The following is a 111,417-nucleotide window of genomic DNA, read 5'->3' on the forward strand; positions in this document are numbered from 1 at the left end:
TTCTTGTAATTATTAAGAGATAATCTTTATATCTGGATCTTAATTTTTGTCCTTGAATCATTGAGTCATGAGATCAAGGTCCACCTCAGGGTTTGAACATTAAATCTTGATGATACATCAGTGCACTACTGAAACTGTGAGACTGTGCTGCATTGCCCAAGGATTGTTTTGCAGGTCAAAATTTATGACAAGGATCCATTGTTTTATTTTCATTAAAAAGACACCATTTGAACAGAGCAAATACATTTTCTGGTAAATCAGCTAAAGTTCTTCCTTCAGTGAACAACATGATTTATAGGTTGTTTGTCTTTTGTTGAGTACAAATTGGCTGCTATGTTTATTCATAAGACAGTTGTGGCTGCTTTTAAAAAGTCACATCCTGTCAACACAGTTCACTCTATATTCTTACATCTACATCAGCAATGGAAACTCCTTGTGCATATATGGACAAAGCACGTTATTTATACCTTCAAACCAGTGAAGATGTTGTGGTTGCTTTGATATATTTATAAACTATCCACATACCTCAATGTTTATAATTTTGTCTTTCAAAGCTGCACGTGCGGCAAGGCTATTCATGAGGTGTGCCACAATGGAGCAAGGTACCTGGGCAGTGGATGGTAGTTTGGGGGAGGGGTTAGGCATGAAACTGATATCACAGGAAAACGATTTCTGGTATTGTGGACAGTTATTTCTTTTTCAATCTTTTTATTAGTTTTCAAATTAGTACAGATTGATATATAGCATCAATATTTATACGTGTAATACAAAGAGATCAGGATAACAATCATAGCATATATAATCATAAAGAACAATAAAATATTAAAAAAATCTGTAGATCCAACAATCTCTTAGTAAATGAATATAATATAAAAGAAAGGAAAGAAAAACATTTATTATATAAATTTTTTAAAAAAACCAAATCAATAAAAAAAATTATAAACGATATAAACAAGAAAAAACTTTTTAAAAGAAAAACAAAAAAAAAGAAAAAAAAAACTGGGCTAAGATTTCTCAGTAGAAACAGAGCAATATTATGTCGTCAAGTCCGTTCCTCCAAGTTGGAAAGTTATTGAAAGAGAATCTACATCGTGAAAATATTGAATAAATGGACTCCAAATATCTTCAAATTTAAGCGAAGGATCAACAGTACCACTCCTAATTTTTTCCAAGTTTAAACATGATATAGTTTGAGAAAACCATTGAAAGGTAGTAGGGGGTATTAGATCCTTCCATTTAAGCAAAGTGGATCGTTTAGCCATTAATGTAATGAAAGCAATCATACGGTTAGCGGAAGGAGATAAATGGCCAGACTCTATCCTTGGTAATCCAAAAATTGCAGTGATAGGGTGAGGTTGTAAATCAGTCTTCAATACGTTTGAAATAATGTTAAAAATGTCTTTCCAATATTTTTCCAGAGGAGGACAGGACCAAAACATATGTGTCAAAGAAGCCACATTCAATTTACATCTATCACATATAGGATTTATATGGTTATAGAAACGAGCTAACTTATCTTTGGACATATGGGTCCTGTGGACTACCTTAAACTGTATCAACGAGTGTCTGGCACACATTGAAGATGTATTGACTAAATGAAGAATTTTCTTCCATGTCTCTGTAGGTATAGATGTCTGGAGTTCACTTTCCCATTCATTCTTAATTTTGTCTAATGATTCTAGATGTATTTTCATAATTAACTCATAAATTATCACTATCAAACCCTTCTGATAAGGATTAAGACCTAAAATTTCTTCCATAGTTTCAATTTTGTAAGGTGTGGGAAAAGAGGGTATAGTAGTTTTTACAAAATTTCTAATCTGCAAATATCGAAAAAAGTGTGATCTAGGCAAATTATATTTATATTGTGTGCAGCAAGTACCATTAAAGCTGTATCTGTACCACTTGAGCAAATGGTTCTTATTGCCTGCATCTGGTCATGGAAGTTAATCCAGAGGCTTTGGAAGTGCTGAGAAAGTGTCGGCAGGTCACAGATGAGAACGAGCACTCCATTTCTCAGACTCATGCCTGGAAGGCTTTGCTGACAAGATAGAGAGAGAGGCACAGGAAGGCCACCAGCTAGATGGCAGCAATGCAAGGAAAGCACAAATGAAGTCAACATGGGGAGTGGAGACCCAGAATGATCACATATGCATGTTCAAGGCCAGTGAAGACACCATTGCATCCATTCACCCAACAACTACTTTCTGAGCCTCACCCACCTCCCCATGTAACTTATCCAAAATGTGAGCATGAAACCATGACTGAATGCAAACTACAACTTTTTGCATCTCAACAACAATGACAGCAACTGACAATTATCTGAAGTGCTTCCAAGGAGAGAATTGCTTCATTCTAGATTGGAATTTAGTGGAATTTATTGGAATTCCGTGGAATTGTCTGATAATTCAGACAATTATCTGAAGTGCTTCCAAGAAGAGCATTGCTTAATTTCAGAGTGGAATTTAGTTGAACTATTTCCAGCCTGAATCACACTTTTCCAGGAGGTCAACTGGGCATTTTCCATCACGATTAACCTTTCATTCAAAGACAAAACTTAGATATCATTCACCATGACATGATGTTATTTCCTGCATATTCTGGGAAAATTAAGGGACATTGTTTTGAGGAGCAACATCATTGGTCATTCCTGGAATAATCATGCTTCAGTAGTCCTGCTTCAGCTTGATCTGCAGCAGCATGATTTAAAGGGGACCTCATAAAGTAAGTAACAGCCTTGCACTTGGTAGTCAATCCCTTTAATCTTTGTTCACCTCTCAGATCTTCCAGCCTTCCCACTCCATTCTACTGCCTAATCCAACATCACAACTTCCTGACTACCCTATTCCTGTCCCTGATCTTGTGACCACGCACCAAAATCATATCACTCCCTTAGCTCTGGTGTCTGGGCAAGCCATCCCTACAAAGATCTGAATGCTTCACCATGAAAAAGGGTAAGGGTAGTATCAGTCTTTGAAAACAAATGTTAAATAGTTAATTGCTATCCAAAGTCAGATTGCTGCCTGAAATTCTTCTAGTAAAATGTATTCTATAGAGGCTTTTGCAGCAATTGTATTTATCGATAATGTGAATTATGTAGGCATCAATGTTAGAGGTAACTCCTGCCATTAGTTTTAGCTGGTATCCTTAGTCATGTGAATAAATGCAAAATTGTTAGCAGAGTGCTGATAGTGGATTGGAGGGAGGCATCATGTGGTACTTCCTTGCTCCCTCCAGCTCAATTTTTGTTGTGTTCTGTAAAATGCCGGAAATGGAAGTTGATAATGGTACCTAGGATCCTGGTGAATGACAGGACTGGTGGTGAATCCTCTTAACCAACAAGTTTAAAGGAGTAGAAAATTAAACAAAGGATGGTCTGTGAAGACAAGCGAAGGGGCTGAACTCAATGTGAAATAAGGGACTTTCTGTGCCAAAGTTAATGGCCAATTAACGTGCAAATGCAGCAATTTCAAGAAATTCACAACAGGATGCCATTTTCTCTAAGCACAGATCATTGGGTATTGCTGCCTCATCACAAGTTGTTAGAGGATTTGCACAGTAATAATGGACTGCTTTGTTTGCAGGCCATTATACTCCCAGCAACATAGAGCATGGGTCTGTCCGAAATCTACTCTACTTGTAATTGCTTTGTATAACATTTCAAATATTTTATAATGTTCCATTTACCTCATGCTGATTTATTTTATTGTGTTCACTCTATATTTGCTCTTGCTCAGTAATTCAACTGTTATTTTATTTGCTTTCACCAAGTGTTGCAGCTAGCAGTGCAAAGTATTATAAATCCTATATCAGCTTCTCCAAATATATCTCAAGTACACTTTCCAGTCAATTTGATAGGCTTTCTGATAAGTGTTTAGATCACTATGTACCAAGCAAAGGTATTATATTCAGCAAGCTACAGGTCACATTTGCAATGAGGATTGAAGGAAATATGAAAAATAACTATGAGTACGAATGCATCTATATTTATTGTTCATATGTTAAAGGAAAATGGCCATTCTACAGTATACTGCCTAAGTTATATTTAATAAGTTTTTACATAATGTAGGAAATAACAGCAAACAGTCACTGTTAAATAAATGGACAGAAATTGTTCATAAGTTTCTACTTCCTGACTTTTCTTAGAAACAAGCTTTTTCACTCCACCTTGTCCATGCTGATGTTGATGCCCAGCTACACTAAACCCATTTGCCTGCATTAGGCCTGTATGCCTCTATATTTTTCCACCTGTTCCAATGACTTTTAAACATTGTAATTGTTTCCACGTCTAACACCTCACCTGGCAGCTCCTTCCAGATAACCACCACCCTCTGTGTTAAAAAAATTACCCCACAGATCTCCTTTAAATTTCTCCCCTCTCACCTTAAACCTGTGCCCTCTAGTTCTAGACTTCTCTGTCCTATCTATGTTCCTCATAATTTTATAATCCTCTGTAAGGTCACCCCTCACCCTTCTACAGTCCAGTGAGAATAATGCAGTCTATCCAATCTCTCCTCGCAACTTCATCCCTTCACAACAGGCAACATCCTAGTGAAACCCTTCTGCATTTTTTTATTGCTACCATATCATTCCTGTAGTGTGGTGACTGGTCTAAACAATTTTTTATACATCTGCAACATGACATCCTAACTCTTGTAGTCAATGTCTTGGCCTATGAAGGAAAGCATAGCAAATGCCTTGTTCACTGCTTCAATTATCTATGGACTTGCACCACAAGATTTCTCTGTATATCAACACCTCTAAAGTCCCTACAATTTACTCTATATATCCTACCAGAATTTGAATATCCAAATGCATTACCTCGCATTTGTCTGGATTAAATTGCATCTACCACTGCTCCACCCAACTTTCCAGCTGATCTACGTTCCACTGTATCCTTAGACAACCTTCTCTCTATCTGTGACTCCATTCATTCTCGAGTCGTCTTCAAACTTACAAATCCGACCACCTACAATTTCAGCCATCATTACAAACAACAAAGGTTCCAGCACAGCTTCCTGCAATACGCCACTTGTCACAGACTTCCAGTCAGGAAAACACTCATCCACCATTATCCTCTACCTTCTTATAAACTTCTCCATTCTCTTAGCACACTCCAGCTGATTGTTCTTTACACACAATGAACTCAGTGTACATGTGTATATTGTTCCTATTATCTGTACTTGTTCTGGATTATATCATTAATTGCATATGTTTGTTGATGTTTTCAGTATCAGTTATTGCTATGTGGTTAAAGAACAAAATGAGGACTTTTGGTTATCTTGTTGGTTGGTTTATCAAGTCTGCTTAGCAATTGCAATGATGTTTGATAAATGGGAGCTGTACAATACACTATGAAAAAGCAATCATAAGCTGTATGATTGAACTTCATCTTAGTCTTCAGCAACCTAGTAAGCAGTCTTTTTCAGCAATATGGAGAAATCTCCCTTCCTCCTCAATTTAGTTCTGTTCTATTCCATATAATGAGCAAAGCTGCAGGTCCAGAAATTGTAGCTGTGTTTCTTAAATTGCAGTTTAAGATCTTAATCTTAAGATCTTAAGATGCAACCCTGGTGGGGGTGGGGGTGGAGGGCTGGGGAGATGGAGTGGAGGGGTGTGGGGGATTTGGGTGGGGTGGAGGAGGGGGTGGAGCGGGGGGTGGTAGAGAGGAGTGCAAGGGGGTTGAAACGGGGTGTGGGTGGCAGGCAGCAGTGGGATGAGGCAGAACTGTACAGTTATAAACAAGAACATTAGCTGGGGAGGTGGCCAAAAATCAGTTTAAAAGAAAGGGATTAGTTTTTTGGACAGAGACTCTTCATCAATGATTGTTTGTGATGATTCTTCCTCTGGATTATTATAGGGGATAAACTTATGCTCAGTGCATGCAAGACTTCAAATGGAACTGAATGTGCAGTGATATGCTTGCAGCGATGATGATAAACACAAATCTCTCTCTCTTGATTTTCCTCTTTTGAAATGCTAATGGATCTGCTCCATATTTTCAGAAAAGTAGTTTTATTTCGGAAGGCAAAGTGATATTTTTTTCCTATCACACCCTCCCATGATATTCCTATATCCGTTTTTTTCTTTATTTTGCTTTTTCATTTTATCTTTCCCTCCTCATTCTTCTTATTTTCTTTTGTAATTCCTCTCTTGGTTTCTTCCTTCCTTTCTCTCCATGTTTCCTTTGTTTACATCCGATTTTCATCCCTTTTTTTTTCTCACTTTTCTCAATTTCTTACTCATCTTTTTTTCCTTTTCATAGAACCATAGAACTGTTACAGCACAGAAGGAGGTTAGTTGGCCCGTTGAGTCCATGCCAACACCTTGCACAGCAATCTATTCTGTCCCTTTCCCTTGTCCTTTCCCTGTGGCTCTTAATATACTTCCCCTCAAATGCATTTCCATTTCCCTTATGAATACCTGATTGACTCTCTTTTCATCAAGTTTTAAGGCAGTGAGATTTGGGCCATAATCATAATTTCTATATCATTGCCTTCTGTGTCTTTTTGCCCATCAGATTGAATCAGTGCCCCCTCTTGCTTAAACCTTTTGCTGCTGGAAACAGCTTTGATTTACCATGTCTAAACCCACCATTTTCATAGACATCTAATGAGAGGTTCCCCTGGCTAATCTTGCAACTAGAATCTGTCATTCTTCATTTCTTTTGCACTCTTTGTGGTATCTTTATCTCTTTCCAAAAGCGCAGTAACCAGAATTGGATGCAATTTCTTAGTTGTGGCCTAAGCATTGTTTTATAAATACTTTACATAACCTCCATGTCTTTGTATTCACTCTCTCTCTGCTAATGAAGCCCAGTACCCCATATGCATCCCTAACTGTCCTCTGAAGAGGCTCTGAGACATTTGATGATTTGTGTTCAGGTCACTGTGTTCTCATTTTTATTTTTGGCAAAGTTTAATACTTCACTCTCCGCTATATTAAATTTCATCTATCTTTTGTCTGGCCCTACTTCTTGCCTATCTGCGTCCTCTTGTAGTTCACTACTATCCTCACTGTTGACCATATTTCCAGGTTTGCTGGTGTATGCACATTTTGAAATTTTGCCCCACACACCCATATCCAAATTATTAATATATATCAGAAAAGCAGTGGTTCAAGCACTGACCCCAGGAAACACTGCTGTTCATCATTCTCCACTCTAAATGATGATCATTTATTACCACTGTTTGCTTTCCAAGCTTGAATTTTCTTTTAACCCACGCTGACATAGTAATCCATGAGTCTTTCATATTACAGTTTATCAAATGCCTTCTGAAAATCCATAAACACAACATCTAGTGATTCTCTTCATTAATTTTTCCTGTTACTTCATCAAACCTTTCAATTAGATTATCCAAACACGTTTTGTCTTTAGAGTCTCCACGCTGACTCTCTTTTATTAACTCAAACTTCTCTAGGTGTCTATTACGTTTTTCCCTAATTATTGTTTCTAATAGTATCCTTGCCACTGAGGTTAATCTGACCTGTCTGTAGTAGCCAGGCAAGTCCTTGCACCCCTTTTTGAATGAATATAGCAAATTTATCATTCTGCAGTCCTAATACATCTGTGACAAGATTATGGCAAGCTCTTAAGCAATCTCCTGAACCATCCATCATCTTACCATTTTCCATCCCTTCTCACTTCCTCCAGCAACGTAGGATAAATCCCATTGGATAGGTGGTTGATAATCTTTTCTAATATCTCCACCTCCTTACATAGTTACTTATGCATTATCTCTGTTATCTCTGGTTCGACTGTGATATTGGCAAAGATCTATACAACGTACTCATTAAGTGTTCCAACCTTGCCTTCTGCCTGGCTCAATGCATAGAGGTCCCTAATCACCTCTCATTCTCCCTTTCAATATAAATTTCTGTATGAAGTGAAAGAACGGGGCCAACAATGGCTCAGCTAGTAGAGATGTTGTCTCAGGCACCAGCAATAAGGGTTCAATCTTGACCTTGGGTGCTGTCCATGTGGATTTTGCACATACTTCTGAGATTGCGTGGGTTTCCTCTGGGTGCTCTGGTTTCCTCTCACGTCACAAAGGTGTGTGGGTTGGCATTTTAATTAGCCATTGTAAATTATGTACGTAAGTGATAGAAACTGGTGGGGGGGGGGGGTGGCACATGGGAAGAATAAAATGGGATTTGTGAAGGATTGGTAGAAATGGGTACTTGATGATCAGCATGGACTTGATAGGCTGAAGAGCCTTTTCTTGTGCTGAATGACTCAGTGACAAAAGATTAAAAAAATCATAATTATAGTTTGCAGCATCTATTGGCTATTTGATTTCTGCTTCATTGGTTGAAGTACTGACATGTATAGAGCAGAAAATCCAAAGTCAGAATTCCATTCTGTGTTGTGTTATCAGTGAAGGACATTTAGTATAAACCGGGATCATGATCAGCACAACAACATGGGCTGAATTGCCTGTCCAGTGCTGTACTGATCTATGTTCTATGTTCTAAGTCACTTACATTGGTCTCAGTGTTCTGCAAAGAAAAGAGAGGAGGGCATTTATGTAGCATTTTTCAGATCCTCCAGATTTCCCAATAAACTAATGAAGTACTTTTAAAAAGAAGTTACTGTCACAATGTTGGAGAAACAGCAAGCAAGTAGCACATAGCTAGATTCAACAATATCATTGTGATAAAGACCAGGTTATCTGTGGTTAGCAGAAAACAAACTGCTGGAGGAATTCAGTGGGTCAGGCAGCATCTGTGGAGAGAAATGGACAGTTGACATTTCAGGTCAAGACCCTTCATCTGGATTCTGTTGACTGATGGTGATGTTGTTTGAGAGATAAATATTGTCCAAGTCAATCCCTTGCATGCTTTCAAAATAGTGTCTTGGATCTTTTACATTCACCTGAGAGAGAGGTTGCTGCTTCATTTTTATATCTCACATAAAAGAAGACAACTCTGACAGTGCACTACTCCCTCAGGCAGCATCCGTGGAGAAAAGCAGATGGACAACGTTTCGGGTCAGGACCCTTCTTCAGGACTCAGTCCTGCAGAAGGGTCCTGACCCGAAATGTTGACTGCCTACTTTTCCTCACAGATGCTGCCTGGCCTGCTGAGTTCCTCCAGCACCTTGTTATTTTTTTCATCTGGATTCCAGCATCTAATCATCCAACAAACAGTCCTTTGTTTCCCCACCACTCCCTCAGTACTGCACCAGATCTCATGCTTTATTTCTGCCCCAGTCTTTCAAATGGGTCTTGAACCCACTACCCCATTAACCAATAAAACTTGTTGAAGAAATAAACAGGAATGCCACAGAATGAAACACAGTTAACTAATATCAAATGAGGTACAGAAAGAGAAATGAAAAGAGACAAAGGATGATTGGGAGGAGAAATAAAGAAATGGATAGAAGTGTATTGGAAACTACTTTGAAATAAAAGAAGGCTATGAATTAAGATAGGTAAGATTTCTTTATTCATCACATGTATATCAAAACACACAGTGAAATGCATCTTTTGCGTAGAGTGTTCTGGGGGCAGCCCACAAGCGTTGCCACGCTTCTGGCGCCAACATAGCATGCCCACAACTTCTTAACCCGTACATCTTTGGAATGTGGGAGGAAACCAGAGCGCTCGGAGGGGAGCGTACACAGACACGGGGGGAGTGTACAAACCCCTTACAGACAGTGGCTGGAATTGAACCCGGGTCACTGGTGCTGTAAGAGCGTTATGCTAACTGCTACACTACCGTAAGTGTCAGTGCCACATTTCTTCAGATAGCTTAGTTGGAAATAAATATGTAAATTTAGTAATCAAATGAAACTCATGGGGAAGTTGGTGGCAAGCTGCCTTTGTCATGAGTGTAGCCTCAGGGCAGAACAAATCAACCACCAGCTTGTGGTGATTTGCAATTCATGCAGTATTCCTTCCTCACCATAAATTGTTGGACTAATTACCTATTAAAAGCAGTGCACGGCTGCACTGTTAAACCTGCTACTATTTTGGCAACAAATTCTGTTTTATCCAAACTTTAGTTCGAGAATATTGATCTGGGCCGATGGATCGGATTTTTTTCCCCCATTGTTTGTCAAATGCACCGTAAGTTTGATTCTGCCCTCCAAGCTTTTGTATTTTGTGTATTGGAAACCACTTCCTAGCCTGGCCTTTCCACGCAAGGTGAAGTGAACTCACAGACCGACCTGTGCAGTTCGAGTTAACATACTTTGCAATGCTGAGTGGTGCTCTGCTGTAGGGTAATGCATAGCACAAGGCATGAGGTCATGAGCTGTCTGCAGCAGAAGGTGGGGGTGGGTTCGATGACAGTGTTCACAACACCAGCCTGTTTCTTTTTTGTTCAAATATTTCACAGCAAACAAAGTTTCTTTTACTTTGCCTCTATGGATTGAAGGAGAAAATAGAAACCTCAGGGTCTGTCACTGCTGAGCTCAGTTTCACAGGAACATTTGGAACTGAGCACATGAACACAAGGAGGAAAAAGCATGTCACAAGAGAGATCTGGAGCAGCAGCAAACTGCACGTTAACACAAGGTATTTAAGTTCTTTCTGTTGAGCTCCACAGGCACTAAAGTCTTTTAATGAAATACAGTCTGGCATGGAATGAAGAATTGTTCCTTTACTCTCCTCTTTTGCTTTACCTAATTAATCAATGCTTTCTATGTATTTTAAGAAGTGAAATAGTGAACTTTGCTGTAGAAACTTCTAAGTTTTATTTTACAAAGATGTGCCAGCAACAATGCAAAACAGAACAATTATCGTTAGCCAGAGACCCTACTCCTCTTCCATCTAATATGTCTGTTTTGTTCTTTTAGTACCCTTTTTATCCTATTGTTTAGTAACAATGGTTTTGGTTAATTATTTTAAGACAGCCAGTCCATTTTAAGACTGAGTCTGTTATTGTTCTTTTGCAATAGACGTGTTCTAGTTCTCAATTCAAGTTTCTATTTTGTTGTAACATTACTGCCAATGGTTTATAACAATATTTGTTAGTAAAAAATGATAATGTAGGCATTTCTGTGTGTGGTGCCAGAGAGGAAAAAAGTCATGCAACATTTCTCCCATTTACTGGACAGTGAGTCACACGAGGGTTGATTACTCCATGGGCTCATGCAGTCCTCTAGTACCTCTCTCACAGTGCAGGAGGTTGGTTAGTGAGGACTAAAAGATTATACTACGCCTTTTTAATTTTCTCATTTCTTAAAGCAATGATTCATATTAGGTATAGCTTCAAAGCCATCTTTTGTATTGCAACAACATTCCCAAAAATCCATTTAATGAAGTGGTGTTGGCAAGCTTTTTTGGATATTGAATCTGTGGTGAGGAACCTATCCTATTTAAACTTGATTTGCTCCTTGTCATCTCTGTATGCATCATTTCTGCTTCAGTTTGCTGAGCAGAGAGATCAGAAATGCATACACTAACTTCTTATGCCTCTTCTATCCCTCATGTCTTTGCCCAGATGTGACATTAGAGAATTCACCAGAGGACTGACCTTCTTCCGGGATTAGTTGCCACAGAGATTTTGAGAATGTTGGGTTGAAATGAAAAATTCCCATCAATTGCATTTGAATAATCAAATACCTGAGAGGGAAATAGTTCTGAGGTCAATGGAGCTGAAATTACTGGCAGTGAAATCAGTCTCCACCGGTTCCAGTGTTTGCATTAAAATTTAGCTTTCAAATCAGTTATAGTCCAGGATAGTAGATCATTAGATAGTAGATCATTAGGAGAAACAAAACCTAAGTAGATGAGAGAGAGAGAGAGAGAGAGAGAGAGAGAGAGAGAGAGAGAGTTGGGGCGGGGCTCCTTGCAATTCCTGTGCAGAGACAATATTTCTGTAAAGGCATTGTAAGTACGTTTGTGAAAAGAATCTAACTGACTGACATCAGTGAGACACTTTTGCTTCACTTTCCTCAAGATGTTATGCTTTTTTCTCATGTCTATAGAAAAGATCTTCAACTAGAGAATAGTTTAAAAATAACAGAAGCTGTCAGAGGTTAAGGATGTAAGTAAGCAATTTCATCGAGTAGGAACTTTATATTGCAAGTATGTTTCTTTAAGCACTAAAACAGAAACTTCTGTTTTGGCATTTTTAGCAATGTGCTCACTAGTTGGAGCTTTTACTTTATTTTAAGCTACAATATACTGCACTGCTTTGACTATGTATCTACGTACAGAAAGTTGTGTGAATTGAGAATGTACATGTTTGTGCTCTTGCATTTTTTGCAGTAAATTACTGGTTTGGCTGGCTAATAGGGTGACTGCTTTCTCTTAACATATGTCTCATTTAAAAGTCTGTCTTGTTGAAATGATGACTTTTTCTATATTGTTGGAACTATAGCTCAACTCTACACCAGCAAAGATCAGGGAGGATAATAATGAATTTAAATTCATTTGTGCCTTATATTTGCCTGCCAGGAGTGCCCTTGGTTCCACAAATGATGTCCATGCACACGTGCACATATTTAGGGATGCAAATCAATAGCTTGATGAAAGGGTTAGCACATCTGTTTCTAATATTCACTTTAAGTCCATAAGAAATAGCAATAGGCTATTCAGTCCCTCAAGTTTGCTCCACCATTCAATAAGGTCATCCAACAAGTCCACTTTCCTGCCTTATACCCATAGGCCTTAATTCCTTTACTGATTAAAAAAAATCTATCTCAGCTTTGAATATAGTCAATGCCTCAGCCTCATGGCTTTTCATGGAAAGGGATTCCAAAGACTCACAAATTTTCTTCATCTCAAGTCTCATTCTGGGACTATGCCCTCTGGTCCTAGACTCTCCCATGAGGGAAAACATCCACCCAACATTTATCTGTCATGCCCCCTTAGAATCTTACATGTTTCGATAAGATTACTCTTCATTCTTCTTAACTCCAGTGAATACAATTCCAACCTGCTCATTCTTTCCTCAAACGGCAATCCCTTCATGCTTGGGATCATCCTAATGAAGCTTCCCTAAATTGTCTCAAATGATAACATATCTTTCCTTAAATAAGAGGACCAAAACAATATACGGCACCCACAATGTGTTCTCACTGGTGTCTTGTACAGTTGTAGGAAGACTTCCCTACTTTTATATTCTAACCTTGAAATAAAACCTGCATTCCATTAGCCTCCCTGACTATCTATATATTAGCTTGAGCAACAAACAATCTACTAGAGGAAGTCAGCGGGTTGAACAACATCTGTGGTCTTGTGTTTCCATATGTTAGCTTTCTGTGCTTCATGTCAGAGGGCTCCCAAATAACTTATGCTGCAACTTTCTGCAGTCTTTCTCTATTTAAATAATCTGTTTTATTGTTCTTTCCACCAAAGTGAACAACTTCATACTTTCTCTTGTTATACTCCATTTGCCAACTTTTTGCATATTGGTATTGGTTTATTATTGTCACAGTGAAAAACTTGTCTTGCATACCATTCGTACAGATCAATCCATTATACAGTGCATTGAGGTAGTACAGGTTAAAAACAATAACAGAATACAGAGTAAAATGTCACAGCTACAAGGAAGTGCATTGCAGGTAGAAAATAAGGTGCAAGGTCAAACAGGGTAGATTGTGAGGTCAGAAGTCCATCTCATCATAAAAGGGAACTGTTCAATAGTCTTATCACAGTGGGATAGAAGCTGTCCTTGAGCCTGGTGGTATGTGTCCTCAGGCTCTTGTATCTTCTGCTTAATGGGAGAGGAGAGAAGAGAGAATGACCTGGGTGGGTGGGGTCTTTGATTATGCTGGCTGCTTCACTAAGGCGGCAAGAGATATAGACAAAGTCCATGGAGAGAAGGCTGGTTTCCGTGATGTGCTGGGCTACGTCCACAGCTCTTTGCAGTTTCTTGTGGTCCTGGGCAGAGCAGTTGCCATACCAAGCCGTGATGCATCCAGGTAGGATGCTTTGTATGGTGCATCGGTAAAAATTGGTGAGTGTCAAAGGGGACATGCCAAATTTATTTAGCCTCCTGAGAAAGTAGAGGTGCTGGTGAGCTTTCTTGGCCATGGTGTCTACGTGGTTAGACCAGGACAGGCTATTGGTGATGTTCACTCCCAGGAACTTGAAGCTCTCAACCTTCTTGACCTCAGCACCATTGATGTAGACAGGTGCATGTAAAGTGCCCCCTTTCCTGAAGTCAATGACCAGCTCTTTTGTTTTGCTGACTTTGAGGGAAAGGTTGTTGTCATGACACCATGTCACTAAGCTCCCTACCTCCTTCCTGTACTCCAACTCATCATTATTTCAGATACGGCCTACTATGGTGGTATCTTCTGCAAACTTGTAGATGGAGTTAGAGCAGAATCTGGCCACACAGTCATGAGTGTATAGGGAGTAGAGTAGAGGGCTGAGGACGCAGCCTTGTGGGGTACCAGTGTTGAAAATAATCATGCCGGAGGTGTTGAGGAGGATGCAGTTTCAGAGGGAGGTGTTGAGTCCCAGGTCTCGGAGTTTTGTGATGAGTTTGCTTGGAATTATTGTATTGAAGGCAGAGCTGTAGTCAATAAACAATAGTCTAATGTAGGTGTGTTTACTGTCCAGGTGCTCCAGAGATGAGTGTAGGGCCAGGGAGATGGCGTCTGCTGTAGACCTGTTATGGCAGTAGGTGAATTGCAGTGGGTCGAGATTGTCTACGAGGCTGGAGTTAATGTGTGCCATGACCAGCCTCTCAAAGCACTTCATGATGTTGGATGTCAGAGCCACTGGTCGGTAGTCATTAAGGCACGTTACCTTGTTTCATTCAGCCTGTCGATATCTCCGTAAACTGTTTCTATTCTCCATACAGCTGCTTTCACCATGCAACCAACCCCACATCCCATCACTCTTCATCAATAAATTTGACTGTAGTATGTTTGCTTCCTTCCTGTAAAATATTAATATATATTGCATACAGCTTCAATGGCAGCATCAATGTCTGTAGCATCCCACTGATTAGACATTGCCAAGCTAAAAGTGACCCCCTTTCATTACTCACTGCTTCCTGCCAGTCAGCCAACCTCTAATCATGTCAATGTATTTACCAACAACACCTTGAGCCTTGACTTTGCATAGCAACGGATTCTGTGACATCTTGTTGAATGCCTTTTGATAATCCAAAAATATTATATCTAGTGGTTCCCTTTACTCACTCTGGCTAATACTTCTTCAAAGAATGGTCATAATTTGGTCAGACATGATATCTTCTTCATGAAGATGTGCTGATTCTGCATGATCAGATTATGACTTTCCTGATGTTCTACTTTTTCCACCTTAGTAATTGATCCCAACTTTTTTGCCAATTACAGACAAATTATCAGTCTTGGGCTCCATCAGTTTGCCTAACACTAATCCTATAGAAATGGTGATGATATTTAATTCTTCCCCCGTTTTTCTTTGTATTAGTGGGATGTTCATTGTATTTTCTGTCGTAAAGAATGATGCACTCTTTATAGTACAAAATACTACAAACATCCTCTGCCATTTCCTTGTTCCCCATAACTATTTCCGTAGTCTCATTGTGTGAAGGGTCCATGTTCACTCATGACTTTGTTCTTTTTATGTACTTAAAGGAGTTTTTTTTTCATATTTCTTGCTAATTTGCCCTCACGGTTTATTTTCTCCTTCTTGATTTTGTTTTGTTCTCCATTGCTGGATACTAAATTTAACCCTGCCTTCAAGCTACAACTAACCTTTGCACCATGTGTTTCTTCTTCAGTTTAGTACTCTCCTTAACTTCCTTGGTTAACCATGATTGGTTCCTTCCCACCCCCCCACCCTCTTAAAGGTATACGGAACAGGCATATTATCGGCTCAGTACATGCAACAATTTTTGACCCTGGCATAGCTTTTGGGATCGCAACATTCTCGCCAACCCCCTCACTTGTATTATTGGACACATGTCAAGCATTGTGAAACATACTCCACCAGTACTACAGTACTATTTAAAAAGGTCAACAACTATTTGCCTATTGCTGGTTGATTTCCTTTGGCTTTTGCTACTATTTTGCAAGAATTATATGCTTACGTGGCTGATTTACATTTAAGATAAGATAAGATGACATATCTTTATTAGTCACATGTACATTGAAACATTTCAACCAGAGTGGCATGGAGGGAATTATTGTTAAACTCCAGGCTTCCCAAACAAGTTATAAACAGAGGTGGCTGCACCAGTAATCGTACTTGAGGACTGCTGCACTTAGCTGTTGAGACCATAAGATGTAAACTACGGCAGCTAGAATACTTTAACACATACAGCGTCCCTTGGCAACTCGAGCAGGTCTGCATTTGTGAGCAACATCTTACAAGTGGGATCTGATAAACCTCGCAGCCATTTGAAACACTCGAAGCATAATTATTATTTAAACATAATTGTTCCAGTTTAATGGAGACACAAGGAATTGGATGGACTATTAAACAAAAACAAAGAAGTAAATGCTTTTGGTATTCACCAAGAACTTGGGAGGATCATAGGGGCAATCTCCTTGCTTCCTGTGTTCCATGTCTTTGGGGTTTTCACTGCATGGTAGTGATGCACTGCCCATTCCAGACAGCATGCCCAGACGTAGGTTTTGAACAGTTCTTTGAGGAATTATCATCCAGAGTGGATGAAGGGACCCACTATGTAATGTTTTTGTATGTTCAAAAGGCATTCAACAAGATAGATTAGAAAATGATGCTTTGCAAGTTCAGAGTTCATGGTATTGGAGGTAATATGTTAACACAAATGGAGAGTTGGTTAACTAGCATGAAGCAGTGAGTCAAGATAAGGGGTCATTTTTAGGTTGGGACTTGAAGATTCAGGTTGTTGATTTTCATATGTTCACGTAGTAGATACTGCTAAGTGCTAGAAACTTTACATTCAAGAGCTGATGGAGGAATTCACTTTGGTTGCCAGCAGTGAACACATGTGATAATATCAGCTGTTGGTTGTACAAACTTTTGGTTCCAGTAATGTCAATACATTTTCCCTTTTAAGTGTCCTTAACTCTAACATTAAGTCATACTTAATGTATTTTATGTATAATTATTATTTAAATATAAATGGTCCAGCTTGAAGGAGACTATTAAACAATAAAGTAAATATTTTTTGTACTCACCAAGAACTTGGGAGGAGCATGTGGGTGATCTCCTTACCTCCTGTGTTCCATGTGTTTGCATAGTAGCTGTGCACTGCCCATTCCAGACAGCACTTCAGCCACCACTCCCTGCCATAAGGGCCTTTCTGAGCTTGAGACAGAGAATTAAGACAAGTCAAAAGGATGCCAGACCCAAAGTTCCCTCCAAAGCACAAAGAGAGCTTGTAATTTTTATGTTATGAGAGTAATACTGCTCAATTTCAAATTGTGGGATGTGGGTGTGAATCTTGCAGTGGTATTGATGTCTGAAGCATATGAATGTTGGTTAAAAGATTTTTGGTGGGTAAATTGAGGAATATGCCAGGATATTTTCACTGCTGACAGCATTTGTAGATACATTCACAGATCTTGACCATGTGTGAGGTCAATAACATTTTGTAATATTGCATTCAGTTCATTGGAGTTGGACTTCAGACATTGGCCTCCATGACTCCCACCATCACATGTCTGGGAGGCCTCTTGTCTCAAACTCTGTGTATACAGGATGACTTTCTGCTTTTGTGCCTCCTCCACTAAGACTCTCACTGCAAAGCCTTGGGGCTCATTTTTACCATGGTCACCACTGTACTTTGTTGTACAGCACTTTCCTAAATGATGTTAACAGATCCAATAGCCATAATGTATCTCCTGTTTTGAAAGATTCAGTTTAGCTTCAAGCAGTGCAAGCTAGTTTTAAGTTGGACTAACATTGGCAGATAATAATATCAGGCCTCCTATTGATGGTTGCAGCCAATCGAAAGTATTACTACTCCTGGCTGAATGTAGTGATCCTAATGGTGTGCTGTCAATGTTACATTAAGTGACCATTGAGATTCCCAACTTGTTTTCAGGGATTATCCAATTTGACCTCAAGTGTCTGGGCAGCTGACGTGACATGTAAATAATGATCAAAGTTAAGATTAGATAAGATTTCTTTATTAGTCACATATACATCGAAACACACAGTGAAATCCACCTTTGCGTGGAATGTTCTGGGGGTACCCTGCACGTGTTGCCACGCTTCCGGTGCTAACATTAGCACGCCCACAACTTCTTAACCTGTATGTCTTTGGAATGTAGGAGGAAACCGGAGCACCTCGAGGAAACCCACGAGGACATGGGGAGGACGTACAAACTCCTTACAGACAGCGGTGGGAATTGAACCTGCTGTAATAGCATTAGCTCAGGCATTAGATTTTATGACACTTATTGGTCTCAGATTAGAAATCTGACATAGAAGGAGAAGGAAACACTATGATTTGGTAGGAAAACATATTAATGCAATATAATAAATTCAGAAGGAAATTTAAAATAAATGTAAAGCATGAACTGAGAATTTCTGTTGGGATTATACTATTATACAATTGAATCTTTGTTTTTTTCTTCTTTACTAGGATCTTTCACTGAAGATGAGGTTGTCTGTTGTGCCTTCCTGTGTTGGGTCAAAGATACTATTCTACATCATCTGCAGTGTAACACCAGAATAGAAGACTTAATGTTACAGTTGTATAAAACTTTGGTTAGGCTGCAATTGGAGTATTGCATGCAGTTCCAGATGTCCCATAGCAGGAAGGATGTGAAGGCTCTGGAGAGGGTTCAGATAGGTTTTCCAGGATGCTGCCTGGATTAGAGGGTATTAGCTTTAAGAAGAGATTGAACAAACTTGGATTATTTTCTCTGGAGTGTTGGAAACAGAGGGGAGACCTGATGGAATTTTATAAAATAATGAAAGGGTAGGTAGCCAGAATCTTTTTTCCAGGGTAGAAATGTCAAATACTAGGGGGCATAACTTTAAGGTGAGAGAGGGAAAGTTTAAATGGGATGTATGGGACAAGTTTTTACACAGAGAGTGGTAGCTGCCTGGAACAGGCTGCCGAGGGTGGTAGTGGATCGTGGCATTCAGGATATTTTTAGAGAGGCACATGAATATGCAGGGAATGGAGGGATATGGATCACATGCAGGCAGAAGGGATTAGTTTAATTTGGCATCATGCTTGGTACAGACATTGTGGGCTGAAGGGCCTGTTCCCATGCTGTACTGTTCTGTGTTCTATGTATTTAGCATTCTCCTCATGCATCTAAAGAAAGATTATGGCAAGCTCTTGTGCAACCTCCTGAATCATCATCTCACTATTCACTACATCTTCTCACTTCCTTCCTGTGCTGTACTGTTCTGTGCTAATCTATTTTACTCAATTATTTTACAAGATTTTTTTCAATATTGATATTCAGCCATATTATTAGCAGAGATGGGTATCATTAAAAGCAAGGAATCAAATTATGTAAAGCAGTTCTTTTGATTTAATGCGGGGCTGAATGAAACCGATATAAGGGCTAGCTTTCACCATGGTTAATTGTAAACCTAGTAAGCAGGCCTAAAGTAAACTTGAGGAACAACACCTCAGCTTCTGTCAAGGCACATTGCAGCAATCAGGTCTCAATACTAAATCTTTGGTCTGGTAAATAGGGCAAATGACTCTCCTTAACTATCTTCATCTTTTGATAAAGGGATCATTGTTAATCTTGTTTGAGAAGATTAAGAAGTGACAAAATTGAAGGGTTAGTTGTCTTCGCTTTAGTGTGCAAACTTAAATCAAGAGTTTGTAGTACCTGTTGCAACATTTTTTTTCAGTCATGTTACCCTTCCGTGGTATATAATTAAAAACGGAAACCATAAAAGTGATGAATCTGCGTGTATAAGACTTACAGGAGACCTCAGAGGGGAAATCCTAAAATAAGCAACTTTCCTTACTTCCCACTTCTCTCAGAAGCAAATTTGATTCAAAATGCAGCAGTTTTTCTGACAGCCCTTCGGATTGCTTTCATTATTATGCAATGAAGATTGTGCAATCCCTGTCAAGTTTAAGAGATCTTTTAGGAAATATTTTATGCTCATCTAGTTCCAACAAAGATATCTTCTATCTCAAATAGGTGAATTCTTAATTGTGATGGTGTCAAGATGTTCATCAGTTTTGTATATTTCGAATTCCAAAAATCAATTCTGATTGATTTGGATGTTATAATCACAATTGATTATAGCTTTCGGTCTATTCTTCCCTCCACGATTCCTCTCTCTTATTAGATATGTGAATGTACAATTAGGTGGAAGAGACAAAGCACATGATCAGTTAGGATGTTAGAGAATGCTTTTACTTTATAATTGGATGTTCTTCCTGCTCCTTCAATCTGCAATGTTTTAGAAGCTGAGGTCAAGTACAATAGATATATTAAACATTGCAGTATATGTCATAGTCCATACACATGAAGATAGACATATTTCTCCTTTTATTTATCCAAATGTCTGTTTTGACTCACTGAAGTGACAATATAGTTTCATAGTTCAAAAATTCAGTGATTATGAATTAAAAATTAAGTCATCAAAAATAAGTGTTCTGGTTAATATTGCTCAAAATACAAAGAGGAATCAATGATCTTCCAACAGAGCAAACCACAGGGTCGGGTAAACCCTTTCTTTAAATGGAAGAGACTACAAAGTGCTGCTTACAGAGGAATCTAAGTGTGCTTGTACTGGAAACATGGAAAGTCAGTACAACATATAATGACGAAGGAAAAGGAATGTTGGGGCCCTTGTTGCAAGGGGAATTCAGAACAAAAATATGGAAGTGCTACTTCTGTACAGAGACTGTATTGCTCCTGAAAAGCTGCGTACAGTTTGTGTTTCCTTATTTAAGGAGGGATATACTTGCATTGAATGAAGTTTAGAGAAGTTTCATTGATTTGATTCCTGGAATGAAGGACTTGAAATATTGAACTCAATGGATTTGAAATATTGAGGGGTGATCTTATTGAAGCATATACAATTCCGGATGGGGCTTCATAGGATACATGATGAAGGATATATCCCCTCATGGAGCAATCCAGAACCATATAGGATAACTTCAGAATGATTCACCCAATTAAGGTGGAGATAAGGAGGAATTTCTACTGAGATTTATGGATCTATAGAATTCTCTACTCAGAAGGCTATGAAAGCTAAGTCATTATCTTTCTCAGCCTTGAATATATTCAGAGTTTCGAACTATATAGGAGTGGAGAGTTTTGGGAAACAAGCAGGAAAGTGCTGAGGACAATATCAGAGCAGCCATTTATAAAATGGCAGATGGGTTTGCGTGGATTGTAAGGCCTACACTTGGTCTTATTTCTTTATGTTCCTTACAATAATATTATTCATCAAGATTGATGGAGTATAGTAAATTTTGATTTAGAGCTCCAAAAAAAATCACAACAACTTGCATTTGAGAGACTGTTCCATCGCTGCTCTTCGAGACTCTAAAATAAAATTGTGCATCTCAGAGAGCCAGAAATTTCTCAAAGATTTTCAGTAGTGTACATTGATATAATATTCATGTTATATCAAAGTGAATTGCTTATATGTTGAATTTGTTTTCATGAAACAAATGTGTTATGTTGATGCTATATTTTTTAACCATACTTCCTTTTACAGGAACATGTTATAATTCGTACATAATGTGTGGGCAAAGGGTCCAAATGAAAACAGGGTCTTTGACTATTGCAACATATTTGAGTAAGTCAGATGTGAAGTCAGACTTGTCTTTTATTTGCATTGTTTTTGACACCCTGGGCCTCAAAGATTCAGCAAGTACTCTCTGGAAAAATCAGTCTTTGATTAGCAAGATGATTGCCATTTCCTTCAACAGGAAGATCTACCAGCTAGGACTTGAGCATAAGAAGTTAAGATTAAAAGAAAACTCACGTCATTGCAATCAGCAAAACAACTCTACATGTTTAAGTTCTGGATTGCATTTTGCCAACCATATGGGACGATGATTAAGTAATGAAATGAAGTTCAGTTTTTAACAAGGTTCAAGCAAGAATTCAAAACCCAAATGTTTGGCCTAAAACTTTCCATTAGTTAAGACATGTGTTAAAGCAATATTTCATGTGATGAAGTCAAGCATTCATATGACATAACATGGTAAGATGATAGCACATCTAGTGACTGTTATGATTTGTAACATATTTCTGGAGCCAGTGATTCAGATTTGTTAGCATATGATGATCAGGGCCCTTGGGTAGCAATACCACACCTGTGATGCACTAAGAATGAATGCCAGTTTAGAAAAGTAGCAAGAATTTGTAATCCCTAAGTGGCTGATGATTTATGAACAGTCCTGGCATGTAGGAACAATGTGTTCCATGCAATTTATGTGTTAAATGAGGGAATTAAAACAACAGATAAAACAATGAAGGCTAAATCCAAACTCTTTTCTCTCTCCACAGATACTGTCCAACCTGCCAAACATTTCAACATTTCCTGCTTTTACTTTAGATTTCTAACGCCAGCATCTCAAAGGATATTTGCAGAGTAACACTGATGCAGGTCACTTCATCCACAAGAAAAATATGACTTTTAGATTAAATTTATATTGTTTCCATACCGTGTCTTGTGCTGGACCTTTATTCCCTTATCTTCATCTGCCTTCTCTATATTTGCCTTTCAATTGCAGCCCCTGTTATCTGCTATCACTTTCTCTTAACATTCTTACTGTATTCCTTATTACATTCACTTCTTTTCCTATATCTATCATTTTGAATGGTTAGTACATAGGACCATTCTCCACATCACAGAACAGACTTCCAGTGCTGCTCTCCCTGATTGCTGCACTGTATTTTGTAAGAGCAGAACATAGCATAAACAAAATTGGCTGCTGGTGCTGCTAAGCACTGACTTTCTTGTTCTGGCTTCTGCCCTCTTCCTTTCCGGTCCTGATGAAGGACCTTGACCCAAAATGTTGACTGTTTATTTCCCTCCATAGATGCTGCCTGACCTGCTGAGTTCCTCCCGCATTTTGTGTGTGTTGCTCCAGATTCCAGCATCTGCAGGATCTCTTGTGGCTGCTAGCACTGAAATGCGACTGGATTTCATGCAGAAGGAACTTATGGATCTGGGGATGTGCCATAGAAGAAGTGGAGGGAGTGCTTTTAGTTTTGTGTCAGCAAGTGCCATTTCTCCAAGGTTTCAGTAGCGATTGCCCTAAAGTTAGTTGGGTAAACAAGAGTACCATCAGGATAAGATGGTTATGAATATGAAAATCAAAAAAATTGCAGAAGCCGGAAATGCAAAATAAAAAATAGAAAATGTTGAAAAGACTGCATTAGTGGGAAGGGAAATAGAGTCACATTTCAGGTCAAAGACCTTTTGTCAGAACTGGGAAAGACACTAAAGAAGCTAATTAAAGTACATGAGAGTGGTAGAGAAGTGATGTCTCTAATAGGGTAAAACAAGAATGACCATGGGGATAATCTTTAATAGACAAAGGAAGGTAAGGTGTTGCAATTCCTACAATCTTTTGTCTACGTTCTCACTCTCTAACTGCTTCCATTCACTCATTGGCCAGATAACCCTGAGTACAGTTTGTGCCCATAGTCGCCCTGGTTTCACCCTATCATAGACATCCCACTACCCCCTTATCTCATGCTCCCTGTTGCTTAACATCCACCTTATCTCTCCTTCCCAGTTCTGATGAAAGGTCCTTGACCTAAAAATTTAACTTTGTTTCTCTTTCTAATGAATTTGGTTGTGTTTTCAGATTTCCAGTCATTGTGTAATTTTCTTTTGAAGAATGAATTATCAAAACTATTCTTCTTGAGGACTGGTAGCATTAGCAAGTTTCAGTGATCTGTGGTACCAGAAGGAATTCAGGCTACCGTTGCCTCTTTCTCTGTGGGGTCCTGGTGGTTGCTACTCTGGTAGCTGCTGAATCAGTAACAGTACCACACACATAGCTTTCCATACGAGTAGTTAATTACTATTCTAATATTATTAGGTTCAGTGAATTATTGAGCTGAAGAGAGACTATACAAATGACGTCTGCTGGACAGACAAATCCTCCATTGTTTGAAAAATGGAAATAATTGACTAGTTTTTTTGAATAGCCTATTGTTGAAAGCACTTGTTTGAAAGCCAGAATATAAATAAACTGCACCAAACAACCCTACCTGTCCTTGCTTTCAATAGATGAATAATTTATCTTGGAAACCTGAGCTGTGTGGGTGCGGAGAAAAAACACAATTAAGGTTTATGCAGGTATTATAGATCAACAAGGTTTTCTCATCTTTATTTATTGTAGTCCTTGTTTCTATTAAACTTTTATGTTGGCACATTTTCACTTGTCTTGTTCTCACCTCCTTCACTTCATCACAGGACAATAATTGTTTGGATATTATATGGCGAGTAAGCTTTACAAGGATAGAATTACTGAATGGATGAGAAACTGCAGTACCTGACTGCAGCTCTTCTGCTTGCTATTTGTTAGTATCCCAAACATTTTTAACACTGTGCTTTCATGAAGATCCAACTTGTTCTTTTGACCCTGTATTGGATTGCACATGGATAATTCCTGCTTTGGAACCATATCAAAATTAATTAATCAGCTATTGTTCTTTGTCCTTTGTATATGACACACATAATTAAAAAAAAAGTTGTCAGGAGTTTTATTTTACCATTTTCTGTTATTTCCATGAGCTGAATTCATTACCTGGCTCATTGTGCCCATGAATAGCTTGGTTGCAGCATTTGGTAAATCAGCTACAATGAAACGTTGACTTGCAAAATGTTGAGAATGGAAATTGGGTTTGATAGAGATAGACGGAGGATGGAGAAATAGGAGGTGATAACTTATAATATCAGGTGGCCCATATGTTGTTGAGTGTTTAAAGCTGTCTCTCTTCTACCTAAACCCATCATCATTTTGATTACCTGCGTTAGGTCACTCCCTTACACTTTCTCTGTTCCAAGAATAATTGTTCTAACTTTCTCAAGGTCTTCTCAAATTTAATGCTTCTCATTCATGGAAACATTCTGTAAACTCACTGTGTATTCTTTCTTAAAGCTTCCCCGGAACATGGTGCCCAGGATTGTCCACACAACTCCAGCTTTGGCCTAACCAATGACTTCTATTTTTCTCGTATGTTCCTTTGCGTTTATATTCTGTTTCTCTGTTTATAAATCCAAGTATCATAGAGGCTTTTAATAAACCTATCTTTCAACTGTCTTTCCTACCTTTAAGTATTTCATATTTGGACACTGGAGTCTCTGTATTCCATTCCATTTTTAGAACTGTGCCCTCTACGCTTCCTTTTGATATTGTTCCTCCAAAAGTATATCACACATTTCTGCAATGAACTCCACCTAACCTGCTTTTTACCATTTCACAAGTCAGCCTATGTCAGCCCGAGTGCAGAACCATCATTGATACTGTTTACTATTTTGGCATGTTTGTACCACTTGAAAACTATATAATGCTGTTCCCAATAAGTCATTCACAAAAACTACATAGAATTAGGAACATAAAACTGACCACTGCAAACCACCTTTTAGTCTAAAAGATATCTTTTACCAAAATCCATTACTTCCTGTCTGAGTCAATTTTGCATCTATAACTTGCCTCTTAATATCATGGGATGCCATATTCTTAATAAGACTCTTGTGTGGTATTTTGTCATCTGCGTTCCAAAAATCTATATATACACCATTACAAATTGATGGGTAAAGTTCTTCTTGTTTATTTCCATTTAAAATCCTGGCTCCTTTTTTGTTACAATTGCGGGTGGAGCACATGTGCAATATGCTCAGTGCTGCAACGAAAATTGTTCAAGAAGTCTTAGAAAGCTTGCATCACTTTGGGGAGTGGTGAATTTTAGATCAATTATTGTATGCTGTTCCCTGCATAATCTTGTTCTGTGTAGAGGAATGACAATGGAGGGAACAGTCGGGATGCTCATGTCATGGCACAGCTGTCAATCTTTCTCCGCAACAAAGGCAATCTGTGCACCAATATCAAAGGCAGTCTAAGTGCTCCTTTGTAATTCTGTAACAGAAGTGGTTATGTTCATTGGCTATAACAAACCAATGCAAGTCTACTGGGATTCTAGTGGGTACAATAACTCTACAGCACATGTGTATGAAGGAACAATATTGCACACTGCCTTGCCTGCCATATCTTGAGTATTTTTGACTGTCATTTGCACAGGAATGCACTGGCATTATGAGTGAACTAACAACATTGACCCTGAGTAAAATACTTCCCACAGGAGAGCCTCCCCTTTCCCCTCAAAGTACTCCATAGTCATTTGAATTTGAGTAACGGGCACCTCCTTCAGTATAGCACTGAAATGTCAACCTAGTAGTGTGTTCAAGTCACTGAAGTGGGGTTAAACACACATCTGTCTGAATCAAATGTGAGAGTCTGATCCTGGATCAAGGCTGCTACTTCAGCATTGGAAGTACAGCTGGAAGTACACTGCTACACTAACTTTATTCTTGTCATTCAAAGATGCCATAACTTCTTCAGTAAGATATAATATCTGAACGCAATTGTGATCTTATCTGCCTTTAATGTTACTGGGTCCCACCCACTAACACCATATTGGCAACCACAGACCCAGATGAACAACAGTTCACAGTTAATAGATCTGGTAGAACTGAATGATAGGGGCATCATATGCCTTTACCTTCACTCAAGAACTTGTCAGAGAGGGAATAGAATGAAGAACTTAAGTGACCAGCAACTGGAAGTTCAGAGTTGCTCTTCTGGACTGACTGCAGGTGCTTTGTAAAGTGATTCTGCAATCTGCTTTTGGTTTTTCTAATGTAGGGGAGACTATGTGGTGAACACTGACAGCAGTGCACTAGATTGGAAGAAGTGTTAGTGAGTAACTGTTTCACCTGGAAAGTCTGTTGACTCTTAACCATCCTCTGAAATGCCCTGGTATTAACCTAACTGCTATGTAACTGCGGTCATTCAAGAAGGTGGTTCAGCATCACTGACTGCAAAAATAATTAGGGATGGGCAATAAAAGCTGACTTTGTCAGTGATATCGACATCAAGGAAAATGAATATAAAAATAAAGGATTAGAGCATCTGATACTTCTGCGATAAAACATGACTTTTGTGTCCCTCTGTCTTCTACTCCTTTGTCTGTGTGCAGCTGTTGGCTTCAGTGCTTTGTCAAGAAGCTGAGTTAGTGTTAAAATTTGTTAGCACATTTTCTCTGTTCAGCCTGCAGGTTCTAAAAACATTGTCCTCCTTGTGGTGAGCCTCAGCTTATCTTGTGCAAGAATGTGGAAGGAGAAAAGGATTTTTATTCAGTTTATGAGCACCTGTTACTCATTTCCCAGGCAAACACACGAATTATAAGATCAGAGTCTCAGTGCCACCTTCCTGTACTAATCCCATATCCCTTAATTCTCCTAATATCCAAGAAAGGATATGGAGAAGGCAGCCATGCGTGCTGCACTATTTTCATCAAAACTTCCTATCGCACTCTGGTAACAACATTCATGAGCAATATCAACAACTCTGCTGAGTGGATGGAGGTGTGACAGTTATACTTGGGACTGTCAGCTGGGTGGATTTTGACAGAAGATCTGCCTATATATTTTCAGAGGAAATTGGCAAGGGGCAACACATAGATGTGAAGCAGGTCAAGGATAGGTCTTTGAGGAAACTGCAATGCCAAATCAGGGAGAGATGCCATTATAGGGAACTCTCTGCATGCAAGTGAATGGATAAGTGTTGCAGAAAAGTATCACGCAGGCACGGTAGGCATCTGTTTCAGAAATCTTTATTGTAGCATGATTTCATGGAGAGCTCAGACTCCTAAAAGCGGAGTTCCGCAGCTCTACCTGACCAAGAGATTACAACCTTTTTTTTATATTACAAGAGTACGTGACTACAAGCATCCAAGTACAAATAGTAGAAGTGAGTAGCAGAAATAAATGGCAGAAGTGACCAACCATAGTTTCAGCCTCAGTCTAGCACTCTTGAGGAACAAAGGTTGCTAGATTGCCGCATCCTGCGTGGCAGACAAGACACAAAACATCACCATACATGGAGAGTCCTTGGCTATCGGCAGAACAAAAGTTAACCCTCTAGCTCCCCTCCTACAGAAATTCCAGAACATTCTCAATTGTCTTTCACATTTCTCAGGTGAATGCAGCACCATCCAGCTGAAAGCTGCAGAGGAGGATGTGGTAGATCATATCAAAGGTAATGGACAGTTCAGGACACAAATTACTGCTTGTGGTCATGAGGCAATCAGTACTACTGCTCCTAATCCATATTGCAGTAATGTGCAAATAGTTAAAGGTCAGTTAGAATAAACATCCATAAAGGTAAACGTCATTGGTAAAGTAGGCACTATTGAAGCAGATACAAAATACATAACAGAGCTGAACCTGTAACAGGTAGTTTGGACTCCTGTTATTTTTTACAGAATGGTTTTATAAAGACGTTGATCAAACTATTACCGGGTGTGTTGCAGTTCTAGATACTGTGAATGAAATAGATTTAATATCGACATTGTTCTTGGTTTTAACTAGAGTGTGTCTATGCGTTGGGGGGAGAATTAGGCTGTACTTTGTGAACCCCATGCTAGACCAGTCTGACAACACTTTTGCTTGCAGAATGGTAATGGTTATGAATGAGATACAGAACCTGTATCCTGATTCCTATTGCCTTTAGGAAAGTGTAGGGGAAGAGGTATAGTTTGGAAACAAAACTAAATCTAATTTCCACTTGCCACACAACTGCTCATAATATGGAACTAATTAGTACTAATCAGGGAGGCTATTACAAGAACTAATATAGGAAAGATCAATGGAATGAAGGAAGGTTCCTAGACTAATACTTAAATCCAACCTCTTCTTAATCATAGACCATCATAACTACTCATTTTAAAAGCTCCTAACTTTAATCTTTGACAATAACCATCCATCAGGATATACTTTCTGTCTGAATCCAAGCTGAATTATTCTTGTAGTAGCTTTTTTTTTGCTAACCACCCACCTAAACTTTTGTAAGTAATAGATATACGAGAAACGTATAGTTTTATTAACGACCTCCCACTCCCCCCTTTCCCTCTTTGTTGCTCTGTTCTGACGTTAAAGCTTGCCGGGACGAGCTGTGAAGTGAATTTAGTGTGGTCTGGTGAAGTTCGGTTGTTTTAAGTTTAATACGGTAATTCTGCATTTGTTCTGTTGCTTGCAGAATGATAGTGAGTATACAGTACTTTACAAATAACCTTCAGAAATGCATGGGGAAACAGTTTCTCAAGTAAGTACTCCAAATTCCCGACCATTTTCTTTTATCGTTCAGTTGCCAAGATTTTCTAATTCAGACTGTGAATAGTTCGTGTCCAAACTTGCCTCTTCCAAGGGTTCAGTCACGATTTATATTTTCAAAGTAAGCATGGTTTGCCTTCTAAAATAAAACTTGATTCAAATTGCAGCAGTCTGTTTGAGTGGGTATCTAATCGGTAGTTAGCTCTGAAACTATTTACTTTTTTAAAGCTTTTAAAAACCTTGGATTTTATTATAACAGTCTCTTTGTCCGGTTTCTAAATTCACTCTTACAACTTTTGTTTCTGTCTTCGGCGTTGTCTTGCATTTACTTTTCATACTAATGAATACTCGTGAAAATAACTGAGAAATGCATAATTTGATTAGAATGTTTTGTCTATGCCCTCATTTAAACTAATATTTCTATTCTACGGAAAGTTAACATGTTGCAAATAGCATTTTGCTTTTTAGATATAAAATGAAACGAAGTATGAGGAAATACGGTTTACTGAAAGTGGTTTAAGAAACTAAAACTCTTTTCCCTGGTTGACCTTGACTGTTCGTCCCTTGGCTGTGAGTTTGCAATCCATTACAGTTCTACAGACTATTATTGCATCAAGACTTTCACTTCAAGCCTAGCAACAAACTGAAAGAAGTAACCAGGCAGTGGACTTCAGTATTGTCTCTGTAATGTATTCTCACAGAAAATAAGGATAAACCTAAACATAGAAATCTGTGTGTGATTCTCCATAATGAATATAATTTATCTCGCTTTCTATCTGATTTGCACTTTTACTTCCAAATATTAAGAGGTGCAGGAACATTTGCTCAAATTAAACCACTGATGTACTACGAACGGGAAACATTAGTTGCAAAACCTAGCAATAAGTAAGTGCAAATATGTGCAAGAGGTCTTCTGGATGTGACTGAGTGAAAATAAAGATGTTACTAAACAATTCAGTTCATTTTGGTATACAGGTCTTTTATTGTTATTATTGTAAGTATTAGGCTAAATTTGGTAGCCTCAAAAGCAGGTTGGGGAATGTTAATTTAATCCAGGTGCATTGATTACAATGCAGTCCATCTACCAATTTTGTGCTGCTTTTTCATGTTAATGATCAGGGTCCAGCTAGAAGTAAAGTGCATTGTCCCTTGGCTGGCACGTCAGCAGGTGATAACGTGAGTGATATGCACCATTTAAAGCTGGAGTGGAGTCACGAGATTCTGCAGATGCTGGAATCTGGAGCAATGGACACAAAGTGCTGGAGGAACAAGCAGGTCATGCAGGTGTGGCCTGACCTGCTGAGTTCCTCCAGCACTTTATATGTTGCACCATTTGAAGCTAGTTTACATTACTTAAAATTTAGTTTTCTGTCCTTAAAGGATAGGCGCAATGGAGCTAGAGCGGGAGCTGACAATCGGGCTGGGTTAACCTGATCAAGAAAATGCTGAAGAATATCATAAGGTGAGGAAGACCAGGCTTCAAGGTCTTTGAATATTAGATGGGAGAGCTTGGAGGAGGAGTTCAAAGTAGAAAAGACTTCCTGTAACTCCAAACACCAGGAGTCCTATGGGTGTACTGGCAGTGGGATCAGATAGCTGCTGAGATCAATGACAAGATTTGGGTTTTGTGGATCTGGAGCAACACACACAAAACGTCGGAAGAACTCAGCAGGTCAGGCAGTATCCTATGAATGTTGTGTTGCAAGAGGTTCACTGATCTAACATGAGTGGCCAAGGTCAGCAAATGAGTTTGTTTTTTTGTGTGGTCGATTCGTGGAATGTAGGGAAGCCAATGTTCATTGTTGAGCCCCAGTTGCCCTAGTCTTGCGCAACTATTGCAGACCATATAGTGAAGATACTCCCACAATGTTGCTAGGTAGGGAGCTTCAGTATTTTGACTCCATGTCAGGATAGTATGTGATCTGCAGGGGATCTGGCTGGTGGTGGTGTTACCAAATTCTTGTTGAATTTTGTCTTTCTGGAGAAAGAAAAAGTTGCTGATGGGCATCTTGTTGATGTGATATACCATGTATTGACAGCAAAGGGATTAAATATTGAAGGAAGATGTTGATGAATTTTCCTGCTTTGTTCTTGTGGACTGTGTGGAGAATTGCTGGAGTTACTCTCCATTTGCATGGTTGAATGCATTCTATTAAACTCCTGATTTCTGGCTTTGCATGACAAAAAAAACTTCATTGAGTTGAGAGTTGAATCCCTCACTGCAAATAACCTGTCTGGCCTGATTTTCTAGATGCACTATTTATATGGCTGTTCCAATTGAGTTTCTGGTCAGTGATGACCACTTGTTGCTGATGGTGATGGATTTGGTGATGATCAATTTGCTTCATAGTAAGGGGGAGTTAAACCATGTCTTGCTGGAGATGTGATTGCCTGGCACTGGTACAATTTGCAACTTATTTGCTTCATCTTGGAATGGTATGTCCTTCCAGCTATTCTACTAGCTTCAGGTACTGAACCTGGCTGCACACCTACTGACAGTGCCAGTAAAATTAGACTTGTATTTGATTTTCATTGCTTCATTTCATTCTTTAGTAAAGCCTGAAGCTTTGCACAATTCCAAATTGAAGCTTCTGGCTTTTTATTTCCAATATAGCTGACAGACATCTGTCAGCCAGAAAGAGTGACGTTGGAGTCATACTGCCATTTGACTTCACCAGCTTGGGCACTGAGACCTGTACATACTTCAGAAGATGGTATAGAGGTAAGATCTGGATGTGGTGTTACATCAGGTGTGAATAGAGAAAGGGCATGTGGTACAGTGAGCTCTAAGGTGATACCATGTGATAGAAGCTTCAAATGAAGACATTGTTGGGTAGGTGACAGAAGGAGAGTAATGGATGTTGCATGAATTATGCCATAAAGCCTGCAATTGGCATCAGGGAGCATGGTGGACCCTGGAAACACTGTGGCATGGGATTTTGCAATTTTTTACAGAATGGAAATAGTCACCAACTCCATTTGCACACTTTTGGACCCAACAATGTAGTATCTAAAAGTAGACTTTGTTCATGGCCAACATCCACAATCTGTTTGGATTTCCATCAAGGGTGGGTAAGAACAATAGTACATCTGGTTCGTTTTATTGCTTTCGGTATCTTCTTGACTGAAGTTACTGGCACCTCTACACAGTCTGTCCTGCAGGTGAATCACAATAGATAGATGTGACTTTTTTTAAAAAATATCCTTTAGAAGCTGCCTAGGAAGCTATTAACTTGTAAAATAATAACTCCAGTACCAGGCATTTAACACTGCCCTTCCAGAGTCATCTATATATCATCGTTAAATGTAGTTTGTCATTTATAACTATTAAGTTCAGTAAACTATGCACAAATGCTTTCAAACTAAATTTATGTGAAGCTTCTAGATCATTTTCTAATTTTTTTAAATTACAATGATCTGTGGTCTTGTGAAATGGAGTCAGAGTTGTACAGCATGGGAACAGGCCCTTCAGCTTGGCATGTCCATGCTGACCAAGATGTCTACCAAGCTAGTCTCGTTTGCCTGCAGTTGGCCCATATCCCTCTAAACCTTTTTGACTTATCTCAATGTCTTTTAAACATTGTAATTGTACCTGCCTCTGGCAGCCCATTCTAATCAATCTTTCTTATAAAGAGCAACCAAAGTGTACGTGTTGGACATTAAGTAGCTAAGTAAGTTTTTAGGTTTCCTGAAAAAAAATGTTGCCAAACCACTTAAATTAATTTTATATGGCACGGTAACAGGCCCTTCTGGCCCAACGAGCCTATGCAGCCCAATTACACCCAATGTTAACCTAATAACTTGTACGTCTTTGGAATGTGGGAGGAAACTGGAGCACCTGGAGGAAACCCACGCAGACACGGGGAGAACATACAAACTCCTTACAGACCGCAGCAGGAATTGAACCCCGATTGCTGGCGCTGTAATAGTGTTACACTAAGTGTTACGCTACCATGCTGCCCCACTTTGCTACTGTGCCAGTTCACATTTCTACCTAACTGAAGTTAGAGCTGCTACCTCATAAATCAATGAAATGGGAAAATGCAGTAATGTGACTTGGTTTGTTATTTGATTATATGGTGTTCATGTTTCCATTTTCTTCCCACTTTTTAAAATCTTGCTGTAGAACATAACAAGCTTTCTCAAGGTCAGGCTTGGAGTTCTACATTTAAAATACAACAATGTAGCAGGAACACTGGAGTGCTTTGTCTGCATACAGAATTAAATTCTACTAACTGGCTTTCACCAGTCTAATTAAGGTTCCATCATATGCTGCAATTAACAATAAGCCTTCAGTGCTGTTTTTGGTGTTGAAAAGGGTATTTTCTGTTGCCAATTGATTTTTTGGTTAGACTGCAACTTTTTATCTGTTTCCTCCACATCCCCCAACATACTACCCAACGAATCATGGGAATCTCTTGCACAGACTCTCGTGCCATTTCATCTGCTATTTTGTTTCTTTACTCCTTTTGCCGATGTAATTGAAGGGAGTTATTTGTATGATTTAGCCTTTCTAGACTTAAACCTGTTTCAATGAAAGCAATCATGGATGAAATCAGATCCACCCTTTCTGAAATACAAAGACTTCAAGACTTCGACTGTATTATTTTGGAAACATTTTATCCAGTAAATTTCAACATAGTATTAAATGTAGCACAAAATCACTTAAGTTTGGATGATAAGCACACTGCAAATATGTAGAAAACATAGTAATTAACTGATAAAATATAACATTAGACACATTGCACAGTATCTGTATGCCTCTGAAAATAGGGACTGTGATGTGCATTTAATCTGTGCCTATTGATTATAATAGAGACAGCACATAATTAGTGATGTTTGCTGATTTCCATGATTCTAGCAGCCAGACAGTGTGAACTGTGCTGTTGATTGGCTCCCACCAGTTAAAGCATGTTGGCACTGATTAAAGTTGGCTTTTACCTCCTTAAAGATGTGAAAAGAAGGAATGCTAGGATTGCTAATGTTGTATTCCAGCAGGAAGGGACATGGCTTGATTGGCCAGGGCCTCACAAGTCCCACTATATTTATACTTAAAAAAGGAAAATGAAGATGGTCAAAATACCCAGGAGGTCAAGCAGCAGTTGTGGAGAGAGGGTATACAATATTAGTGTAGCTTTCTGTGAAATATTAAGAGATTAGCACACTCACAGTACTGCAGCATCATGACAACCTATGATCATGCATTTGATGTTTTATAGCAATCTGAAATATTAACTTTTTTCCTTCATAGATGTTGTCTAACCTGCTTGGTATCAACAAGATTTTTTGTTTACATTTTGGACTTGGAGACCCCACAATAGAACAGAAGATTGTGAAACACAAGCTACTGTCTCCCAACTCCGCCCCCCCCCCCCCATTGTTTGCCAGCCCCTTCACCCCTCCCTCTTGCTTCTTTATACAGGCCATCTCCCCTCTACACTCTGTCCTGAAGCAGGGTCTCGACCCAAAACGTTGACCATCCCTTTGCCTCTATGGATGCTACTTGACCTGCTGAGTTCCTCCGGCAGTTTGTTTTTGGTTGCAGAAGATTCTGGAAGCACCATGGGCTAGATGGCCAAACTGTCTTTTGAAACTGAATGTTGAATGCAATGATATTAGATAAGAGCTTGAGGAAACGAATGTATTACAGGATTTTCCTGTTGTTTCTTCCTAAAAATTTCACTATTGAACTCTAATGCAACACTCTAAACCATTAAGAATAAAAATATAAACAATTTGAAAGAACTTGTACTCTAATTTCAGAGGCCAACATCCCTGACTTCTCTAAGTATGGAAGCTGGATATATTTCATTCATATTCAGCTTCATAACTCACTAACATCAGCTTTATCTGGACATCTCCCCAAATCATGTACATGTATCTTTCTCTAACAAGAGTAAACTCAGAGGGATGCTGGCAGGGGTGGTAAATCACAGAGTCTTGGAGCCCATCACTGAGCAATCTGCTGCAATATTGATATGCTTTGCAACACTGACTACTTGTCTTCATGGTAGATTTGCATTCTCTTTAGTTGCATAAGTACAACTCTGCTGCACTCTTCCACATCTTCATTTACTTCTGATATATTTGAGGCACCTTTCAGTGTTTCCTCTGCACATTTGTTCCCTTGCCAATGGGACATATGGGCTGTAACTCTCAATATTTTCCCATTTACTGCCTGCTTTTGCAAACTTCTGCCAAGTGTTCTTTTAATTGCACTTGTAGCAATGGCTATTTTAATGAATGAAGCTGGCAATCATGCGACCTGTGGATTTTGCGCCTTTTGGGGTCCACAAGGCTTGCTGGTTTCCCACTGCCACTGACTTTGTCTTTCACATGACCAGGTCCTGATGAAGAGATGACTTGGCCATTACTGTCCTTCTAACATTGCAAATCTGTAACCTTGACTGGACCAAAATTCTACATCATTCAGTGGCACTTGCATCACAATGGCAATCTTACTGGCCATTTCACAATACGATCTGGGAATCCATATGTGCACACATCAGGCAGCCTTCATAATATTCTGTACCTTTGTGCTCAGACAAAGAAGATTCCAAAATTTGAAAATATTGGGAGTTTTTCCAAACTGACCCAAGGATGAGTTGGGCACAAATGTTTATTGTCATAATCATCTTGCCAACACTAGATTCACCAGCTTCTTCCTGCTCTAAAGTTGTATTGTGGTTAGAGCTGGCAGCAGATTTTGGTGAGTGCAGGTATCTCCTGTACTGTTTAGATAGAGATTTGTCTCTGGACACCCTGCCATACAGGGCTGTTGAGAGCTCTTCTCCCTCTTCCAGCACCTCATTCTGTTCTGGGTACCTACTACTTGTTTTCCCAGTTACGTGGTACTTCAGAGGTAATGTCTGCTAATGCAGCTGTTTGCTGTAAAAGTCTGGAATTAAGTAAATGTGCATCAACACCTGTCACTCTACTCTTTTGAAACATCAGAGTATCATAGAAAGTATTCAAAATGTGTGTAAAACTGTAGCAACAGCACGAAGAAACCAACCAGAACAAACTTGAAGGTAGGATCAGCACTTGTGAGTAGTGATCCTAATGAGTCATTCATGTTGCTGACCACAAATGGCATCCCATTGACTGTGGTGGCAATTACAGATAATGATGGTCTATTGAATCCTTATCTTCCCAAGCAGCTGTGGATTTCTAGGCATCTTTCCCTTCTCACTTTCTACAGTGCACATTTAGTTCTGTAGGACCTGCAAACTATATTAAAGAATGATCAAGAACATATACAGAAAGGAATAAATTGCATTTTGCACATCTCAACCTTTAAACAAGTAACTATGTTGGCTTTGTTCTCCATGCAGTGGGAGGTGTTGAATGGCTACAGATACAAAATTGCCAGATGTGGGAATTGAGGTGCTGTAACACAGATGGCTAATAGAAAGCTGCCTTTGTGTTTGAGGCCACTCTTCCAAGAGGGAAACCTGGACAAAATACCTGGCACAAGTGGCTAGAAGTTGGATTTCATCTTGACTTGATGTGCTAAATGGATGCTTAATCGATTCACCTGCAAAAAATTATGAAAGTGGTCAAAATGCACTTTAAAAGTCCCCCAATCCTTTTCCTGGAACTGTGATATCTGTAGCTATGGCTCTCTACCATAATATTGCAGGCAATGGTCAATCGGTATGAGTGGTATTTAAACTATACACAGGAAGATCCTGCTCATGTTGTGGAGGGAGGATCACTCACATGGTGTGTTCTCAGATCAAACAGAAACACATTTATTTGATCAATCTTTCCTTTGTAGAGGGGGGAGAGGCCTTGTTCACCTCACTGGTGGGGTCCTCACACTTACTGATTGGACATAGCTTTGAACTTTTATACACATTTAGAAATTGGTGTGCAGAGCGAAGTTGTTTGGCTAAAGGGTATCACTGTGGTCAGAACATGAGAGAATGCAAGAAGTGGAAGTTCTGCCTAGGTAGGGTTGAATTCCAGAATGCGGAACAACTTTATAAAATTCAGACTAGATGCAGGGATGTTTCTCCTGGTTGAGGAGTCTTGGGTCAGAGGACAACGATGAAAGAATGCACATTGTGTTTATCATTATGCAAAGATAAACTGGATTGAGGTAAGTAAATTTTATCTTTGGTGTCTATTTCTAATAGTTTAGGGTGGTGTTGCGAGGTAACAGGAGGATAGATAAGTGATTAGCATTTTCTTTACATCCTCATGATTTTCGCACAGATGTATAATTCTATAAATGTGGAATGTAGAGTTAGAAATGCCATGTGATAGTGAGCCAGGAGAGTATAACATAAGATAAAGGAGCAGTTGTAGGCCATCAGGGCCTTTGAACCTGCTCCACTGTTCATGACTATCATGGATGATCTTTCCTCAGTACCATTTTCCAGTATTATCTCCATAACACTTGATTCCCTTGATGTCCAGAAATCTATAATCTGAATGAGCATTACAACTGAGCCTCCATAGCCCCTTGGGGTAGAGAAATCCCAAAGTTCACCATCCTTCTTGGCCCTAATTGGCCTATACCTTATTCTGAAATGTTGTCCTCTGACTCAAGACTCCTCAACCAGGAGAAACATCCCTGCATCTACTCTGTCAAACCTTTTAAGAATGTTTTGTTTTGATGAGACCTGCCCTTATTCTTCTAAACTCCAGAGAAAATGGTTCAAGTCTGCTCAGTGTCTCTCTCAAACAGCAAACCCATTATCCTTGGAACCAGTCCAATGAATTGGTGCTGCACACACACTATGGGAAGTCGATCCTTTCTGGGGTTGGGTGACCAAAATTGCACCCAATACTGGAAGTGCAGTCTCACCAAGGCACCATATAATTGAGATAAGCCTTCCTTATTCCTGTATTCAGTTCCTCTCATAATAAAAACTAATGTACGGTTTGTCCTCATCACTTATTTCTCCTGTATGTTGACCTTGAGTAACATGTACAAGAATAACTGAGTCCAGATGAAAAACATGGTGATGCTGGAAGAACTCAGCAGGCCAGGCAGCATCCATGGAGAAAAGCAGGCAGTCAACAGAAAAGCAGAGTTATTTGTTAAATAGTAAGAGATTGCATAGTGTTGACATTCAAATGGACCCAGGTATTAGAGAAACAAAGGACAGCAGATGCTGGAATCTAGATGAAAAACACTCTGATGCTGCAGTAACTCAGCAGGCCAGGCAGCATCTGTGAAGAAAAGCAGGCGGTCAACACTTGGGGTCAGGACCCTTCTTCAGGACTGAAGACAGGAAAAGGAGAAGCCCAATATATAGGAGGGAAGAGCAGAGCAGCGATAGGTGGACAAAAGAGGGGAGGCAGGGTGGGCACAAGGTGGTGATACGTAGATGCAGGTAAGAGATAGTGCTAGGCAGGTGATAGTGATAGGAGGCAGGGTGGGCCTTCTGTGCCCACCCCACCTCCCCTCTTTTGTCCACCTATCACTGCTCTGCTTTTCCCTCCTATATATTGGGATTCCCCTTTTCCTATCTTCAGTCCCGAAGAAGGGTCCTGACCCCAAGTGTTGACCGCCTGCTTTTCTTCACAGATGCTGCCTGGCCTGCTGAGTTACTGCAGCATCAGAGTGTTTTTCATCTAGATTCCAGCATCTGCTGTCCTTTGTTTCTCTAATACCTGGGTCCATTTGAATGTCAACACTATGCAATCTCTTACTATTTAACAAATAACTCTGCTTTTCTGTTATGTGCTAAAAGGTTTAAAATTGTCGTACTTTCCAGTCTAATTCTTGCCAGTGAAATACTTTCACTGATTGAAATCTTGCCCTAATAGTATTTTAACATGCTGGGTCTGACAACAAATGCAGAAAACTAATGGGAACGTTTCTTGTCATGATATGAAACTGGTGGTGCCCTTTAACTGATGCAGAAACAGGCCTTAACTCTCCACTTATGGCTTGTTTCTGTTTGAAGTCCACATGTTTCTAGGCTTCAGACACACAAATCCAGTTTTTTGCATGTGACTACAAAACCTGCTATTTCACATCACTATGATTGGCATGGCAGTTCTCCATGCATATGATGTAACAAACTTTACAAAATGTAGAACCTACCCACACATGATGTGACTGTATTCAGTGAATAGGTTTTGGAGAAAATTTGATAGTTAATTTTGTTTCTCTCTCTCAGTTGCTGCTTGACTTGCTAAGTATTTCTAGCATTTTATTTTTAGTTAAACTCAGCCCACTGTTTAGCAGTGTATCTCCAGTAAAATTGCATTTTATAATTGCACTGCTTATTGTAGTATAACTGATAAAATGTGTTTATCAATTCAACACCAAAACATGATTGCTGTTGGAAATTATACAAATGATTGACTGAATTATGGTTAGCTAAATTGAACCAGTGTGGATTATCACTGCACATGTCACCAAATGGAATATAGCACTGGACAGGCCATTCAGCCCACAATGTCATGCTGATCCTTGAATAACATGCATTTTTTTCCTACATTTTGTTCCTTAATGTTTTGCATGTTTTTTTTAACTCAATGTGTCAGAGAAAACTAACTCACACCATACAGACTTCAAGGCAAAGGGGTTTTATTCGTGATATCACAGAGTCCAACAGGCCGAAATCGGATTACCCGGGGACTCCGAGGAACTCTCAAAGCCCCTCATTTATACAGAGAGACAAACAAGTTTTTGTGCAAAGCATATGTATATAGATAAACCTTATGGTTACAAAAGATGCTTAAACAACACTTATTGTACAGTTGTCAGTATAATCGTGATGGACAACAGATTCCAGATTTGGAACTTTTGCTCAAGTCTGGCCTTGTGAAGTCTGGCCTTGTGGTTCCTTTTAGTGCAATATAAGGTAAACTGTAGAGGAGTGAACATAGAACATTTCAGCACAGTACAGGCCTTCAGCCCAAGGGGTTGTGCTGACATTTTATCCTGCTCTAATATCTATCTAACCCTTCCCTCCCACATAGCCCTGCTTTTCTCTATCATTCATGTGGCTATCTGAGTCTCCTAAATGTCCCTAATGTATCTGCCCCCACAACCTCTGGGGGCAGTGTTTTCCATGCACCCACCACTCTTGTGTGTAAAAAAAACAAAAAAGTACCTCTGATATCCCCTTTATGCCTTCCTCCAATCACCTTAAAATTATGCCCCCTTGTGTTAGCCATTTTCACCCTGGGAAAAAGTCTCTGACTGTCCATTCGATCTATGCCTCTTATCATCTTGTGCACCTTTATCACGTCAGCTCTCATCCTCCTCTCCAAAGAGAAAAGCCCTAGCTCGCTCAACCTCTCCTCATAAGACATGCTCTCCAATCCAGGAAGCATCCTGGTAAATCTCCTCTGCACCCTCTCTAAAGCTTCCACATCCTTCCTATAATGAGGCGACCAGAACTGAACATCATATGCCTTCTCAACAACCCTATCAACTTGTGCGGCAACCTTGAGGGATCTATGGACGTAGACCCCAAGATTTCTCTGTTCCTCCACACTGCTAAGAGTCCTGCCATTAACCTTGTATTCTGCCTTCAAATTTGATCTCTTGGAGTGTATCACTTCACACTGATCCAGGCTGAACTCCATCTGCCACTTCTCAGCCTAGGTCTTCTATCAATATCCTGTTGTAATCTACAGCAACCTTCTACACTGTCCACAACATCACCAATTTTTGTATCATCAGCAAACTTACTAACCCACCCTTCTACATTCTCATCCAAGTCATTTATAATTATCACAAAGTGCAGGCGTCCCAGAACAGATCCCTGCGGAACACCACTGGTCACCGACCTCCAGGCAAAATATGCTCCATCTACTACAACCCTCTGTCTTCTATGAGTGAGCTAATTCTGAATCCACACAGCCAAGTTTCCCTGGATCCCATGCCTCCTGACTTTCTGAATGAGCCTTCCACGAGGAACTTTATCAAATGCCTTACTAAAATCTATGTACATCACATCCACTGCTCTATCTTCATCGATGTGCTTTGTCACATCCTCAAAGAATTCAATCAAGCTCGTGAGGCATGATCTGCCCGTCACAAAGCCATGCTGACTGTCCCTAATCAGCCTATGCTTCTCCAAATGCTCATAAATCCTGTCTCTAAGAACTTTCTCTAGTAGTTTGCCCACCACTGAAGTAAGACTCACTGGTCTGTAATTCCCAATGTTATCCATACTCCCTTTCTTAAACAAAGGAACAACATTTGCTACCCTCCAATCATCTGGCACTATGCTTCTGGCCAGTGAGGATGCAAACGTCATCACCAAAGGTGCAGCAATCTCTTCCCTCGCTTCCTGTAATAACCTTGGATATATCCTGTCCAGCCCTGGTGATCTATCTATCCCAATGTTTTTCAAAAGTTCCAGCACATCCTCTTTCCTCACATTGACGTGCCCTAGCACATCAGCCTGTTGCATGCCATCCTCACAAACGTCAATACGTCACTGGTGAATACTGAAGCAAAGTATTCATTAAGGACCTCCCCTACCTCTTCCGACTCCAGGCACATGTTTCCTCTTTTATCCCTGATCAGTCCTACCCTCGCTCTAGTCATTCTCCTATTCTTCACATACATGTTGAACGCCTTGCAGTTTTCCTTGATCCTACTTGCCAAGGCCTTCTCATGCTCCCTTCTAGCTCTCCTAAGTCCATTCTTAAGCTCCCTCCTGGCTACCTTTTAACTCTCCAGAGCCCTGTCTGATCCATACTTTCTAAACCTTAGGTTAGCTTTTTTCTTCCTCTTGACAAGATATTCTACATCTCTTGTCAACCACGGTTCCTGCACTCTATCATCCTTACCCTGCCTCAATGGGACAAACCTATCCAGAACCCCATGCAAGTACTCCCCAAACAACCTCCACACTTCCTCTATGCACTTCCCCAAGAACATCTGTTTCCAATTTATGCTCCCAAATTCCTGCCGAATAGCATCATAATTCCCCTTCACCCATTTAAATACTTTCCCACATCGTCTGCTCCTATCCCTCTCTAAGGCTATGGTAAAGGTCAAGGAGTTATGGTCACTATCTCCAAAATGCTCTCCCACCAAGAGATCTGAAACCTGATCAGGGTCATTGCCTAGTACCAGGTTCAGAATGGCGTCTCTAGTCGGTCTGTCCACATACTGTGCCAGGAATCCTTCCTGGACACCCCTAACAAACTCTCCTCCATCTATCCCCTTTACACTAAGGAGGTGCATGATTGTTAAGGTTGTCTCATGATCTGCATTAGGTTTTTGTAAACTTAAGTTATCATCATCATGATGTTTTTGAATTCTTCCAGTGAAGTTCAGCAAAACCAAGCAACTGTTAATTTCCTAAATGCATAAATATTGAGTGTACTAACTAAAGTAAATACTTAAGTGCATATCAAAATTACTTAGTGAATGTATGTATTTTCATATGTGATCAGCCCTTTGCCTTTCTTTAAAGAATTGAGTTTTATTTATTCTTTCAGGTTTTGGCTTTGGAGTCCTTAAGGCTCAGATGGTGTTGAAGCTGAATTCTAATCTCGTCCCAATTCAGCAAACCCTGGGCATGTTCCAGAAATGCCATGTGATCTCAGTTTGCATGTAAGTCATTTTCCATAGTCTTATATGTCTCTGATCTTAGTACAATAATTTAAAACAAAAGCCCGTTCCTCCAGCCATGAGTTTAGCCAAAGAATGGTAAAGCCATGGAGAAATGTAAGAACTGGGATTTAATATATGCTGAATTAACTGGTCTGAAGGTCCGTAGCAGAGTTCCTACGAATGACTTCCACAGCCTAGGTCATTTTTGTTTTTGTAATGTTTGAGGGATAAACACTGGCCAGGACACCAGGGAAAACCCCAATTATATGAATAGTGCCTTTGGAACCTTTGGAATGAGGATTTGGAGCTAATGTTTTGTCTTTTATCCAACGGACTCCTGTAAAATCATATCAACAGCCAAATGAAATCAACTAGAAATTAATTTCTATGTAGTTGGTGAACTTCTTAAATGGTGCTAATCAAGGGTCCTTTCTGCCACTTAACTGGCATTCAGTAATACATGGTTAAGGGATGCAATAATTAAGCTCCAAAATGTCATCGCTGGCATAATTGGCACTGTAATCTGAAGACTCTTGCATACTCCAAAGAGAGATTCATTTTGTGTACACTATTTCTGTCACAAAGACGGCACCTGGCATGATTCTCCCGCGATAATTGCCCTGTTACAACTTGTTAGCCAAGCAGCTATTCAGAATTCTGGTGAGCACTTTAGTTATGTACAAAGCAGTCATCATTAATTGGAGCAAGCGATGCACTATTCCAACAATAGCTGAATGAAGAGTTCTGTTGGGTTCTTTCACCAGAATTGTATTTAATTTGATTTTTTGGTATTTGTATGTACAAAGTCACCAAATCATGTTGATTCCATAATTTAAATATTTGCATTTACACAAACAGTATTTAAAGAGTTCAAAGTCCATCCTTTATTAAATATCCTTTGATAAGATGAAAAGTACAAAATGTCAAGTTGCCCTAAATGAAATACCTATAAAACATCACAGGTTGAGATTCTATACTCCTTTGACCAATCGGATGAATTGGGAAACTTGGCAATCTATCATGAGTTATTGTGAGACTAACATGAATTATTTTGAAACTTAGTCATTGTGTGTTGGGACATATTTCTGTTATATTCAGCTAGTTCAAAGAAATGATTGGCATTCAGGATTTCCTATTAAGCCACCTTTGCTTTATTGCACAACGTGCTTTCAATATGCAAGTCGCTAAGGTGGGACCTAGCTGTATTTGCCTGGTGTTAATGTGCTCAAGATAGGTTCAGTAGCATCATCACATTGTTAACATTGGATATCCGGCCAGTTCCATTCAGATAGGAAATACCACTGCGCATCCTATGCACACCTACTTCAGCTGGCAGACACTTTTCTTCAATGACAACTGGTAACTGGAATCCTGCTGATAGGCAGTTTGGGTCAGAACTGGTCGAATTAGTTCCCTGGACGCGTTCTGCGCTGATGGAATTGAAAAAGTTTATTCAAGGTAAATACAAAATTCTTTAGCAGTCCCCCAAAGGTGCATGAATACTCATTTGGCCCACAAGATAAAGAAGGTGCTGGTATCTTTCTCTGTTCATCCATGATGACAGCAATCCTTGCTTCTCTGTCCCTACTCCCCAACCACCAGGACAGATCTTCATGGTGGCTGTGCTGGTTTGACTTTGACAACAGCACTCCCGTCTGGCATCTTGAATCTTGTCTTGCAAATTAATGAGATTAATGTCATAAGATTATAGGGTCCACTTCATCAATGGAATAGGCAGCTGACAGAACTTTCTGCCAGTAAATTCCCCAAAGTTAAAATAGCCCCACTGAGACTTGTATGATGTTTAGTCTCACTGCATTGCCTATCGCACAACACCTTGCATTTAGAGTTTTCAGTCCTGTTTAAATTGTTCCAATGACATACTTTCTCTGAAACCTCCACCCCTACAACCTAAATTCTCCATTTGTTTTAGAACTCTGGCCTTCAGTTCATTCCCTATTTTAATTGATTGCCAGATTACCAGCCTTGCACTACTTTGCAATTCACACTCCTCTTTGAAGATTTTATTTTATTGTTACTAGTTTGATCTTTAGTCACTTGGTTGTGCCTCCCAATCGCTCCTTTTGACTCGCTACATTTTTTACGTCCTTGCCAAATCCCTCTGGGGATTTGGCATGAAAGGTGCTATGTAAATAATTGTGTTGACAACTTGGTAATGGTATCTGCTTATAAATGGGATAATAGGTATGTGTTAGAGGTTGTAGTACCTATATATAAAAAAAATCAGTGACAATGAGGTCAGGGAGCATACTAGTTATTACCATTGTAAGTTGCTTGTTTGTTAATTAAGCCAAATTTAAGTTTTTTTGAAGAGAATGTAAGGAACATAAGAAATTTAATTGACTGATGTCCTAGGTGAGCTAGTAGTGTGGGATAGGGTTTACACTTATTTGACAGGACATCATCTAGAACTTGGCACCAGAGTTGAGTAGTGTGTGGAATACCACGGCTGATGAAGAGCAGCATAACAAATCGTGTAAAAGAGGAGACCAAGAAAAACAAAGCACAACTGGCATGTGTGTTAATGCAATAAATATTGCAAATAATGTTGAGGTGCCACAGATGCCATTATAAAATTAGGGTGGCTACAACTAAGATATGGCTTAAAAATGGATAGGAAATTTTAAGAGAATTAGAAAAATAACTGAGATAATGGGGTCTCCCTTTACCTAAATGTAGACACCAGGAAAATGCAGTGAAGATCAAAAAGGATGAATACTCTCTAATCAGCCTTCCCAACCCAAAATAAATTGGACCTACCAGGTTCAGGTGATGACCGTTGTTTCGTTGTCACAAGAAAAACCAAACTGCACAATGTGCTGAGTTACATACCTAAACACCAGTAAGGACCACTTGATTCACAACAGAATATTTCTAAAGGCCTCTCCAATACTCACTGAAGACTGATCACACCCTTCCCAAAGTGCCTGATGTTCTGACTGACTAAACTGAGCTACATAGAAGCTGTAACTGGGAGATGTAGAAGTCTACTCACACAGCAGATCTTCTGGAAAGAGAGTCTAAGAGAATCTCACTCTCTTGATACAATGTTTTTATAATGTTCAAACACAAAGATAACAATAAACTATTAACTACAGTCTCGGTGGCTATAATCACCTTAACTTTAATGTTTTGAATATAGTTAGGTAACTTTAAAGAATTACATATTTACAATGGTAGCACATCCCAACAAGCAGAACCTCTGAATATTCGATACTGATGTCTGTTCTGAAAGCCTCTGAGCACAAACTCCAGACTCCCTTTTGTTACTGTGTTGAGGGATGCGCCATGAATTTACAACTAGCTAGAATATTAAGTCACAAAACAGATCTGTCCTGAACTGTGCGTTAAGTGGCAGGGAAATACCTCAACAATGGAGATGGCCACTTAATGCCTTCCCTGATCACATCCTGAAGTTTCCAATGAGCAGCAATTAACATGAACATTCATCTATTGTCTTCCCCTGCGTAGTTTCAATGCTACAGCATCAGAATGTCCCACACCCAATGATTGGTTTCATTGACCTTAAAGTATCAGTTGAAGTTAAATGGTGAACAGGTTTTATTTCCTGAAGACTGGTTCTCGTTTTAAATTAATATCTGCTATCCATAATTTCATAACTACAGAATAATCCCCAACACTTGACTCTGCTTGGACCAGCAACAACTGTTTTTGTTTTGGAGAATTTAAGTATTTCATGAGTGCTTCAGTTGTCCCTCTGCCCATGGGGTTGAGGATGCTCTCCTCCAGCCTGGTGAAGCGCTGTGCTAGAGAGCAGGGCCCCCTCCAGATTTGACGGCTTCCCTCTTAACAGTTCCTGCCTCACTGGAGAAGATGAAATGAGTTTGATCAATGGGTGGGAGGACAACTGTCTACAGATATAGATACATGGAAGGTAGATATGGGAAGGGTGTGTGTGTGCACGCGCTTGGATTAGTGTCAGTGTTAACAAGCAGTGTTATGGTGCTGTTGTGTTACACGTAACTAGCAATAAACACTATGATGCTGGAGGAACTCGGCAGGCCAGGCAGCATCTGTGGAAAAAAGCAGGCAGTCAACGTTCCAGGTCAGGACCTGAAACTTTGACCACCTTTTCTCCACAGATGCTGCCTGGCCTGCTGAGTTCCTCCAGCATCATCGTGTTTTTCATCTAGATTCCAGCACCTGGAGTCCTCTGTTTCTCTCATAACTAGCAATGTCATGACACTTTAAGAATACAAGAACCCAAATTAGGAGTTGGCCATTCAGCCCCTTGTACCACTCAAGATCATGACTGATCTTTTACCTCTGCACCTCTTTCCTGCCATAACCTCATTTATGCCACTGTTCTATTGTAGACACAAGGGACTGCAGATGCTGGAATCTGGAGCAACAATCAAGATGTCAGAGGAACTTGGTGGGACAGGCAGCATCTGCAAAGGGAAATCGTCCAAATGAATGGTCCTGACCTGAAATATTGACTGTCTATTTCCCTTTTGCAGATGCTGCCTGTGCTGCTGAGTTTCTCAGGCATTTTGTTTGTTACTATTCTATTGTATGTGAGTTCTCCCTCCTGGTGTGCATCTCATCACCAGTGCTTCTGAAGGCAGTGTTCCTTTAAAGGCTGTTGCTCTTCTCATCATGCTGCTCAGCAAAGTTGTAGGAGCTGTAATGGGTTGTGGGTGCTCCTGTCGGGACCTCTGGAATACTGTTTAATTATTTTCTGGTGGAAAGAATGCCATTGTTGCTGCACCCTTGCTTGCAGCCAGTTTTAAAATCTTTCTGATGAGCCCAGATTTGGCCCTCTTGCTCCCAAAGGCAGCAAAGGAAGTGAAATCCAATTTGTTGTCATGTATACAAAATGAAGAAATTATGTTATGTAATCAAATGGACATTGTCCTCTGATACATCAGCCATCTATCTCTCACCTGCTTGAAAACTGACGAGACATTACTTGGTTTTTTTTTTGAAAGAGATATAATAAAGAAATATTAAGTATTTTAGTTCAAAACTGTCAGTTTTGGTTTTAAGTATTTCTGTAACTTGCACACATACCTGGAGCTTTCATGGCTTATTGCTACATTGAGCTGAGCTGATGGAACAAAGATTTATCTAAACTGGTGCACCAACTTCTCTCGAGTCTCTTGCTGTGGTGTCAGTCTCGCGTTTGTACCACTTACTGTAGAATGTGAGTTTCATACCAGCTGCAAGTCTCAAAATACCAAAGTGGGTTAAAGCGGTAACGAAAATGATCAAGTATACAACTGTTCTTCTATTTGCAGGTTTCCTGCAATATCCAGCACTTGATAGTTTGAACTTAGCTGTGGCTAGAAATGGCTCCTCGTAGACTTGGGCTAATGAAGAAGGTCTGCATCTTTGCATTTGTCATAATTCCCCTCTACACTGTATTCTATATAATGTATTTTCAGAAAGCAAATCTATTGCTTAAAAATGGATTGAACTGTGATGAGACCAAGGGACTCCAATATAATTTGGATCAAGATAATACACAAGAGGTATTGCGTGGTAGAGAGGATACAAAGAGATTGAGTAGTGACAATGCCAGACAAGATTCTTCTTTCTCACATTTTGAGAAAACACAGTCAAATTCTAAAGTTCATTTTAAGATAAATGACAGCAGATCCATTAAGACAGAAATTCCAATTAAAGAAACTGCTATTTCAAAGAATATTTTGCCTACATCTGTAACTACCAAGGAATTAGCCAGGAGACAAGTAAAGGAACAATTAGTCACTTCTATCACTCCTACACAAGCCACCAAAGTAAAACTTGCACCTAATAAACAGAGGATGATTTGGAATGAAGACAGCTCTTCAAGCAATCTCAACCGCCGCCTACAGACTGTCAAAAACAACTATGTTGCCATGAATAAGTATGCTGTGAACTTCACTGGATCAAGGAGATCAAGGAAGCTGAGCAGCAAAGAATTGTTATGTGAACTGAAGCAGAGAGTGGAAGTGGCTTCCATTCAACTTGGAGATGAGCCCTTCACAACATCCAAGTGGCAGGAATACTTACCGAACAGAAACTTTTCCCAGGTACTCGGGCATTTCCGAACATGTGCTGTTGTGGCATCAGCCGGATCAATCCTTCAGTCGAGGCTGGGAAGTGAAATAGGTGAGTTTAACACAAAATAATGTTGACTGTGGGGATTCAAGGTTAATGTTTGTAAAGCTTTCTATTTCATTAGAAAAACAAACTAGAGAAAGAAAAGGCCTTCATCCAGGATACCAAAGTAGATTCTGAATCTTATTCGGCTGGGGTATTGGTAAGTCTGAATTTCAGCAGATAACTCTTGGTTGAGGGTTACCAAAATAACCATTCTATCTTGACTATTCATTGGATAAGGAAACCATTAGAAAGAGGTCTCAAAATTGTTCTTGGGTTGGTAAGACTATGGAACAATTTGGTCTGTCAGTGAAGCAGAACGCCCGAGTTCAAACCAGTCTTGCCAAACTTGCCGCATAGATACCTGCTTGTTTCATAAGATGCCATTGGTGTCTATGGAATTGTAATTCATGGTGTCAAACTGTCGATGCTTTTTAACAGTCTTGTACACCCAAGTTCTACCCTGAGAGGAAAGAAATTGCTGATGATTGCATTATGTTTCTAAAGCACATTGCAATGTTTACTCATTCATACAGTCCATGTGGGAAAGTGTAAGGATTTATGACTTGTCCGTTAAGTGACCCAGTTTTGATCCTGAATTCTAGTGCTGTCTGTATGGAGTTTGCACGTTTTCCCCATGACCACACGTCTTTCCTCTGATGCTTTAGCTTCCTCCCATACCTCAAAGATGTACTGATTGGTTGGTTAATTGATAGGTTGAATTACCTCTAGTGCAGTTGAGTGATTGGAAAATCAAGGTGGAGCAAAGTGCATGTGTGAGAGAATAGATTATAGGGAAATAAGTGGAGGAGTGGGATTGCTGATACTGCTCTGAGAACCAGCATAGACTCAGTGGTCTGAATTACCTCTGTGGCATAAGAAAATATGAAGAATGTCAAATTTCATGTCATCCATTAGGGCATTAAGGCTCTGCAGTTTGTGGATTCTTAAATTCCAAAGCTGAAACTAGTCTCTGGCATTATTCAAATCTGAATGCTTTATTTTCCCTTTATATGTCTGATGATTTTTTGTGTGTGTCTGCGCCTGCAAGGATGAGATACAACTTTCCCCTTGTTTGCATCTCGGGAAAAGTTTGACTACTAGAAGACAAGTGCTCAACCCACCAAAATCAATTGATAATAAAGGATCAGAACATGCCTTTGATCACTTGCCCATTTTCTCAGAATAAAATGTAAGATTTGAAGTGGTTTATAAAATGACAGAATGCTAACTTGTTATTTCCTGCCTGCATTTCCGTTTTTAAGTTTATGTAATTAAACAGTCACATTAATGGAGAATTCAGACAGATTTGAGTAATTTGAAAAATAGCAGAAGAGTTTTGTTTCAGGCTGCTATAACTTGAGAATTGTGTCTACTGTTTTCATTAAAAATTCTGAGCACAGTTATATATGCTTTAGAATGCCAAATCTTACTCGGAGTTGGACTTTTGGCCAGCAATAACTTATTGGCAAGTTGTACATTTGTGCTGGGGAGTTCTGCATTCTACCAGTGTAGGGGAAACAGTACTCACAGCTACCAGATATGGGAGCGAGTTGAATTCTCTCCAGTCCTTTTCTGTGAAAGATAATCTTATATAACTTATCATGTGCAAGTCTAATTTTGTTGAGTTGACTTTAATTGCATGAAGTTTAAATTATTTAATATAACTATAACATCAGAAAAAATTTTCTTTATAATTGCATAAAAAGAATCTGTGGTGCATATCCTGTAATTGCTTAGAGGGTGGGTAGAAGTGTTGGCAATGAGAAGTTAGTAATTATTTTTCAGGGCCTATGGTGACAGGAGGATCAAATAAGTAAATCGTTCAGTCTCATAATACATACGTCATGAATTAATAAATCATTTCTGATTTCAGATTTCCTTGAGAATGGCTATTCATCTCAAAATGGCTTCCTGCTGATCTTTCCAATTTTGCAGAATTGAAAATGTCATTATTACAGCTATCACACAAGACCATAATTTGTTTATTTGTGAAAGTTCTTACTACAATAGCTTCAGGTCTCCACAATTGAAGTTCCCTTGATAGGTGTAATAGGTAGACAACAAGTTGTACCTTGGCACTTTGATATTCCACTTGACTTTACATTTTCAATGCAAAAGCAGTGATAGGGACAGAGAATGTTGGGACACCAGAGGGCGATGTTGTGCTGTTACCACACACACACCAGATCACAGCCACTGGATTGAGCCCAGCATCCTGCCTCAAAAAGAATTTAGATTTAGAAAGGGAGTCATCAAGGTGATTTAGAGACAAAGTTAGACTGAGAACTTAAAGAGAAATCTGTGTTCTCTGAAATAATTCAGTAGCAAATGGAATTTTCTCGGGTCACTTAACTGTCAGTAGGCTCGGGTAGCCATCAACCATTTGGGGTAGCCATCAACCATTTGAGCTAGCCCATATATTTGAAGTATTTTCCAACTTCGTGATTTGAAATGAACAACCTTGGTCAGATAACACCAACTGCTTGGATGCCCAGGGAAATGTTTCTTCAGCAGTGATGGAAAAAAGGGAGTCTTTCCCTTGTTGGCAAACATTTGCTCAGTAAAGCAGGCAACAAAGGTATTATAAATTTACACAGAGTGAATAAAACTAAGTTTTATTATACTAACCTTTTTTTTAAAAAAGGGTTATTTTAACATGAATGAAAGTTTAACACCTTTTTCCTCTTTAGTTCTTCCTGTCCATTTTTTGGCCAGTGCCAATGTAAACCGTAGTTTACATAGAAATTGTACAATTAAAGGAGGACAACTACTGAAATAGCTGACTTCTGTCATACACGGTTGTAGGCAGTGAGTCACTCACTGTCCACACACACAATTTGTGCATTGTTAAGGTTTCCCTTCTGATCTTACTCAGTAAAACTAAGTCAAGTTTTGCATGAAATTTATCTTTTGATTTTTGTCAGAGCAAATTTTTTAAATTATTTGATTGTTTTGTTAATTTGCCTACTTAGATCATTTTGATCATTTTTGTTTTCATACTTAATATATAATCTATATACTGTTCTTCATCTTTTTGAAAAGTCTGAACTGTTTGTTCATAGGCTTTTTAACCTTTTCCAATCTGCAATGTTTGTTTTCATTGATCAGCGGTCAATCAGAAGCTCCCTCTGGTAGACTGAAGGACAACTCCAAAAGCTTAATTTCAGCCAATCACATGACAAAGTTGTAAAGACAAGCTTGGCAGAGTCAGAGGACTAATTTTATCAAATGACCCATTAAACTAGCAAGTATTGGCAGATAAAGAGTATCCTGACAACTCTAATTGTACTCGAACAGATAATCTTGTTTAATATATTCAGAAAAAACACAAAATGCTGAAAATACTCAGCATGTCAGGCAGCATCTATGGAGAGAGAAATGGGGTTAACGTTTCAACCTTTTGTTCAGCATCTGCAGTTTGTGATTGCTTTTAGATAAACTTGTGTGCATGTCAGGGAAGTATAAACAAGATTTTCCACCTTTTGAAGTGCCAAAGTTCCATGAAAAGATCTCTGTCTGGTAGATGGAGAGAAAACTCCTCTAAGATCTCAGTAACATGCTGGATGCAAGAAATATCATGTTTAAACTTAATACATCTTTTTACTATTACCTCATGGTTTTGTTCGCTATGTAAATTTATAATGTCTTTGCTTGGTTTACTTTGCAAATGCTTGCCAATGAGGGACAGACTCCCTTTATTTTTATTGCTTATTTGGACATAACATAGAGCAAACTTGTGCCATGACAACTGTGCAACACTGTTCTGGTTCAAATTTTCTGGGAAGTTTTGGCACAAATGGCCCAATCCATTATTTATGACATTCTGTAGTTCTCCAGACCTTTCCTGTTTGTATTCTACTTAAAAATGCATAAAGATTTGGTAGGAATCACTACTGATGTCAATAATCCTTAATCCAATAGTTCCACATCATTCCTTATCATCTGTTGCTAAATCTGTTTCTTTCGAGGTCTGAGTCAATTATTATTTTATTAAACCAAATTGGAATTCTATTTTGGCACTTCAGAATTGGAGGTTGTACAGAAGTATTCCATTCTGACTTCATGTTGATTGATAGAAACAGACAACCATTGAAAACAGGAGCAAGAATCCATCCAGCCCCATGTGTCTGTTCTGCCAGTTGGTCTGATAATTGGCTGATGCTCTATCTCGATGCTATCCCTGTACTCTTTGATGCCTTTTGTGGCTAGAAATCAATCTATGTCTTTCTTAAATATATCCAGGAACTTTGTCTCCAAACCTTCCATGGAAGAGAATTTCATAAGCTTGCCAGCGTTCCTCGTCTTCTCATGTCTTGAACAATATCCTAAGACTGTGACACCACCTCCTGGACCCTATCAACCAGGGGAAACATCCACCCCTCATCCTGCCTGTCAAGCCCCATTTAAATTGTGTATGTTTCAATGAGATCTCTTATCCTCTGAACTCTACAGCCATAGAGTTGTACAACATGGAAACAGGCCCTTCAGCCCATCAATTCAAAGCATACAGTATATTTGCATTAATCTTGCACTAATCCCATTTTTATTTTCTCCACATTTCCATCAACTCTTCCCCAAAGTGCTGCAGCACCTGGACCAAAACTGCTCAAAGTGCTGCATCTGTATTTTCACCAAGACCTGGATTATTGTAACAAGATATTCCTGTTTATATAGTCTAAACCTTTTGCACTGACGGCCAATAGACCATTTCCCTTCTTACAGCTGAACTCTTCCACCTTTGAATTTAATGATCACCCACATCAACACCGATAATTGTTCCTCTTCATATTAATCCTTGATTATTTTAATTAAAAGCAGTCAATCTTGCTGAATCTATTATGCGTCATAGAGGGGAAAGGCATTTTGGTGAATGGTGCAAAGCAGGAAACATAACAAACTTGTTCCCTGGGATTGATAACCAGGGTTAGTGATTTGATTTTCACACATTATTCTTTGCATTATCCTTGGCTATTTTAATGTTGCTCTTGGCACTAAATGACACTGCATTCAGGAGATTGGACACACTGCCAAACAACTTGAGATGGCTCTATTTAATAGGGGAGATGCTTAAGGATTTTAGTGGAAGTCACTGTTACAACCATGGAGGGACGTTCATATTCACACAGGCAGTAATCTGGTGCTGGTTGGCTGCCTGTCATGAACTATGTCTGACTTGCATTCCTTCCACTATAGATGTGTAATTTTTTCCACCACCCTTATGGTAAATCAAAGCAGACAGGTTGGGAGCAGCTCTGAAGAGTTGTCCAGGGCTGCAGGAACTTGAAACATTTCTATAGTGCTTTTTTTTAGCAGCTTTTGTGAATGTTTTGATAAAGAGGCCTTCCCACTCTCAAAAAGAGCCTAGACGTGAAATCAGTATTTCACCATTGAGGATTGCCGTGGTTCCATATGCTCGATTTCCCCCGACCAGGCCTCAGGATATCTTCAGTGGTGCTTGTGACAAGATTTTGGGCTAATTTTTCCTTTGGGGAAGTCAGATGCAGAGCAGCTGCCCTTTTTGTTGTTTCTGGATGGCAGAGAGGAAATAGAATCTGTCTCCTAATGTGGCTCTCCTTTTATTCCCTGCAGCTTAAAATCTCCTTTTCAGTTGGATGAGCACTGGACTGTCGGTGAAACATATGCTGTATTTCCTCTGAGTTTCCACTCGGTAACATAGGCAGAAGATCAATGCAAACCCTAGTTAGATCATGTAATCGGGGTTTTTGCCAAAGCCGTGCTGATCAGTTGTGAGAGCATCCAGAAGAAATGTATAGGGAGAGTTTTTGAGGGAGACTTCTAATTTTCTTGAGTGTTAATAAATGGTTTGTTTGCGTCTGATATAGAGAGAGTTTTTGCATGTTTTGGCCACATAATAACAATACTCCATACTCATTCCTATCCACCAGCCCATCTGCTTTAACACAGCAGTGTGTTGCAGTAGTTGTAGTTGAGATGCTCATTGATATCATGGAATAAGTCAGTTCAATGCCAAGGGAGCTTCACCACAAATAATCAATAAAATAAGATGACAAAAACCAAGCTGCTCAAAGCAGTGCTTTTTGTTTGAAGCTCTAGAATTCAGTTGTGCAGAGGAAGCCTTTGATCCTCCTTTACCTTTTTATGTGCTTGGGATCAAGAAATGGAAAGTTTTGTAGACATTGGGATAGAATTTTAACAATACCGTGTGGAGTTCAGATGGAGTCAAAACAGGATATAGTTTGGTGCCCAGGCAGCACGTTGAAAATCTACCCCAGCTGGTTGGCAAAGAGAAGCTGAAGCCTCTCTGACTGTAAAAACTGCACGGTTCCTTTCACCTTTCAGATTCATGGCTATTCCTTTTGAACACAGAAATCCTAACAAATAGAATTAGAAACCAAAATGTGTACTCTTTTAGTGCATGCTTTTTGTATAGGGATTTAAAATTTTACAACTTCTTCCCACTGACCAATCAATATCAGATGACTCAGTCAATTAATACAGTCATAGAGCTGTGCAGCATAGAAATGGCTCTTCAGTCCACCATGTCTATATCTACCTGTTTGCCCATCTGCTGTAATATTTTTTGCCCACATTAGGACCATATCTTTCAATGGTTTGCCTGTTTAAGTGTCTGTCTATAAATGCCTCTTAAATGTCGTAATTGTATCTGATTCCACCACATCCTCTGGCAGCACATTCTAGTTATCAAGCAAATTGTTTCTACTGAGACAATCTGAACACCCTTGTATTGAATATTCCACAGGTGTGTTCTGGGATTTTATCTCCAGTTGTGAAAAATCAGTGGCCACATTTGTAAAGCCCATGGAACATTAAAATATTACTACGGTTTGTGACTACTAGAGGGAGAGACCTTAGTTTTCTTTTAAAAAAGAAAGAGAATGCCGTCTCTCAGTAGAAATATATTTGACAAAATGAGTGAATGTTTTTGGCTCGCCTAGGTCTTGAGTTAATTCCATTTTTCAAGTCTTCTCTTTCAAAAGTGGTGCGATGGTGGAACAATTTAGAACTTTTAAATTATTGACAGCTGGGCAGAAAAGGCCATGGACACACTTTCTGCATTTGAGAACTCCAGTGATGGTATTGAAATACTTCCAACTAAGTAGTTTCTGATAATTTTCAAAATTAACCAGCTCACAAAGAAATCAATTGTTAAAATTCAATTAGTTTGTATCTAGCTAAGGCTAGAATCAGTAATGTACACCACTGGGCTGATTGTTACTTTTGTTAGATATTGACACCAATATTCCCCTTGAGTTAAGCATTGAATGAAACTGAATACGTATTGCCTATATTGGGCCAAGTTTCCTAAAGCAGATTAAAACCAAATGAAATGTGATTGTTTCTAGACATAAGCTGTAAGTGAGTCAAGAGAATTAATGAATTTATAGAGTCCATTGAAAATGTGCAACAGAATATTCAGGGAGTCAGTGGATTGATTTAAGAGAATGAACTAGACAGATGTTTGACATGGTTTGTTGAAAGACACATGAGCTTTAAACATTTCTCTTGTCATGAGTATTTTTTACAATGCAGACCAGGTACTGCTGCATAAGCGCAGTGCTGGGGTCATAGACTGGGAAATGCAGATTTTTATTTTGTGTGAAACTTTTCTTGTTGATTCTGGTTAAAAGAATATCCATATTGTTTCATTCTTTGATGCCACACCTGACTTCCCAGGATTTGTTTCCCAGAATTTCTTTCATCACCTTTCATTTTGACATAATGTACCTCTACTCTTTGTCATTTATCCTACTCCATTCTCAGATTCAGTCTTCCCAGCTTTCTTCCTCTTCTTTTGTTCATATTCATATTCTTACACTGTTTCACCCTATTATTCAGTCCCCACCCCCAGTGCTGTGAATTCTTACCTCCAGCTTTCTCTTTTGTGTCTTTGAGCTTGGTTTATCTGAGTTGCTGTCTTGGGTTTCCTTATCTCAATGCCAATTAACACAGGACTCTATTGCTGCACATGGCCACCTGCTGCTGCCTTTTTCAGTACAAACCTCATTAGTTATTAGATCACTAACTTACACATCCTCAAAAAGAAACATTTGCTTCTTGCAAACTATTGACAAATCTCTAGTCTCCCATCATTTTAAAAAGCCTTGAACACGAGTCCATCCCTTTTTGAATCTGTGTTCCAAGTCTTTGGACTGCTGAAAGGTCCTTTAAAATTTCATGTGGTTCTGCAGATGTGGTGCATCATCCCTCCTCAATGTCCATGCGACTCTTAACAGGGATGACTAAATCACTGCTTCTCGAATGGTTCTTCTCTATTCTTCTTGGCGTGCTAGTGTCACTAAGCTCCAGCCTGGCCATAGTAAAATATGCAAGTGCAATGGCTTCCCTGCCCATTAATTTTTGGGACCACAAGAGCCCATCCTTTGCCCATTCATTCCCGCGCCCCCCCCCCCCCCCCATGTTTTCCTTTGGTGATAATGTCTACAGATGTGGGATCAGTTTTCATAAGTGGACTGGTGAAGCTAAATGCTTCCTCTCCACTCCCCTTATGCTTTCAAACTACTTGTCTGACATCCAATCTTGTATGTGTTAGTTTGCTCCAGTTGTACACTACAAAGATTAAAAGCATCATCTTAAGTCTCCAATAGAAATTTCATACCTTGTCATTGATTTGATACAGCTCCATGTCTGTGGCTGTACCTTTATCACCTCAGATGTTCCAGTACTGGCCCAACTTCCCATTGCCCACTCTTCCTACTGTCTTTTCCCAGAACTCTGCTTCCAACGGCCCAGTGCAGTCTGCCCATCGCCTCTGCTAAATGCACTGACTTGAAGCAGCCGTAACTCGAATTTAAAATTATTGTGGTCTTTTTCAAAACCTTTCATGGTTTTGCTCCTTTCTTTCTCCTTTCAGCTTTAAATTTCCCTTCTCAAATTCCTGATCCTGCTGACTTTTCCATCTCATCTGTTTCTCTATCACTTGCCACAGCTGTGACTTCACCAGTCTGAGTCCCATATATTGGAGCTTTCTCTGTAAGCTTGCATATGTCCCTCCACTTCCCTTTCTTTCTTAAAACCTTCTTTGGTTAAACTTTTGGTCACTTATTTTAAAGTGCCTGATTTGATTATGCCTCTTCCTCTGGAACAAATTATGATTTTATTTTTCTGCATCAATGGCCTTCTTCAAATATCCATTGTTATTATTAGATGTCTTTGTGCACCTTTCAGTTCTTCCCATGACAAATAATGATTTGAAGATTCTTTCATTGTGCCAATATGTCTCTAAAAAGTGGAAAATAAGGCAAAAGGAATCTGAGGAGAATTAAAAATCAATGTGATCTTTGTGATCTAGTCACTCTAGCTCCAGCACAATTTGCACAATCTACAATAATGTACTAATGTTCTTTACATGGTCATTCTTGGGGGGTTTCAATCAACTTGGGCTGGTACCAAGTATGATCCACCTACGCTGTGGATACGGGGCATCCCCTTTGTAATTGTCATTGCTTCCTCTTCCTGGAGTGCACAAGAATAAGTGGTTACATGATTGAATCCCAATATCAACAACAACCATAGGCTGTGAATGTATGTCTAAAACAATTAAAAGGTCAATTCTGTTGAATCACTGAGGTACTACTGGACATGGCCGCTAGTATGTATTATGACCCATATTCGCGTTCCACTCTGTCTTTTGTTACAGAACCAACATTTTCACTCTAAACTTGCATTTTCTGAATGTGCAGCATATGGATAACACTCTGTGTTGAGATCTGTTGAATTGTTGTGTTCGTAATATTAAAGCATAAAACTATTTAATTCCTTGGAGACTGTGGCCCCCTGTGTTATTAGGTAATATTCAACTCTGATTCATTTGTTGAATTTACACACTACTTTGTTCAGTTTGTAAACCCCATGAATAATCTCCGTCCTGTAGATTTGTCAATGCATAATTTACAGAACAAAATCTAAAGCAAGATAAACATTTGGAATCTACTTGTCACTTTCTCTTATCATCAGATGCCCATGACGCCGTTCTGAGGTTCAATGGGGCACCTACCACAGGATTTGAGTCTGATGTGGGGAGCCGTACAACAATTCGGATAGTTAATTCACAGGTAACATCGAACAAGATTTGGCATTTGTACATAAGGCACTGGGGGAACCTTCATTCCACAGGTCAGAGCAAATCTCAACTCTCATTTATATTCTCCAAATAATCATTACATAGGATCACTTTGACAGCTTATTCATAATATAAGTAATTCAGAGGTTGGCACTTAATACTCATGCATATTATATATTAGCTTCTGAAGGATATAGTAGGGGCTAATAATATACCAAGGTGGCATAATCTGGGATCTTTATTCCCAAAGTGCAGGGCATGGTTATACCTAAAACAAATTAATCTCTTGCATAATACAACCCAGGCTCATTTTTGTATAGAATCCATGATAAATAGTGTTTGTTGTGGCAGGATGGTCTTAGGAATATTAGCTGACATCAGGGGCAGTGAAGAAGTGTTACATGGCTAGTGGAGCAGGTTAAGACCACAGTGATTCCATTTGGCCAGTGACTGCTGTGGGAGCAATAGATTGGAAAAAGGGAGAGCCTATCAGAATTAACATTGAGGCCAACAGAAGTCTTTCTCTTCTGGGCTTCCCATAGGCAAGCATGCAGTAAAGGTGCTAGGTTCCTGAGATGTTAATTGGATGTTCCAGTAACTTTATTGCAAATTGGATGTTCCAGTAATTTTATTGCAAATTCACTTGTCTACTCCATCTTGGACTTGGTGAACCATATGCTATTGGGTGATCCAGTCCAGATAGTCCTATAGGGGAAAGGAGATCCCAATATACAATGAGGTGCCATACACATTAAGATCCAAGCATGACCCTATCAACAGAGCAGTTACCATATACAAATGAGCACTGGAGGATTCTGTGATTAAAAACTTATTTTACTTTGCTGTGTAAAAGCATTTTTTTTAGACAATGGGAATCATTAGCAGTTTCTCAAACAAAACCTCTCAAACCTTTGCTACTTGAACAACTAAGGGTTAATTTCATGAATCATTTGCCCTGTTATGGATGGCTTGAAGAGTAAGCTATAAAATGACTTTTGTAGTAAATATATAATGTGCATTTGGTCGCTAGATTCAAATGCAACCAAGTTTGCAAGATAATGCACCCCAGTCAATGGTTAACTGAGATATTTTAATAGTGAGTTTATGACCTCCAGATTCCCACTTTATAAATGACCCCCTTTGGAATGATGTGCTCCACCAGTCGGTTAGTATCTTCTAAGAGGTAGTTTGACCAATTGTTCACACATCTGAGCCGACTGTTCACCATTCACATTACAGTTGGGTTTCCTGGGCACATGGTAGCCAAATTAGCTGTTCTATAAAAGGACTGTTGGAAGCCGAATCCCAGGATTTACTTACAATGTTTTATATTTACTGGAACACAGCCAAGAGAAAGACAGGTGTCCATTTGACACTCTCAATTCTTACCCTATGGGAAAATAGGTCTTTGAAGATAAAAAGCCAACTGTCTCCATGCAACTGAGATGTCTACAGAATAGGCGTCTAATCTGACACTTGTTACATAACCAGCAATTGGAAGGTACAAAAATCACCAACAATGTGCAAAGAATTCTTACACTTTTTGTTCAATAATGACCAAGCTCTTTAGAAATTTGTAGATTTAAATGTTTCTTTGAAAGCCACAGCATCCCAAAGCTGCTATGTGGAGATTGGAAGCTCTAATTGTTTAAAAAAGTGAACTAATGAGTGTCTGGCAATGATCCAGTGATTTGCTTCATCTGAGTATTGCATAAATCATTGAGTAATTGATTTGAATTTTAGTGTTACATTTGGTGCCTACCAATTTATTTTTCTGTTTACATTTTGGGTTTTTCCATTTGAAAATTAGAGAACTGTGGTTATGTTTTCAGCAAGACTGCATAATTCAGGGTGAACCAAAATTGACCAAAGTTCCTAATCCAAGGTGCTATGGGGAACCTCATGTCAGTTCTGAGGTTTTTAAACAGGTTGTCAGCCGGAAAGGAAATCCTGAGGCTATTTGTTTGCTCAAACACAAGCACATCTTGCATAAGTAACAGGATGACTCTGGTGTGGCAGGGTCTGACCTCGATGGGTATTTGAAAGTGTGACTGTCAGGGATAAATCTCATTCACAACTTGTAGAATGCTGATAAATTTAAACATTTTCCCCATCAAGGCATCATTGTTGTGCTCATTGTTGGACATTGAACATTACAATATTGCCCAATTCATAGTCTAGTGGCAGGCAAACAGGATGTAGATGGTACTAAGGGAAGGTTGCACCATTTAAATTGTCATTGGGGTATTTTGGATTATAAAGTTTCAAGGGCTTGGGAAATAATTTTGGAGAACAGTTTACAAGGAGTTTGCAAGAACAGACAGAACTGTTCTATGTTTTGAGTGTTTAGGCTGTGTTCTAGGATTATCCAGGATTAAAGAGCAAGTACCATTTGAAAAATAGCTTGCAAGAGAACTGTAAGGGTGTATGTGAATATGTATGCCATAGGTTACAGTTAAGGGTTAAAGCTGTTTGCATATTTGTTGTATTTTATACAATACCTTCGGTAATTTCATGTCAAATCTATTTGTGAACTATCTTTACTGTTTGAATTTACTTTGTGGTGTTGAATTACTTTAGTAACTTGGTTGTACTCCTGTGTGAGCCTTGTAGACTTTTTCCAGTTGAATGGGTTCAGGCTCAACTTGGGGATTAAACTGAACTATGGAAGATGTTGGGGAAATGGAAATGTGCAGACCAATTAATGAGGTGTTGTTTATAATGAGGCAGAGTAACTTCTGTAATACATTCACTTATGCCTTTAGGATTGTCATTGTGTCCTTCTAATGTACATGGAGGCATTAGAGAAAGCGAAATTCTGATCATATAAGTGAGCTACTAGTTGAGTGATCCAGATAGTGACATTAGCATATTTTTATAAATGGTGTGGGACATTGCAGCATTAAATCTTGGAATAAATTCAATTTTATGTAAGGAAGCAAAATAATAATCCTCATTTGGATTTTCTAGTCCCCTATAGATCTATAATCCTGTTGCTATACGAAGGGAGACACTGTAATCTCTTGGCCAAATCTCAAAAATAAATATACAGGGCTTTTAATTTGAACAGTATAGATTTTGCTGGACATCATGGAAGTGAGGAATACAGTGCATATACTGAGCAACTTGCCCATTCTGCTCTGATACACAGATGCTGTCCATGGATTTTGCATGTGCTAAATCAGAACTTTTCTCCACAGGTCCTCTCAAGGCCAGAGCACAAGTTTCATGTTAACAGTTTGTACAAAACAGGTGTCTTATTGGTGTGGGACCCAGCACCATATTCGGGTAACCTTACAGAGGTATGATTTAATTTACCTGCTAGAATATGCTTCTATATTCTGGAGGAATTGTAAAAAGGTCTTTGTTTTTATGCTTGCCACAACACCATCACAGTCACCCAGAGCATGATTCCACACTGAGAATGTTGTTCTTGCAGGCAGGTTGGCTAGAACTGTTGGGGAGGGTTTAAACTGGTTTGGCAGGGGGATGGGAACCAGAGTGATAGGTCAGAGGTTGGTGCAAGAAGATGCAGAGTGTAGAAAGACTGTGAGGAAGGATAGGCATTTGAAAGGGCAAAATTGCCGTCAGTTGGATGGGCTGAAGTGTGTCGACTTAAATGTGAGAAGTATCAGGAACAAGGGGGCTGAACTTAGAGCATTGTTAAGTACATGGAACTATGATGTTGTGGCCATTACAGAGACTTGGCTGTCACAAGGGCAGGAATGGATGCAGGATATTCTGGGGTTTAGATGTTTCAAAAGGGACAGGGATGGTGGTAAAAGAGGTGGGGGAGTGGCTCTGCTGATCAGGGACAGTGTCACAGCTGTAGAAAGCGAGGATGTCCTGGAGGGATCATCCACTGAGTCAGTGTGGATGGAAGTCAGAAATAGGACGGGAGCGATCACACTATTGGGAGTATTTTGCAGACCCCTCAACAGCAACAGAGATGCTGAGGAACAGATTGGGAGGCAGATTTTGGAGAGGTGCAAAAATGACAGGGTTGTTGTCATGGGTGATTTCAACTTGCCTAATATTGATTGTCACCTCCTTAGTGTAAAGGGGATAGATGGGACAGAGTTTGTTAGGTGTGTCCAGGAAGGATTCCTGACACAGTATGTGGACAGGCTGACTAGAGGAGAGGCCATTCTAGGCACTAGACAATGAGCCTGATCAGGTTTCAGATCTTTCGGTGGGAGAGCATTTGGGAGATGGTGACCATAACTCCTTGACCTTTACCATAGCCTTGGAGAGGGATAGGAGCAGATGATATGGGAAAGTATTTAATTGGGGGAGGGGTAATTATGATACTATTAGGCAGGAATTTGGGAGTGTAAATTGGGAACAAATGTTCTTGGGGAAGTGTACAGTTGAAATTGTTTAGGGAGTACTTGCATGGGGCTCTGGATGGGTTTGTCCCATTGAGGCAAGGTAAGGATGGTAGAGTGAAGGAACAATGGTTGACAAGAGACGTAGAATACCTTGTCAAGAGGAAGAAAGAAGCTTACCTGTTTAGAAAGCAAGGATCAGGCAGGGCTCGAGAGTTATAAGGTAGCCAGGAGGGAGCTTAAGAATGGAATTAGGAGAGCTAGAAGGGGGCATGAGAAGTCCTTGGTGAGTAGGATCAAGGAAATTCCCAAGGTGTTCTACACATATGTGAGGAATAGGAGGATGACTAGAGTGAGGGTAGGACCGATCGGGATAAAAGAGGAAACGTGCCTGGAGTCGGAAGAGTTGGGGGAGGTTCTTAATGAATACCTTGTTTCAGTATTCACCAGTGAGAGAGACCTTGACGTTTGTGAGGATGGCGTACGACAAGCTAATACACTAGGGCATGTCAACATGAAGAAAGATGATGTGCTGGAACTTTTGAAAAACATTAGGATAGATAAGTGACCGGGGCCGGATGGGATATATCCAACGTTATTATGGGAAGCGAGGGAAGAGATTGCTGCACCCTTGCCGATGACCGTTGCATACTCACTGGCCACAGGAGTAGTGCCAGATGATTGGAGGGTGGCAAATGATGTTCCTTTGTTTAAGAAAGGGAGCAGAGATAACCTTGAGAATTACAGACCAGTGAGACTTACTTCAGTGGGGGCAAATTACTGGAGAGATTCTGAGAGAGATGGGCATTTGGAGAAGCATAGGCTGATTAGGGACAGTCAGCATGGCTTTGTGACGGGCAGGTTGTGCCTCACAAGCCTGATTGAATTCTTTGTGGATGTGACAAAGCACATTGATGAAGGTAGAGCAGTGGATGTAGTGTACGTGGATTTTAGTAAGGCGTTTGATAAGGTTCCTCATGGAAGGCTTATTCATAAAGTCAGGAGGCATGGGATCCAGGGAAACTTGTCTGTGTGAATTCAGAATTGGCTCGCCCATAGAGGGCAGAGGATGGTGATAGATGGAGCATATTCTGCCTGGAGGTCGGTGACCAGTGGTGTTCTACAGGGATCTGTCCTGGGACCCCTGCTCTTGGCGATTTTTTTTTATAAATGACTTGGATGAGGATGTGGAAGGGTGGGTTAGTAAGTTTGCTGATGATACAAAGGTTGGTGGTGGTGTGGAGAGTGTAGAAGGTTCCTGTAGATTACAACAAGACATTGATAGGATGCAGAGCTGGTCTGAGAAGTGGCAGATGGAGTTCAACCCAGATAAGTGTGAAGTGACACACTTTGGAAGATTGAATTTAAAGGCAGAATACAAGATTAATGGCAGGACTCTTAGCAGAGTGGAGGAACAGAGATCTTGGGGTCCATGTCCATAGATACCTCAAGGTTGCCGTGCAGGTCGATAGGGTTGTTAAGAAGGTGTATGGTGTTCAGTTCTGGTTGCCTCATTATAGGAAGGATATGGAAGCTTTGGAGAGGGTTCAGAGGAGATTTACTGGGATGCTGCCTGGATTGGAGAGCATGTCTTATAAGGATAGGTTGAGTGAGCTAGGGCTTTTCTCTTTGGAGAGAAGGAGGATGAGAGGTGACTTGATCGAGGTGTACAAGATGATAAGATTGAGTGGACAGTCAGAGACTTTTTCCCAGGGTGAAAATAGCTAACACGAGGGGGCATAATTTTAAGGTAATGGAAGGAAAGTATGGGGGTGATGTCAGGGGTAAGTTTTTTTTTTACACAGAGAGTGGTAGGTGCATGGAATGCACTGCCGGCAGAAGTTGTGGGGGCAGGTACTTCAGGGACATTTAAGAGACTCTTAGATGGCCACATGAATGATAGAGAAGTGGGAGGAAAGGGTTAGATAGATATTAGAGCAGGATAAAATGTAGGCACAACATTGTGGCCCAAAGAGCCTGTACTGTGCTGTAGTGTTCTAACTGCAGATGGGAAGGAGTCCCTTAGTGTTGTATTGCTTACACTAGATTTAAGATCCTCACTCCCAATTGCTGTCCAGAAACTCCTCGTGTGTGTGTGCGTGCTGTAGAGAGAGGGCACCTACCCACCTGCAGTGATGCCACTTGGTGGTTGAGCTCACCCCAGGACTGCAACATCTGTAATGGTCTCATAGCAGCCCAGGGTCCCAAGATGAGTAAGATTTAATTACCTACTTTTGCTTCACCCCAGGCGTGACCTTCAGGCCATGTTTCTTTCTGGCTGTTATTCTTCTGTAGCAGTCAGATGGACCTGACACCAACCATCAGGAAGTATAGTGGGTGAGGGATGGGCATGGAACTCACCGTGTACTTTAAAGGCTTGTGTTTCTGGGGTTGTTTAAAAAAATTCTATTCATATTTTAGCTGCTCTTTGCGTGTAACTGCTTCATTCTTGTCAATTTACAAAATAATAAAGTTCAATTTTACTTCATGAATTCTACCCATTGACAAATGGTTAAGACTGATATGTTGGTTAATTGTTATCTCCTTAAGGGCAACAGTCAGACTGGGCCCAACCCTGTCCCAAATCCAAAACACAGCTCTGTTACAGGACTTGCATGCAGATGGAGAGATCCCTCTTAATGCATTCATAGAGTTCTGAATGCTAAAGCAATTCTATAATTCTCATTTATTGACAGCTATCCCACATGCCTCAAATCCACCACTGGGGCCAAACATGCTTTCACACTTCTGACATGCTGAGTTTAGCCTCTTGTAAGAAAGGCTCCCAGGTATCAATGTAAATTGAACATTTTAATAAGTACATTGAATACTTCTTAAGATGCCTATCATGCCTCTGAAAAGCTCTGTAATGCATTTGGATCAACCTGCTTCTGTGACCCAAAAAGGTTTTTGTTTTGTTATAAAATCCTTTTTCTAGTCACCATCTTGGGTTCTTCTTTAAATTAATAATATTGTATGAAATTAAGTACGTACAATAAATTGATTAAATGTGACTGTGCAAAGTCTTAGTGAAATGTTTTGCTTGAAGCTTGATTAGTCATCACTTAATGTGAATTACCAAAGTCATCACTCTTCAATGCAGACTTAACAAGTTATAGCTTAGAACTCTGTTTTATGACACTCAACAAGACAGGCCATTCACAGAACAGGCCAGGCCTTGCTACATGTGAGCTCTGTCTTGACTTGCATCTCTGTTGATGGTAAATTACTTTAGATGTAGTTAAAATTTAAACACCACATTTTTCCACCATGCCTTTTGAAGTAATTGTACTTTGCATTTATAATATTCTACTCTTACAGTAAGAGTCAGATTGAACTCTTCTCAATTTTAGAGATGAGGTCCGCTTTAAATAAAAAAGTAGAAGTTAAACTTCATATATAAGCACACAAAATGTTGGCCCACATTTTGTAAGGAAAATATTGACAGTCCTGCATGGAGCTGCTAGCATCTTCCTGCATAAAGACCATCAGGTTTGGGATTTATGTGTATACTCATGCGAATGTGGAAGTCCCAAACTTGCAAGCCACTCTTCGGTATTGTCTTTCCTACAACTTTAGACTCCATGCGAAATCTAGCAGTTGTAGCATTTCTCCATTACTTGTGCCAAAGGATCTGCTTGCGGAATCTGCACCGAGTTAGATTTGGCACAGGAATGCCTTCCACATTCATTTTAAAGGAGAGGTAAGTACTTTATTTAAAATTAATTGAGCTTAGTGAGATGGTTTTATTTAATTAAGTATTTTCATTTGTTTTGTTTTATTTTAAATTCTTTTAATGCCAGAAACTTTCAAGAACACTCCAGGGCCTTGTCCTTGATAGAATTTGGCTGCTGAGGGAGCTTCACAAGAATAATGGTGCTTTCCTTACTACCTTATAGCTTTTTGAGGCACAGAAGAATTTGTAGTCTAACTAGTTTTACGTTGAGGCACTTACCAATTCACATCATTGTGTTGGGAAATTTTTTTGCACATTCAAAACTGGAGAACAGCAAAGGCCACTCACAGTAAAACCAACATGAATTTTCAAAATGTTCTCTAGAGTAATTAATGATCTTGTCTAGGTTATGTACAATATACATGGTTATGAATAGGATTTGGATTTATCTACATTGTTTAATTGGAATAACTGCATTAAACTCTTTTGGCTAGGAATTAATCTGTAACTGTGCTGGTTCTCAACATTTGAAAATGCAGTAGAAAGGTATGAAGTGCATTTGCACTTTTCCTGGCTCCCTGGTCATGCCTTTATTGTTAACATTGGTATTGTGATCTGTACACATGAGTACTCATGCTTGAAACAGTTATTGTGTGATGGGAAGTAATGCAAAAAGGATGTAAATTATAGTTTATAGCTAACTCTTTGAGGATAAACTGTTCACTGCATCTGTGGTGGGCTTTGCTGTTTCATCTGTGTTTTATTAAACACACAGTCTGGCAAGTTGGATTTTGTCCTTGCAACTAATAAAAGTACCCAGTGCAGAAAGGGTTTTACTCCTGTTTGGAGTTGGATTCTGAAGGAGTTACCAAGTTGTTCTGAGAAGGCTTTACCAAGAACAGCAGTCTTGGATTGCTTAAAGTGTCAATTAAATACCCATGGTGAAGATTAAGAAGTTATTTGCTCTCGACAATTGATGGATCTTCCACGTTTTAACAGGACAGTTGGTTATGATGGGACTTGAGTGATTGATCCTCAGTTCCTCTGAGTAGCACTCTTACTTTAAAATTCACTATAAAGTTGTCATTGAAGAAGGAAACGAGTGCCAAGCTTACATCACAATACTCATTTCTCATTTCCTTTTCCCCCCTACCCCTCCCCCCCACCCCCACCAGTGGTTCAAACACCCAGACTATGATTTCTTTGAAAATTATATAAAGTATCGTGAAAAGAATCCAAATCAGCCCTTCTACATTATAAATCCCAAAATGCAATGGCAGCTTTGGAACATCATACAGGAGAACACGGCTGAAGATATCCAACGCAATCCCCCTTCCTCTGGACTCATGGGTTAGTGAACATCTTTGTGTGTGTTTCAGTAGTGTAAATGCTATTCCTTAGGAGATTGTTTCGATGTTGTGCTATTTTATGCATAGTAAGATGCATTTATTGTTGCATATTAGTATAAACTTGGGCCACTCAGCCTCTTGAGTCTGCTCCACCATTCAATAAATCATGACTGCTCAGGTTGTAACAGACTTCTGAATGCCTACCTGTTCCTGATAACCCTTCACCCCCTTGCTTATCTAGATTATTTCTCTTATCTGTCTTAAAAATATTCAGATTCTGTTTCTGTTCCCCTTTGAGGAAGAGGTGGAGCCTCTAGGAGAAAAAGAAATCACCCCTGGTCTGTCATAAATGAGTTACCCCTTATTTTTAGAATCCGCATATTCTCTATATATTCACCTTATCAAGACTGGTCAGGATCTTTACTTCAATCAAGACCCCTCTCATTCTTGTCAAGCCCCAGTGGAAACAAACTCACCTACTTGTACTTTCCTCACTAAACAACCCACGCATTCCAGGCATCAGTGTTGTACCCAGTACTCCCGTTTGTGGTTTCATCAATGTCCTATATAGCTGATCCATTACTTTTGTATTCAACACTTCTTGCATGGTGACATTCTGTTGGCTTTCCAAGTTGCTTGCTGAAGCCGCAAACTAGGTTTTTGTGAATCATGTACTAGTACATCCCAATCCCTCTGCATTTCAGTCTGCAACCTTTTACCATTTAGCGAATATGCCAACATGGGCATTTGCCAGATCTTTGCCAGCTCACTTACCTTACTCATATTTCTCTGTTATCTTATGTCCTCTTCACAACATACTTTCCCACCTATCTTGGTCACCAGCAGATTTAGTATCCATGCCTTCACTGCCTTTGTCCAAGTAATTTACAGTGGCATGCAAAAGTTTGAGCACTCCTGGTCAAAATTTCTGTTATTGTGAATAGTTAAGTGAATAGAAGATGAACTGATCTCCAAAAGTCATAAAGTTAAAGATGAAACATTCTTTTCAACACTTTAAGCAAGATTAGTGTATTATTTTTGTTTTGTACAATTTTAGAGTGAAAAAAGGAAAGGAGCACCATGCAAAAGTTTGGACACCCCAAGAGATTTGAGCTCTCAGATAACTTTCACCAATGTCTCAGACCTTCATTAGCTTGTTAGGGCTATGGCTTGTTCACAGTCATCATTAAGAAAGGCCAGGTGATGCAAATTTCAAAGCTTTATAAATACCCTGACTCCTCAAACCTTGTCCCAACAATCAGCAGCCATGGGCTCCTCTAAGCAGCTGCCTAGCACTCTGAAAATTAAAATAAATGATGCCCACAAAGCAGGAGAAGGCTATAAGAAGATAGCAAAGCGTTTTCAGGTAGCCGTTTCTTCAGTTTGTAATGTAATTAAGAAATGGCAGTTAACAGGAACGGTGGAGGTCAAGTTGAGGTCTGGAAGACCAAGGAAACTTTCCGAGAGAACTGCTCGTAGAATTGCTAGAAAGGCAAATCAAAACCCCCACTTGACTGCAAAAGACCTTCAGGAAGATTTAGTAGACTCTGGAGTGGTGGTGCACTGTTCTACTGTGCAGCGACACCTGCACAAATATGACCTTCATGAAACCTTTCCTGCGTCTTCACCACACAATTCAGCGTCAGAAGTTTGCAAAGGAACATCTAAACAAGCCTGATGCATTTTGGAAACAAGTCCTGTAGACTGATGAAGTTAAAATAGAACTTTTTGACTGCAATGAGCAAATGTATGTTTGGAGAAAAAAGGGTGCAGAATTTCATGAAAAGAACACCTCCAACTGGGATGGATTGATCATGCTTTGGGCTTGTGTTGCAGCCAGTGGCACGGGGAACATTTCACTGGTAGAGGGAAGAATGAATTCAATTAAATACCAGCAAATTCTGGAAGCAAACCTCACACCGTCTGTAAAAAAAAAGCTGAAGATGAAAGGAGGATGGCTTCTACAACAGGATAACGATCCTAAACGCACCTTAAAATCCACAATGGACTACCTCAAGAGGCACAAGCTGAAGGTTTTGCCATGGCCCTCACAGTCCCCTGACCTAAACATCACTGAAAATCTGTGGATGGACCTCAAAAGAACAGTGCATGCAAGATGGCCCAAGAATCTCTTAGAACTAGAAGCCTTTTGCAAGGAAGAATGGACGAAAATCCCCCAAACAAGAATTGAAAGATTCTTAGCTGGCTACAGCAAGCGTTTACAAGCTGTGATACTTGCCAAAGGGGGTGTTACTAAGGACTGACCATGCAGGATGCCCAAACTTTTGCTTTGGGCCCTTTTCCTTTTTTGTTGTTTTGAAACTGTAAAAGATGGAAATAAAAAAGTAACCTTGCTTAAAATATTAAAGAAATGTGTCAACTTTAACTTTATGCCTCTTGGAAATCAGATCATCTTTTACTCGCTTACCTATTCACAGTAACAGAAATTTTGACCGGGGTGCCCAAACTTTTGCATGGCACTGTATATAAGTTGAGGTTACAGCACAAATTCCTGTAGTTCTGTTCTGCATATTCTTAAACAAAAAAAAATACCCTTAAAGTCCACCTCTGAATTTTGGTTATGAACTATCCCTTAACCTAATTTGCTATTTTACTTTAGCTGTGCTTTCTGCCCTCAGTTCCATGTTTTAGTTTAAAATACTTGGATCCATTCTTTCCCTGAACCTGAATGTAAAATCCAACTGCATTATGATTACTGCTATTTCATCCACGTCATCCTGGCATCTCTCTGTAATTACAATTATTTGTTTGTGCTTTCAGTTCATTTTTGTTTTGAATGCCAAATGCAGAGCTTTTAGTTTCATATTTTTGTAATCTCTAGCCTTATCCGCTGATATACTTTTAGAATTGCACTCTGTCACTGTCTGTTTATTATTTCTCAGATCTCTGACCACTTCTCCACTCTTTTGATTTACCATTCTTCCTGACTTGGATTCTTTGCCCCCAATGTGTTTTGTTTGAAATCCTCTCTACTCCCCTAGTTAAGTGCTCACTAGAACCCCAGTCCCAGCAAGGTTCAGATACAGATTGTCTCAGTACAACGCCCACGTTTCCTGTTAGCGTTGCCTGTGCTCCCAGAACCAGAAGCTGCATCCGCTATAGCAATCTTAAAACCACATATTTGTTTCTCTATTTTTATTTCCCCTCTGTTGATCAGCATGCGAGTCAGCTAAAACCCTGAAGATTATTTCCTTTTGAGAGTCTGCTTCTTAATTTGGTGTCTAGTTCTTCATACTGACTATGCTGAACCTTTTTCCATGAAGTGATAACACGCTTAAGTCCAAGTTCTTTATTCTTGTCTTTAGCATGATGAACTAAATTGAATTTAGTTTAATTCTGTTTTGGAAAGTGCTCGTGGTGGTATCAAGAAAGCTAATTTAAAATTGAAGCATTATTGGGGTCATGGAGTAGAAAAGAGTGGGGAAATTTGTACCAGATTCGTTGCAAAACCCATTGTCAATGTACACAAGTGAGGACAAAACACTGAGGTAATAAGATACATAGCCTGACTGTAGTTTTCTGCCTTCATCTTTGGAATACAGAAAAGAGTTCTGACAAAGGTTATTTAGAAAAATTTTCTAATCTGGTACTTTAATCTCAAGAGTGGGGATTGGATACAGAATTATCATTGCTCTGGAAAATCTGGATCCAGTGAAGTGCTGGGGCATTCAATTTAAATTTAAACAGGAAATTTAGGCACCATTTTTTTAAAGAAAGGAATTGTGTGTAGAATTATCTGTGAATTTTCTAGTTTAATGGACAGAACAAACACAGTCAATTTATAAAGATGAAGATGCTGTTTCAGTGATAGCACATACAGAATTTATCCTGGAATTTGTAATGATTGCTCGCAACTGAGTTGCTGAATAAATACTTCATACCCTTATTCAGAAATCACTCCTGTTCATCCACCAAAGGACAATCTAAGTCTGTGTTGGGTATTGAGTCTTTCATTTGCCTGTGAGGATATTTGCATTGAGTCCTCTCATTGCAGTAACAGCAAATCAGCTTGTGAAAGTAGTGATGAGCTGCAAATCAGTTCTGCATCCAGTCACTTGAGATCAATAGCAATCTTGATCATTAATGTACTTATTAGAGGTTTAAACACAGTGTATGATAAAAAGTAAATCATTAATTGGGCCCTTGGGCAAAGAGGCAAATGGGAATATTATCTGTGCAGATTTGGGTTGCTACCAATATTTTCTTTCAGATAAATGCAATGCAGGTAACTTCTGCCATTTCTTTCAACTGCACTATCAACTCATCTTCCCCTCTTCTCCCTCTTTGGTTAGTGCTGGAAGTCAACAGGTCCATAGTGGATATTATGAAAAACAATTGATATAAAGAAAGGAAGAATTAAAATGCTCAATATGAAGACAAGTTAGAGCTAGAAATTTGATGCAAAGTTGAGAATTTTTTTCTCAGTTTGGGTGAAAGCAGCAACGTGTGCTGGAAAGAGTTTAGAGAGAGGATCCATGCAATATCAGCACAAAGAATGTTTCATATTCCCTATTCAAAGGCAGACAGACATGTCTGAAACCATATGGTTCCTAGCTAAGTATTTGTTTCAATTTAAGAAGTGACCATGGTTGGAGGTGAAAGCAAATTCAGCCAGATACAGGAGAATGGTGGGGGATGGGGACTATTTGGACCTTTCATCTTTCAGGAAAGAAAGCAAAGAATCTGCAGCCCTCTTGAGGATGGTGAGGCTGAGAGATTGATAGAATGCAGAAAAAATTATTCAAATGATTACAAACACAAGAAACTGATGTACAGTATAAAACTGCACTGTTGAATAGGATTGCCAGCTACCTGCATTGAATTTAGATAAAAGAAACTAATACTTTTTCATATCCACTTTTTTTGAGAAATCCGTCGATTCCACTTTCCCCACCTCTGCAATGCTCTGAAAATCTCACTATATGAGCTATGTTCACTTACTATAGGTGGTATTTCTCCTCTTGCCTCTTCCACTACCTTCCTGAACCATGAGAACATACCTATAATTCTCATCTTCTGCTCACTAACCTCTGCATTTTGGCTGATCACCATCTGCTACCTTCATTTCCAGCTTGATCACACCATCATGATCATCTTTGTTTTCCACCTTCAGCATTGCTGAAGGGGTTGTTCCCACTCCAATGTTCTTTTCTATTCAACAACAAGACTTGACAATTTTGCATGTCATCTTCCTCTGGAAATATGTGTGTCTCAATACCTGCTCTTCACCTCCTCCCTGTCCAATGTCCCAGAGATCCTTTCCAGGAGAACAATAATTTACTTTTGCTTAATATAGCATATTGTATTTGTTGTTCATAGTTGGGAGAGCACATCTAGATTTAGTACCCACTGTGCTGAACACCTTTTTATCAAGCATGTCCCTGGGCTTCACTTTTCCTGATGGCTGCAAATCACTATCCCATTCCCACTCTGACATCCATCCTTGGCTTGCCATACTGTTCTCATGAAGCTCAATGCAAGTTTAAGGAACAGCACTTCTTTCTCAAGATACATGTAACCTTCCAGGCTCAACATTGAGATTAGCACTCAGATTGTAACCTTTGTCCTCATTTTGATTCTACCAATGATTCTCCACTAACACTTTTTAAAAATTTAATATATTCCATTCCATTTTACCTTGTGCTCTCATCTTTCTTGTCATTTAATTACTTGTACTCTCCAACCTATCACCAACTTTCCTCATTTTTCTTTCCTCTCCTTCCTCTTCACTTGCATTCATACTTAAAAGCTGTTGTATCTTCATCCATCCAATTCTGATGACATCATCAACCTGAAATGTTAACTTGGTTTCTTTCTGCACAGGTGCTGCCTGTCTTGCTGAGTAGTTCCAACATTTATTTTAGATTTGCAACATGTGCAACATCTTTCCATGCTCTGTTTATAAGGTCTTTGACTATGCAATGTAAAAGTAATGAATGGAGCTGTCATTAAAGGAGGCATGATGCCCACAAGTAATTTGAAAACAACCTCTACTAAACATGCAAGAGAAGATGGGCTCATGCTGAGCTTAGTTCTGTGTGTTTACTTGACCCTATACACTTAACTACAGAATGCAGATTCAGCTTTTTTTTTGCTTTCCTCTTTCACTTGTACATTTGCCATCATTTGAAGTATTTCTTTCATTCTCAGGTATCCTATTAATGATGACCATTTGTGACCAAATAGATGTCTATGAATTCCTGCCCTCACGAAGACGAACGGATCTCTGCCATTATTATGAAAGGTTTCAAGACCAAGCCTGTACGATGGGTGCTTACCACCCACTGATGTTTGAGAAAAATCTGGTGAAGCGTATAAACCGTGGTTCAGATAGGGAGATCTACGTTCAAGGCAAAGCCACCCTACCAGGATTTGGAACGTTCCAGTGTCCTAATCCAGAGTAAATACAACATTGCAAGCTGTGGATACTTGATTCATTATCCTGGATTGTACATATTTGCAAAATCAGTTTTACTATTGATCTTAATTCTGTTAAGTAATTTTTGAAGGTGAAGACATTAGGACATTATATGCATTTCTACTTGTTGGTAACCTGACAGTGGTGTTGCTGTCTTTTCTAAAATAGTTTTCATTTTAACAGTATATATTGTGTTTTTAACTTAATTTTTTTCATCAGTGAAGTTTCATTCTCAACACTTTGGTGTATTGCCTTGTCTGGTAACTTGTCAGCTACTGTATTAAAACCAGACATGTACAAATTGAGATAGCTGGTTGGCCACTGGGAAAGTCCTGAGGCCTTGGGTCAGGGAGGTTCCAGGTTTTTTAATCTTTGGACTGGGGGAGTACATCCAGCTAACAGTAACCATTAAAGAAAATGTTTTTTTAAAAAGTCAGTACTCATTCCTAGAATCCTTGGTGGGGGTAAGTTTGCTGGTGGGTTACATTTGCACCTCCCTGCCAGTACCCTCACTGAAAGATGTTTAATTGTTAAACCTCTCACTCATTTAATCAAAAATCATGGCACTGTGATTTTCCTGTACAGTTATCTGTTTTTCAGCAACTGCATCAGACATGTGGAATGATGTCAAAGAACCACTTGTTCAATCTCATTAAATTTTGCACATAAGGAGATTAACTTTGTCCGCCTTGTTCCAGATATCAGAATTATTATTGCTTTGATTTCTTGGGTGTTGCTGCTGATCCTGAACTTGATCGTAATGTTTTAAAAAATAATTTCTCAATAAGTTTCTAAAAAAAAATGATAAAGGTTATAATTGGTCTGGTCAATTACCATTCAAGACTTTGAAAATGACAAGATCTGGAACATAATCTCAGGGTAGTTGATAAGTTGAAATTTATGAAGTATAATTTCAGCTCAACTTCAAGTTTCCTCATGCTTTCATTAACATCAATGGACAGAGACTAATAAGGAAGAGTAGGGACTTGTTTTCATGTCAAAGATCATAACAGAATCTAACAAAGAAAATTAGATGGTTGCTTAGGAAGCAGGAGCAAATTTCGATGATTTTTGCGGGAGGTTTGCAGTATATCAATGGACAGGTTGAAGGCTAAATGCTGCAGTGAGATGATCCTGCAGTGAAGTAGCTGAGTTCTTGTAAATACAAGAACATTCACAAAGGTGGTCAGCAACTCTGGAGGATTTAATGTCGGCAGGATTTCGTTATTTCAAGGAGATTTCCAGAACGCTTTCACAAAACATGAGGAGTCCTCTCATCTAGGATGGAGGAAATGTATGTTGGCAGGCAAAATTTAGTAGTCACTTTGCTACCAGGGTAACACATTCTTGTATCCCTATGGACTTTTACATGAGAAATAGGAGGAAGAGTTGACATTATGGCTCCTTGGGCCTGCTCCCCTATTTAACAAGATTATGGCTGATGATCTATCTTAACACCATTCTTCTGCCTACCCACCTATTCATTGATTCCTCAATTAACCAGAACTCTATCAGCCTTTGCTTCAAATACAATCTGAGACTCCACAGCCCTTTGGGGAAGAGAATTCCAAACATCCATCACCTTCATTGTGAAGAAATTTTTCCTTGTTTCAGTCCTAAATGACCTACCCACAGCTAAATGATCTTGCAGCTACCATCGGGCAGGAGGTACAGAAGTCCCACACCATCGGGTTCAAGAACAGCTACTTCCTTTCAACCATTCAGTTCTTGAACCAACTGGTACAACCCTAATCACTAGAGTTTAGCAACACTCTGTGACCACTTTGCACTAAACTGTAATTCTTTGTTCTAATTGTGCTCTTTCTTGTAAAAATTGTGTTTAATTTGTTTTTCTTGTGAATGCTGCTTGCATCAAGCCATGTGCCTGTGATGCTGCTGCAAGTAAGTTTTTCATTGCATCTGTGCATACATGTACTTGTGCATATGACAATAAACTCTACTTTGACTTTGACCTTAGTGATCCCTAGTTCTAAACTCCCTAGCCAGGGTAACAGCCTCTGAAACCTCTAAGACCCATATGATTCATTATTCTTCTCAACTCTAGAATTAGAGGCCAGCACGACTCAATCTCTCCTTGTATGACAAACCTGCCATCCAAGGTACCAGTCTGGTCAATTTTCACTTCCTCTGGAGCAAATTTTTCCTTTTTAAAGTTTGGAGGTCAACATTGTGCACATTGCTGCAGATGTGGTCTTACTCAGCTTGTCTCTATCCCTTTGGAATCTCTTTGCATCCTCATCATTACTCATATTGCTACTTGATTTTGTGGCATCAGCCTCCTTGGAAATAAGATATTTACTCCCCACGGCCAAATTGTTTGGCAAAAGGTGGGACTTGAGGACCGATTCCTGCAGTACCCCAGTAGTTATAGACTGCCAACCTGAGGAGGACTCACTTATGATTACATTTTGTTTTCTATGTGCTCACTAATTCTCAATTCCATGTGCTGTCATCTTCTTCACCAGCCTCCTGTGTGGAATCTTATCAACTGTCATCTACACTAAATACATTCTTGAAGAACTCCATTTCATAAATCCATGTTGTCTCTGTTCATTCCTTTTAATTTTCTAAGTCTCTTGATATTACATCCATTGTTATATTTTCCAGTATTTTCCCCACTACTGATGTTAGGCTAACAAGTCAGTAGTTCCTTGTTTTCTCTCTTTCTCTCCTATCCCACCCCACCCTTTCTTTTCTAGTGGGGTCACAATCTGTAGGAACCATTACAGAACCTGTAGTGTTTTCGGATATAGCAGACATTCTAGTTACTATCCCAAATTGTCAGTTTTTAGGTTTGTTAACTTTAGGTGTTTTGAACCAGTGCTAATTACTTTTAATTTGTCATTTGCACTGGTCTCTTGGTTCTCCAGTATTTCTGGGAGATTTCAAGTTTCTTCTGTGAGGACAGACACAAGGTATTTCTTTAATTCCTCTGCCATTTCCTCATTCCCCATTATAATTTTTCATATCTTTGTCTGTGAGGGGTTATGTATGTCCTTGCTAGTTTCTTTTTGATTTGCCGATCGCTGTTTTAGTCTATTGTGTATTTGTTACTGCTGTACTCTCATATTTTCCCTTTATCCACATATTCCTTCTTGTTCAATCTTTTTATTAATTTTCAAATTAATACAGATTAATACATTTAACATCGGTAATTATACACGTAATACAAAGAGATCAGGAGGACAATCATGACATATATAGTCATAAAGAATAAAAAAAATATTCTAGGCCCCACGGTTTCTTGGTAAATGAATATATTACAAAAGTCAAAAGGAGAAAGAAAAAGATTTATTATATACAAAAAAAACCCAAATCGAAAAAAAATTGTAAGTAATAAAATGAAACAAACTAAAAAAAAAATTAAAAAGAAAAAAAAAACTGGATTGATATTTCTCGATGAACAAAGAGCATTATTATGTCGTCAACTCCGCTCCTCTAAGTTCAAAGATTATTGAAAGGGGATCTATATCATATGAAAATATTGAATAAATGTCCTCCACACTTCCTCAAATTTAAGCGAAGAATCAACAGTGCCACTCCTAATTTTTTCTACGTTTAAACATGATATAATTTATCCACATATTGATCATCCTTTGCAAAATTGGAAAACACTCAATCCTCGGGCTTAATGAATTTTCAGACACTCCTCTAATCCTTTTCCTTGCATTTAATAGTCAATAATTTCTCCTGTTCAGAATCAGATTTATTATCGTTGACTTATTTGGTGTGAAATTTGTTGTTTTGTGACAGCAGTACAGTGCAAAGACAAATTACTATAAATTATAAAATAAATAAATTAATGTGAATGAAGGAATAACAAGCTAGTGTTTACAGATCGTTCAGAAATCTGACAGCGGTTCCTCCCCAATGGTTGTAACGAGAAGAAGGCATGTCCCAGATGGTGAGGGTCCTTAGTGATGGATGCCACTACCTTGAGGCACTGCCTCTTGAAGATGTCCTCAATGGTGGGGAGGGTTGTGCCCATGATGGAGTTGGCTGAGTCTATAACCATCTGCAGTCTCTTAACGATCCTGTGCATTGAAGCCTCCATACCAGGCTGTGATGCAACCAGTCAGAATGTTCTTGCAGTATGAAAGGCCAGGGGTCAGATGGCAGTGACAACACTACTGACCCCCATGGTCAGATGATAGCATTGCCTATCAGGTCGGAAGCTACACCACTGTCAATCAAGGGTCCGGCTCCACCCCACCCATCAAGAGCATACCTAAGGATTGGCTTGTAACCCACCTTTGTTCTTGGCCCTGAATCATTGGCTTGTTTGAATTACCTGAACGGGCTCCACCCACCTACAGCCCTATAAAAGATGGTACACGTGGGCAGTTCTCCCTCTTTTCTGATTGCTGCCGGGATAGAGACCACAGGTGAGAAGGTGCACTTCCACAGGGGTCTAGGAGCATCCTAAGTAGATTCCCAGTAGCGCAGAGCCATTGTTTGTCCAGATTCAGGGGGTTCAAACAACGTATTTGTTCGTTTCCTGATCGTTTGTACTAGTTCAGTGTGTGTGTGTGTGTGTGAGCGTGTGTGCACTTCACCCCTGTTGCGACTCCCCCCACGTTTCACGATCACCCGTGTGCGAGTGTGTATTTGTTCCTTCTCATTCTGTTCCCGCGTCTGTCTTTGTAAATAAAATTCTCCTTTTTGAGGTACAAAGACCGTGTTTCCAGATATCTCTAAGATTCAAAAGAGCCTTTCTCATAACAGTTCTCCACCGTACATCTATAGAAATTTGCAAGAGAGTCTTTGGTGACATACCGAATCACCTCAAACTCCCAATGAAGTAGAGCCACTGGCATGCCTTCTTCGTGAATGCATCAATGTGTTGGGCCCAGGATGGATCCTCAGAGATGTTGCTACCCAGGAACTTGAGCTGATCACTCTTTACACCACTGACCCCTCAATGAAAACTGGTGTGTGTTCTCCCAACTTCCCCTTCCTGATGTCCACAATCAGTTCCTTGGTCTTGCTGACATTAAATGCAAGGTTGTTGTTGCGACACCACTCAACCAGCCGAACTATCTCACTCCTGTACATCACCTCATCACCATCTGAGAATTTATAGGTGGTGTTTGAGCGGTGCTTAGCTGCACAGTCATGAGTGTAGGGTAGAGTAGAGCAGTGTGCTAAGCATGCATCCTTGAGGTGCGCCTGTGTTGATTGTCAGCGAGGAGGAGATGTTATTACCGATCCGCACTGACTGTAGTCTTCCGATAAGGAAGTGAAGGACCAAGTTGCTGAGGGAGGTACAGAGACCCAGGTTTTTGAAGCTTGGTGATTAATACTGAGGGGATGATGGTGTTGAATGCCGAGCTGTAATCAATGAACAGCAGCCTGACGTATGCTTTGCTGTTGTCTAGGTGATCCAAAGCAGAGTCAGTGAGATTGAATTTGCTGCAGACCTGTTGCAGCAGGTCCAGGTCCAGGTCCAGGCCCTTGCTCAGGCTGGAGTTAATTCTAGGTATAACCTAGAGGTATAACCAACCTCTCAAAGCACTTCCTCATGGTAGGTGCAAGTGCTACTGGATGATATTGAGGCAGCTCACCCTGCTCTTCTTGGGCATCTGTAATGATTGCTGCCCTTTTGAAGCAGGTGGGAACCTCAGACTGCAGCAGTGAGAGGGTCCTTGAACACTCCAGCCAGTTGGTCGGCACAGGTTTTCAGTACCCTGCCAGGTACAGGGTTGGGGCCTGACACCTTGCAAAGGTTCAACCTCTTGAAGGATGTTCTGATGTTGGCCTCTAAGATAGAGATCACAGATTCTGTGGGGATTCACACAAGCGTAATGTTATTCTCCATTTCAAAGCATGCCTAGAAGGTGTTGAGCTCATCTGGGAGAGAAGCATCACTGCCATTTATGCTGTTGGGTTTCCCCTTGTGGGAAGTAATGGCATGCAAACCCTGCTACAGCTGTCGTGCATGCAAATGTGTCCTTAACTTCACATGGAATTGCCTTTTCGCTCTCACGATGGCCTTCTGTAGGTCATACCTGGACTTCTTGTAGAATTCTGGATCACTGGTCTTGAACGCCGCAGACCTAACCCTCAGCAGACTGCAAATCTCCTGGTTCATCCAGGACTTCTGGTTTGGGAAAACTCAGTAAGGTATCAAAAGGCACACACACGTCCATGCAGGTCATGAATTCGGTGAGAGCCATGGCATATTCATTCAGATCCAAAGAGGAATCCCTGAATATGGTGCAGTCCACCGATTCAAAGCAGTCCTGTAAACGCTCCTCCGCCTCCCTTGACCATACCTTCACGGTCCTTGCCACTGGTGCTGCGGTCCTCAGTCTCTGCCTATATACTGGAAGTAGAAGTACAGCCAGGTGATCGGACTTGCCAAAGTGCGGGCGCAAGGTAGTACGATAAGCATCTTTGATGGTGGTGTAGCAGTGATTCTGTTGTGTGTTTGCGTACTAAATGAAGGGATATCTGTTCCAAATCTCATGATACTTCTCTAAGTGTTAGCCACTTCCTGTTGTCTGTCATGCCCTTTAATGCAGTTTCCCACTCTACCCTAGCACATCTGCTGCTCACAGTTTCATAGCTTCCTTCATTTAGATTAAAAAGCCTGATTTCAGAGTGCACTACATCATTTTCAAATTTAATATCAAATTCTATGATATTATGGTCCTTCACTCCTGGGCCAGTGTGCAGCAAGATTATTAATTAGCCCTTTCTAATTGCATTGCACTAGTCCTAAAATAGCCCATTTCCTAATCGATTCCTCAATATACAGACCTAAAACTCCATCTGTCATACATTCCAGTTCACCCTCAACATTGTTAGCATTAATTGATTATTTGTAGATTGAAGTCCTGAATGATTGCTATATTATCCCTGTCACATGCATCTCTAATTTTTTTTATTCTTGCTGTGCCCTAAGTCACACCTATCACAATCTGCTGAGCCAAGATCCTTTCCAACTCTACTGATGAAATCTTTATTAACAGCGCTACCCCACCTCCACTTTCCCTTTTGCCAGTCCTTCCTCAATGTTAAATACCCTGCAGCCATGTCTCTATAAGTATCATTAGATAATGAACTATTTGTGCCATTAATTTATCTGCCTGGGCATAGCATGCATTTAAATGTACAAGTCCACACCAGATCATGGACAGCCCATATATACGAGGCACGTTTGGGAGATTGGTGGGATGGACGGGTTTGGATTTGCTGGCTGCTGTGGGGCTTCAGGTATCTTTTGCTGGGTGGAAATGGGGCATTTCTGGATGCCTTCTCTGCCCACCCCACCCTGCATCCCAAGCCGCAACAATCGGGGCTGGGTCAAGCCGAGCAGAGCTGGGAGTGCTCATTGAGTCACTGAGTCAGTGAGGCCAGCTGGCGGTTGCTCTTCCTGCACCTGCTGAGTCTGCCCCGTTTCTCCGATCCTCTCCTACACACTGTGCTTGTTCATTTCTGACTTACAAACAGTTCTCAGGAACAGAAAGAACCCTGTCGAAACCTGAGGACTTCCTATAGGCCCTTTAGTTTGACCTTTTAATGTTTTATTTTCACACCTGACACAATTTGCTGTTTACTTTTGTTTCAGCTGCTAAATTTGTTTTGTTTACTCTATTTCCAACTTTCACTTCTGACTTAAGAAATGACTGCAGGAGGTGTAGTCAGGAAATTGCAACCAAGATGTACGAGGTTAAGTTAGGTTAAAGTTTCCTTCCACTAACATCATTTGCAGGAGTCGTCTTTCAGTTGCATGTAGCTTTAATTACATGTACAAATCCCAATCTACACTCTACCCTTGACCTCGTATACTGTTCCCATAAACTCAAGAAACTGCCCTTATTGATGAGTTTGGAAGACTGTAATATGTTGTTGAAAATAAGTTCAATGATTTCAGATCATGAGCACTTCCAGTATTTTATATTCTTATTTCAGGTTTTTGATATCCATGGTATTTTGTTTCACTAATTTCAGATAAATGATTCTGTGTCTCCTGGTTAGACGTCCTCTGGATCGACTCTGTTTCTTTACTTGTCTCAATGTTACTCTCTTTTGCATTATGTTATCACCCACTTTGATATTTAATCTATCCTGACTTCCATTGTATCCCAAAGCTTTCCTCTTGTTCTCACTTTCCCTTGCCTTATTTTCATCTTAAAACTTGTTGACCTGCCCATCTATTCCCCACCTCCTTCCCTTTATGCCATGGTCCACTGCCCTCTCCTACCAGATTCCTCTTCTTCAGCCCTTTGCCTCTTCTACCTATCACCTCTCAGTTTCTTACATCTCCCCCCTCCTCCAGCCACCTACCTTCCCCGACTCACCCATCACCTGCCTGCATTTGCTCCTCCCTCTCCCCCAATCTTCTTATTCTGGCTTCTGCCCTCTTCCTTTCCAGTCCAGATGAAGGTTCTCGACCCAAAATGTCGACTGTTTATTTCCCTCCATGGATGCTGCCTGACCTGCTGAGTTCCTCCAGCACTTTTTGTGTGCGTCACTTCAGATTCCAACATCTGCAGAATCTCTTGTGTATTCCCTAACTTTTCCCAGTTTTGATAAGAGTTATCAAGCTGAAATACCAACTGTGTGTCCTTGTCCACAGATGCTACCTGACCTACTGAGTATATCCAGAATTTTCTCATTTCAGATTTCCAGCATCTGGAGTATTTTGTTCTAAAATGTTCACCCTTAAACACAAATGACCGAACATGCCTTCAACAGCAAGGTGGACCTCCCCACCAACAGTACTATTTGATTTCTTTCAGCCATTGATAATGAGAGGTGTGCTGTTTCAGTTGCAGCAGCCAGAGCAGCAGAGGGGAGAGCTAGGAGCTGAAAAACACTGTGATGCTGGAGGAACTCAGCAGGCCAGGCAGCATCCGTGGAGAAAAGCAGGCGGTCAACGTTTCAGGTCAGGACCCTTCTTCAGTACTGAAGATAGGAAAAGGGGAAGCCCAATATACAGGAGGGAAAAGCAGACCAGTGATAGATGGACAAAAGAGGGGAGGCGGGGTGGGCACAGAGTGGTGATAGGTAGATACAGGTAAGAGATAGTGATAGGCAGGTTCGGGGGAGGAGGGGAGAGCAGATCCACCAGGGGATGGGTCAAAGGTAAGGAGAGAAAGGAAAAAAAAAGGGGTAGAGAAAAGAGAGGTAGGCCAGGAAAGGGAGGAAGAGAAGAAGTATGGTGGGGGGGGTGGTGGTTGTGGGGAAGTGGGGTAGGGAAAAGCACTATGATGCTGGAGGAACTCAGCAGGCCAGGCAGCATCCGTGGAGAACAGCAGGTGGTCAACGTTTCGGGTCAGGACCCTTCTTCAGGACTGAAGATAGGAAAGGGGAAGCCCAAAGTAAAAAAAGTAGCTAGAAGCTTTTTCAAAAAAAGTTGCGTTATTGGCCAAGTGTGTGGCAACTCAACCAATAAAAGGAAGGTAGAGTAAAGCAGAGTGGCCATTTTGGAATGGCCACTGTGAGAGTGGACCAATGTAGGAGTGGGAATCTGAGGCTTTGGCGAGGAGGCACTAGTGTGTAGCAGGTAAGGTCTTTTTTATATAGTAGTTAAATAAAAAGACATCAAATTATATCTAATTAAATAAGGCAGGGATGCAGGATCAGGTGATGTGTTGTAGCTGCAGGATGTGGGAACTGGTGGACCCCTTTGTGGTTCCTGGTGACCACACCTGCAGCAAGTGTTGGTTGCTCGAGGAACTCAGGCTCAAAGTCGATGACCTGGAATCTGAGCTTCAAACACTGCAATGCATCAGGGAGGGGGAGAGTTACCTGGACACTGTGTTTCAGGAGGCAGTCACACCCATTAGATTAACTACTTCAAATTTGGTCTGTGGTCAGGGACAAGAGGGTGTGACTGTGATTGAGGCAGGTAGGGGGATCCAAGAGGTAGTGCTGGAAGAGCCTCAGCCCTTGAGTTCATCCAACAGGTCTGAGACTCTTGCTCCCTGTGCAGATGAGAGTGGGGGCTGCAGGAAGGATGAGCGGCTGAACCGTGGCACTGTGGTTCAGGGAGCCATTCAAGAGGGGGTAGAGAAGAGAACTATAGTTGTAATTGGGGATAGGGGAATAGATACAATTCTCTGTCACAAGGATCAAGACACCTGAAGACTATGTTACCTGCCTGGTGCCTGGGTTCGGGACATCTCATCTGACCTGCAGAGGAATTTGGAGTTGGAGGGGAAAGATTCAGTTGTCATGGTCTATGTGGGTACCAATGACGTAGGTAGAATAAGAGAAGAGGTTCTGCTGAGGGAATTTGAGCAGCTAGGGACTAAATTAAAAATCAGAATCAAAAAGGTAATAATCTCTGGATTGCTACCTGAGCCACATACAAATTGGCACAGGGTCAATAAGATCAGAGAGTTAAAAGCTTGGCTCAAAGATTGGTGTGGGAGAAGTGGGGGGGGTTTGAATCTGTGGGACATTGGCACCAGTATTGGGGAAGGAGGGAGCTGTTCTGATTGGACAGGCTCCATCTGAACCATGCTGGGACCATGTTCTGGCAAATAGCATAACAAGGGCTATAGTTAGGGCTTTAAACAGAGTTGGGGTCAACAGATTGGAAAAGTATGGATAAAGTAAAAGGGAAGGAGAGTGCAGGAGAGATACTGAAGTCTCTAGAATAAAGAACAAGACAGAAAGTTTAGAAAAGGTAAGAATTTAACTTTAGGCAACATGGAAACAAATTTGAGAAGAAGAGTGGTGAATACAGGACTGAAGGTGTTATATTTGAATGCACGCAGTATACGAAATAAGGTAGATGAGCTTATAGCGCAGTTAGAAATTGGCAAGTATGACGTTGTAGGCATCAGAGTCGTGGTTGAAAGAAGGTCACAGCTGGGAGCTAAACATCCAATCAAAAAGACAGGCAGATGGGCAGAGGGGTTGAGGTGGCTCTGTTGGTAAAAACAAAACATGAAATCAAAGCCTTAGAAAGAAGTGATAAAGGATCAGAAGATGTAGAATCCTTATGGGTAGAGTTAAGAAACTGCAAGGGTAAAAAGACCCTGTAGGGAGTTACATACAGGCCTCTGAATAGTAGCCAGGATGTGGAGTACAAATTACAAATGGAGATAGAAAAGGCATGTAAAAAGGGCAATGTTACAGTGGTCATGGGGGATTTCAATATGCAGGTGGATTGGGAAAATCAGGTTGGTACTGGATCCCAAGAGAAGGAATTTGTAGAATGCCTATGAGGTGGCTCTTTAGTGCAGCTTGGGGTTGAGCCCACAGGGAATTCTGGATTTGGTGCTGTGCAATGAACCAGATTTGATTAGGGAGCTTAAGGTAAAGGAACCCTTAGGAGGCAGTGATCATAATATGATAGAATTCACCCTGCAGTTTGAGAGGGAGAAGCTAAAATCAGATGTAATGGCACTACAGTTGAGTAAAGGTAACTACAGAGGCATGAGAGAGGAGCTGGCCAAAGTTGATTGGAAGGGGAGCCTAGCAGGGATGACTGTAGAGCAGCAATGGCAGGAGTTTCTGGGAGTAAGTCAGATGACGCAGGATCAGTTCATCCTGAAGAAGCATTCTAAAGGGAAGATGAGGTGCTGTGGCTGACAAGGGAAGTCAAAGACAGCATGAAAGCAAAAGAGAGGGCATACAATATTGCAAAAATTAGTGGGAAGTTTATAAAAACTAGCGGAAAGCGACTAAAAAAGCAATAAGGGGAGAAAAGATGAAATATGAAGGTAAGCAAGCCAATAACATAAGAGGATACCAAAAGTTTATTCAGATATATAAAGAGTAAAAGTGGCAAGATTGGACATCAGACCACTGGAAAATGACGCTGGAGAGGTAGCAATGGGGAAACAAAGAAATGACCGATGAACTGAATAAGCATTTTGCATCAGTCTTCACTGTGGAAGACACCAGCAACATGCCAGAAATTCGAAAGAGTCAGGGGCAGAAGTGAGTGTAGTCACTATTACTAAGTAGAAAGTGCTTGGGAAGCCGAAGTCTTAAGGTGGATAAGTCACCTGGACTGGATAGACTACACCCCAGGGTTCTGAAAGAGATAGCCGAAGAGATTGTGGAGGCATTAGTAGTGATCTTTCAAAAATCACTAGATTCAGGAATAGTTCCAGATGACTGGAAAATCGCATATGTCACTCCACTCTTTAAGGAGGGAGGCAAAAGACAGGGAATGATAGGCCAGTTAGCCTGACTACAGTGGTTGATAAGATGTTAGAGTCCATTATTAAGGATGAGGTTTCAGGGTACTTGGAAGCACGTGATAAAATAGGCCGAAGTCAGTACTGTTTCCTTAAGGACAGATCTTGCCTGACAAATCTGTTGGAATTCTTTGAGGAAGTAACAGGCAGGATGGACAAAGGAGAGTCAGTGAATGTTGTTATTTGGATTTTCAGTAGGCCTTTGACAAGATGCCGCACTTGAGGCTGCTAAACTGGATGGGAGCCCATGGTATTACAGGAGAGGTATTAACATGGATAGAAAGTTAGCTGATTGGCAGAAGGCAAAGAGTAGGAATAAAGCAGGGCCTTTCCTGGTTGGCTGCCGGTGACTAGTGGTGTTCCGCAGGGGTCAGTGTTGGGTCTGCTACTTTTCACGTTATATGTTTATGATGTAGATGACAGAATTGATGACTTTGTGGCCAAGTTTGCAGATGATACAAAGATAGGTGGAGGGGCAGGTAGTGTTGAGGAAGCAGGGAGTCTGCAGAAGGACTTAGACAGGTTGGGAGAATGGGCAAAGAAGTGGCAGATGGAATACAGCACGGGGAAGTGTATGGTTATGCACTTTGGTAGAAGGAATAAAGGCATAGAATATTTTCTAAATGGAGAGCGAATTCAGAAATCAGAGGTGCAAAGGGACTTGGGAGTTCTAGTGCAGGATTCCCTAAAGGTTAGCTTGCAGGTTGAGTCGGTAATAAGAAAGGCAAATACAATGTTAGCGTTCACTTTGAGAGGACTAGAATATAAAAGCAAGGATCTAATGCTGAGGCTTTATAAGGTGTTGGTCAGACCACACTTGGAGTATTGAGAACATTTTTGGGCCCATATCCAAGGAAGGATGTGCTGGCATTGGAGAGGGTTCAGAGGGGGTTTACAAGAATGATCCTGGGAATGAAAGGGTTAATGTACAAGGAGAGTTTGATGGCTCTGGGCCTGTACTTGCTGGAAGTTTAGAAGGATGAGAGGGGATCTCATTGAAACCTACCGATTATTGAAAGGCCTGGAATAGAGTGGACGTGGAGAGGATGTTTCCAGTAGTGGGAGAGTGTAGGACCAGAGGGCACAGCCTCAGAACAGAAGGATGTTCCTTTAGAACCAAGGTGAGGAGGAATTTCTTTAGCCAGAGGGTGGTGAATCTGTGGAATTCATTGCTACAAGTGACTTTGGAGGTCAAGTCATTGGGTATATTTAAAGCGGAGGTTGATAGGTTCTTGATTAGCAAGGGTGTCAAAGTTTACGGGGACAAGGCAGGAGAATGGGGTTGATAGGGAAAAATAAATCAGCCATGATGGGCCGAATGGCCTAATTCTACTCCTGTGCCTGATGGTCTCAACCTTATGCATAAACCAGTTTCACCCGATGGGTACATCAGTAAGCATGATGACTGGGAGAATGAACAGAGGCCACACACAGCAGGTTGAGGCAAGCAGAGGAGCACGAGAAGGGTTCTCAAAAACAATTCTTTTACTTGAACCTCAATGAAAAATATGCAAGACATCTACATTTTCAGAAGGGTATCCTCACTGATATGTGACATCCACTGCAACCAGAAGTCCAGTTTCAGAGCTGGGCAAGAGTTCCAATACCCATGACAACAAAGGTGACGGAGAAAAAAAAAGAGTACATAGCTCCTTCCAGTGAGCTTGGAGATATTCTTCAACAATATCAGCAAAACATTAACTCTACACCACCAAGAAAGGCAAGGGCAGCAGCCACATGGGAACAGCACCTGGGAAGTTTTTGTTCACATTGAACATCATACTGGTTTGAACATATAATCACATACCTTCAAAATAAAAAATCACTGGGAATAAATACTGGATCACCCCATTCAAGGTCACTGTGGGACTAGCTTCACCACACTGCAGTGGTTCAAGAAGGTGCCTTAGCACCATGATCTAAAGATGGACAACAAGGATCGGTCTTCCAATGTTGCCCATATCCCATTGGTAAATAAAATAAATACCCTGCTGTTTCCAGTTGTAAGCTGCTATGTCCTGCAGTGAAGAAAACTGTGTCACTTGTAGTATGTTTAGATAATATGCCCATCATGGTTGAATAGCTGGTGTGGTGAATTGGGTAGTGCCAAAGACTAGTGACAGAGTTATGGTATAATAGCACTAAGGTTACATTTACTGACCTTGACTACCAGTGAGTATCATTGAACCTCTTATGGCACTCCATTCAGTCATTGGGGCTGCTTCTTACATTGACCTCCAAAACCTTCTGAGCATGTGCCTTTGTGGCCTGCTGGTCTCTTATAGTTACAGAGCATCTCACCTAGTTTCTATCCCCTTCACCAAGACCTTGAGCGTGTGCATGATCAGCTTTAGTTGAATGCCTCCTAGTAAATGGTCCAGCCATACTACCTTTAAGAATGTTGTTCACCTTAATGAGTACAGGCCAGCTTTAGCTGGAGACAGGTGCAGTGTTGGCCCTCTGATGAAACTAACAGCCAACAGATAGTGGGGTTAATGCTGGCTGATTACAATTATTAGCAGAGAACCACAATAAAGTGTCCTCTTTTGAGTGGAGGAATGAACTATTGCTCTGAGCAGTCTTGTACCTAATGTATTCAATTGCCTTCTGTACACATGTGTGATATATAGATCTGGAAAAAATATCATGGATTTGTACCCAAGATCTTCTGTGTTTCTGTATCAGAGGAAATCCTACCAAGCAATAGAAGGATGTATTGGTGCTCATTATCTCTTAAAGCTAAAAAGAACCTGGTTTTGTCTTTGAGGCCTACAGAGCAGACCTGAGCCTAGATTAAGTTGTGAAGCCAGGAAATTGTTGTATAGGTAGTTGGACTGCCAATTTTAGATGGCTGTGCTCAGAAGAATAACTGAGTGATGCAGAGCCCACCGTGGTGACCCAAACACTTTGATGCATCTGTGGAATGATAAGAGATGTTTATAACTGTATTTCAATGATCCAAACAGCGCAGGAGAGAAAAAGGACATTTTTTTTGACTGAACCAAGCCCTGTAGTTTATAAAGTGAAAATATTGCTCGCAAAACTGGTCATGGTCCCAAGACTGAAGTAAAGAGGATGCAGCCAGCTGGCTGGGCTTTACAATCCCTGCTTGTTGCTTTTAGCATAAAGGGGGATGATTCCACAATTGCTGCACAAGGTACATAACTACAAATAACAATTTACTAAACTGTATGGTATATACAGTTAAAAGTGGCTCAGTATAGTCATACTTACATTATCATTACCTTATATTGTTTGGAGTTTTTCCTTTGTTTTTGAACTATAAAATTCTTAAAATTCTTATAAAAAGCTTAAAATTGTGCATTTTCTTGTCAGTATAATGAGGAGGAGAAGGAGAAGGTAAAGGAATGGGAGAAGAGAGAGGAGAGTTGCCTAGGGGTGAAGTTTGTGAACTCAAAAGTCAATGAATGTGGTTGCACAAAGAGATACCCCTATCTGTAGACACTCTACTTACTTGCAGATCCTTGAGGAGGAGCTCGTCGTATGCCCTCTAGTGTTACAACAAGGATCCAATTGACCAGTTTTGTAATTTACCAAGACCTAAGGTCTCGATCATTAACTGACACAGCCGTAGTAGTTGAGGTGAATTTCACAACAACTTCATTCCAGGATTCATGTCAGATCAGCCAAGGTACAGTGGAAGTCAGCACCAAACAGTTGACTGGTGTCTTATTGCATGAACTAAGTGATTTTCATGAGATTTAATGCTGCAATTGTGGAAAGTTATTGAACAACTATCTTCTCTAAAGTGCTTAGAACAATTGATAGCACTTACATTGCATTGAAGGACATTTGTGAAGACTCTGACAACCATGTGAAAACTAGGGAATTCCAATCCATTAATATTTAGTGAATTCTTGATGTCGGGCACAGTAGTGTAGTGGTTAGCATAACGCTAATACAGCGCCAGTGACCCGGGTTCAATTCCAGCCACTGTCTGTAAGGAGTTTGTATTTTCTCCCTGTGTCTGCATGGGTCTCCTCTAGGTGGTCCGGTTTCCTCCCACATTCCAAAGACGTATGTGTTAGGAAGTTGTGCACATGCTATGTTGGCGCTGGAAGCGTGGTGACACTTGTGGGCTGCCCCCAGAACACTCTACGCATAAGGTGCATTTCACTGTGTGTTTTGATGTACATGTGACTAATAAAGATAACTTATCTTATCAATACTCCATATGAATATCATAGGTGTTCAATTAAATAAACACTTTCATTGTAAGGAACCTATACTTTGCCCAGATATATGGGGAAGGTGGTCAGCGGGTGGGTGGGTAATTAAGGACCCCTCACTAGCAACAGAAAGGAGGAGATAAAATTTAAAGATATTCATCCCTCCATCAGACACATCAAGAAATTCAGTGAGCCACCTCATGTATTTGGATAAATCTGGGTGTGCATTTCCCAGAGAGAATGGCCAGCACCATCTCATCTGCAGCCTGCACAATTCTGTCAGGAGTTCTTTTTGTTACTAACACCAATGCATTAACCAACATCGCCATCATAAATTTTCTGGCCATGATCATATCATTATTTGTCGGATTTGCTCTGCACTGGTTATTGTGTTGCTTGATTGCTGCCTTGTTTTGGTTAAACTTCAAGTATTAAAATGGGGTCATTTTGATGGTCTGTTGTAGTTGAAAGTATGGAGAAGGGCCATGATAGCTGATAGAGACATTGGCAAGGCGGTGAGTGTCATGATACATATTTTGGAGGATGATGAGATAGAAGCTGCCGGATTACCTAAGAAAGAGTCATTCTTGGGTCAGCAGCATAATACAGGCTGAATGGTGCTGAGTGCTTAGAAGTGTCCAGAAGAAGTGGAGGTAAGGACTAAAAAGGATGTAGAGAAAATGAGTAGAACAGAAGGTATGAGCTCAAGTCCAAAAGGCAGTCAAATAGTGCATATGAAAGAGACAAATTAAGAAGGTGATACTTACTCTAGTTAAATGACTTGATAGTGCTCACTATCTAGACTCAGACCAAAGGAATGGCCAATAGAACGAAAGTTCAGGAGGTAAACGTATTCTGGGAAGAATCCCTCTCTGTAGGAGAGGTGAAAGGGGAGAAAATCAATGTCACTTTGGAATTTCAGAGAGGAAATGACGCACTGTTTTAAAGCAAGTCTCCTTCCACTGCTTGATAACACTCTGTGCAGGATTGCATAGCTAAGAAACCCTTCTGATTCAGTTCTTCTAAAAAATGTCACAACATTATTCAGAGTGTGATCGGCCATTATAAAGAAATTATGACAATCGATCACAGCTTTGATTTCTCTAACTCCCCCATCTAACCTGTTCAATATTTGCCAGAAAAAACCCAGATTCTCTAGTGCTTATTACTAAACAACTAAATATAAAAGGATGGGTTCATACAACATTAAAGCTGTAGCTTAATTAATATGAGTCAATTGAGCAACTCCCAACTTTGGTGCCATGAAACAAGATCATTATAATCTGTGGATGAGAAATAATGTGAAGAAAATTGGTTTCTGGTAATTAAACAACATCCCAGGCTATATTTTGTTCATTGAGGCTTGTCGGATGGAATGGAATGTGTGCAGAATAGAATATATAAATTAAACACTATGGTTCAGATCCCTGTGGAAGAAACCTGGATTTCCAGCAGACTTTCTGCACAAAATGGTCTTCCTAAAAAAAGCAATTACTTCAGTTAAACATTAAATATAATTGAGTTTCAGCATGATTTTCCCTGGAAAAAAAACTTGCATTTTTATAGTTCTTTTCACATCCTCAGGATGTTCTCATGAGGTCTGCAGCCAATGAAGTACTTTGGGAATGTAGCCACTCTTGTGGGTGGCACGGTAATGTAGCGGTTAGCATAATGCTATTACAGCACCAGCGACCTGGGTTTAATTCTGCCGCTCTCTGTAAGGAGTTTGTACCTTCTCCTTGTGTCTACGTGGGGTTCCTCCGGGTGCTCCAGTTTCCTTCCACGTTTCAAAGACATACACGTTAGGAGCTATGGGCATGCTATTGTTGGCGCCGGAAGAGTGGCAACACTTGAGGGCTGCCCCCAGCACATTCTCAGTAATGCCGAAAGACTCATTTCACTGTGTGTTTCAATGTACATGTGACAAATAAATAAATATCTTAATATGGGAAGCAGAGAAAGAGAGGGAAATGGGTTCTCCACTTGTTCATCTAAACTGGGCCTCGGAGAAGTTTCACGTTATATTAGTACTGATAAAGAAATTATTTGCAACATTAATGATGGAGGAAAGCTAACATCTCAGTCTACAATCCTTCTACCCACTATTTCAACTTGTTTATTCTAACAGCAATAGCAACTGTAAGAAATGCATTGCACAGGCTCATTAGTAGAGAAAGCACTTTAGATACAAAGTTGTCACTGTGAATAACTTATGTAACTTTCCTTATATATTGGCTTGGAGGTTCAGAAGCAAAATACTGTAGATTCTGAAAATCTGAAATAAAACAAAATACTGGAAATACTCACAGCATCACTTACCACCAGTGAAGGATAAAACAAAATAGTGGAGACACAAGAGAACTGCAGATGCTGGAATCTGGAGCATCAATCTGCAGGAGGAACTCAGCGGGTCGAGGAGCATCTGTGGGTGGAGAGGAATTGTTAACGTTTCAGGTCAAAACCCTGCATCAGGAATTAATAGTGGATTTCTAGTATTCTCCATTTGATTTTGCATTGAGATTTATGATTGCATGAAAACATGTGCCAAAATAGCACTTCTGTAGATAATCAGTGCCAATTTATTCTGGAGACATTGTGGAACAATTTTCATACACAGACATTGTGCAAGTCATTGTCCATCGAAGAGCTGCGCTTTGAGATTTTTGTTTGCATTATTCTGCTAATTAACCACATACAATTTCAGGAGCTACACATGAACCATAAATGAACTAGTGCTATATCCTGCCATAGTTGTAGGTGCCAAACTGGTGGTTCCTTCATCCCTTTCCTATTGCTGCTGGAAGTAGTGAGAGCTGGACTGAATGCTGTGGAGAGTGCAGTGTCAGGGGCCAGCTCACTCAGGTCCATGTCTTGAAACATTAACTGCTGAGTGTTTCCAGCATTTTCTGTTCTTATTTTGAATTTAAATTTCCATGTTATAGCACTGGAATTTGAACTTATGTCTCCAAATCAATAGGCCTCTGGAAACTTGTCCAGTAACATAACCACTATGCCATCATATCCCTGTAATATGAGTTGCTCAAAGGTGTGGTGAAAGATGAAATGGTGTCTGTGTGATTGATAACATCTAGCCTTTAGCGCTATATAAAAAATGAAGATAGAACAAAATATTTCTTGTATAAACTCATGCATCAATCATTGCTCAGCCTAGCAACAGAGTCAAGTCATCCAGACAAATAAACCTGTAAGAAAAATATCATGTTTAGCCTGCAGTCTCACAGATTGCACTTCACTTACAGCTGCTGTTATTTACTTTGAATTGCTTTTACCCATCCAGCCTGGGCTACAAATTACCCAAAAGGCTTTCATCTATTCACTCTGTGTTGCAATTTATTCTCCACATGAACAATTATCCTAAACCACTTTGCCCCAAAGACATTATTTCTCTTTATTTAAGCATATATTTTATTTATTGTTGAACATCAAAATACCTTCTCCTTCAGATGCTAGCTCTACTACTGTATTTTACAGTCCCCAGCCTCTTTATGGAAAAAGTTCACCTAATCTCTATGCTAAATCACTTATATTTCATTTCATTGCATATCTATTCCCTGTTCCTTAAGTATTAATTGTACCCATACTGTCCAGTTTTTCCACAATGTTTTAATATCTCAGTTAAAATAACCCCAATGCTTGTCACTTCCAACAATAGCAAATGGCATATTTTCTGTGTATTTGCATTTTCTCTTATGAGGCAACAACCCGGAATCTATACTGCACCCTCTCTGGTATCTCAATATCCTTCCTAAAGGATACAACATAAAACTGCACAGGTAATTGCAACAAGAACCTCGTTAGTGTTTTATATAGTTGTACTCTACCACATACCCTAGACACATATACTAAAACAACAATCCAACATCCTTAGGATTTAGGTGGCAGATGTTCCAGACTATGGGATATTACTCCTATTAATATCACTTTTAATTCACTTTTTTGATGCTGTATGGTAGAATAACAAATAAATATTTTACAATAGTGTAATAAAGTTTTCTGTGAACATGATGAGTTTAAAGGGAGTGTGGGAAACAGAACCCAGTGAACCAATGTGCACATGGATTTTAGTCAGATGTTTGATAAGGTTCCTCATGGAAGGCTCATTCAGAAAGTCAGGAGGCATGTGATCCAGGGAAACCTGGCTGTGTGGATTCAGAATTGGCTCGCCCATAGAAGACAGAGGGTGGTGGTAGATGGAGCATATTCTGCCTGGAGGTCGGTGACCAGTGGTGTTCCACAGGGATCTGTCTGGGACCCCTGCTCTTTGTGATTTTTATAAATGACTTGGATGAGGATGTGGAAGGGTGGGTTAGTAAGTTTGCTGATGATACAAAGGTTGGTGGTGTTGTGGATAGTGTAGAAGGTTGCTGTAGATTACAACAGGATCTTGATAGAATGCAGAGCTGGACTGAGAAGTGGCAGATGGAGTTCAACTCGGATAAGTGTGAAGTGATACACTTTGGGAGATTGAATTTGAAGGCAGAATACAAGGTTAATGGCAGGACTCTTAGCAGTGTGGAGGAACAGAGGGATCTTGGGGTCCATGTCCATAGATCCCTCAAGGTTGCCACGCAGGTCGATAGGGTTGTTAAGAAGGTGTATGGCGTGTTGGCCTTCATTAGTCGGGGTATTGATCTCAAGAGCCGCAAGGTAACGTTGCAGCTCTATAGAACTCTGGTGAGACCACACTTGGAGTATTGTGATCAGTTCTGGTCGCCTCAGATACGTGATGATAAGAGGCACAGATCGAGTGGACAGTCAGAGACTTTTCCCCAGTATGACAATGGCTAACATGAGGGGACATAATTTTAAGATGATTGGAGGAAGGTATAAGGGGGATGTCAGGGGCAAGATTTTTACACAGAGGGTGATGGGTGTGTGGAACGCACTGTCGGCAGAGGTTGTGGAGGCAGATACATTAGGAGGTTTAAGAGACTCTTAGGTAGGGACATAAATGATAGAAAAATGGAGGGCTATGTGGGAGGTAGGGGTTAGATAGATCTTAGAGCAGGATAAAATGCCGGCACAACATCGGGGGCTGAAGGGCATGTACTGTGCTTGTAATGTTCTATGTTCTATATGTTCTAATTGCTGCACCATCAGGGATTCCGAACAATTGGACAGTGGATTATCAGAGGTTTACTGTATTCTGTTGACAGCTTTTATTATCTTTCCCATATTCTATGCTGCTTTTAATGTCTTGAGAATCTGAATTCCTACATCCCTTTCAGGAGACAGAGGGTGATGGTAAAGGGCTGCTTCTGTGATTGGATGCCTGTGACTAGTGGTTTTCCTCAGGGATCAGTGCTGGGATCCTTGCTGTTTGTAATATATGTGAATGATTTGGATGAGGCATGATCAGTAAGTTCATAGATGACAAGAAGATTAGTGGAGTTGCCAATGTTGTGGAGGGTAATCTTAAGATACAGTTTGATATTGATGTGTTGGTGAAATGGACTGGGAGATGCGAGATGGAATTTAATCCTGATAAATGTGAGGTGATGCATTTTGGGAATACTAATGAAGTTAGGATATACACCATGAATGCTAAGGTATACGGAGTATTGAGGAATAGAGGGACCTTGGCGTGTAACTCCAAAGATACCAGAAGGTGGTAGCACAGGTAGATAATGTGATTAAGAAGACAGAAGGGATACAGGCCTCCATTGGTTGGGGCACTGAATACAAGAACAAGGAGGTTATTCTCCTACTTATTAAAACATTGGTCAGACCTCAGCTGGAGCACTGTGTGCAGTTCTGGTCAGTACACTGTAGGAAAGATGTGATAACACTGAAGAAGGTGCAGAGGAGATTCACCAAAATGTTAAAAACAAACTGCAGGAGGAACTCAGCAGTCGGGCAGCATCTGAGGAGGGAAATGGACGGTAAATGTTTCAGGTTGAGACCCTTCATCTGGACTGAAAGATTAGAAGGGAGGAAGCTGGTATAAAGAGGTGAGGGGGGAAGGGCGGGGCAAGTGATAGGTGGACCCAGGTGAGGAGGGATTGATTGGCAGATGGTGTCGGGTGGGGAGGGAAGAGTGGAAATAGCACAGAGGAAATGGCGGAAATGTCGAAGAATGTTGTACTGGATGTGGAGGCTGCTGGGATGAAAGGTAAAGACCAAGGGAACTTTATCCCTGTTCTGTCTGGGGGGCGGGGTGGAGAAGTGAGAGCAGCAGTACAGGAAATGGGGACGATGAGAGTGGGGGCTCCATCAATAACAGTTGGGGGGAGAGCCCCACTCAGAAAGGAGGACATCTCGGATGTCCTGGAGTGGAAGCCCTCATCTCAAGAGCAGATGCAGTGGAGACAGAGAAACTGAGAGAAAGGAATGGCATCCTTACAAGGGACAGGGTGGGGGGAGGTGTAGTCTAGGTAGCTGTGGGAGTCAGTGGGTTCGTAATAAATATCAGTGGATAGTTTGTCTCCTGAGATGGAAGCAGAGAGATAAAGCAAGGGGAGAGAGGTGTCAGAAATGGTCCAAGTGAATTTGAGGGAAGGGTGAAGTTAGTACCGAAGGTGATGGAATTGATGAGTTCCACATGGGTGCAGAGGGCAGCATCCATGCGTTCTTCAATGGAACAGAGAAGGAGCTGGGGAGCAGTGCCTCCACTCTGCTGGAGAGTGGAGAAGGCAAAGGGGTGGAAAGATCAAGAGGGAAAAGAAGAGACAAAGGCTTAAGGAGGAAAATGGTGAATGAGGGGGGAGGGAGCTGAGAGAGAGGTTTCAGCTACAGAAATTGTGAGATTGAGGGAGGGATATCTAAAGCAGGGAGGGAATCGGGATGCCAAAATTCCAGGCTGTCAGTGATTGGCAACTCCCCACACAACACACTGTGAGGGAGTCAGGAATCCACATGTGCACTGCCCCTCATGAGAGACTACTTATAAGTAAACCAGCATCCCTGCCCCTTCCCCTTCCCCTTCATATTTTAAAGATGAACCTTAAAACCAAAACATGGATTTTAATTTGTAACCACCTCCCTGAAGCCTCACAGTGTGTTTGACGTATAATAGACCAAAGTGATTTGGTTTGCATGTGCTGGTTTTCTGAGTGGACAGATTAGCATGAACTTGTGCTGTCCCTTAATTTCATCTCCCTCGTGAAGACTTCAACCCATTAATGGTTATCAATCGTCATGTTGCAATCTTCTGTGAATGATTAGAATTTATGTTCAACACATCACCTTTGGTTGCAAGCTCTAAAATGCAGTGAATGTTAAACTTGATGCAATTTTTTTAAAGGAGCTGTTGTGATGTGGATTCAATCTGAAACAGAACAGTTGATATTTGCATGAAAAAAGTCTTGGAGAGACATGCATTCTTACCTCTTTCATTTCTTAAAGGAAAGTAAACGTCTGAAATAAACTTCCATTTAACCTCTATATCTTAGAGGGCAAAAAAGGTGTCAGGGTGATAGGATAATGCCCATAATTTTTCTTGTGCCAATCTAGTTCTAGAATTAAAAGGCAAAGGCTAGGTGAAAAACAGCCTACAGTTTTACAGAGACACAAAAGATCCTGCAGATGCTGGAATCTGGAGCAATACACACAAAATGCTGGAGGAACTCAGCAGGTCAGGCAGCATCTATGGAGAGAAATAAAGAGTCAATGTTTTGGGTCGAGACCCTTCATCAGGACTAGAAAGGAAGAGGGCAGAAGCCAGAATAAGGAGGTCGGACGAAGGGGAGCAGAAGAGTCTGGTAGGTGATGGCTGAGTCCAGGTGAGAGAGGGAAGGTAGGTGGGTGGGCGAGGGGGGAGAAGTAAGAAGCTGAAAGGTGATAGGTAGAAGAGGCAAAAGGGCTGAAGAAGAAGGAATCGGGTAGGAGAGGGCAGTGGACCATGGAATAAAGGGAAGGAGGTGGGGAATGGATGGGCAGGTCATAAGGGTGGGGGAAGGGGAAAGAAGAGGGCCGCAGGAATGAGGGAAGACAAAGGAGCAAAAAAAGAAGGGGGGAGAAGAGGGGAGGGGTTACTGGAAGTTGAGAAATCGATGTTGAGGCCGTCAAGTTGGAGACTCCCAAGGCGGAATATGAGGTGTTGTTCCTCCAACCTACGTCTGGCCTCAACATGGCAGTAGAGGAGGCCATGGATAGTTTGTCAGTATGGGAGTGGGATGTGGAATCAAAGTGGCTGGCCACCAGGAGATCCTTGCTTTTGTGGTGGACAGAACGAAGGTGCTCGACAAAGCAGTCACCCAGTATGCGTCGGGTCTCACTGATGCAGAGGAGGCTGCACCGGGAGCAATGGATGCAGTAAATGACACCCTCGGATTCACAGGCGAAGTGCTGCCTCACCTTGAAGGACTGTCTAGGGCCCTGAATGATGATGAGGGAGGAGGTGTAGGGACAGGTGTTGCACTTAGTGCAGTTGCAGGGATAAATGCCGGGAGGGTCATCTGTGGGAGGGATGAGTGGACAAGGGAGTCACGGAGAGAGCGATCCAAGGGTAAGGTGTTCCTAGTGGTGGGATCCTGTCGGAGGTGGCGGGAGTTGTGGAGAACGATATGTCGGATGCAGAGGCTCCTGGGGTGGTAGGTGAAGGCAAGGGGAATCCTGTCCCTGTTATGTGGGGGGTGGGGTGGATGGGGTGAGGGCAGACATGCGGGAAATGGAGGAGATACGGGTAAGGGCAGCATTGAGGGCGGTGGAAGGGAAACCTCATTTACTGAAAAAAGGAGGATATCTCGGATATCCTGCAGTGGAAAGCCTCATCATGGGAACAGATGCAGCGGAAGAGGAGGAACTGGGAGAAGGGAATAGGTTCCTTGCAAGTGACAGACTGGGAAGAGGTGTAGTCAAGGTAAATGTGGGAGTCAGTGGGTTTGTAAATGGTGTTGGTAGTTAATCTGTCTCTGGAGATGGAGACAGAGAGATCCAGAAAGGGGAGAGAGGTGTTGGAGATGGACTAAGTGAAGTTGAGGGCAGGTTGGAAATTGGAGGCAAAGTTGATGAAATTGATGAGCACGGGTGCAGGAAGCAGCCCCAATGCAGTCGTCAATGTAGCGGAGAAAGAGTTGGGGAGAGTTTCTGGTGTAGGCTTGGAACATGGACTATTCCATGTAGCCGACAAAAAGGCAGGCATAGCTGGGGCCCATGCAAATGCCCACGGCTACACCTTTGGTCTGGAGAAAGTGGGAGGAGCCAAAAGAGAAGTTGTTGAGGGTGAGTACCAGTTCTGCCAGACAGAGAAGAGTGGCAGTGGAGGGGAAATGGTTGGGTCTGTTGTCCAGAGAGAAGCGGAGAGCCTTAAGGCCTTCATGATGGGGGATGGAAGAGTACAGGGACTTGACGTCCACAGTGAAAATGAGGTGGTCAGGGCCGGGGAAATGAAAGTTGTTGAAGTGATGGAGGGCATGTGAAGTGTCATGGATGTAGGTGGGAAGGGACTGGACCAAGGGGAACAAACTGGACCAAGGGGAACAAAATGGAGTCAAGTTATGAAGACACGAGTTCAGTGGGGCAGGAGCAGGCAGAAACAATGGGTCAAGAAGACTGATGCAAAAAGGTTTTCACTGCCATATGTTCACTGCCACGTTCAAATGGTGTCACAATGGATCAACTCTGAGGCCACACTACAGCTAAATGTAAGTTATGTTGTTGTGTAGATGGGCAGGTATGGTAGTATAGCTGTTAGCATAATGCTATTACAGCGCTAGCGACCCGGGTTCAATTCTGGCCACTGTCAGTAAGGAGTTTGTACGTTCTCCCTGTGACTGCATGGATTTCCTCCGGGTGCTCTGGTTTCCTCCCACATTGCAAAGATGTACAAATCAGGAGCTGTGGGCATGCTGTGTTGGTGCCAGAAGTGTGGCGATATTCTCCGCAAAGGATGTATTTCACTGTGTGTTTCAATGTACATGTGACTAATAAAGAAATCTTATCTAGACTGAAAGTTTATAGTAGTTACAAATGCTGGAAATCTGAAACAAAAACAGGGGTTGGAATGGGAGTAAGATGCAGAATTAAAGTGACAGGGAACTGGAAGTTCAGGGTGACCCTTTGGATTGAACCAAGGTATTCTGTAAAGTGTCTCCCAATCCCCCAGTGTAGAGGAGAGCACATTAAGAGCACCAAGTGCAGTAGACTAAGTTGGAAGAGGTTCAAGTGAGTGGCTGCTTCACCTGAAAGGAGTATTTAGGTCCACAAGGGTGACCCTGAACTTCCAGTTGCTTGTCACTTTAATTCTCCATTCCATTCCTACTCTGACCTCTCTGTCTTTGGTCTCTCACACTGTTCCAAAAGCCCAGTTTAAACTCCAAGCACAGCATCTCATCTTCCAAGTAGGCATTTTATAGCCTTGGGATTCAACATGGTGGAATAGTGGCACAGCTGGTCGATTTGCTGCCATACAGTGCCAGAACCTGGGTTCAATCCTAACTTTAGGTGCTGCCTGTGTGGAGTTTGCACGTTCTCCCTGTGACCAAGTGTGTTTCCTCTGGGTGCTCCAGTTTTCTCCTACATGCCAAAAATGTTCAGGCTGGTAAATTAAATGGCTGCTGTAAATTGCCTCTAGTGTGTAGGTGGTGGTAGAATTGGGTGTGTGGGGGGGGGGGGGGTGGAATTGATATGAATGTGGAGAGATTAAAATGGGATTAATGTAGAATTAGTGTGAATGGGTGCTTGATGCTGGCACAGGCTCCATGAGCCGAAGAGCCCTTTTCCGTGTTGTATGACTCTATGACAGAATAGCCAGCCTTTCCAGTTTGTATCAGAACCTGTAACATTAAATCCATTCATTTCTCTCTGCAGAAGCTGCCTTACCTGGTGAGTATTTCTAATATTCTCCATTTACAGACTTCCAGCAACTGTTGAGCTTTGAATTTCACATTCTTTTCTCTGTCCTCACTCATCACCTACTTGTATCTCCTTCCGACAACAGATCAGTTGTGATTAACAAGCCTTCACTATCCCCTCTCAGCAAGCGTCACCACCTTTTATATTATTCAGTATCTCTTTCATCTTCACCCCTTCACAGGCATTCTCTTTGTTGTCTCCAATTTTCCCCTTCCCTGCAAGTTAAAATATACTTGACTATTTTTACGTGTATCCCTTTCCATAGGTTCTGCCTGACCTACTGTGTATCTCCAGCCTTTTTGACTGGCAGTATGTTGAGTGTGCTAGAACATATGTTCAGAAGTCCATTTCTGGTGGTGCTCATTTTTCTTGGGGAACATTTTTGATCATGCATCAAGGAGGCTGATTATTTATTTTAAATAAGATATAAGGTATTTATTTATTAGTCACAAGTACTTCGAAACACACAGTGAAATACATCTTTTTGCGTAGTGTTCTAGGGGCAGCCCGCAAGTGTCGCTACTCTTCCAGCGCCAACATAGCATGCCCACACCTCCTAACCTGTATATCTTTGGAATGTGGGAGGAAACCGGAGCACCTAGAGGAAACCCACGCAGACACAGGGAGAACGTACAAACTCCTTACAGACAGCAGCGGGAATTGAACCTGGGTCGTTGACGCCGTAAAGCGTTACGCTAACCGCTACACTACTGTGCCTGCCCACTATCACTCAGTTACTTTACTTGGCCATCTGTTAGGTGTGCAGAAGAGTTCTCCACCATCTATTTTCCTTGCTGTGAAGGAATGAGTAGCCTTGCAAGTCATGCTGTGGGATAATCAAGGTGTTGGAATAAAGAGTAAAAAGATCTCCTGCCACTACTCCACTGGAAGAGTTCTCATAATAGCTGCTGTCAGGTACACAATGTCTAATTACACATTAGAGTGCAATGTTTCCAATTGCTATATTTTTTTCAAGATTTACGCTAGAATTTCAGTGTCCATTCTGTGAAGCATGTTGAAGGCTTAGAACAAGGCTTAGAACATTTCTGCTCATTTGATATAACAAACTCCAGATTAAAAACTTCATATGAGAATTTCTTTGACCAGTGATTAGTTTTTGTAATTCTGTAACCACTTATCATAATTGCAGAAATTCCATTTATGCAGCTATGAACTGTTTCCTTCAACTGTTTCTTAAAATTATGATGATCAACCACAGGAACTCAATGTCCATCAACTCCCTACATTTTAGAGGAAACACTATAAAGTCTTTACAATTTTATTTTGTGATACTGCTGCATAGTTGGAGATAGAACAATTTTTCCCTTGTACATTCATGGGAGATTTGCAATCAATGAACTCCTTCAGTGAAAAAAGAATTCAGTGCAGATTGATTCATATGTTCAACTATTTCTATGCCAAGCCAGTCAATCTCCACATCATGCTCCACATTTAAGTGCCTGGAAATTGAAATTCCATTTCTTTTTGGTGTGCTCAATGGATGTTGTGTTTTGGCTAAATGCTCATTTGGAGTAGCTGTTAAAAATTAATAACTTGGTGAAATCTACTTTTGAAAGATCCTTAGGGTAGTTTTGGTGTGCTACAAATCAACCTGCAGGATTTCCAATGACAACTGCCTAAAATGTTACAGTTGTCTTTGCAGGTTCATGCAAAGGGGGTCAGGACCTTAACGTTGCATGTCTATGGCAGATGCAATAGCTGAAGAAAGTGTTAACATGGAGGTGATGCTACAAATCAACCTGCAGGATTTCCAATGACAACTGCCTAAAATGTTACAGTTGTCTTTGCAGGTTCATGCAAAGGGGGTCAGGACCTTAATGTTGCATCTCTATGGCAGATGCAATAGCTGAAGAAAGTGTTAACATGGAGGTGATGCAAACATAGGAGAGGGTCACATGTCCACACTCTGACTGCACCCACCTCTTCCCTGTGATCCCATCCATGTGTTCGTTTGCATCTTTTAAAAGGCTGCAAACCACTGAGATGCAGAATCAGGCAGAGGTAAAAGCAAAGATATCTGCAGTGAAGTATTGTGTAGGCAGTCAGGTGAAAGGAAAGAAAACCCAGCAACGCAGAGATCAGTCGGTCAGGCACAATTGGGGAGCCAAAGTATTGAAGTCCAGACAGTGGGCCTTGAAGCTACATGGTTAGCAACTTAGTGCAGGTTTGCTCATTGTTTTTCTGTGAATGACAAAGGCAGGTGGTAGGTCTCATATTTTCTAACCAGTTTCAAGCATGAGGTAAGAAATGAGTACCTTGCATGTTGATGACATTATCGCATATATGCCAGGAAGTGATAACTAAGCTAAGTGAATTGTGCCCAGAAGCACGTGGTCCAGTTTCCTGATGGCTAGCACTTCCACCAGAAATGGACACAAAGAATTTAAAACATGAAAAAAATTATTTTTAATGTATTTTACACAAAAGAAATAAAGTGCAAATGTGCACAATTTCTTGACATTTTTAAACTAGGTTTTGTTTACGGGTCATTTTGGCAGACTTCGGAGCAGCTAAGTTTTTTTTCTACAAGCGGGAATAGTGGGGCAAGACTGTGCAGGCGCATGACGTAAGCGGTTAGCGCACTGGCAGCTTAAAAAGCAAACCGCCATATCCAGTGTGCAGCGGAGTGAGAGGGAGCAGAGTGATTGGGCTTTGGCTCGAGGGGCTTAGGCGGTAAAGGGGCAAGGCGAGGTAGATGATTTGAGGACAGGAAGTAGAATGAGTGCAGTTTTCTGTGCTCGGTGTCAGATGTGGGATGTCCTGGAGTCTCCCAGCCTCCAGGACGACCACATCTGCACCCGGTGTGTCGAGCTGCAGCTCCTAAGGGACCGCATTAGGGAACTGGAGATGCAGCTCGATGACCTTGGTCTGGTCAGAGAGAATGAGGAGGTGATAGAAAGGAGTTATAGGCAGGTGGTCACACTGGGGCGACGGGAGTCGGGCAAGTGGGTCACAGTCAGGAGGGGGAAGGGGAATAGTTAGGTACTAGAGAGTACCCCTGTGGCTGTACCCCTTGACAATAAGTACTCCTGCTTGAGTACTGTTGGGGGAGACAGCCTACCTGTGGGAAGCAATAGTGGCAGTGCCTCTGGCACAGAGTCTGGCCCTGTGGCTCAGAAGAGTAGGGAAGGAGAGAGGAGGGCAGTAGTGATAGGGGATTCAATAGTTAGGGGGGAAGACAGACGATTCTGTGGACGCAGGAAGGAAACTCGGATGGCAGTTTGCCTCCCAGGTGCCAGGGTCTGGGATGTTTCAGAGGGAGGGAGAACAGCCAGAAGTTGTGGTACGTATTGGAACCAACGACATAGGTAGGAAAAGGGAAGAGGTCCTGAAAAAAGACTATAGGGAGTTAGGAAGGATGTTGAGAAGCAGGACCGCAAAGGTAGTAATTTCAGGATTATTGCCTGTGCCACGTGACAGTGAGTATAGGAGTAGAATGAGGTGGAAGTTAAATGCGTGGCTGAGTGATTGGAGTGAGGGGCAGGGATTCCGATATCTGGATCATTGGGGCCTCTTTTAGGGCAGGTATGACCTATACAAAAAGGACGGGTTGCACTTGAATCCCAGGGGGACGAATATCCTGGCGGGGAGGTTTGCTAAGGCTACTGGGGAGAGTCTAAACTAGAATTGTTGGGGGGTGGGATCCGAACTGGAGAGACTGGGGAAGAGGTGTTTGGCTCTCAAATAGAGGAAGCTTGTAGTCGGTATGAGAGGAAGGATAGGCAGGTGATAGAGAAGGGACGTGCTCAGACAGACGGTTTGAGATGCATCTATTTTAATGCAAGGAATTTAGTGAACAAGGCAGATGAGCTTACAGCTTGGATAAATACTTGGAGCTACAATGTGGTGGCCATTACAGAGACTTGGATGGCTCAGGGACAGGAATGGTTACTTCAAGTGCCGGGTTTCAGATGTTTCAGAAAGGACAGGGAGGGAGGCAAAAGAGGTGGGGGAGTGGCACTGTTGATCAGAGATAGTGTCACGGCTACAGAAAAGGTAGACGTCATGGAGGGACTGTCTACGGAATCTCTGTGGGTGGAGGTTAGGAACAGGAAGGGTTCAATAACTTTACTGGGTGATTTTTATAGGCTACCCAATAGTAACATGGATATCGAGGAGCAGATAGGGAAGCAGATCCTAGAGAGGTGTGATAATAACAGAGTTGTTGTGATGGGAGATTTTAATTTCCCAAATATCGATTGGCATCTCCATACAGTGAGGGGTTTAGATGGGGTGGAGTTTGTTAAGTGTGTTCAGGAAGGATTCTTGACACAATATGTAGATGAGCCTACAAGAGGAGAGGCTGTGCTTGATTTGGTATTGGGAAATCAACCTGGTTAGGTGTCAGATCTCTCAGTGGGAGAGCATTTTGGAGATAGTGATCATAATTCTATCTTCCTTACAATAACATTGGAGAAAGATAGCAACAGACAGACTAGAAAGGTGTTTAGTTGGAGTGAAGGGAATTATAAGGCTCTCAGGCAGGAAACTGGAAGCTTAAATTGGGAACAAATGTCCTCAGGGAAAAGTATGGAAGAAATGTGGCAAATATTCAGGGGATATTTGTGTGGAGTTCTGCATAGGCATGTTCCAATGAGACAGGGAGGTTACGATAGGATACAAGAACCGTGGTGTACATAGGCTATAATAAATCTAGTCAAAAGGAAAGGAAAAGCTTACAAAAGATTCAGGGAGCTAGGTAATGTTAGAGATCTGGAAGAGTATAAGGCTAACAGGAAGGAGTTTAGGAAGGAAATTAGGAGAGCCAGAAGGGGCCATGAGAAGGCCTTGGCGGGCAGGATTAAGGAAAGCCCCAAGGCATTCTACAAGTATGTGAAGAGTAAGAGGATTAGACGTGAAAGAATAGGACCTATCAAGTGTAACAGTGGGAAAGTGTGTATGGATCCGGAGGAAATAGCAGAGGTACTTAATGAATACTTCAGTATTCACTATGGAAAAGGATCTTGGTGATTGTAGTGATGACTTGCAGCAGACTGAAAAGCTTGAGCATGTAGATACTAAGAAAGAGGAGGTGCTGGAGCTTTTGGAAAGCATCATTGAATAAGTCGCCGGGACCAGATGAGATGTACCCCAGGCTGCTGTGGGAGGCGAGGGAGGAGATTGGGGAGCATCTGGTGATGATCTTTGCATCATCAATGGAGACAGGAGAGGTTCCAGAGGATTGGAGGGTTGCAGATGTTGTTCACTTATTCAAGAAAGGGAGTAGAGATAGCCCAGGAAATTATAGACCAGTGAGTCTTACTTCAGTGGTTGGTAAGCTGGTGGAGAAGATCCTAAGAGGCAGGTTTTATGAACATTTGGAGAGGTATAATATGATTAGGAATAGTCAGCATGGCTTTGTCAAGGGCAGGTCCTGCCTTACGAGCCTGATTGAATTTTTTGAGGATGTGACTAAACACATTGATGAAGGGAGAGCAGTAGATGCAGTGTATATGGATTTCAGCAAGGCATTTGATAAGGTACCCCATGCAAGGCTTATTGAGAAAGTAAGGAGGCGTAAGATCCAAGGGGACATTGCATTGTGGATCCAGAACTGACTGGCCCACAGAAGGCAAAGAGTGGTTGTTGAAGGGACGTATTCTGCATGGAGGTCAGTGACCAGTGGTGTACCTCAGGGATCTGTTCTGGGACCCTTACTCTTTGTGATTTTTATAAACGACCTGGATGAGGAAGTGGAGGGATGGGTTAGTTAGTTTGTGGATGATACAAAGGTTGGAGGTGTTGTGGATAGTGTGGAGGGCTGTCAGAGGTTACAGTGGGACATAGATAGGATGCAAAGCTGGGCTGAGAAGTGGCAGATGCCGTTCAACCCAGATAAGTGTGAAGTGGTTCATTTTGGTAGGTCAAATATGATGGCAGAGTATAGTATTAATGGTAGGACTCTTGGCAGTGTGGAGGATCAGAGGGATCTTGGGGTCCGAGTCCATAGGACGCTCAAAGCAGCTGCACAAGTTGACTCTGTGGTTAAGAAGGCATATGGTGTATTGTCCTTCATCAACTGTGGAATTGAATTTAGGAGCCAAGAGGTAATGCTGCAGCTATATAGGACCCTGGTCAAACCCCACCTGGATCGTGGAGCATGCCTTATGAAAGCAGGTTGAGGGAACTCGGCCTTTTCTCCTTGGAGCGACGGAGAATGAGGGGGGACCTGATAGAGGTATATAAGATGATGAGAGGTATTGATCGGGTAGATATTCAGAGGCTTTTTCCTAGGGGCTGAAATGATTGCCACAAGAGGACATAGGTTTAAGGTGCTGGGGAGTAGGTATAGGGGAGATGTCAGGGGTAAGTTTTTTACTCAGAGAGTGGTGAGTGCGTGGAATGGGCTACTGGCAATGGTGATGGAGGCGGATACGATAGGGTCTTTTAAGAGACGTTTGGATAGGTACATGGAGCTGAGAAAAATGGGTCTCTAAGATAGGGACATGTTCGGCACAGTTTTGCGGACCGAAGGGCCTGAATTATGCTGTAGGTTTTCAATGTTTCTATGTTTCTACATTTTATTGATGCAAACAGTGAATTTGTGGGTTGGAAGTGTTGGTGCATTGAAAACAGTCTAATGTACTGTTCAATAGATAATGTTAATATAGTCAGAAAAGAGTCTGTTTAAAGACAAGATGAAACAGACACAATAACTTCTCCCAATAAAAGTTGGGTAATTTTTCCAGGAAATGAGTAGAGGGCAGTTAACTATTAACAATATGCATCCATTCACAGGTCATGGTCACAGTAAAGCTGTCCAGTCAGCAAATTTGTTTTTTGCTCCAGATCCGAGCATCTACAGACTCTTGTGTCAGCAAATTTGATTGACATGGGAATTACTCAATAACCTCCATTCTGGCTGGCTATATTGTCATTATAAGGAACCTTTCATTTTCACACGGATAAAAATAGTATGGCAAAAGCTCCAAAATAGAAGCTCTCAATTTTGACAAGTGAGAGCAAAGTACAAATGTTAAATTCTGAAAAAAATTGAGATATTGCTGACTTTGACTTCTGAACATTTCTACATGTTGAGGCAGAACAGGTCATTATCATCGAGTGGGAGAGGTAAACTCACTCACTATTGACAAGCAGGATGATAATTTATTTCTGTGTTGTAGGTGCTGCTGTGAATTATTTGACACGTTTTTATGTGATGTTTCTCTCCTGTGATTTAATGAAAAGAGGTGAGTCTCTTCGCCTGAGCTTGTGAGTTTCACTTTGCAAGAGTCTAAACGAGGCACATTTGCAAATTGTTACCTGCTGATTGGCTTATTAACAGCAGCAAATAAAGGTAAGGCAAGTATCAGCAGAGTGGTCATTGTTGTAATGGGCTAGTGTTAGAGTGGGATAGTGAGGCTTTGTTGAGAAGTGGTGAAGGTAAGTTCCTTTCTTTCTATGATTTGGTGTTCCCTTTAGTGCAGAGTAGTGAGAATGGCTCCAGGGTCAGTTGTGTGCTCACTTGTGAGGTGTGGGAGTTCTGGGAGATGTCCAGTCTCCCTGATAACTACATCTGCATGAGTTGCATCCAGCTGCAGCTCCAGTTCCTTAATATGGTCTGTAAGGAGCTGCAGCTGGATGACCTTTCCCTCCTATGGGATACTGAGGAGTACATAAACGAGCTACAGGGAGGCAGTTGCTCTGAAGTTGCAGGAGGCAGGTAGCTGGGTGACTGTCAGGAGAAGGATGGAGAATAGGCAGGTAGTGTGGAGTACCCCTGTGGCTGTTCTGCTCAATAACAGGTATACTGCTTTGGATACTGTTGCAGGGGATGACCTACCAGGGGAAAGCTGCAGTGACCAAGTCACTGGCACTGAGCCTGGTTGTGTGGTGCAGAAAGGAAGGGGGAGAAGAGGAGGGCAGTAGTGATAGGGGATTCCACAGTAAGAGGGGTAGACAGGAGATTCTGTGGATGCAAAAGAGACTCCTGGAAGGTATGTTGCCTCCCTGGTGCCAGGGTCAGGGATGTCTTGGATTGGACCCACAGCATTCTGAAGGGGGAGGGTGAACAGCCAGAGGTCATGGTACATATTGGTACCAATGACATAGGTAGGAAAAGAGATGAGGTCCTGAAGAGGGAATATGGGGAGTTTGGTAGGAAGCTGAAAAGCAGGACCTCAAGGGTAGTAATCTCTGGATTGCTGCCTGTGCCATGTGCCACTGAGGGTAAGAATAGGATGATTTGGCAGATGAATGTGTGGCTGGGAAATTGGTGCAGGGGGCAGGGTTTCAGATTTATTGATCATTAGGATCTCTTCTGGGGAAAGTATGACCTGTACAAAAAGGATGGGTTACACCTGAACTGGAGGGGGACCAATATTCTTGTGGGTAGGTTTGCTAGAACTGTTGGGGCATGTTTAAATTAGTTTGGCAGGGGGATGGAAACCTGAGTGATAGGTCAGAGCTTGGTTTATTTAGTGTACAAAGACTGAGGAAGGATAGGCAGTTGAAAGGGTGAAATTGCAGTCAGTTGGATGGGCTGAGGTGTGTCTACTTTAATGCAAGAAGTATCAGGAACAAGGCTGAACTTAGAGCATAGGTAAGTATGCGGAAGTATGATGTTGTGACCATTACAGAGACTTGGCTGTCACAAAGGGCAGGAATAGCTGCTGGATATTCTGGGGTTTAGATGCTTCAAAAGAGATGGGGATGGAGGTAAGAGGTGGGGGAGTGGCTTTGCTGATCAGGGACAGTGTCATAGCTGTAGAAAGGGAGGATGTCCTGGAGAAATCATCCATTAAGTCAGTGTGGGTGGAGTATTCTCCTCTCTTCCCCCCCCCCCCCCCCCCCCCCCCCTCCCCAAACAGGAGGCAGATTTTGGAGAGGTGCAAAAATAACAGGGTTGTTGTCATGGGTGGCTTATCTTCCCTAATATTGATTGGCATGTTCTTAATGTAAAGGCGATCGATGGGATGGTGTTTGTTAGGTGTGACCAAGAAGGATTCCTGACACAGTATATTGGCAGGCCAATACTGCACACCATACTGGGCCTGGTACTAGGAAATGAGCTAGATCAGGTTTCAGATCTCTTGGTGGGAGAGCATTTTGGAGACAGTGGCCATAACTCCTTGACCTTTACTCCCTCCTTGGAGAGGGATAGGAGAAGACAATATGGGGAAAGTATTTTACTGGTGGAGGGGGAATTATGATGCTATTCGGCAGGAACTTGGGAGTGTAAATTGGGAACAGGTGTTCTTAGGGAAGTGCACAGCAGAAATGTGGTGGTTTAAGGACTTTCTGGGCTGGTCTCCTGATTAATCAGTACTGCTCAATAAAGCTTCTCTCTGCTCTGGACTTGATTTCACTTTGCCTCTGCAGTTGGTGTAGTCGGCAGGATAGCCCACAGGATTGCAATAGACTGAGACTCCTGGTCAGGAGTACTTTTAAGGACAATTTGTGGACCCAACTATGATGACCAATGCTGCAGCTTCTGTGTCTGCACAGACAATGGAAGTTGCAACAA

At 40.9% G+C, this 111,417-nt stretch overlaps 1 protein-coding gene across 6 annotated transcripts; it reads left to right on the forward strand.

Moving 5' to 3' along the window:
- Positions 1 to 9,637: 9,637 nt before the first annotated feature.
- LOC127571635 (beta-galactoside alpha-2,6-sialyltransferase 1-like) lies at positions 9,638 to 75,411 on the forward strand. 6 transcript variants are annotated; one of them, XM_052018204.1, is made up of 8 exons: positions 9,638 to 9,721; positions 10,342 to 10,520; positions 42,615 to 42,729; positions 48,012 to 48,867; positions 58,840 to 58,937; positions 62,146 to 62,247; positions 68,125 to 68,299; positions 74,470 to 75,411. In XM_052018204.1, the coding sequence occupies exons 4-8, from the start codon at positions 48,063 to 48,065 to the stop codon at positions 74,721 to 74,723; spliced, it is 1,434 nt and encodes a 477-aa protein (XP_051874164.1). In that variant the 5' UTR covers positions 9,638 to 9,721; positions 10,342 to 10,520; positions 42,615 to 42,729; positions 48,012 to 48,062; the 3' UTR covers positions 74,724 to 75,411. The 6 variants fall into 6 exon arrangements, with proteins under 6 accessions (XP_051874164.1, XP_051874163.1, XP_051874162.1 ...); XM_052018203.1 differs by lacking the exon at positions 9,638 to 9,721 and adding an exon at positions 9,931 to 10,070; XM_052018202.1 differs by lacking the exon at positions 9,638 to 9,721 and having other exon boundaries at positions 10,272 to 10,520.
- Positions 75,412 to 111,417: the final 36,006 nt, after the last annotated feature.

Source organism: Pristis pectinata, chromosome 6 (genome assembly GCF_009764475.1).
Source record: "Pristis pectinata isolate sPriPec2 chromosome 6, sPriPec2.1.pri, whole genome shotgun sequence".
Taxonomy (NCBI): Eukaryota; Metazoa; Chordata; class Chondrichthyes; order Rhinopristiformes; family Pristidae; genus Pristis; species Pristis pectinata.

What these genes read in the sequence shown, in the direction of transcription:
- LOC127571635 (XM_052018204.1), top strand. Translation starts at nt 48,063, where the DNA reads ATGGCTCCTCGTAGACTTGGGCTAATGAAGAAGGTCTGCATCTTTGCA. An exon ending in TTCGGATAGTTAATTCACAG is followed by an intron (nt 58,938 to 62,145) that starts GTAACATCGAAC and finishes TTTTCTCCACAG; the next exon opens with GTCCTCTCAAGGCCAGAGCA. An exon ending in CCCTTCCTCTGGACTCATGG is followed by an intron (nt 68,300 to 74,469) that starts GTTAGTGAACAT and finishes TTTCATTCTCAG; the next exon opens with GTATCCTATTAATGATGACC.